The sequence below is a fragment of the Lontra canadensis genome, unplaced genomic scaffold (assembly GCF_010015895.1).
Source record: "Lontra canadensis isolate GAN:19392208 unplaced genomic scaffold, GSC_riverotter_1.0 scaffold182, whole genome shotgun sequence".
In the NCBI taxonomy this organism is placed as follows: Eukaryota; Metazoa; Chordata; class Mammalia; order Carnivora; family Mustelidae; genus Lontra; species Lontra canadensis.
The window spans coordinates 419,242-542,997 of NW_022631176.1; the positions used below are offsets into that span (position 1 = coordinate 419,242).

A 123,756-nucleotide genomic window follows, 5' to 3' on the forward strand; every position below is an offset into this window, starting at 1 on the left:
ACTTGTGACCTGTCAAATAAATAAAATCTTAAAAAAAAACCAAAACTGCTGTGGATAGGCACTTGGATGGCTTAGTTGATTAAGTGACTGCCTTCGGCTCGGGTTGTGACCCTCAAATCCTGGGATCGAGTGCCACATCGGGCTCCCTGCTTGGTGGGGTGTCTACTACTCCCTCTGACCTCTCTCCTCATTCTCTTTCTCTCTCACAAATAATTAAATAAAATCTTAAAAAAAAACCACAAAACGCTGTGGGCTTACAACTTGCTTAGGTGGAGAGAATGCGGTGGAGTATCCCTCGGTCAGGTCTGAACCTGAACCCTAGCAAGGGCTGGTAGCTTCTACTTTTGTGCCTTGGAAGCCCTGAACCCCCACATAAAAAGTCCAGGCACCTTGCTGGAGCGACCACATGTCGAAGAAGAGTCTGCAACTATGTGGAGAGGAGTTCCCCATGACCCCAGCCAACCTCCCCGCTGAAGGAAGCCACACGAGTCACCAGCAGCAAGACCCCCAGAAACTGCCCAGCTGAGCCTCAGCCCGGATGGCAGAATCGTGAACAAATGAGATACTTGTTATTTTAAACCAGTAAGTTCAGGGCAGACTTGTTAGGCAGCATCAGATGAAAGCACACCTGTCTTCTCTGGGGGCCAGAACCTGACACCAGGTCGCGGCTACTGTCTGATGTGGGCCGTATAGTTTCCAGCTTACATCCCGCTCACTCTCTGTTGTCTTGCTTTCTTACTGCAGAGAAATTTTCTCTTTGCACTGTCTGGTGCGGTAGCCACTAGCCACATGTGGCAATTTGAACTTAAATTACTACAAGTTTAATGAAAGGAAAAGTTCTGCGCCTCCATCACAGCAGCCGCATTGCAAGTACCCAGTAGCCTGCGACTGGCGGCGGCGACCGCGGTGAGGCTACCGTGGTGAACAGCACAGTATAGATTGCCCCACTGTTGCAGGAATTTCCGTCCGACAGCGCTGCCTTACACGAACGTGGAGTGCACACCCTCCTCTCCTCCCAAACCGAGTCCTGATGTCATTCGCCTGCCTTGCTCCCCGCAGCTACCCATGCAGCTCAGGAGAAGCTAACTTCATCTGTGTTTCTCCATCTGAATATTCAGAACCAATGCTCGTCTCTCCTGCCTCTTCACAGTGTCTGGTTTGGAAACCCAGACTGTAACCATTCGAGACATGACATTCCCCCCAGGGCCCAGCAGAGCACAGATGACATGAATTGGCCCAGTCAGGCTAAAAGAAAGGACTCTTGTTCTATGACTGCAAGGGAGACACTCATCCAAACGGGACATGAGTTCGGAAGCCTAGGGGCCTAATTGCTGCTGGCAGCGGTCTCACAGTCATGAGATGAACCGGTTCAGGATGTGGATAGCACAGTAGGGAATCAGGGAGAAGTTAGTAAAGATCAGAAACCTGATGCTGTTTAGGCCACTGTGTCAGCTCTTCTGTTAGTTAAAGCCAAAAGCCACTTGTCATGGTTTTATCAAAAAGCAGGAAAATAAGAGAGGGCAGCCTGATTTTTTTCCTCACACTCTAATTTGCTTTTAGAGTTTCTGCTGGCCCTTGCGATCAGTGTGTTTGGAGCCCCTGTGCTAAGCCCCAACCATGATAACGCTGAAAGAATTGATAGAAGTTGACTCTTACCACCTTAAGGTGTATACTTGGAAGACGCCCTTGTTCCTAAAAGCAATCATGGGAGTCTCCTTACAACTCAAATAAATAAGTAAATGACCTAACTCATACCACTGGCGTCTGGACGGCAGGCAACGTTGTCTTACAAAGTACCGTTTTGTGGGCAGTCTCTTCACCTCAGGGGCCCTCTGGGAAAGAGGACCTTACTGCAGGGTCGCTTGTGGCGTGGACCGGAATGCACCGTTTGCTCTGACGCAGGACCCTTCTCCGTCACCACCCTGTCCCTGCTCAGTGCGGAGCCCAGAGGAGATGCTCTCTGATGGAGTGACTCCAGAAACCAGTGGGGACTGAGGACATTCCCGGGGCTGTCGACTTCTTCATGGTATTTCTGCTTCTCATTTCACATCTGCAGGACCCATCACTGGCTGCCCCCTACAGCTGTGTCTGCTTACTCATAGTTTCTGCTTCCTCAAAACACGGGTTCACAAGTGCCCGTTGTGGACGTCCTGTGCCATCTGCACATCCCTCACCAGCCCTCTCCACACGTCATGACCACTCGGTGTCCATACTCGTGGCTGATGCTTCTGCTTTTCAGCTCCCGCAGTCCCGTCCTAGGGACCGCGGCAGGCCTAGCTCGTCTCTACACCCCAGGCCACGGCGTGAGGCCTTAGCTGCATTAGAGGCAGGCCCTCTCCTCGGTCTCTTGACTTTTCAGGTGCGGAGTTGTCGTGAGTTCTCTTTATCTCGGGAACCCCTGTTGTGGCAGAGCACGTAGGTAGAAGCAGAAAACATGCGAAGTAAAAACAGTCAGCCCGTGGGGTGGAGTCAGGCCTGACTTCCGGGAGCCCGAAACAGAGTCGCGTTAACCAGCTGTTGTGTGAATTACCTCAGCTCTCAGAACGGCTTGTGTTTTACTTTTGCGGGGGAGGTGAGTGTGGCCAGGAACACGGGTTTGGGTTTGCTGTTTTCAAACACTCATTTTCTTTGAGCCTTGTGCGTAGCACCCTCTGCTTCTTGGGTTCCTTTTCTCCTGGGCTTGAGAGGACAGTGAGACGTCTGCAACAGGCGGACCTTCACCGGCAGAAAGGGGGAGGGACGAGAGAGGCCAGGCGATCGGAACTTTGGCTTCCTTCCGTTTGAAAAAGTACAAGACACGGGACGGCACCTGCCCATTCCCTTTCGTCTCCCTCTCTTACAGTTCCGGGTAAACGTCTCCGTCTGTGTTGTAGTCATACGACAGTCAGCAGCTGCAGCGTGTTCGTTTTTAGATCGGGCCTTACAGAAGAGGTCCGTGGAGGGGAACTCAGCGAGCATTGAAGCATGTGTGTGAAACAACACAGCGTGTCCGACTCATGGAGAAAAAAAGGGATTATCCAGTGAATTCTGGTGGGGTGAGTGACTGTACGCACGGGAGAAACAGGCTTTGTGTTTCAGACCAGCGTAAGTTCCAGATGGGTCAAATATTACCACATGAAAATAAAAAATATCAAAAGCGTGTCCCGGAACTGTTGGCAAATAGAAAACCTCAGGGCAGGAAATGCTTTCCTAAGCCTAACACCAAAGCCATAAGCCATAACAGAAAACATTAATTAATTTGGCTACATAAAGACTTAAAACTTAGTGGGGCACCTGGGTGGCTCAGTGGGTTAAGCCTCTGCCTTCGGCTCAGGTCATGATCTCAGGGTCCTGGGATCGAGCCCCGCATCGGGCTCTCTGCTCAGCAGGGGGCCTGCTTCTCTCTCTCTCTCTCTGCCTGCCTCTCTGTCTCTCTGTCAGATAGATAAATAAAATCTTTAAAAAAAAAAAAAAAAGACTTAAAACTTATTTGCCTAAAAAAAAGGATAACTGTAGTTGGCAGCAAACTTAAAAAATATTTGAAACATGTACGACAAAGTTAATATCTTTGTTTTAGAAGTTCTTAGGACTCTTATGGGAATTCTTGGGTAAACACCCAGTAAGTAAAACTGGCCAAGTGGATGGGCATCCTAGAAGAGAGCGGTCCTCTGGTGCTGCTCAGCATGCCTTCTGCTAGCGACACGTGCTTTTCGGCTCCTGGGGTGGTGCAGCAGGCCCGGCTGGCCCCTGGGCTGCCTCCTGGGCTGGCTCCTGGGCTGGCTCCTGGGCTGGCTCTGGTCATGCTCATGTGACCGAAACCCATCCAACGCCAGATACCGTCTGTCGAGTACCGTGGTGGCTCAAAGATGGGTCCGTGGCACAGCTCGGTCTAATCATGGCCAACCTCTTGTCTTACTCTGGAGGACCAGGGATGAACTGTTCTTTCTGCTCGAGTTGTAGTTCTAAAGATACAAGCCTAGAGTTGCCGTGGGCCATCTTGTAAAACTTGGGAATGAAACAACTCAGAAAAAGGTAGGGATGAAGAGAGACCTTGTTTGAAAAGGACGTGTTGTGGGTCCAGGTTCTGCCCGTCACGTAAAGTAGCTCTATTTCCTGGACGTTTGAGCGGTGAGCCCGTGACTTCCCTTTCTGGTTAAGCAGGTGTGACTCTCCAGTCCTTTGCGAGTGGAAAAGTTCCAGCTAGTGCAAGCAGTCATGTACGTGCGTGCACGCACACGGGGGAAGTGCCCTTCGAGGAGACAAAGCCAAATTACGCCAGTAACTTAAAAATGCAAAAAGAGGGGACACGTCATTTGAACTGAAAAATAGTCCTTGTTGGCACTTGTCGGGCAGTGAAGTGAGCATACTTGTAAGCGGTCAATGAACTGGTAAATTCCGTACAAGGGTTCTAGCAGTTGGCTGTTCATATCAAAACCACGTTTGCCCACACTCTGAATGTGCAGTGTCACTGCTGGGAATTTAGAAATGTGTGCAGAGACTTAGTATAAAATGTTCATGGCAGGGGCGCCTGGGCGGCTCCGTGGGTTAAGCCTCTGCCTTCGGCTCAGGTCATGATCCCAGGGTGCTCGGATCGAGTCCCGCATTGGGCTCTCTGCTCAGCAGGGAGCCCGCTTCCCCCTCTCTCTCTACCTGTCTCTCTGCCTACTTGTGATCCCTCTCTCTGTGTCAAATAAATCTTAAAAAAAAAAAAAAATGTTCATGGCACTGTTATTTAAAATAGCCAAAAAATGGGAAACAGCAAGGCATTGATTATAGTCCATGGGTAAACTGGGGCACTATGTAGTTACTCAGATGACACCAGATTCTGAGGTAGAAACACGTTCAAGACACATCGTGTTCATTTCTACTGTGACAAAACAAATTGCCACAGCTTTGTGGGGCTCAGGCAAGACCAGAGTGTGTCCGCTCACAGCTGTGTGAGCCTCGGGGCCGGGCATGACCGAGTGGTTCCAGCTCCCGGTCTCAGAGCAGAAGTGAAGGTGCGGGCTGGGCTGAGGCCCCATCTGGACTTCGTCGTGGCTCCTGCGATTGTGGCCGAATGTAGCTCTGTGAGGTGGGGAGTAGAGGGGCTGCTTCCTGCTGCCTGGCGGCTGGGGCTGCTCTCAGCCCCGAAAGCCCCCCGGCGCTCCGTGCACGTGGCCGCCTTTGGCCCCAGTTCCGGCAGCAGAGGCTCCCTGACGGCGGAGGCCGGGAGACCTCAAGGAAGGCCCAGCGCCTTTCAGTGACTGGGCAAGACTCACCCTGCATGACCTCCCTATTCTAAGAGCGACTGATTTGGAAATGTAATTTAAAATTCTCTTCACCTCATCGTCTGGACAGGCATTTGATTGAGTACCTGGAAGAAGGCGCCCATCAGGAGGCTGGCGCTCTTGGGGCCATGTTAGAATGTTGCCTGCCGCGGGCAGCCCTGTCGCGACCCCTCACTCCTGAGAGCTTTGTCTGTGTCCGTCCTTTTAAATAAACGTCTGTGGCTTTACTCACCAAAGGAGAAAAAAATGCCTACCGTGATGATTAAGTCTGAAAAAAAGAGCAAATAATAACAATAACAAAAGACCCATGGAAAGCATTTTTACTTTTAGTAAAGTGAGAGACACAAAGCAATGCAAGCTGTCACCGACAAGGTGCTGTGCCCCGGTCTGTATAGCAGAGCTGAAGGACCGCAGAGGCCGCACTGTCCACGCCGCTATGGGAGACGTACACCTTCTCGAATCTCCGTTTCTCCGTCTGTGAAGTGCTGACAGCAGTAGTACCTGCCCCCCCAGGGTTGGAGGAGGGACTGGTGGAGGGTTGCCGGAGAGTGCTCAGGACACCATAGCTGCGTGATGGGCACCGCGGTTCCATTCATCCATCCAGTCTGGAAAAACTCAAGACCAAAGTATTGAGGACAGTGGGATTCTGTGTGGTGTTTAAATTCTGTTTTATCTGTGTGTGTTAATCATATGTGAGTGTTTAATAAAAATAAGTGAAAAAGTAGCACCTGGGGGGCTCAGTCGGTTGTGTCTGACTCTTGATTTGGGCTCAGGTCATGATCTCAGGGTGGTGAGATCGAGCCCTGCATCAGGCTCTGTGCTCAGTGGGGAATTGCCTTGAGATTTCCTCCTCCTCCCTCTGCCCCTTCCCCTGGTCATGTACTCGCTCGCTCTCTCGAGTTAAATCTTAAAAAAAAAAAAAAGAAGAAGAAGAAGTTTAAAAGAATAAGTATGGGTCAGCACGTACAACAGGTTGTTACTGTATCTTCCTTCTAGCCAACCTCTTATGCGCAACGATGGGACCTTTGCCTCCCGCATTATTAGAACCATGATGTGCCTTATGGCATGTTGAGAACAGAGGCCAGACACTGGGGTGCTGCACTTAGAAGCCTGGGTCCGTGGTGACGGTGCAGCCAGACATAAACTTCAGTTTCTCCTTCACATTCAGATGGAGATGGTGGAGGCATTGAAGTGAGCTGCACCAGAGCTGTCAGGCGTCCCGGCCCATTTGGCAGTGATGAGAGCTCTGGGATGTGAGTCCTTGTGCTGTAGAGTTAAGAACCCCGTATGCCCCATGTTCAGCACAGCAGTGGGAAGGAAGGCCCGCTTTTTTGCCGAAAGCTCAAAGGGAAAGTTGTTTAGTTTTGGTTGACTAGTGACCATGTTCCCTAAGCGAGGCTGGAAGAAACTAGTTACTTTAGACCAACAGCTCGCTCATGTGTGTGGTCACATCCGCGTGCTGTCGGCGAAGGACGGAAGAGAGAGCGTAGCAGTTCTGCCTCTGTCTTCTGTATTTAGAAAGTGCTCTCTCCGTCTCTCTCTCTCCTTCACCCCCACCCCCAATATTTGTAGTTCTCAGTACTATGGTGGGGAAGAATAATGGTACGGAGATTGGAATCTGCTAGAAAAAGAGGAGAGTGCACCACTTGTTAATGTCATGAAGGCAAAAAAAAATGAGGGAAAAAAGATGTCAGGTGCTGATTTTTATCATAAACCATTTCTAAAGTCAATATGCCCAGGGTGCTCTCCCCTGAAATGCTATCACTTTAATACAGGGGAGATAATAAGCTTTCATTTTCCATGGTGCCGTGAACTAGAGAAATAGTCTGAGCAAACACTGTGATGAAAAAGCAGATTTTGCTTTACATATATTTTAAGACCCTTATGTTAGAAGCATCTGGAGAAATACTGAGATGCTTAAAACCTTTTCTGTTGTAGTCGCCGCCCACCCCCCGTAATTATTTCCGTATTATCCCACAGTAACACATTTGTCTTTGTACCCTTTTCTATTACCTACTTGGGAGAGTCACAAAAGACTTCACCAAAAATGAACTAATTAGCTATGATACTATATACAGTCTTTTTTGTCTTATAAACGGGTAAACTGAAGCAATGAATGAATAAAGTAATGGGCCCTCAAAGATCTGTCAGAACCTCTTACCTTACAGAACAGGTGTATTCCAGAAAAATCCAATGAAAGTGAATTTCAGCAGCAGATCCTGACGCAACGCTGACTTCCATTAAAGCATCAGGACCGCATTATCATAGGAATAAAATTTAACAGCAGTGCCTTATTCGGGGATGTCATTCAGCAAACATCTACTGAGTGCCTTCTCTACCCACAGCCTCTTCCCAAGCACAGGGAAGTTGGAGCCCGCGTGAAGACCCAGGCAGAGGGAAGGGCTGGCTTCTGATTATTACACAGAATGGGACCATCTGGGGGTCAGAGAGCCCCGGCTGTAGAAGTGGGGAATAAGTAGTCCCCTGTGTGGGAGGTGGGGCCTTCATACACAAACTCATTTTTGAAATGGGCCGTTTAGTGCGTAGAGTGGTTGGCTCGAAGAAGAGATGTCCACGTCCAAATCCCTAGAACCGTGTTCTCAGTGACCGGCATTTGCCTCAGGGCGGCCGTGCGCCCAGCTGATAGATGTAGTGCCTGGCTGCAGGGATGGAAGATGTGGTCATGTACACCTTAAGAGAAAGGCCTTGGCTGTGTGACATGCCAGGAAGAGCTCTTCAGTGCACCCTCGTGCGGGGCCTCACTCCTGCCTGGAATGTGAACTTGATGGCTGGGGCTGCTGCAGGTATGCTGCGCCTTATGGCCGTGTTGAGAACAGAGGACAGACACCGGGATGCTGGACTTAGAAGCCTGGGTCCGTGGTGACGGTGCAGCCAGACAGAAGCGTCAGTTTCTCCTTCACATTCAGATGGAGATGGTGGAGGCGTCGAAGTGAGCCCGTCAGCGCTGTGGTGCACGGAAGAGTCCAGGCCCCAGCTGTTAGACTGAACGGGAGGCCCCCGGACTGATGGGGCTCTAACACTGGGTGCTGCTGTACTCAGGCGGAGAGAGAACTCTGCCAGTGCCTCGAGGTGACTGTTAGGAAGTTGACACGTCAGCACAACCAGTCACAAACGGCGACCCGGCTTTCAGCGGGAGCCACCTAATAACATACTTTCTTTGCTCTGGCATCTTCTGTGTGAAGGCCTCTCCTCTACCCACCCCCCAACCGTTTCCAGTTTAGTACTGCTCCATTGGAGTCAACTTCCGCTCAGACAAACTTAGGAATCTTCATGTGCCCGCGTTTATCTTTTCACACATCTGGAGTGGACAGCTCCTCCTCAGATCTGGCTTGTGCACCGTGGAAATGCTGACTTAAGTTGGAAACATCTCTGGTTTTTCAAGCCATATTAGAGACCCTGGTCCTGATACCTGAGGGGCAGACTCTGACCACCCTGGTGTGAATGGAATGCCATCTCGGTGGTTCCTGGGGGGGGGGCATCTGCAGTCACCCCTGCTGCTGGTCCCTGTAGGAGGGGACCCAAAATACCTTTGGCGCTAGTCCCCACAGGAGCAGAGCTACGGCCTGGTCCCCATGGGAGTGGACCCACCCTTTCCCTTGGAGCCTTGAGAGTCTACCTGTGATCTCTTCTGGCTCCCATGGGCGGGAACCCGGGGAACCCCGGTGCTGGTCCCGTGGGAGCTGTCTCGCGTCTCCTCCTGCCCCCAGGTCCCCGCGCGCCGGAACCCCGTTCCAGAACCAGCGAGTGCCGGGCGCGGCCTTGGGAGCGGCGGGCGGGACCAACCCAGTGCCACCGCCCGCCGCCCAGGCTCCCGCCCGTCCCCCTCTCACGCTCCTCCGTGTCCCCGCCCCCCCTCCCCTCGGTCCGTGCCCCCGCCCCCCGGCCTGGTCGGCGGCCTTGGGCGGTCCATGGCTGGGCCGCGGCGGGGACAGCGGCGGCATGCGGCTCCTGTTCCTGGCTGTGCTGCGGCGGCACACAGGCAATGCCGTCACGGCGGAGCGCGTCCGGTAGGTGCAGGCGCTGGCCTAGCATCCGCGATGTGAGCGCGGGGCATCGGCGGGGGCCACCCGGCCGCCCGGACCGCGCGCCCAAACGGACGGGCTGGCGCGCAGGGGCCTGTGCGGGCGCGGAAAGGCGGCGGCAGGGCGCGCGACCCGCGGGGGCTCAGGGAGGTGGGGGCGGTGGGAGCGCAGGACCCAGCCCCAGGCCGGTGCCCGGGCCGGCCTGGATGCGGCTGTCCTCATGGGCCCCCACTAGCTCCTGGGGTTGTTTGGGGGGTGGGGAACCCCGCTTAGGAACCGGCACTGGGGCAGGACGGTGGAAAGAAAGCGCTCCAGGGACTGCTGGGCTGCTCTGTGCGCACGTCTTTCACGCCTGTGGTCACTGGTGCTTTCTGTGTATTAGGAGCAACCTAGGCTTGGGGACTCAGCAAGGAGAACCGCGGTGAGGTCTGTGTGACGCTTACATTGCCGTGGGGGGAGAGAGCAAAAATGCAGGGATGTCTGCCGTGACATACGCGATGTATATAACCTAACAGGGTTAGGGGCTGTTTCGGGCCAGAGCGCCAGCGAGGCCTCCCTGCTTAAGTGACATTTGCGCGGAATCCTGAGTGCAAAGGAGGGTCCCTTGAAGCTGGGGGCCTGGGGAGGGTTTCCAGGCCCAGCGTGCAGCAAACACGCCAGCGGTCCCTCATCCTTCAGGTGGACCCTGCTCTCCGGGGGGCCTCCCTCCTCCGCTCCCAGCATTCCCTGTTCCATCCTCCTCTTCCTGCGGGCTCACCTTCTCAGCACTTGGGCTGCAGCAATCCGGTCAAATGCTTAGTTGTGTTCTTTTTGTCTGCTCTCTGCTACGGAAGCCCCTCAGGGCAGGACCAGAGCAGGTTAGTGCCTGAAGCTTAATGGAGAGATTTGTTTTGTTTTTAACTGACTTGCTTCATGAAATTTCTCAACTTACTTCCCCTCTCTTGGTCTGCTTCCCCATCATTAAAATGAGTGATTGGGGCAAAGCCTTTAATGTCCCTTCCCACTGTTACAGTTCTCCTCCAGATCATATGTGGCAATGACTGTTAGAGGATAAATTAGTTTTCTGAGGTTTACAATTAGGATTTCACAATGAGGATTTTCATCATACAGGTTTATCTTCGCTTTAATTTCAGTGCCCCTGCGTTCTCTCATAGGCTCACGGAGGGAGGAGGTGCCCTGTGGCCTCTGCTCTGAGGAAGCACATTTCAGCAGGGCGAGCGCCTGCAGGAGTCCGCAAAATTAAAGGAGGCCGTTTCAGGCAGTGATTAGTGCCTGTTAAGCTCTGGTCTGGGAGGATGGTTCCGGAGCGGGGACAAGCCAGAGCGCAGGTTCCGAGGCCAGACCGAGGCTGGCGAGCCTGAGAACCAGAAGGCCAGGCTGTCTGGAATCTAGCATGTCCCGGGGGCCAGTGCTGGGAAGGGTGAGGGTCAGAGAGAGACACTCGGTCCCATTAGGGAACTAGAGAAAGCAGCTCTTAAATGTTTTGCTCAGGATGTAAACTGTACATACGAACCCCAATATTCCAAAGGTCCCCCAGCGGCCCCCACCAGAGGGCCATTAGGAGGAGTAGGCAACATGGCCGTGGGGACTGTGCAGGCCCCTTGTGCTGCTTGTCCTTTGTGTTCCTGACTGCGCCCGAAGGGCTCTTTGTGCTCTGGTCGCTTCAGAGCCAGCCTTGTCCCCCTTTCACTCTGGAGGGAATGCAGAAAAGGAAGACTCCAGGGTTGCCAAAGACATCTTGGGGCCTGTGAAAACCGAGGCGCTTTGAGGAAAGAATGCCAGGTGTCCTGGAACGGGAGGGGAATGGAGGTTCCCTTGGTGACAGACGTTCTCCTGGAGCTAGAGCATCTACACACACGCTCCCTGCCCAAGACCCCTCTGACCTTCAAGTGACCCCAGGCCATGGGGCAGGGAGCCCCCCAAGTGAAGAAGATTGGGCTTCCCTTCAGTGTAGCAGAGGAGGGGGTGTGAGTTAGATAATACTGGATTTTCAAAAAGAAGAAACGGGGGCACCTGGGTGGCTCCTTTGGTGAAGCGTCTGCCATTGGCTCAGGTCATGATCTCAGGGTCCTGGGATCAAGTCCCGAATTGGGCTCCCTGCTCAGCGGGGAGTCTGCCTCTCCCTCTCCCACTCCCCTGCTCGGGCTCTCTGGCTCACTCGCCCTCTCTGTCGATACATAAATAAAATCTTTAAAATAAAATTAAAAAAAAAGATGAAGCAGGTCCATCCTTGGGTATCTGTTTATAGATGCAAACGCAGACCCGGTCCGGAAGCAGCATTGCAGAATCCTGTCGAGTATGCGGACAGGGAGGTCCAGGGGCCCTGGGAGCATGTAGGCAGGCGGCCCATCCCAGGCGAGAGGCGGGCAGAGGCCTTTGGGCGTCACAAACTGAGGAAAGCACGAGCTCTGGAGTACGGCTTCCCGGCTTCACAGGCGGGCTCGCAGCCGCTGAGGTGAAGCCAGGCCCCGTAAGCGCTCTGCAGCTCAGTGTCCTATCCAGGAGGAGGGGATACTGCTCGGATCTGCCTCGCAGGTTTGTTAGGAAAATCAAACATGCGTCCCTACGTTTTCAGTGTTTTACAGCAGGGCCGGGTGCCTAGTGTGCACTCGGTAAACATGAGTGATTCGTGCTACCACGGCGCTTCACTGGACAGGCGGGCGCGGGTTGGTCTCTTGGGTGAAGGGGCAGCAGGTGGGGTCAAGGGGGGGAGCAGGTCCTTCCAGACCCGGCTTGCGCAGCGTTAGCAGTGTCCAGTGCACTGGATGAGTGACTCTCCGTGGGGCCCGGGGCTGGAAGGATGTGTGGAGGCAGGAGGAATGATTTTGCCCCGGGGTACACTGGGCAGTGTCAGGAGACATTTTTGGTTGTCACACTGGGCATGAGGGGCCCCTGCGTCTCTTGGGCAGAGGTCAGGGGTGCCGGTAGACCCCTGACAGTGCCCAGGATAGCCCCCACGGTGGAGACTGATGCAGCCCGAAATGTCAGTACTGCTGAGACAAATCCCGTTCTGGGTGCAGCGCGTAGACGTGGCTGGAGATGTGGGCAGGAGCCCTGTCATCCAGAATCTACGGTTTGGTGCCACGAACAGAATTAAGCCACCAAAAGCGATCCAGTTTTCAAGAGGGTCTTTTGAGCTGTGTTTTGAAGGGTGGACTGCGGGGACAGAGGAGGTGAGCATTTGGGTCTAACATAGTGCAGAAGTAAGGTAGGCAGGGCTTGGCTGTTGAATGGAGAGCGCCAAGTGACGGAGCCACAACAACTTAGTAAAGAGTTTGATGCCCTTTATTCAAGGGAGAATGGCCCGTGGGTCAGGGCTGCCCTGCCTCACAGCCAGCTTGCACTTCCGAGGGGTCTGGGGCTAGAGCGAGTTTCATGGAACCTTCGAAGTGCCACGGCGGGGACAGGCCTGGCTGGCTGGGAAGCCGGGGGTCCTCTAAAGCTAGCAGGTCCCACCTGTGAGGGGCCAGTGAGCTGGCTAACCCGTGTGTTAGGGATGGAGTGTCAGGAGTGGTGTTAGGGATGCATTTCCTGGCCGACCGCGGCTCAGGTTAGGGACGTGGGCCAGGCCACCGGGCAGCCTCTGTTTATTTCGTGGGTCCTGCCAGATGAAGTGTTTTAGCTGGTGTAGACGATAGCTGGGAAGATTGGCCTGTGCGGGGATTGGGAAGCAGAGAGTGACTGAGTGTCTGGGTGGCACCTGACCTCTCTGTAGACCTGTGTGCCACATGTGAAGGTCCGTTCGCTTCGTGTCCGACTCAGTGGGCATTAGTTAGCGTTTTCGGATGCCCTCATCAGGTACCTCCTTCTGGAGTGGTTTCCGAAGCCTGTGAGTGTTAGCGTGTTCATTCTTTAGCGTGGAGCATTCAGGAGTAATTACCGGTGTGGAGGGTCTTTGGCTTGCTGGCAGGGTTAAGGGAGTCCCTGTGTGAACACAAAGTCAGGGGGCCCACCGTGTCCCCATTGTGGCGCCAACCTCCATGGCCCGGGTGGCTGGTCTGGCTCTCAGTGCAGTCCAGCAAGGGCACCAGGGCTTCCCTGTCCTGTTCTGACCCCCTGAAGCTGCAAGCATTTTCTAGAAGAACCTGACAATGAGCCTGACAAGGTCTCTCCATCAGGCAGATGGGTTCAGGTCAGTCCCTAACAAAGAAGGTCATAAGGGAAAGCTGCTTTGAAGTTAAAAAATGGGGTCAGGAATGTAGGGAACAAAGTTCTCCAGAGAACAAAGTTCATTTCATGGGTGACGGAGAAGTAAATTGCACAAGTAATGGATATGAAAAGCAAATATTTATACAGTTGTTTTCGTGAAAGAGTGGTGGACCCACAGTTTGAAAGGGTGCAGAACCCAAGTGCGAGGCTGGTCCTCGGAACCCTGGAAGTGATCAGTCATGGCTGCGCTGAGCTGGGCCCGAGGGCCAGCCAGAGGCAGTGCCTATGCCGTGAGAGGAATCTGGAGGACAGGGTGATGCCCTGGGGCACTGGACGGTGCTTCCCCATTTCCCACGGCAGTGGAAGAGCTGGGCAGTCGGACAGGGACCCAAAGATACGCAGTCTCTGGCCACCTCCAGGAAAGGGATTCTGGCCCCTGTTGTACACCAAGCTGTCGGATGCTGGCCAGAGTCCCGGGAGCCAGCCCTGGGGTTTGGTCGGCAGAGCTCCTCAGGGCACGGGGAAGGGCAGAGGGTTCGGGTTGTTCCGGTCCAGAAGAGGGCATCCTGGGGGTCAGTGCGGCCCACAGATGCTTGTGTTGGCGTCCGTGTGAATGTGGGGAGCTGCCCTTCGAGCCGTGGGTGGTGCAGGATCTTTCTCTTCCTGTGGAGCAGGTGCGGGAGACTGGCAGCTGCATTAGATAACAGAAGCCAACGGAAACTGTGCAGAAAGGCGCTGGCGGAGGGGGAGCCGGACACAGCCCGCACCCAGGGCAGGGCTGACTCCCATCTGCCGCTCCCTGCTCTCGGTAGCTTGGGATTCTGCCGTGATTGCCCAGCCTCAGGGGAAGAAGGAAAGTTTTCTAGTCTTCCAGCTTTGTTTCGCGTATGCCAAGGAAGCTGTGGACGTGCATAAAGTCAATAGGAAAAGGCTTTATCCTTGTTCCTCTTGAAGTAATAGTTCTTGAAAAGTCACTTAATGTTTTCATTAAGCAAATATTTATTATTGAACATCTCTAGTAGGCACAGTGCCCGAGGGGGCCTTCTGCCTCCCGAGCACACGGCCACTCGGCCACAGAGCTCTTAACACAACAGCTCAGGGCTCGGCAGGTGACTGTACAGAAGGTTCTAGCATTCCCACGTGGCAGACAGACACACATTGGCAGAAACGACCCAGTAGCCTTGTGATCAGTGCAGGGAGGAGAGCCAGGTGATAAAAGGAGCAGGCGTTCTGGACCATCTGGGGCGCCCCCCTGAGAAATAGCGCTCCTTTCTCCTACAGTTTGCTTTATTGAGATGGAGTTCACAAAAAATTCAGTTTCAAGGCGCACAATTCAGTGGTTGTTTGTCTTTTCGTAAAGTTGCACAATTATCACCACTCTCTAATTCCAGAACGTTTGTCTCACCGGATGCCCCGGCCGCACCAGCCGCCACTGCCCTGTCCCGCTTGTCTGCGTTCCGTCTGCGTGACTCTGTCTCTTGTGCGCTCCTGTAAATGGAATCACGTGCAGAGTCATCCTTTCCACAGACCGTGCACACACGTCACTGCCGAGTCATTCCAGGGGTGGACACCATGTTGTGTTTGTCCCATCCCCGACCCTGGGGTGAAGGACTCTTGGGGGTGCTTCCTCTGGGAAGTGGAGCCAGTAGCGCACACATTGATGCATGAGCTAGATGGTGAGTAATCCGTAGGCCGGAGCCCTGCAGTGAGCAAGGTGAGGGCGCAGAGAGCTGGGAATGGCGTTCCTGGCCATGTAAATCACCTGTGTGGAGGCCTAGATGTGGGAGAGGCGGAGGTGCCTGAGTGTGGAGAGAGAGAGCAGCAGGCCTGGCGGCTGGAGCCACAGTGAGGTTCCGGACACAGAGCGCTCCCAGGACCGCGGGCTTGGGAGAGAAGAGCTGGTTCTGTGGCCCAGTGAGCACCCAGCCCCGTGTGCATGGAGTGCGGCCAGACTCCCGCAGGTGGCTGTGCTCTGTGAGCATGCCCAGGTGCCCATCCCGCCCAGGGCAGCGTGACCATGGGTGGGGGAGCTCCGTGTCCGAGCCAGGCCCACTCTGGGCAGACACAGGGGCGGGAAACAGGTGGCACTGGCTCTGAGGGAGTCGAGGGAAGGGCATGATCAACTGCCAAGGGCGGGTAGCCATGCCCGGTGCTGGGAGGGGTCCCTGCAATCCAGGCTTGGGCCGCAGCCCTCCCACCCTATCGCACTCTCCTGTGTCACTTCCACCAGAAAGTGGGTGGCTGCAGTGTCCTGGGCTTGCCTTGCCAGATGTTCCATGCGCTTAGGGCGCAGCAGAGGCCCGCGGAGAGGAGAGGTTAGGGCATTGACGAGAAACTCACTAGAAAGACGGGAAAAGGAAAGTTTGTGGGATTGGAGGAGGTGCGGGATGGGCTGCCGGTGGCAGGCATGGAGGCCAGGGTCTGGAGGTCGGTGAGGTGAGAGGTCTTTCGTGGCTGGAGTGATTGCGAGCCTGGCGAAGAGAGAAGATTGTGGTTAGGACGTGGATGACTTTACGGAGAGCAGGCTCCAGCACCCGGGCTGTATATCAGACACCAGTAAAAGCTCTGAGCTGCTTGTCTACAGCCGTTATCAGAGATTTTCAGCTTTCAGCAAGCGGAAACCCAACCCCAGCTGCCTGGACAATAGAGGGAATTTAGCAGCTTATCCTGTAAAAGGTGTGCAGGTGAGGCAGGCTTCAGGCTTGATTTTGCAGCTGAGATGCTAAAGGCAAGAGTCTGCATCTTGCCCCTTCTTGGGTCCACTTGCCATACTTGCTAGGTTTTCCTGGCCCCATCTCCCACATCAGCCTCGAAAGAAGGAGGGTCGGAGTCTCTGCAGGTGCAAGTGCGTGCCCCCAAGTTCTAGAGTCACATGTCCGTCATGGGAGCTCGACCAGCTGGGGGCTGTCATGGCCGCGAGGCTGCAGGAGCACTCTGTGGTGGGAGCACGGTCATCTGGGGGCTGTGATGACTGCGAGGCAGCGGGATTACTCCATGGTGGGAGCGTGGCCAGCCGGGAATTATGATGACGTGAGGCAGCAGGAACACTCGTGGTGTGTGCTCAGCCGGCTGGGGGCTGTGATGACCCTGAGGCGGCAGGAGCTCTCCGTGGTGGGAGCACAGCCAGCAGGGGCGCTGTGATGGCCACGAGCGAGCCCGAGCACCCCTGACTGGGGCTGGGGCACATCCCAGTTAGATGGATAACTGGGACTTCCAACGTTTTGGGAAGAGGGACATGGGAATGTACACTCCGGAAGCCACAATATACGGCAGGTGTGAGAGCTTCACTAATTCTCATCAAGGAAAGGGGAAAGCAGAGGTCCGTGAACTTTGAAGATTTAAGGGAATAAGAAATGTTGGCACTGAAGGAGCAAGAAATACCTTTGGGAGCCTTAAAATCGGGGAGTTTTCCATAGAATTTCAAATGCTAATTCTCTCTTGGTAAAAATGGCAGAACTGGCGGTGGTGAGAGCATCTGCCCAGCACTGATGGAAGCAATGTGATCGTCCTTGTCAGTTTGCGTATTCTGGTGGTCACTTTAGATAGAGCACAAAGAAATGGATGAAATTAATTGTAATAATATATTCTCTTAAACTCAGTATTTCCGAATATCATGTCATCGCTACAGAAATTATTAATTAGCTGTGTGCATATTTTATACCTAGCACATCTCTAGTCGGGCACTTAGCTTATCTCTTCAGGCCTTTAGCACATCTCTGTATAGGCTAGCCCACAAGCTTCATGGTTTTCACTAGCCTCTCCCACTCCCTCCCTTCATTAAAACTTCATTAGTCCCATCTCAGCAGGCATTGGGGCTTGGGACACTTCCTGATCTGGACATTTTGCCTGTTTTCTTATGGGCCTTTTTATTCTTTTAAAAAATACTGGCTTCACGACAGTAATCTCTTGAGCAGCAGAATCCCATTAAAATCCCATTTTAAAAGTAGATACACTTTACAGTTTACAAAACACATTGACAACATTATTCGAAGTCAAATGTTGTCCTGCAAATGTGGTGGTGTCTCACTCAGTCCACAGAAGGTTGCACGGGGCAGCGTCCTGTCTAATTCACCGTGCCGGCTAGAGCCTGCAAGTTTGAGCAGGCTGCCACACAAGGTCTTCCGTCCTCATGAGCACCCTCATCATTCCCAGACCAGCATCATTTCTTTCACACATCACAAGTTCTTGCAGTACTGTCCAGAGAGTGCCATTTTATTCCAGCCCCGCCTCCTTTCCCCTAACCAGAAACGGCACATCCCTGCTTCTCCATCATAGGTGCTGCGTCACTGGAGTGGGCCAGGGGCTCATGCTGTGAGAGGCCCACGGTGTGGGACAGGCCTGAGGAGTCCTAGGGGCCCTGTTCCCATCTCAGGGTCACACAGGGGCCCATGGAGATGGAATGGAATGCAGTTGGTGTTGCCTGCCCTCTTAAGTTCTCCTGCATTTTTTTTTGTAATTCAGATAGCATCCTTTATGCAGATATGCATAAGTTAAACACACAAATGATCAAGGTTCTGTATTCCCTCAGTTAAAGAGGATGGTTTTAAGCCAGGTAGAAGCAGCAGCTAAGTCCTATTGAATCTGGAGTCAGGCATGTGCAAAAGGTTCCTCTCTCCCAGAACCACCAAACAATGCTTAAAAATCTCTTAATTTGTTAGAGAGGCCTTCCTTCTCAAAACAGTCTTTGGTTGGGGCGCCTGGGTGGCTCAGTCGGTTAAGCGTCTGCCTTCAGCTCAGTCCTGGGACTGAGCCCTGCAGCCGCCGCTCCCTGCTCATTGGGGTGTCTGCTTCCCCCTCCACTCCTCCCCACCACTCTTGTTCTTTCTCTCTCAAATACATAAAATCTTAAATAAAAAAGCCGTCAAGTAAACCAGAACTCCTTGGACATATTAGGTGCTCATGGAGTTTATTTGAATCAAATGATCACTTATAGAAGGAAGAGAGACAGAGCAGCTTAAAAATATTAAAAGTTTTTAAAAATTAAAAGTTAAAAAATTTCAAAAGTTTTTAAGTTCTGATTAAAACCAGAAACGAGGGTAAACTCTTAGTCATGGAGAACTATGATTAAAAAGATTATTTTGGAATATTTATAAGATCATAACATTAGTGTTGAAATGCCATTTAAAAATATATTTAATAGATCAAGAACAACCCCTTGTGTGTACTTAAACCCTCCAATCCATATGTGCTATCTTTTCATTCTGCATGAGCCCGGAATCTCTCAGGAATGGGTTCTCCAAGTAGAAATCAAACTGCTTCTTTTCCATTTATCAACATTTGTTTTTTGGTTTCTCATTCCCTAGAATTTTAAGAAAATGGAGTAACATTCACCCGTGCTCAGAAGCACACGAAGTTTCACGTTTGTCAAACACTAACTTTGAGGCCACCGGGAGCAGGCTCTGTTTGTCGGCGGCTCAACCCTTCCAGAGAAGTTGAGGTGGGGCAGGGTGAGGCTGGGCGGGGTGGGGCCGCGTTCCAGGCCGATAATGATTGATCAGCATTAACAGTGGACGGGATAAGATCAAGGTACTCCCTGTACTTCAGTAGTTTAAGCAAGATCTCGGCATCGCGTATTCGCCCGGGGACAGCGGCCGCAGTGTGCGCTTAATTAGAGAGAGCAGTGCTGGTTCGCAGACCCGTGCAGGTGTGGACCCTGACCTTCCTCCGCCGAGCTGGTGTGAGCGAGATGCTGGCTGGCTCTGCTGCTCCCTCAGCCTTCCTGAGCTTGCCAGTGGCTCCCACGTTGCAAACAACTTGGCCATTTTATGACCCCTTTGCTTAAAGATTCTAGTTCCTTCATTCTTTTATTCTTACCCTTATTTGTTTTGTACCCTGTTGGCCCTACATGCAAGCCAGCTAACTTGCCCGGTGTTTAGCTGAGGAAACAACGGTCTGTTTTATTGCCGGAGTAAAAAAAGAAGGTGGTCTATGTTGGATTTGAAGTTTGTAGTCCAGTGACTTCTGGATGATTTAGGAGATGCTCAGGGGTCCGTTCCAGGGTACTTGGTTGTCACCTACACGCTGGCTTTGTCGTAGAAGCCTAAGTGGGAGTGAAGGGTCCTGAGCGAGAGAGACTCGGCACGACGGCGATGGGGGCAGATGTGGGGCGGGAGCGGGGCGTCAGATCTCACTGGGGCCGGGGGTGGGGGGAGAGGCTGGCATTTGGAAATGGACAGTCATGGCCGCGGGCACTCTGGACGCGCACCAGTGGGCGTCCTGCAGCCGGAAGAGCAGGTCTGGAGCTCGGGTGGGTGGGGCGTGGGGCGGCCGTCCGGGGGGGCTGGGAAGGGCGCCTGCTGCGTGCTAGGCAAGGGCATTGGATTTGATCCCGGAGGTGCTTTCAGCCGTCCGTTCACCCAAGAAGCAAGGCAGATTTGGGGCCGTTCTCCCAGAGTGGACGGCTGAGCTGGCTACCCCGGGAGACCCAGGCAGGTTCATCATACTTACACGTGCACACATGCCTCCAACGATGATAAAATGTGATATCTGCCCGTGCTTAAACCCCCGCAGCACAAAAGGGCGTGGCGGTGTTTGTCCTGTGTAGACATGGTCATGGCTGTCTCTTCCTTGTGCGTCCTACAGACACTCCGTGCGTGCACAGTGTGTAAAGACACAAAGTAGTATTCACTATCTCTTTCATTAACAACATATCCTGGAAATGATTCCAGGTTATACTTGATCCTTGAACAACTCGGCATTTGAACTGCATGGGTCTGCTCACGTGCAGAGTTTGTTTCTGTAAATACAGTACAGGGCTGTAAATGTATTTTCCTTCCTTATGATTTCCCGGGTAACCTTTCCCTATCTTCAGTTTACTGTACAAATACAGTGTATGACAGGTATAAAATACAACATTTGTATTAATCAACTGCGTTAGTGGGAAGGCTCCCAGAAGTAGGCAGTTGGTGACATTTTGGAGGAGTCGAAGTGATATGTGGATTTTCGTCTGGGGACAGTGCCGCAACCCCCCTCCCCAGCTGTTCAAGAGTCAGCTGTATGTCGCTGCGAGCTGCTGCATTCCTTTCTCTGGCGGGGGCAGCGCTGGACTTGTATCACACGTGCATGTGTTGGGCTCCTTGCTGAAGGACCCGGATGTCAGGTCCAGTCTGTTCGGGGAGTGAGACACAGCTGCCCAGGCTCATGCCGTCTGTGTGTGTCTGCACTCACGTCCAAGGGCAGTTTGGGAACCGATTCCTGGACATGGAGGTGTTTGGTGACAGTGTGCACACCTCCAGGGTTCTAGCTGCTGCTCTGTCGTCCACCGGAGAGTTTGTGCCCGTTTGCCCGCTCAGAGGAGTGTACGGGAGGGTTTATTTCACAGAGCCATAGTCAGACTTCTGAGCTTTACAGATGTTCTCTGTAAAAAGACGACAAAGTTGAGACCATTTCCTGTATCTAAAAGCCCTGTTGAATTTCTTTTTCTATGGCCCACAATTTTAGGTCCATCCCTAACTATTAAGTTGTTACTTGTTTTTTTTTTTCTTCTTATTGGTTTATGAGAGCTCTTTATTAAGTAAATTAGCTTCTTTGCTTTTGTAAGAGTTGTTAGTAGTTTTTCTCAGTTTCTTACCTTTTGATTTTGCTCATTCTGTGTCATTATTCAGAATTTTTCTTTTATTAGATTTGTATTTTAGATTTATGATATGAGGAACTGAGCCAGGATGAGAAGAAAGACATGTTTCATAGATAATTTTGGAGGTAGAATGGAAAGGCCATCTTTGGAAGCTATAATAATGGGTGACTTTGTCTTTTTTTTTTTTTAATGTTATGTTAGTTACCATACAGAACATCTTTAGTTTTTGATGTAGTGTTCCATGATTCATTGTTTCCGTGTAATACCCAGTGCTCCGTGTAATCCATGGCCTCCTTAATACCCATCGCTGGGCTTTAGTAAGAACTGGATTTCAGATGCCACAAAGCAAACTTCAGGTTCCATCCATAACTAAGGGACAGGAGGGAAAAACTAGAATTTAAGGAAATTTAAAATTAAGGAAATATTAAAAAAAAAAAAAAAGAACTTTCTGTTCCAGCAAATGTGACTGAATGCCCTGTGTGTGTGTGTGTCCGTGTCCGCATGCGCGTGTGTTTTGTCTCAGGACTGAATTAGCCCTTCATCCTGCTGGCCTTGGTCCCTGTCGAGGTCCCAGGGACTGGACACTGGTGGGTGAATCATTATTGCTAGTGATAGTGAGCCTTGACCTGTATTTTAGGAGGATTTGCCCCTCCAGGACAATTTAGAAGATATTATTTTCTTAACGTTTTGATTTAAATAATCTTTCCATTTAAGAAGTTAACCCCCGTAGCCACTTGTGCCATATTTTTCCTTCGCCCTCATCTTTTTCTTTCTCTGTTTATATTTTTTGGTAAAGGGACCATCTAGAAGCTGCCGGCCACGTATGTCTTCTGAAAGATGCCTGTGACCTGGAAAGCTCATCTGAAATCGCGCGCCTCATCAAGGCCGAGAACTTGGAGGCAGCACTGGCTCTTCATCTGTACAGAGGAGGCCGACTCCTGCGAGGTAAGCCTCTTTCTCTCCAAAGGTGAAACACTGGGAACTGTGGAAACTAGAAGCACTTACAGGGTCAAATAAAACAGCTGAGGCCGCCGGCGGGGGAGGTGCTCAGTGGGTTAAGCCGCTGCCTTTGGCTAAGGTCATGATCTCAGGGTCCTAGGATCGAGTCCCACGTTGGGCTCCCTGTTCAGAAGGGAGTCTGCTTCTCCCTCTTTCTGCTCATGCTCTCTCTTCCTTAAATAATTAAAATATTAAAAAACAAAACAAAACAGGGCTGAGCTCTCAGTTCATGCTCTTTGCCCGGTTCAGACTTGGAGGGAGCACACTTGTCTTTTTTGCTTGGTCCTCCTTAGGACTCACTTTCCAGAAGGATGTAATTCTAACGAGTGGGAGTGGATGTGTGCTGAAACTACTGTGCTACATCCAGGGAGCTGTCCTGGATGTCTCCGATGTGCAGTTCCTCACTCAGTAGAATTTCCAGAAGTCAAACATGCACATCTTTGAGGAACACAGAATGGGCACGTGTGAAACACTTGATGCCGCGGATTTACTAACGAGGGAAACCCTGAGATCCTGCAGCCGGCTTAGAGAGCATAAGGAGCTGGGAGTTGAGTAGGTGACTTAGTGGAGAATATTAAATTAGGTTGCTCGGTTAGCTACAGAGCAGGCTCACGTCCAGCGGGCAATGAGGGAAGCTTTGGGGCTGTCTGCCCTCCGGGTGCAGTAGTCAAGGCTCTCAGAGAGACAAGCCCAGGAGGACATGTGCAGACACATAGAGGAGAAGGTGGGCTTAGATGTGATGACAGAGGCCCAGAGGTCTCCCGACCTGCCCTCCGCAAACCGGAGAACCAGCAACCGATGCCGCCTTCCATCTGGGTCTAAAGGTCCAAGCATCGGGGGCTGCTGGAGCCAGTCGCTGTGCATCGGAAAACCAGAGAGCGGGGACCTGGGATGTCCGAGCACAGGGGAAGAGCGATGTCTCCGCTCAACCCAAAGAGTGAATTTTTCTGCCTGGCCTTTCTGCTCCTCTGGGGCCTTGAGCAGACGACCGGGTGCCATCCACTAGCCTCAGTGAGGGCCGCCGTCTTCCTCCTTCAGTTGCCGATTCAGGTGCTCATTTCGGCCGGAACCGCCCCCACAGACACACCCCGAAACAATGCTTTACCAGCTGTCTTGGCAGTCCCTGAGCTCAGACATAGCGTTAACCATCACCAATGCACAGAAGTGATTTCCATCGATAACTTGACCCAAAGCGAGTCCAACATGGTGCTTGCACTCAGAGCCCTGAGATCTTGCCATTTATAACGATGTGGATGGAACTGGAGGGTATTATGCTCAGTGAAATAAATCAATCAGAAAGGCAAACATACGATTTCACTCATATGTGGGATTTAAGAAACAAAACTGATGAACGTAGGGAAAGGAAAGGAGAAATAAAACGAGATGAAAACAGGGAGGCAAACCACAGAGGCGCTTAACCATAGGAAGCAAACTGCCAGTTGCTGGAGAGGAGGTGGGTGGGGGACGGGGTACCTGGGTGACGGGCATGAAGGAGGACACAGGATGTGATGATGTACGCAACTGATGAATCACTGAGTTCTGCTCCCGGAATTAATGACATACTATATGTTAACTAAATTGAATTTAAACTAAAAAGCAAAACAAAACCCCTGAGTCCAGTGCTCTCGGGCCGAGCCAGCCAGGCACCCCAAACTGCAAAGTATTTGATGCAACTTCCCAGGGTGTGAGCTCCTAATTAGTAGTAAAGAGCGAAGCTGAACGTCAGTATCCTCTCTTAAACACTCGGCTCATCAGTCCACGGGGGCCTTAAAACACAACACGGCTCCCTCAGTCCCTGAGAGGACATGGGCGCAGTTATTGTTCTGACTTCAGCTACGACTGGGGGCTCTTTCTTCTCGTCCCTCCCGAGGCCGGTGTGATGGGGGCGAGCACAGAGTCACCGAGCGACGGCCACGGCATCGCGACGTTGTAGCTGAGCGAGGATCTTTCCCCAGACGCCGGTGGGCTGACACGGCAGTGGCATCACATTTTGGGAGGCATCTGTCAGTTGAGGGCTGGAAGGATCCAGGGCTGTCTTCACACGAGGGTGGAGCTTCCGCCAGCAGCGGGACCGGACTTCGGAAGTTTTCCACAGTCTCGTTGCTAAAGGTGACTTCCTGCCGCTCCACACCGTGTCTGGCTTGGCCTCCCTTCCTGCTCTCCCTCCTGCCTCCTGCCCCCAACAGGAGCTGGAGCCTCGCCGGATGCTCACTTCCTGCCTGGGTACACTGGGCAAGGTGCTGGTTTTGAAAGTAAGCTGCTGCATGCACACTTTAAAAAAAGAAAAAACAAAAAAACCCTCCCCCTAGTGCAGAGTGAACGTAACTAAATGATCAAAGACAGAAAGAATTTCTCCCACTTCTCGTTCCAACGCTCTAGTATCTTACCACCAGGGACAACTAGTGATCATTTGCTTGTGTATTCTCCTGGAAATGTATTACAGGTACTGTGCTAGTATCTGTCTTAGTAATACATTCCCCCCCGAAGCGAGTGGCTTGCAGCAATGCATTTCCATGTAGTAGATTCCGTGGGTCTGGACTTCAGAAACAGCCGTGCTGGGGATTCGGTCTCGGGCTGTCCGGCGAGGCTGCAGTCAAGACCCCGTACGATGCGCTCCGGACGTGCTCTGGCCGGGGCTGCGTCATCTGGAGGCCTTACTGGTCCCTCACCTGCCACCTGCTGTGGGTGGGAGGCTCCGCTTTCTCACCAGTGGGCCTCTGCTGAGGTTTCTGAGTGTCCTCGAGACATGGCAGCCAGCTTCTCCAAGAGAGCACATAGGAAGCTGACGGGTCTTCAGGATCCATCCTTGGTAGCCCTAGATTCCAGAGCTTGTGCTGCTTATACAGATCAGCCCTTGGGGGCGTGGGAGGACACCTCATCGAGCGGGACCATCCGGGCTGGCCACCCTGTGAGGCCAGGTACATATTTGTACATATCTCCTCCCTGAAAATCAGCATGAGTGGGAGCACGCTGTAGTCAGGGTCTCGCTTTGTACCATCCGGCGGTTCTTCTGGGAGATGTTTCTGCAGCAGCGCAAGTATAATCTACCTCATTTTGCCATGACTTGCGGAACCTTCCATGCTTGGGGGTGCCATCATGTCACCAAGCTTCCATTGGAACACTGAAGCCGTCTTCCATGCTTTTCTCCCACAATCTTGGCAGCAAACATCTCTGTACGGACATCTTTGCTTAGGAACCTAAGAGAATCTACCTGTGCCTCCGTACTTTTTCAGCCCTGCTTGAACCATCTGCACGAAATGTTTTCCATCCATGGGGACGGTTTCCTCAAAGTATTACTCCCAAGAGCTCTTTCCCTCTGAACAGATACGACTTGGAATTCTGCTGCAGATGTCCTAGGACATAGAGTCTGCAATTGATCTCAAAATACAAAAAAAGCGTAGAGGCCAAGATATAGTCCATCGTTTTAAAGCTCTTGGGAACTTTTACAAGGTTGTAATTGACCGATGAAAGTCTGTTCTGCACTCAGTAGGCTTCATACCCTGGGGCTAGTGACTCTGTTTATCATCGGGTATATAATTGTCTATAAAACCATGGATTTTTAATGTGTTACACACATACATGTGGAGCGTACTTTACTTCCACAACTGTGTGACTCTATCTTTAAGTACACTTGAACTACATATCTTAGCGATCTTTCCAAATCAGCAGACCTCCTTCTGCCTTATTTTTTTTCCTGACTGTGCAGTATTCCACCAGAAGAATGCACCGTGTTTATTAAAAGTCTGCCTTACTTTTGCTATTACAGGTAAAGCCACAGCAAGTGTGATTACATTTTTTACCTCACTCTGTGGGTATACGTGGTGGATTAAATTCCTCAAATAACCTGTGGCCAGAGGACTGTGTATTTTTCATTTGGATTCACGGGGACAGATTGCCCTCCAGAAAGGTCATTCCAGTCCAGGCTCAACCAATAGACGGAAAGACCTGTTTCCTCTTGCTCTTCTCCTTCAAAGTCCAGTTTTTCTCCATGTTACCATTTCTTGGCCTTTGCTTCAAATAAGTGGAGGAAAAGCACAAAGTCACTTAAGCTTTCTCTCCCAAGTACTAGGAGGGGGGCACCCTCCCTAGAACCCATCGTATGAGGGAAACGAGTCTTCCTGCTTTGGTCGAACAGACGCCGGGACCCAAAGCAGCACCGCTGCTCGTGAACTTAGCCCGGCTTCTGTCTGCGCGTTTATTCCCAGTTGTTTCCATGGTGGCACGTGTGTTCCTAAAGCTCATGTCTTTGCAAGCGCACTCTCCCCGAGCCGCAGACCGTGAGCAGTGCTACGGTCGCCATCGGCAGGATGACCTCGTGACCCTCACCCCTGCGTCCAGGGCCGCTTCCTCTCTGTTCTCCGCGCTGGACTGCGCTGTGCTGGCGGCTGGCCGGGCACGATTTCATACGTTTCTAAGTCTTCCCTAGATTAAAGTATATAGTTCTTAAAGTTATGTTTTTTTAATATTTACTTATTTGGGGAGAGAGAGCATGAGCAGGAGGGACAGAGGGAGAGGGAGGATCTCAAGCCGACTCTGTGCTCAGCGCAGAGCCCGACATGGGGCTCGAACTCACGACCCTGAGCTCACGACCAAAGCCGAAACTAAGAGTTGGACACGCAACTGACTGAGCCACCCAGGTACCCCTGGATTAAACCATATTTTAAAATGTAGAACATTTAATTGTGTGTTTTTTTAATTGCGGAAGCAGATCATTTGGAAACTTCTTAAAAGCACAAAGAAGGAAATACAGCCCCTTGAGTTTCACTACCCAGATGTGACTGCGTTTCCTGTACATGTTTGGTTTTATTGATTTCGTGGTTTTTTTCAAAATTAAATTTACACAGAAATATATACTCGTTCAATATAAACTTGCAACTTCTTTTAAAGAAATACTAATTCATGCTTCCCGGGCTAAGCACTACAGACACCGTGTCTGACATTCTCATCCTTCTCTCTGTGCAATGTGTGGATCGTATCACAGTTTAGCGATCTGTCTTACCTACTGATACGTTTGGAGCATTTCCCCCCTCATTGAATGGTCTTCGACAGCGTGATAGGAGCAGTCAGATCCTATTTCCCCTGTCCTCCTCAACTGTAACAGTGTTGTGGTGAGCAGGCGTCTGCAGAACCCGTTTGTTTTAAATTTGATTTTCTAAGTGGGGCACGCCCCCCCCGCCAGGGCATATCTGTGCATTTTTATATCAGATACACGTTGCCAAATAGTAACCGGCCACACTTACATGTCTGTGCGCAGTAAATATAGTTAAATAAAACCTTAATGGCATGGACAAGTGGAAGTTTGCTTTTCTTTTTAAAACCAGTATTTAGGGCGCTTGGGTGGCTCAGTGGTTAAAGCCTCTGCCTTCGGCTCAGGTCATGATCCCAGGGTCCTGGGATCGAGCCTCGCATCGGGCTCTCTGCTCAGTGGAGAGCCTGCTTCCCCCACCCTCTCTCTACCTGCCTGCCTCTCTGCCTACTTGTGATCTGTCAAATTAAAAAAAAAAAATCTTTAAAATGAATAAATAAATAAATAAATAAAACCAGTATTTACTGAGAGAATAATTAGGTAAATAAAGTTGCTAAGAAGAATATTCAAGTTCGGAGAAATAGCATATTAACAATATTAACATTTATTATAGCTATTTTGCAGGTACAATGCAAGTATTAAAAAAAAGAATCTTTTTGTTTTTTAAAGATTTTATTTATTTATTTGACAGACAGAGATCACAAGTAGGCAGAGAGAAAGGCAGAGAGAGAGGAGGAAGCAGGCTTCCTGCTGAGCAGAGAGCCCAATGCAGGGCTCAATCCCAGGACCCTGAGATCATGATCTAAGCCGAAGGCAGAGGCTTTAACCCACTGAGCCACCCAGGTGCCCCAACAATATGAGTCTTAATGCTTTGTTTAATGGATGCATTGCATATGTTCCTCCTCTTGGACATATCCGTGAAAGACGTTCTATGTGTATACCCACTCGTCTTTCAAGTACATGCGAAGAGAACTTCGTAGCTTCCCGGTCTAAAATACAGCAGACGACCACTTGTGTAGGGGGCTTCCTGGGCTCTCCTTCATCTGCCCTAAGTGACACACAAAGAAAACGGGCCCGGTGATCCAACGTTGGCAGGAAGCTGGGTGAGAAGTGCTTCAATAAAGTTCTTTTTCGGTTTCTCGTTGAGAATCGGCTTCAGGCTCCAACCTGGTGAGGAAGCAGATGGTGTCAGGTGGCTGATTAAGGAGCCAGGTTCAGGAAACTGTGATGTTTTTTCTCAGCAGGCTCCCAGGAATGACAAATTTTCAGTGGAGGCATTGATTGATGAACGAGGACCAGTCGCTTCGGCAGCTCTAAGTAAATGCACTAGGAAAGTAGATTGTAGACCACTTTTCAAGCTTTGTTCATTTCCACAAAGGCTTTTCAAAGATTTAACTTGGGAGCAGGCATTGTATCAGGAGCAAGGGGTACAAAATTAATAAGCCATGGTGCCTATTCTCAAGGATTTTCCAATCCTTTACAAATCAATCCTAAAACCTTACGATACATGGCGTGGCATTGAAGTGGGGGGATTTACTTCCGAGGGGCCCGATGAAGATGTCAGAGAGGAGGGCGTGCCTGAGTGGGGTTTTGAAGGGTCAATAGGAGTTTCCAAACATTTTATATAGCAGAGGACTTCTAGAATTTTCCACTCATAATTATGGATGCATTTCCATTAAGACTAACATGCTATTTATTTAAAGCTTTGTTTTCTCACCAATAATGAGTATTGAAGAAATAGGAATGCAAATAAAGTATCCACATTCCATCCCTCCGAGTGCTGATTTAATTCAGAGAGCTTCTGGATTTTATATTTAAACACTTGCTGGGCGTAAAGCATGGTGATATAGTATCACAGAGTCCATCCTATGCTGGTAGGTTGTATGTAGTGAGTCATTTAACCCCACGAGTAAGTCAGCTAATTAGCATGACCTCCATTTCACGGATGAGATGGCTGAGGTTCAGAGAAACCTGGTGTCCTGCTCAAAGTCCTGCATTTTCCAGGAGGAGAACCAGGATTCTGACCCAGGATGGTGAGGTGTCAGAGTCTGGTGTTTTTTTCTTCCTTGATTTGATGAATTTGAGCGGCTGCCTCTTGGCCAGCAGCTCAAGGTGCCCATCATTTTAATTACTGAATGCTCTTCGTTTCTCCGTCTGTGATACTGGCTGTACATCTTTCTGGTGTCTGCTGTCCTGTCTTTGGAGATTCCACTGAAAAAAAGGCTCTTTCTGTGATCTTCCTTACCCTAATTTTCCTTAACTGGCAGTTTTTATGGGTTGGGGGGGATGCTGTATTAGTTTCCTATTGCGCAATTTACCGCAAACCCAGTGGCATAAAACACACGGGTTTTGTCCTCTAGCTCTCAAGGTCAGAAAACCAAAATGGGTCTCCTGGCACTAAAAGCAAGATGTTGGCGGGACTGTTTTCTTTGTGGAGCTTCTGTGGCAAATCTACTTCCTTATTTTCCACCTTCTGGAGGGACCCACACTCCCTGGTTCAGAGCCCCTCCCTCCCCAGAGCCCGCCATGGCCGGTCCAGTCCCCCCATGTGGCAGGGCGGGGAGCTCCTCCTCCCCCTGCCTCCTCCGCATGTAAGGACCCTGTGGTCCCCCTGGATGGTCCAGGATAATCTCTTCCATTTTAGGGTTAGCTCACTGGCATCCTCCATTCTACGTAGCCTAATTTACCTTTCCCCTGAAACGTTCCTAGGATCTAGCAATTAGGAATGGACATCTTTGGGGGTCACTGTTCTTCTCTCCTCACACCTCCCTCTGGCCCCCAAGATTCGTGTCGGTCCCACATGCTAAAACCATTCACTCTCTCAACATCCCCCAATATCTACACCCATTACAGAAAGGGAATCATTTCTGCAGGGGTGCTCTTCTCTGTCTGCGGTTGTGGAAAAGGTCATTATCTGTCCATAGTAAGAAGCAGCCAACAACAGAACACGTTACAGAGTAAAAAGTAATGTTCCCCTCCCATCCCAGATCTGTGGTCTTGTCGGTCCTTTGTCCAGAGGTAGCAACAACCAGGTTTTCTGTATGTCTTACACTGAGTTTATACATATGTATAGACACACACACACACAACACGTGTATGTTTATATACATGTGAATGTTTATCATTCACGATAAACATGAGCTAGCACTCATGTAATAGGTTTTTTTCAGTCTTCTTATGCCCGTGTACACACACACACACACAACCCCATAGGCTTCCTTTTTTTTTTTTTTTTTTTAAAAAAAGGCTGGTCTTCAGTGCTGTATCTGAGTTGTTTCCCATCTTTTGCTCCCCCTAGCTGCCTCGGTGTGTCTGGGGGTGCCACCGTTGGACTTAGCATCTAGGGGCTGAATTCTTAGCAGTCAGATTCCAGGGGAAGAGCCATCTCACCAGAGAGAAAACAGACAGAATCTGCTCATTTGCACTGATGGGAATAGTTCTAAGGCAAATAAAAGGAAAGATGAGTACCCTTTGAGTGATCTACTGAGTCTCAGGAGGGATGGCTCGTTCCAGAAACCCAGTATGAAGGTCCCTCTTGGGTCTGGTTCAGTTGGTGGCTTGCCAGCCAGCATCTGGCCTTTGGTGTGGCTTCTGCTCAGCACATCATTTAGCTCGCTCTGTGCATGCCTGATGCCTAGCTCGTTGGAGCTCAACAGACATTCCTGTGACTAAGCCTGTCACTGGCACAGGACAGACTTGCTCCCTGGCAAATCCTCCCACATGTCACGTGCACGGTGTGTGGCCCCCACAGCAGCTGTGCCGAGCCCTGCCCGAAGTCATTGCGCCAGGATGCCCGACGTCTCCTGTAGGTCCTCGAGAGCATGACACTTGCTCTTGGGGTCCCTAGCTGGCTGCACTGGGATGCGCTCTGTCCTAAATGCCCATCTCCCGAGAGCAGTCAGCTTGGCTTTGACAGATGGTGGCCGCACTGTTTTTCATTTGTTAAAATGTAAAGTTAATTGATTCTAAAGGGTGCTGGCCCCGGTGGTCTGAGCTGATTACCCCCACGTCCTGGTGTGTATAACAGTGATGCCTCTTCCTCCCTCAGGTGGAGCCGGACAAAAGGAAACAAACACCCCACATGGTCTGCCAAGTTCAGGGAGCATGTTCTCGCGTCTGCTGTGGGATGGGGTGGTGAGGGCTGTTTCCAAAGCCTCACTGTGCTTCATTAACTGTCATAATTTTGCAGGTCATGGAATCCCATTTGGAATCATCTTTGGTGGAACTGATTTAAATGAAGATGTTAACCACAGAGAAAAAAACGAAGTGATGGGAAAGGTCCTCGAAGAAGCCAGGTAACGCAGCTGAGAACCTCCCAGGGGTTAAGCATTTGGGCAGAGTTCACTGAAACCAGCCGATTCCAAAGGGCCGCCATTGGGAGGTTCCCATCTTACCATAATAAACCCAAGCTCTCTCTCTCTCTTTTTTTTTTTTTCATTTCACTTTTTTCTTTCATGTGCACATTTTAATTTTGCCATGAAGAGTCATGGTAAGCAAGTTATTGCTCATGAATAATTGTTCAGTGATGGTTCACATTGGGCCAACCTTCTTAGAAGGTTGGAATTATTAGAATTATTAGAATTATTCCCATCAATGCAAATGACCAGATTCTTCCCTTTCTCTCTCTTTTTTCCTGCTGGGTCGAAGGGGCACACTGGTAGTCCTCAGAACAGCACACACCGACTCTGGGCCCGTGAGCGCACGCAGCAGGGAGGGGGTCACTGTGGGCGTTTGGGGCAGGACAGTCATTGTTTGTGGGGCCATGCTGCACTTCCCCGAGCCTGGCTAGACACTGCACACTGGTGACACCTGCCAGCACTGCAGCTAGAGTCTAACCTGTTTCTAGCCCCTGGGTTGCGGGGGGAGTTGCCCCCAGTCCAGAATCCAGAGCCGTGCTCCCCCAGTTCTCCTTGTCCAGGCATATTTGTACGGCAGTGTGAGCTACAAGGACAGGTGGGGGGAAAATCACCCCCATTCCTGTGTATCGCAAAGATGGTGGGAATACCTAACACAGTAGTAACAGTATAGAAATCCTCTATGTCCATATGAAAGTTCTTTTAAAAGGCTAAAGAAAATAAAGCAAAATCCAAATAGTCACGGGGACCTAAAGCCAAGAGCTCTTCTGTTCATCAGTGAAGAGGTGACTGGCAGGCTTTCTGGGGTGATTCCACAGAAGGGTCCAGAGGGTGCCACGCAGTCGGTCCCTGCCAGGCACCCCTGGTTTTCTGGGGCACAGAGCGAGTCCTACCCGAGTGTGGAGTCACCCTGAATCCAAAGTTTACCGAGACTCCAGCCTTTCAACTCTTGTAAATCTTTGAATTATTATTAAAAAAAAAAACCAAAACAGGCAATCAATTTTTTTTAATGTGGACAAACTGCTTTATTAATTCTTTAAAAACAACACTGCACTGAGGCATGATTGGCGTGGAAAAGAGAAGCTGTGTGGAATGAGTGTGAGGATGAGTCTTTATCAGTGAAACCATCATCGCGGTCTGTGCCGTAAACACCTCTATCCCCTCCGAACCTTCCTCCCACACTCTGGTGGTTACTATCCTGATGAGAGCACTTAACACGAAATCTGCCCTCTTTGCAGATTCGCAAGTGTAAGTTACAGCAGCGTGAGCTGTAGGCTCCAGGGGGTCTCCAGGACCTACTCACCTTGTACAAGGGAAACTTTGTGCCTTTGCTGAATCCCTTCCTGTTCTCCCCCTCCCCCAGCAGCCACCGTCCTACTTCCTGCTTCTAGAAGTTGGACTATTTCGGATTGTCCTGTCAGGCGGATCGCACAGGATTTGTCCTTCTGTGTCTGGCTCCCTGCGCTGGGCCTCCTGTCCTCCAGGTTCACGCACGTGCTTGCGCTGGCAGGATTGTCTCTTCCTTCAAGGCTCAGTAACATTCCGATGTATGTGCTTACTACACTGTCGTATCCGTTTGCCTGTCCGTGGACCTGTAGGTTGCTCCCATGCCCCCAGTAAAGGGCCAGCCACGCAATGTCTGTGGCTCGTCTCTAGCCCTCTCACGGTTGAGAAGCCCTGGTCAGGGAATCCAGAGCTCGTTGTGTCTTTATGTCACTGGAGCATTCCCAATCCCTTAGAAAGGACGCACTCCATGTTCCAGGATGCAACCCAAGGCAGCCCCCTCTTTTCACAAGGCAGGAGTCAGTCTCGCTCCTGAAAACTAGGGTTACTGTGAAATATCATTCCATTTCAGGACCCTCTTCCTCCTGAGAACTTCCCGGCCATAAATGTGGCCACACAACCTGGTCCAAATAGAGAGTGTGCCCCACGTGTGTGTGCGTCCGCCGGAGAGAATCACAGGCAACAAAGGTCGAGTTTGGGTTGATCTTGAAAGGCGATCTGTCATTATAGGTTTTCTCGATGTTGTCGCTCTCAGACTCTGAAAATTAATTACCTTTGGATTCATGCAGTTTCGCACGGTCTTACGGAAGAAATAATTCTGCTAGGTAGAAACAGTATTGAATGAATTCATCGTACGGTATTACCGTTAGCATCATTCATTGCATTGTTATTAAAACACATTGATTTTCATTTTGGGGGAGTATTGATGGAAGGCAGTGGGCAGGGAAGTCAGATGAATCATTAGATTTCTAGCCGGACAGTGTGCAGCATACTTTTCTGTAAAAGTATTGAACTTATCTCGCCTTATAATGAGTTTCATTTTTAATCAAATACTTTTAAATAGTTACATTTTTCTTATGAGGCTTATTTTTGAACTTTTTTAGTATTTAAAACTTTTTTTTTCTGCATGGTATAGTACTAAACTCACTTCCACGCCAGCTTTTTGGCTTCTATTGTAGTATGATAAGTATTTGGTAATTATAAATCCAAATTAGGTAAGGAGTCTGAAACGTGTGGATATTTTTTTGTGAAAGATCATCCAGGTGCATTTTAGAAAAATTTAGTATCATCCACAAATGAGCAAAAGAGAGTTTATGTGAATTAAATTGGCTCAGAAATCGTTTCACCATTAGGAAATGCATCCTGACGGGTTAGATCATGTGAAATTGTAGGTCAGGATGGCTCAGTGTCAGTCCTTTCATGTGGTTTTTGAACTATGATGTTCCCAAAGATGTTTTTGACTAAAAAAGTCACCTATGAAGGTGAGGACGTTTTGAAATGGCGATAATTCATCCCAAGTGCAAAAGTGGCAGTTTCACATTTTTTGGTAAGAAATGTGTGATTTTAAATTTCTTTATTTTTCGAGGATTGGTGGGCTCAAAACCCTCTTCAGGGTTGTCTCCTAGGTCGGTGGGTGTAAACCCGGGGCGGTGTCTGTAGGGAGGGGCCGCAAGGACAGAGTGTTACCTGCCACCGCGGAATAAATGGAAATGATGGCGCTGGCTCCAGCCCTCCCTCACCCCCGACTCCCAAAACACGTCTGCGCGCTTCCTGAGGAAGACCCTCCCAGGGCTCTCATTCCTCCCTTTGGTCTTCAGCCGAAGATCCCCCAGTGTTGGGTCCTGAGCTAACGGGACATGCTGGCAGAAAGGGTGACAGGCCGGGGATAGTGACAGCCAGCCCTGGGCGGGGGTTCCGGAGCTCCCTCTCCTGCACTGGGTCCCGCCACACCTGCTCTCCCTTCTCCCCCGCTCTGAGCCACGTCCTGCGGGAACACACGGCTGGACCCGGCCGCGCTTGCTCGTGTGTCCGTCCGTGGGTATTTCTGCCTGCCTGCCGGGTGCCACCGTGACTCCAGGGGCCGGGGGAGTCACAGTGCGCAGAGCCAGGGGCCAGGCGTTCCCGTGGGAGCGGGGGAGCGGGTTAGCTTCCCACGAGCACCTCCAGCTGCCCCGTGCGTTTATCTAGAAACAGCGTTATGGGGTGAAAGGCACGTCCTTCTGTCATTGACCCTTTTCCCCGCTCCTCCGCTTTTCTCTGAGGATGCTCTGAGCTGACTCCCGTGTCCTCCCAGCCCTCACCAGTTTCGAGCAATAGCTTACTGTCTGGCCCCCATGAGGTGTTCCTGGTTCATCCCCTGGGTACCGGGCCCCACCTCCGGAGACGGCCACTGCTTGATAAACGCGCGCATTAACATTCCTGACCCTTGCGCGTTCTCGGAGCTGTGACCGCGCGTCAGCAAGGCCTTCCCTCGCTGAAGCCAGGGCCAGGACAGCCTGTCCTTGGGTGTTCCGCATGGATTAACTAAATCCTCTGCTTCTCTCCTGCATGTGGCTCTCTGACTTTTTCCCTGCTTCTCTGACCTTGCGTGGAAGGAGCAACAATAAAACATTGAAATGCGGAGCGCCGTGTGTTTGTTCCTTGCACACACGCTTGTTTTGATGTGACTGGAAGGTGAACCTGATCGCCGCTGACCGCACGTGATGGAGATGGACGGCGCTTGAAATTCAGCCTCTCGCCTTGTCTCTCACAATTTGTTCCAAAGAGCTGTTCCCTAGTTCTGTTCATTGAATTCTGCCCTAATTGTTTTCCTTATTTTTGTTCATTTTACTAGATTTGCTGTCGCTTTCACAGAGTCAATGAAGGAAACGGCGCAGACACAGTGGGTATGTGTTGATTTTGCTGTCATGCTGGCTGAGCTGGGGAGGCGGGAAGGGGAGCTGGAGAGGTGGCGGGGCAGGGAGCTGGGGAGGTGATGGGGGGAGAGCTGGGGAGGCGGCAGGCGTGGAGGCTGCGTGGTGCTTGGATAGGAACGGACAGTGTTTCTGCCGACACTGCCTGATATGGCCACAAGAGTGTACAATGTCCCCTGTATATTGCTGGTTTTTAATTTGTGCAGATACTCTTTTTTTTTAAGATTTTATCTATTTATTTGAGAGAGAGCATGAGCGAAAAGAGATCAGCAGGAGAAGCAGACTCCTGCTGAGCAGGGAGCCCAATGTGAGACTCGATCCTGGGACTCCAGGATCATGACCTGAGCTGAAGGCAGGCGCTTAACCGACTGAGCCCCCCAGGCGCCCTTGTGCAGATACTCTTAAGACTTGACTGATTTTTTTTTTAATATTGCTGCTGGACAGCAGAAACCACCTAGGAGCTGAATCTTCTAATGTAGTTTTCTCCGCGCTCAGAGTGGGCGATGTCCAGGCTGCGCGCTAAAGGTGGCGGCCCCCCACATGCACGGAGAGCAGCGATCTTCAGTGGTGCATGTGGCTCCTACACTTGGACTGTTTCCCCGAAGAGCTTGAAGGGCGAGAGGGCTTTGTTGCTCCCCATGTGGATCGCTTACTGACTGATGACGTGGGGGCGGTGGGCTGAGCTGCTGGGAGGCTGTTCTCAGTGGCGCGTGAGGGGAAGCTGTGGCAGAGCTGGCGTCTGTAGCACAGGACCGGCCGGCCCAGGGGCCACTTTGCCCTGGCGACTCTGCTCTCTGCTGCGGAGACCTGCAGGACGCCCTGGTCGCCGGCACCGTGGTTCCCAGTGTGGGGCTGGCTCATCTTTGTGCCCCGGGGATGCCCTCACTGTTTGCCGGCGTCCTTCCTGTCGGGGCACGTTACACGCTCTGCACCTTCTGTGTAGAACTTCTGTCTGTCACATCTGGCGCGTGGGACTGCCGCGTGGGGGGGCGAGGGTGCGTGCGGAGTTCTGTGGGGCCTGTGGTCGCTCAGCGAGGCTGCCAGCACTCTGCGTGTGTGGGTCCGCTCATGCCCATGGCCGGCAGCGCCCGCCTCCTTCACATGAGACGCTCCCTAGGCAGGAACTGGAGGCTGCATTTTTCAGGGCAACTTAATAAACCGAAAATCTCCAGATGATAAATGACAGGCTGCTGGTTTTCTGTTGGGCCCACGGGGCTGTCTGGGAGGTATAGGAGTGGGGCTCCCTCTCTCTGGGCCCCACAGGGTCAGCCCATTTGCATCATAACATACAGTTTCCCTTCCTCACCTGTGGGAACGTAGGGAAACCACAGACCCTTTCTCCTAAGGACTGCAGGAGCCCCGTCTGAGCCGGTCTTTGATCATCTGCACGCCTCTTGTAGTTAAAAAAAAACTTTAAGATCTCCTTGATGAAGACATAAAAAATTGTAATTTGATCAGATATTGGCCCAGAACACATGCATTTTGCACGTTCGGTGTGACGGCCCAGGGAGAGTGCGTGCAACGTGTGCCGCCTTCTGAGCGAGGCGCGGTGCTTACCCGGAGGAAAGGCTCTCGGGGGCCAGAGCCGCAAACCCAACCCAATACGTCTTCCCCCAATTTTGTATCCGAAAGTGTGACCGGCAGACAAACCGGTGACGTGGATGTGGGCATTTGTTACCCCGCTTCTTAAAAATGAGTGGATCGAGCCAGTCCCATGAAGCAGAGCCCCTGGGGGTCTTTGTGGCCAGAGATAAGCGCATGGCATTTTGTTGAGCAAAAACAGGAACTCTGGAAACACACCCCGTGGTTGCCAGCCTCCCCCGGCGTGAGGACCTCCCTGGTGCGATCAGTGGTCCGATGGACAAGCGGGATTGTTGTGTTGGTGTACTGTGAGGACACGCTTTGTCATGTGGGAGGTCTGCTCGGCTCCGTGAACCGTGTTTTCCCAGTGACTGACAGCGCAACAGAGCCCTGCGTCGAGACGGGATCCGTCCGAAGCGCGAGCTGGACGCATGGGCTCCGGTGGGGCAGAGCGTGACATGAGTTCAGGGTCCCTCTCAGGTCTAAGTTTAGGACGTTACCACTTGTTGAGTTCTCGTGTAAATACCCAAGAGTAATACCTCCAGTGATCCGAAAAGGCTCGCCCCTTCCCAGTGAGCGATCAGCGAGATGCTGGCTTTTCTTTACGTATCTCGGCTGGCACGCGTCGGATGGAGCGGCCGGTGTGGGGATCCAACGGTCTTAGCCAGAGTGAAAGGAGGCTTTGACCTGTCAAAGTGGCTGGTCCTTGTCCTTCCCCCAAGCGTCTCCTCATTTGTCACCTTTGTCTGCTGACCTTAGGACCCTCCCAAGCCGATATAGATGGGTTTGCTTACTGTATCGGCTGTTTTTGTTCTATAACCAACCTCACCAAATACAGTGCCTTAAATCACACACTTGCTATCATTCTTGGTGTGTTGCCCGGGTCAGCTCAGCCAGGCTGCAGGGTCTGGGTGGCCTCCGGGTGCCGTGGCTGGGCCTTTGCGGGGGCCTGGGGACAGCCACGGACTCTCTCCCCTGGTCTCCGTCCCCCGTGAGACTCTGCACCAGGGAGAAAGCCTTCTTGGAACTTGTGCTTGAGTAATAGTTTGCTCCTGTCCCTGTGGCCAAGCAAGTAGAGGAGTGCGGGTACAGCTGGCCTCTTAAGGGGAGGGGCTTCCTGTCCCTGCAGGGACACGGACGGACAGACGCAGGAAGGGAGTTCCTTGGTGCTTATCTTTGCCTTCACCCTATGTGGTCAAGAGCTCCTTGAGGACAGGCACAAAGTGGGGTTCATTGTGCATCCCCAGAGGGTAACACATCCTTGTGTTCAACAGATATTTGTTGAACTGAATTTACCAGGGACAGACCCTTCTTTAGAACTTTTTAGGACAGAAATTTCCACGCATAAGTGAAAGCGGCAAGAATAGAAGCGTGCCCCATACCCAGCCCCTGCTCACGTTCTTCCGTTCTTAACCTCCGGTCATTCTCCCCCTTGCACGTGGACACACGCAGATGCACACACTTATATTCTGGAATATTTTTGTTAAAGTTTGCTCTCGTGCCATTTTACCTGTAAGTGCAGTTTGACAAGGATTTTTTTAACCTAAGTACTAGCTTCTGGATACATTTTTGTGTGGGAAGACTGTAGCATATAAGGAAGAAATAAAGTGGGACTCAAGAATAATAACATGATTTAAGATTTTTGTCAATAAATTTTGGAAGAACTCGAGTGAAGGAATTTGGGAAGGGAGAAGAGTGGACCCTGAGTCCCACACGCACTGAATCGGAGCGGAGTACGGGACTCCGGCGGCCATGTGGGGACCGCAGCTGCAGTGTGCGGCTGGCCTCGGGAGAGGGCGCCCTGGAGGGCCAGAGCCTGGGTCAGGGGTGCAAAGTGCCAGCCGACCTCATGGTTCTTCCTCCCCGAGCTTCGCTGTCATAGGCAGCGACAAGGGAATCGGCCTGAGTGCACAGAGTAGGCCCAGTCCGGGCAGGGGGCACCGCAGCAGTGATGACGCGCCCATGGAAGGGCCCGCTGACGTCTCGGAGCCAGGTTGTCACTCGGGTTCCCAGATGGGCTGGGTGATCCTGGGTCAGGGCCCTCTCTTTTCAGAAAGATACTTTTCCAAGTATCTGGCAAAGCATTAAAAAAAAAAAAAAAAAAAAATTGAGCAGGCGGCGAAAGTTCAGTCTGAGGTGATGATGTAAGAGATTATAATAAAAGCTAATGATAAGGAAAGGGTGTGTGTGGTTTAGAGTTTACAGCAGCGGGTGCTGGTTACTAGATTCCAGTGTGAGCCTGGGTTTTTAATACGGCGTGTGTCCTTTTGTTGGTGGAGGATTTTTCAGTAAAGTTCTGCTCAATACCTTTATCTGATTATCTTTTACAAATACAGTGTACGTATAAATAATGTAACGCTTCATTATTCAGCCACACTTATGTAATTATTTTAGATGGATTTTTGTAGAGAGATGATTTTTGCTTATGTGTTCTGCGCAGCGATGTTTCTTGAGTAATTAAGTTCGGCTCTTCATTATCAAATTGCCAGCTTTTGTTTTTAATTCTGTGTTCTTTATTTTAGGGCGCAGGCCTGACTCAGGGTGTCGCTTAGCTAATCCCACCTAATTACTGTCAAACCAGAATCAGATTTCAGTAATCCCAGATTAGAGAGAACTCACTGAGGTTCTACTCGTGCTTATGGTTTATTCTAGGGAAGTCGTAGACTGTATCAGGCTAAAATCAGCCACATCGTAGAGCTGTGTAGGGCAAAGGCTCCCCTGCCTTCTCCCCCTCGGAGTCAAGCCTTTCTCCCGTCTGGCCATTGATCTGAGCAGCTTACCCACGTGGAGCGTCTGTCTTTACTGCAGCTTCACTCTGTAGGCTTGACTGATTGGTTGGCTGCCACATGGCTGATGCCAGTGTCCAAGTGGACAGATGCCACTCGGCTCCAAGGCCCCACCCTAAATCTCGTGGGTGGTCTTTGTGGTATGGCGGGCTCCCACCCAAAGACCAGTGATTGGGACCGGCCCCGCCTAGACAAAGAGGCTCTGTCAGGTCTCACGGAGGTTACTTCCCAGAGGTGTCGTAAAAAGGCCAAGTTCTTTGTTGTACACTGTCTGTATCCAAAATCTTATTTCAACATGTGATCACTGTAAAAATGACTAATGAGATAGTTCGTGTATGTGTGTGTGTGTGTGTGTGTGTGTGTGTGTGTATTTCTTTTTTTGCATCGGGTCTTCAAAATCCAGTGTACCTTTTGCACTCGGGCACGTCTCTGTTCAGACCAGCCCTGGTTCAGGGGCTCTGTGGTCTCATGTGGCTGGTGGCTGGCGCATTGGTCAGCCCAGCTCTGGGTGTACAAGTGCGGGATGACCTTTCAAGATCGCTCAGACAAGTGCTCACACAGCATCGGGCGGTGGGAGACATCTTAAAAGAAGTGCCCCCAGAAGGGGCTTCTTGGGTCTGCCCTGGGTCCCCTTCAGCCCTCTGAGAAAGCCAGGGTGCTCCTCTGGGGGCTGCTTGTGGCCCCCACCTATCTCTGGCTGACTGCACCAATTAGTTTGATTGGATTTCAGTAACAATGGCTTTGTGTTGTCTCTTTGAATATGAAATGCCTTTGTTTGGAATTGTCCTTGCTTGCTTATTGTTGTTTCTATCAGCCTAAACGTGAGGTCTCACCTGCTCTGTGAAGGGCAGGGTCGCCTGGGCCCCTCACCAGCTCTGCGGGCGGCATCCGTAGTGTTCATCACGCAAGTGCAGCACCGGTCGTGTTTTGGGAAAAGCCTGCTCTGCTGGTTTGTGAAATTATAACCTTGATTTGGCATTTTTAGGAATCTTATTCTCTACCCACTGCTAACTTTGATGTATGCCTTATGGAAATGGAAAGCTAGTCTGCACAGAGTGTTGGCTTCTTGTGACGGTATGTAATAGACCTTCAGCATGCAAATCTGGGTTCGAAGTGAAGATTTCTTTCTCTGAATTCACCAGACTTTCACCACAAAATGTGACTACTTCACAAGAATAAAAAAAGTAAAGCAAATTAGGTATATATCGTAACGGAAGGCTCTTCTCTCCACAGAAGCAACGATCTTGGGGCGCCTGGGTGGCTCAGTGGGTTAAACCTCTGCCTTCGGCTCAGGTCATCATCCCGGGGTCCTGGGATCGAGCCCCGCATCGGGCTCTCTGCTCAGTGGGGAGTCTGCTTCCCCACTCTGTCTGCCTGCCTTTCTGCCTACTTGTGATCTGCCAGACAAAATCTTTAAAAAGAAAAAAAAAAAAGAAGCAACGATCTTGGGTTTACTAGGTCTTCATTGGGTTCAGACCCCCACAGGCCTGCAGAAAATTCAACTGCACTGTCGACCTGCTTTTCTAAGAAGTACTTTGCTAACAGGACTTTCTCCAAATTCGAATATTTATTTATGAGCTAGCTGGTTCTTTAAACATCTTGAGTTGGAGTAAACATTGCTTGAAGTGGTTATCAAATTCAAGAAAGCATGAGGATATCCAGAATGGCCCATCTGTCCTCTTTGCCGAGGTTAGCGCTGAGCTCAGCCTTCTGGTGTTGTTACATTTTAGAGATTTCTTTCTTTTTTTTTTTTTTTTAGTTTGGAGCTGGTGCCTCCCTGCCTTCTGGGGTGACAGTGTTGTGTGTCACCTCAGCACTCATTAAAGAAAAATAACTTTCTCGAAGTGGTTTATAGGAGGCCCTAGCTAAAGTGTGCATTTACTTTCAGTGTGTGTATGTACTCATCAAATTTTTTTTTGGAAATTAAAATGCAGAAAGCAAGACAGAGTTCACAGGCTGTCGCATGCACCATTGGCGGCACAGGTGAGCTCCCAAAGCCCACACAGGTGTGAGCGCCAGCCCCTCGCAACGAGCCGCACGCCGACTAATCGCTGAACTCTGTGCACTGACCGCGTGTCCTGCGAACGCCCATCTGCCCCCCTGCATGGCCCGCGGCTCTGTACCCGCCTAGCCCTGGGAGCCACACTGGCAGCAGTGGGAACACAGACCACAGCTTTGGTTCTGGTGCCCACCCAAATGGAAACTCACCACCCTTAGGCTCACGGGGCTTCGGCCTTCGGTGCCCTCCTTGTGTGCGGCCCTCCCCGCAGACGCCGCAGGAGAAACTCAGGGACCCATCGTACTCAAGGAAGCTAATCATTTTTAATAACTTCTATTAAGATTGGCTTTCCTCCGAGATTTCCTGATGGAACTAGAAATGTTCTTTGCATTTTTCTTCCCCAAATGAGATCCCTGGGAATTGAGAAGTTTTAATGTAACTCAGAGAGTGGGAAGCTCGTCAGTTCCAGAGCACAGACCGCGACCCGCGTTCACACGATCATGACCAGGGCGCGCAGACGTCTGGAGTGAGCAGAATTGCTTCGATTTCATCAAATCACCAAGGCATAGAACAGCTGGGGTGTCCCAGGTGGGGGGCGATGCTTTTGAATAACATCAATAATCCCCAGTTATTTACTCCGTAGGTTTAACTGTTTCTTAAAAAAAGAAATCTTCCCTCTAGTGTTCCTGTTGGCATCCCTAGTTGTGGCATTGCTGCCAGCTTTGGAGCCCAGGGCCCTGGATCCTGATCCAGTCCTGGAGACGCTCCTTGTCCCATTCATGTGTTTTTCCTTTTCTCTTTTCTTTCCTTGCTTAAAAAGCAATTTCCAGGGGAACAGTGGGAAGAGAAGGAAGAAAACCACACCCCCTGAAAAGGCCCCAACTCCTGTGCGTTTTTTTGGCATAAGTATGTTTTGAGAGCCTGCCACGTGCGAACCTGGATTGTTCGAAAGCAGTTTGTAGCTCTTTTCAAAGTACTTTTTAACAAAGCCGTCCTCAGATACTGCGTTAGAATTTCAAAATAAAAACTAGTACTTTTGTCACCCATAGGTCCTGCGATGGTATGTATATTTCAAAACAACACTGGCTGTGGTTTCTACTTACAGAGCTTCGTTTCCGAAGGTCATACAGGTGTTAAAAATGGGGGATCTGTGTGATGTTTCTACCTGTTACTCCGTTCTAAAAACGCATGTATTAGCGTTTGGGTCTGTTAGACAGTCACGTGTATCTGTAAGTATCTCTCCCACAGGACACTGGCTTTTCGTGTCTAGTAATGGGCCAAATTAGGTAACGGTTTCTCACGCACACAGTGGAGCAGCCTCTGCCCCCACCCCTGCACACGCACACACACGCACACACACGCACACACAGCCCCTCTTTTTCATTTTCTGCATCGATGAGCTGATCTTGCAAGAGAACTGATATACAAGGGTTTTGACTCTTAGATTATTTCAAGGCAAGAGGAACAACAATAAATATTGAGAAAAGAAAGCTAATTTGTATTTAGAGCATTTTGCTTTTCAAATCGATATGAGCCAGCTGGCTTTGCCAGTTTTCTTTTATTATAAAGATTAAAAATAAACCAGGTCCGGATTTTTTATACTGTAACTCTATTTTTTTGACTTACTAGGATGAGATCTTAAAATATCCGTAGCATGTTTTAAATGTCCATAGAACTTGATACTTATTTTCTCACAGTTTGAGTAGATTTGAGGAAAATAATGCTGTAAGATATATAAAGACCAGCTGATAAATCCAGAAATTTCCACAGAGAGTCCATTTATTCTGCTTATGGATGTAAGACACCAGTTCCATTAATTTGTGTTCGTTTCAGAACGTATGTTCCTGAAGGGAGCACTGTGGCTTATGCAGTTCTAACTGCAGACAGAGCTTATTTCTAATGGAAACAGAGGCAAGGCAAAACCCCTATTATGCCCTCCCTTAATTAACCAAGTCTGTGTAGAATTACATTGAATCTGTTTTTGTCAAACGCTGGTGTTCACTTTCAAGTTTAAATACCAGGCTGCTGGGTGTTTCAGGTGTGTGAGCACGCTTTCCGGGGGCCGGTCGGAGCAGCGGCGCCCCGTCCTCCTCTGCACACCAGTAAAAGTCTCTCTAGCTTTCCAGTGAGAGTGGAACTACACAAAATGGGACATTAGGGCTCTGGACTTCAATTTCTAATTTCAAGTTGTGACTATTAGCCATATTTTCCATAAAAATTAACCTTTTTTCTCGCTAGTAGGGAGGAGAGTTTAAATTTTTTAAGGCTTCCTATCTTAAGGGCATTTTAAAAGGGGGTGCGTCTGTGCTGCGTGGTGAAAGGAGGCGGCCGTTCCAGGCGTTAGGGGCCTCAGATGCGGGATGGGACACAAAGGACCCGAGAGAGGTGGAGATTCCCATCTGTGCAGGGAGTTGCAGTCCACTGCCCTGAAAATGGCCCAGGGCCTCACCTCCAGCCCCTTCCCTCTCCTCCCTCTGCCTCCTGCCCCTCCTAACTCCTTCCCCACAGGCGGGGGCTGGGCGGATAGTCTTTCCATTCAAGAATCTGTGTCCTCAAACCAGGGTTCCCACACGTCTCCCCCAGCTTCTGCACGCGATGGACAGGCTCCCCACGGGCTCTGCCATCGGCGTGTTCGCTGAGCGTCCCTAACTCTCTACTAACATGTAACCATACAGCCCTCCGCACGCATCATGCCTAACCTAAGGGGCCTCTATGTGCCGCTTACCTCGGAGATGCATTTTTATGGGCTAACCCCCATTAAAAGCGGAAGGAACTTTTGCTCTTAGAAAGTAACTAGTGTGGGAGCGGCTGCGCGGATGATCCTTCGTGACATGTTCCGAGGTGATTTATTTTAGAGCCTGCATTTTATTTCTAAAACGCAGCTGTAACGGACTACCCAATTTACTTTTGTCCTTTTTCCGTTCTTTTCAAAAGCCGCATGCCAGGGGGAAGATCTACGTCCAGAGTCAAGGTAAGAATTTTTAAATTTATGTATTTTTAAAGACGAGTTCTTCTAGAGCTGTGCTCGGACTTGTTTGTGGTGAAATCCTATGGGGCCTTAGATTTGCCTCCTAATAATTAGTAGGACGGGCGGACCTATTATCTCCTAACGTGAAGGTGAAGGACAGCTACAGCGACGTTGTAAAAGGACAACTTGTAATACAGGTCATTTACCAGTTTCAACCGGTGGAAGTACAGTGTGCTCCCTCGGGGGCGTGTTTACAAAGCAGAGCCCTCCTGCGCCAACCTCACCCCTTCCTGCCCTCACCCAGGCAGTCCCTGCCCAACAGTGGCCTCCACAGCCCTTGGGGAAGCCCGTAGCACATAACGCAGTGAGGGGACCGCTGCGTTCCCGTTGAAACAACAGGAGTCCCGGGAAGAAGCCACTGCAGCGGGGACACGGAACCCCCGCGAGGCTGGGTCAGTGCGGGTGCAGAGGCCGGAGGCCCGCCTCGGCCGCTCCGCGCCTTATCGCGGGGGACGTGCTCGGGGGTTTCGGTGAGACACGAAGCAGAACCACTTAACTCCGTATGTGTGCATAAACGGAGTCTCCAGGTGTGAGCGCGGGAGCTGTCGCGGCCGGACTCCTAGCCGAGGGCCCCGTGGGCGCCCCAGGCAGGCACGGGCTTGGCCACAGCCTCTACGACCTACACCCTGAGTCACTGTGAACACCACTTAACCTGTGTGGACCTCAGTTTCCAGCTCGATACACTGGAGACTCTGCCTAGCGGAGTGTGCAGGGGTCCCGGGGTGTGTGGGCTGCACCCACCCGGGGTCTGTGCCCAGCGCGGGCCTGCAGTGCACACTCACTAACTAGTACGAACGGGAATCATCGGTGTCATTGGGTGTGGGTGACAGTCTCGAAGGTAAGTTGTGGAGAGGGTTCCATGACTTCATTTACACATCCTGAAACTTCAGATGTTCCCCGTTGTCAGCGTAAGCTGGTAAGTGTCGCCTGAGCGCCTACGCCTTAAATGTTCCATTCAGAACTTTAAACTTAAATCTGTTCAAGGAGCTGCCCAGGATAGCAGGCCGTCCTGTGTGATGCGGGGAGGGCCCAGACTAGGAATTTGAAGCGGAGACGTAATTCGTACGTGGGGCTGTGACACAGAAGCCGGCTGCCTCTGTTAGAGACGCGGCTGGCCCGCCCAGCCATGCACGGCGAGGTCCGGGGTGGGGGGCGCCTTTCCTCGCTTGGGACCTGCGGGCTCCCTTGGAACGTCCCGTGCGGGGGGGATGAACAGGCGTGCACAAGGCACTGGGAACCTTGAGCTCTTCGTAAGAACCACGTAGGAGACCATTATTTGCACGTGGACACAAGGTAGCAGGTTGCATCTAATCAGCATGGCCGCTCTTTCTCTCCTTCGACCCAGGGGTCGTGACCGTACCAAATGCCGCCTTCAGCTGGGACACCTTCCTCCACCGTTCAGGTGAGACATTTTGACCAGGGGGCTTCCTGCCCAGTGGCGAGGTACATGGGGTACTCCTGGGGTTTGGGAGAAGGGGTTCTTCAGGTCAAAGGGAACAAGGGGCGGGGGAGTGGGAACTGGGGCCAGGGTACCCTGGCGTCTCTGTTCCCGGAGGCATCATGAGTGTCTCTTCCTTGGGAGCATGGGAAGAAGAGCGGTTTGGAGAAGGATTTTTCATCCATTCTGGGGTCAAGTCTTCTGTGAGATATGTGTAGATACGTGAATATTTTCTGTTTCCTCCGGTTTACCTATTTTCTTCTAGTTTATCCATTTTTCATTAATGGTTAGCACTGAACCCTGACCAAGAAACCTTTGCCTGCTCAAAGTCCACAGGCTATTCCCTATTTCTTTTCCTCCATAAGTGTTAATGTTTTCGCGCTTTCATTTGGATTTTAACCCATCTGAAATTAGTTTTTGCGTGTGATAGGAGGTAGGGATCAAAATCCCTTTCTTCTTGCACGTTGTGCTAGTATCGTTCACTGAAAATGTTTTTCTTCGCTGAATCGCTCTGCCGAAAAGCGGGTCGGCACGTGAGTGTCCACCGTCCGCACGTCTGCCCTCGGCCGACGTTGCGCTCTTCTCGCTGCGGGTTTGCAGAACGTTGAGATGGTGCTGTGAGTCGGTTACCCGGCTTAGCAGCTGTTGCGCCTATCAGTACGTTTCCACCCACCTGGCAATCTCTAATAAAACCCCACTGTATTGATCTGCAGAAGAATTTAGGGAGAATGGAGATCTTAAAGTCCATGAGAACATGATCTGTCTGTCCACTTTTTTGTCTCATTTACCCTCATAATGATTTGTACAAGTCTGTTTTTTTAAAGAGGGGCGCCTGGGTGGCTTAGCCGTTTAAGCGTCTGCCTTGGTCTCAGGTCATGATCTCAGCCCACATGGTGCTCCCTGCTCAGTGGGAAGCCTGCTTCTCCCCTTCCTCTTCCCCCTGATCGTGCTCTCTCTCTCTCAAGAAATTATTAAGGATTTTATTATTTTTGATGCTACTCTAAAGGTTTCTTAAATTTTGTTTCTGAATTGTTTGTTGCCATATACAAAAATAAAAATTTTTTACATTATATCCTAAAATCTTATGAATTAATTCTAATCAAAAATCCTTTGTAGTATTGAGTTCTACAGACTTATTTGACCAACCCTTTTTTAAACACATTACTATGTAGTGATGCAGGTGCTACATACATTTCAACCTTCATACATTTGCCCAGTTGTGGTTTTTTTTAAAACATACTATAAAATTTGCCCACTTATTTTTTAATTAACATATAATGTATTATTTCCCCGGGGTGCAGGTTCATCAGTCTTAAACAGCTCACAGCACTCACCGTGGCACGTGCCCTCCCCGGTGTCTCTCACCCAGCCACCACATCCCTCTCACCCCCCTCCCCTCCAGCAACCCTCAGTTGGTTTCCTGAGATTAATAATCTCTTATAGTTTGTCTCCCTCTCTGGTTTCGTCTTGTTTCATTTTTCCCTCCCTTCCCCTGTGAACCTCTCCCTTGTTTCTCAAATTCCTCGTATCAGTGAGATCATGTGATAATTCTTTCTCTGACTTATTTTGCGTAGTATTCCATTCTGTATATGAACCACATCTTCTTTTTTTAAATTTATTTATTTGACAGAGATCACAAGTAGGCAGAGAGGCAGGCAGAGGGAGAGGAAGGGAAGCAGGCTCCCTGCTGAGCAGAGAGGTGGAAGTGGGGCTCGATCCCAGGACCCCGAGACCATGACCTGAGCCAAAGGCAGAGGCGTAACCCACTGAACCACTCAGGCTCCCCTGAACCACATCTTTATCCATTCGTCTGTTGAGGGACATCTAGGTTCTTTCCATTGTGTGGCTATTGTGGACGTTGCTGCTATAAACATTCGGGTGCACGTGCCCCTTCAGATCACTACGTTTGTATCTTTAGGGTAAATACCCAGCAGTGCAGTTGCTGGGTCATACAGTAGCTCTATTTTCAACATTTTGAGGAACCTCCATGCTGTTTTCCAGAGTGGCTGCACCAGCTTGCATTCCCACCAACAGTGCAGGAGGGTTCCCCTTTCTCCGCATCCTCGCCAGCATCTGTCATTTCCTGACTTGTTAATTTTAGCCATTCTGACTGGCGTGAGGTGGTATCTCATTGTGGTTTTGATTTGTATTTCCCTGATGCCGAGTGACGTGGAGCACTTTTTCATGTGTCTGTTGGCCGTCTGGATGTCTTCTTTGCAGAAATGTCTGTTCATGTTCTCCGCCCATTTCCTGACTGGATTATTTGTTCTCTGGGTGTTGAGGCCCGGTTGTTTTCCATGGAACACCTGAAAGCAATCTCTGGGTTAGATTATTGATGCCCTTAGAGCTTTCATGCGTAATTGTCTCCTGAGAAGGCAGCATCAATGAGCATATCCCAGTATCTTTAAATACAGGAAGTTTTCTTGCCCACCCATGAGCCCCATAAATGTATGCTCTTGGGGACTCTCATGGCCCTACAGGCCGACCAGCCCAGTCCTTCAGCTGAGGATGTGGGAAGAGCTGCCACTGACTCACCAAGCGCAGTGTAAAGTGTAAGAACTCTTCTGTTCCAACCCCCACTGTTTCTTGTGAGGGTCAACGTTGCAAGGGTACTGTTGGGGGGAAAGGGGGGCTCTGACGTAGCAAGCCTGACGTAAACTTCAGAGAGGAGCTGAAAATGCAAACCACAGCCCTGTCTGCAAGCAAACTTGCAGACCCCAAGCCCGTTTCCTCTCTGGAAACATCAGAAACCAACCCCCGCCCCACCCAACCTACTGTAGATCAGCGTTAGGGTCCACTGGAAAACGAAAATTTCTAAGCATTTTATAGAAACCGTTTTCCGAGTGCATCCATCAGCCTCAGTCGGGGCCAGCAGCAGGGCTGTTCCCCACGTCACGGAGGAGCCCCCACTGCGCCAGTGCTCCGTCGCACTGGGAAGCGCAGGCCATTTCTCAGATCCAGCCGGGCCCGCTGGAAATCGCCTGTCGGGAGGTTATTTTAGCTTCTATATATCATGGGATGCTGCTGGCGTTGTGACTAACAGTCATAATTTCCAAAAGGAGAGTGATTTCTCATCAAGCCTGTAGTCTCTGGTTGATTGTTTCATTGGTCTTATTATGGAGTGATTAACGGGACAGCAGTGGGATGGGCAAGACTCCTCAGACCTGCTGGCCGGCAGCTCCACCTTCACAGGTGTAGTTAGAAGCCATGACCGTGGCCGGAACCCGTGGCAGAGGGAGGCTGGTGGTGTCACGGTTGCCGGCTCAGCTGGTCCTGGCGTCTGGTGGAGGCAGAATTAATGGGTGTCTCTGGGTTTTATGAGCAGGTGTCTGTTCTCATTTGCGGGGTCATTCATCTTTCTCATCTTTTGGACTCTGGAGATGGACGGTCTTCCCCACCCATCCTCTATCTCAGCCTGGCCTCCGGGGCCCGTGACTGATTTGTCACTTCCACTTTGAGCTTCAGACAGTGAAAACAGAAAACCCCGTGAATTCAGTGCAGAGTCCTAGCCCTCAGACACTCAGCCCCTGCATCATCCCAACTGCTCACCTGGCACTCGCGGGGCAGGTGGGGGTGGGGGGGGGTCTCAGCAGCGCCCACCGACGAGCGCTTGATCGGTCTCCAAGGGCTTCCGTCTGCTGCTCGGGTCCCTGATGTTGATTTCATGATGTGCCCTCCTTTACGCTCTGTCTGGGTCCTTCTGAGACTATCCAGTTCTCCCTCTAAGCCCTAGCTAACAAACTGCTAAATCTTTTTAAAGCACTGAACAATGTTTATGCTAACCAGATACCATGTTCCAACAAACCAGCTAGGGAGAAATGAAGAATAAAGTAGGTTACAGGCACGGAGTGGCATCTTACAGATTTTTACATGCTGTTAACAGTAGTTATTCTGATCAGAAGATACACGTACAGGAATCAGGTCAGTTACCTTGCAGTTTTTATGTCCATGTCCAACTTGAATGTTGCTACGGTTCAATGATGCGTGATTTTTGCTTTCAATGTCAAGAACCAGGGCATCTGGATGGCTCAGATGGTTAAGCCTCTGCCTCCAGCTCAGGTCATGATTCCAGGGTCTCGGGATCAAGATCCACATCAGGCTCCCCGCTTAGCAGGGACCCTGCTTCTCACTCTCCCTCTGCATGCCCCTCCCCTGCTGTGCTTTCTCTGTCTCTCTCAAATACATACATACATACACACAAACACACATACACACACACACACACAAACATACATACATACGTTCCAATAATGGCCGCATCAAAAACGGCAATTCTTTGTAAGCCACCAAACCCAAAAACTGTGAAAGCATGAATTTGACCAGATCTTCCTGATTTCCTTTTGTTTGTATCTCTATGCGTAACACGTCTATTTAATTTTCTTCTCCTCTCCTCCTTTCAATTCTATTTCTATGTGGAGACTGGACTATGCCAGGCTCGGATGGTACTGTTTTGCTTCTTGGCCAGGCCTCAGAAAACCCTTTGTTCTTCAGGTGGAAAATTGATGTTACCAGATCCCTTGATATTTTCACAGCCCCTGAATCAAATTTTCCGGCTAAAATCCACTACATCTAATGCACTCAACTGAAATCCTTGGATTTTTTTCTCCTTATAATAACACATGGACAAAAAAGCAAATGAACAGAGCGGCTAGAACAGAAGCTGGGAGAGAAAGTGGCTTTATGCAGATCAGGTTAGTACCGTGGAGGGGCTGACAGGTCAGGCAGAGCGCTGGGCAGCATGGAGGGCGCTCAGCCCGTGGGGACCAATACCTACCCAGTAATGGTTATCAAACCATCCCGAACACCTACAGACTCAACAGGAGATCGAAGAGAAGAAGAGCAGCAGTTCTAGGAACAGAAAAGCGACCACTTTCTGGAAGGTGGGATGTGCGGAGACGTGAATCCAAGGCAACATATGGGAAGAGAGACAGTGCGGGGAGGAGCAGGCTCCCAGCAAGAGAGCAAGCAGCGGAGCACAAAATCGGAACTTTAGAAGTCTGCTCTACTGAGGGACGTCGCTCCAGAGGCTAAGCGGGGGTACAGCCCTTGCAGGGACAGTGTGGTCTCAGGTCCCGCGTGGTCACAGAAAGAGCGGGGGTGCCTGAGTGTGGCAGAGCTCCCAGGTATCAGAGCAGGGAAGCAGGCTACAGGGACGTATCTGAGGAGTGGGCTATCAGCTCAGGGTTACCTTAAACCATGATCTCCGACACAGTTGGGACACTGCTTTTTGAGCTGGGACCCCACAAGTGGCAGATCTGGGGAGACATCCCCCCCAACTTCCTCCTATGGGAGGAGCGGCGTGGGAATGTGCTGCAGGAGTCTGCTGGGTTTGGAGACTCCAAACAGGGCTGTGCACCAGTCACAGACCTCTTTGGAGGCTCCAAACAGGGCTGTGCACCAGTCACAGACCATATGAGCACAGAGCACAGAGACCAGGGAGAGAGGAGAATTTGAGATCACCAAACCAGCCCTATAGGAAATATTGAAAGGGGTCCTCTAAGCAAAGATACCCTAAAAGTAACATAGAACAGAAAGGAACAGAGACAATATACAGTAACAGTCAGCTTAGAGGCTATACAATGGCAGTAAATTCATATCATTCAACACTTACCCTGAATGTAAATGGCTAAATTCCCCAATCAAAAACACAGGGGATCAGAATGAATATAAAAAATAAGACCCATCGATATGCTGTCTGCAAGAGACTCATTTTAGACCCAAAGACACCTCCAGATTTAAAGTGAGGGGTGGAAAACCATTTACCATGCTAATGGACATCAAAAGAAAGCTGGGGTGGCAATCCTTTTATCAGAAACATTTTAAGCCAAAGACTATAATAAGGGATGAAGAATGACACTATGTCATACTTAAAGGGTCTGTCCAACAAGAACATCTAGCAATTGTAAATATCTATGCCCCTAACATGGGCACAGCCAGTTTTATAAACCAACTAATAAAAAAATCAAAGAAACACACCAACAGTAATACAGTAGTACCAGGGGACGTTAACACCCCCCTCACTGAAATGGACAGATCATCTAAGCAAAAGATCAACAAGGAAATAAAGGCCTTAAATGACACACTGGACCAGATGGACATCACAAACATACTCAGAACATTCTATCTGAAAGCAACAGAATACATACACATTCTTCTCTAGTGCACATGGAACATTCTCTAGAACAGATCACATCCTGGGTCACAAATCGGGTCTCAACCAGTACCCAAAGACTGGGATCATTCCCTGCATAGTTTAAGACCACAATGCTCTGAAGCTAGAACTCAATCACAAGAGGAAAATTGGAAAGAACTCAAATACACGAAGGCAAGAAAGCATCCTACTAAAGAATGAATGGGTCAACCAGGAAATTAAAGAAGAATTTTAAAAATTCATGGAAACAAAGGAAAATAAAAACACAACTGTTCAAAATCTTTGGGACACAGCAATGGCAGTCCTGAGAGGAAAGTATATAGCGATACAAGCCTTTCTCAAGAAACAAGAAAGGTCTCAAGTACACACCCTAACCCTACATCTAAAGGAGCTGGAGAAAGAACAGCAAAGCCTAAAGCCAGCAAAAGACAATAAAGATCAGAGCAGAAATCAATGAAATAGTAACCAAAAGAACAGTAGAACAGATCAATGAAACTAGGAGCTGGTTCTTTGAAAGAATTAGTAAGACTGATAAACCCCTGGCCAGACTTATTAAAAAGAAAAGAGAAAGGACCCAAATTAATAAAATCATGAATGAAAGAGGAGAGATCACAACCAACACCAAAGAAATACAAACAATTATAAGAACATATTATGAGCAACTCTACGCCAGCAAATTTGACAATCTGGAAGAAATGGATGCATTCCTAGAGATGTTTAAACTACCACAACCTGAACCAGGAAGAAACAGAAAACCTGAACATTCCCATAACCAGTAAGGAGATTGAAGCAGTCATCAAAAATCTCCCAACAAACAAGAGCCCAGGACCACACGGCTTCCCAGGGGAATCCTACCAAACATATATATATTTTTTTATTTTTATTTTTTTATTAACAACATGAGTGCCCGGTTTAGCACTTTTTAAAAAAATTTTATTTATTTATTTGACAGAGATCACAAGTAGGCAGAAAGAGAGAGGGAGAAGCAGGCTCTATGCTAAGCAGACAGCCCAATGTGGGGCTTGATCCCAGGACCCTGAGATCATGACCTGAGCTGAAGGCAGAGGTTTTAACCCACTGAGCCACCCAGGTGCCCCCCGCACCAAACATTTAAAGAAGAATTAATTCCCATTCTCCTGAAACTGTTCCAAAAAATAAAAATGGAAGGAAAACTTCCAAACTTATTTTATGAGGCCAGCATTATTACCTTGATCCCAAAACCAAAGACCCCATCAAAAAGGAGAATAACAGACCAATATCCTTGATGAACATAGGTGCGAAAATTCTCACCAAAATACTAGCCAGTAGGATCCAACAGTCCATTAAAAGGATGATTCACCACGACCAAACTGAATTTGTTCCTGGACTCCAAAGGTGGTTCGACAACCACAAATCAATGTGATACAACACATTAATAAAAGAACAAGAACCATATGGTACTCTCCATAGATGCTGAAAAAGCATTTGACAAAGTACAGCATCCCTTCCTGATCAAAACTCTTCACAGTGTGGGGATAGAGGGCACATACCTCAATACCATCAAAGCCATCTGTAAAAAACCCACAGCAAATATCATTCTCAATGGAGAAAAACTGAGAGCTTTTCCCCTAAAGTCAGGAACATGGCAGGGCTGTCCACTATCACCACTGCTATTCAACATAGTACTAGAAGTCCCAGCCTCAGCAATCAGACAACAAAGAGAAATTAAAGGCATACAAATTGGCAAAGAAGTCAACCTCTCACTCTTTGCAGGTGATATGATACTTTATGTGGAAAACCCAAAAGATTCCACTCCAAATCTGCTAGAACTTGTACAGGAGTTCAGTAGAGTGTCAAGTTATAAAATCAATGCACAGAAATCAGCTGCATTTCTTTACACCAACAGCAAAACAGAAGAAAGAGAAAGTAAGGAGTCAGTCCCATTTACAATTGCACCCAAAACCGTAAGATACCTAGGAATAAACCTAACCAAAGAGGCAAAGAATCTGTACTCAGAAAACTATAAAGTACTCACGAAAGACATTGAGGAAGACACAAAGAAATGGGAAAACATTCCATGCTCATGGATTGGAAGAACAAATATTATGAGAATGTCTATGTTACCTAGAGCACTCTACACATTTAATGCAATCCGTATCAAAATACCATCAACTTTTTTCAAAGAAATGGAACAAATTATCCTAAAATTTCTATGGAACCAGAAGAGACCCCAAATAGCCAGAGGAATGTTGGAAAAGAAAAGCAAACTCGGCAGCATCACAATTCCAGACTTCAAGCTCTATTACAAAGCTGTCATCATCAAGACAGCATGGTACTGGCACAAAAACAGACACATAGATCAATGGAACAGAATAGAGAGCCCAGAAATGGACCCTCAATTCTATGGTCAACTAATCTTCAACAAAGCAGGAAAGAATGTCCAATGGAAAAGGGACAGTCTCTTCAACAAATGGTGTTGGGAAAATTGGACCCACATGCAGAAGAATGAAACTGGACCATTTGGTTACATCACATACAAAAATAGACTCAAATGGATAAAAGATCTAAATTTGAGACAGAAATCCATCCAAATCCTTGAGGAGACACACAGGCAGCAACATCTTTGACCTCCAAGGCAAGGGAAGCAAGGGCAAAAATGAACTACTGGGACTTCATCAAGATTAAAAGCTTTTGCACAGCAAAGGAAACAGTTAACAAAACCAAAAGACAACCGACAGAATGGGAGAAGATATTTGCAAATGACGTATCAGATAAAGGGCTAGTGTCCAAAATCTATAAAGAACTTATCAAACTCAACACCTAAAGGACAAATAATCCAATCAAGAAACGGGCAGAGGACATGAACAGACATTTCTGCAAAGAAGACATCCAGATGGCCAACAGACACATGAAAAAGTGTTCCATATCACTCGGCATCAGGGAAATACAAATCAAAACCACAATGAGATACCACCTCACACCAGTCAGAATGGCTAAAATTAACAAGTCAGGGAATGACAGATGCTGGCGAGGAAGTGGAGAAAGGGGAACCCTCCTACGCTGTTGGTGGGAAGGCAAGCTGGTGCAGCCACTCTGGGAAACAGCATGGAGGTTCCTCAGAAAGTTGAAAAGAGAGCTACCCTATGACCGAGCAATTGCACTGCTGGGTATTTACCCTAAAGATACAAACGTAGTGATCAGAAGGGGCATGTGCACCCGAATATAGCAGCAACGTCCACAATAGCCACACTATGGAAAGAACCTAGATGTCCATCAACAGATGAATGGATAAAGATGTGGTTCATACACACAATGGAATACTGTGCAGCCATTAAAGAAATGAAATCTTGCCATTTGCAACAGCATGGATGGAACTAGAGGATATTATGCTGAGCGAAGTCAGACAGAGAAAAACAATTATATGATCTCCCTGATATGAGGAAGTGGAGATGCAACTTGGGGGACTTGGGGGTAGGAAAAGAATAAATGAAACAAGATGGGATCGGGAGGGAGACAAACCATAAGAGACTCTTAATCTCACAAAACAAACAGGGTTGCTGGGGGTGGGGAGAAAGGACAGGGTGGCTGGGTGATGGACGTTGGGAGGGTATGTGCTATGGTGAGTGCTGTGAAATGTGTAACACTGACAATTCATAGACCTGTACCCCTGAAACAAATAATACATTATTTGTTAATAAATTAAAAAATAATTTTTAAGGAGACTCCACACCCAGTGTCAGGCCCAACACAGGGCTTGAACTTACAACCTGAGATCAGAACCTGAGCCAAGATCAAGAGTCAGATGCTCACCTGTTTGAGCCACCCAGGCGCCCCAGGAACCAGCACTTTAAAAAACCGAAATGGGAGAGAAAACATGAGAGTTCCTCGTGTGTAATACAGCTAACACAGGGGCCGTGTGTGGATGCAGACACATCTATCATGTAGACAAAGTTTCCGTACCACATGTCCACCTCACGGCGAGTCACAGAACGTTGTCCTTGGTGGGTCACTCTCTCCAGGCAGGCTTCCTCGGGGTCCTGGGTAGGGGTGGGCGGAGGCACACTTCTCCCGGCATCCCTGGAGCAGAACCAGACCGCGTCACAGTGAAATAAAGGGACAGACTCGTTTCCGACATCATGCCTGTTGTGTGCACACGTGTAGACGCCAGCGTAGTCTGTCTGCCAAGACGGCAGACAGGTTTTCAGACCGGGCTCGCTTCGGCTCCTGTCCCTGGGTCATCTCTGTGTTTGCTTTGCTGTTGTACTTTTTTTTTTCATTATTTTTCCTCCTTTTTGGTACATTCATGTGTCTCTTTCCACCTTTCCTTCTTGTCTTCTTATGTATTTGAGCCCATATTCCAGGTACACTATCATGACAGGGTCTGTGATGTTGTGTCCCACCCAGGGGCTCACATCTGGACACACAGCCCTTCGGCAGTTGTTCGAGATATAAAAACAATGTGCACACGTGTGCATGCGCGTGTGTGCACGCCCACGTGCCCTGGGCTAAGGCTTCCCATGTAGTTAACAGCACATCTCCTGGCTTTCTGCTTGTCCCTCTGTTAACTTTCCAATGTCACCAGTAACTGATTTTCATGCCGACACTTGGGGTTTCTGTCCTCACTGGACATTCACTGTCTGGCTTCGGCTTCACTGACGGTTCCTGCCTCGGAAGGAGGAATTTATCTGTGTCTCACACTTGACCTTCCAGTCCCTTAAAAGAATTCTTCAAGTTATCATTCATTAAAGGCAATAGCTTGTCTCCCGGCCTCAAAGTCCTCTGATCGGGGACCCGAATTCTGCACCTGGCTTCCAGCTGGGACTTTCGGTCACACAGTACGTCTTGTCCTCCTGGGGTGAGTTCCGGGGTGCGCGGCACAGTGGGGAGATCATTCACGCCCCCCGCACCTCAATGTCATTGTCAGCGGTTACTTCAGACCATGGGGACACCCAGCCTTACCGTGTGTCACAGGCAGTCAGTACACAGCGTGTGTGGTCACGTGGAGGTGGCACAGACGTGTCCCCTTGTCGCTCTGACGACGCAGCTATGCACGGCTCACAGCAGCACCGAGACACGGGAAGTGCGCGCAGCGGGGAGCGGTGAGGTACACACGGGCACCGAATCCTCTCACCGGCCCGATTTGGGGCGCAGGCACATGCATCTGGGAATGACGTTTTAGGTCGGCTTGTGTTAACTGCACGGATCATTTCTGTCGGATCACTTGCCCGTTGCTGCCCTTCAAACCACCTCAACACAAAGGGGCTTAAAGAGCCCCGGTTTCCCATGGCCGTGGGGGCTGGTGGCTGGGCCCGGGCTCGGGGGCGGCTCCTGCCGGCCGCACCTGTCTGCTGCTGGGCCCGCACTCCCTCTGCGGTGGGCCAAGGCCTGCAGCTCCTGCGGGGTCGGCCGGCCGTCTCCCCGCAGATCCTCGTCCCCAAGGAGGCAGCTGGCCTGGCTGGGAGGTGGCAGTGCTCTGGGAAGTGAGAGACAGTGACACGGCTTCCCATGGCTGCGACCCGGAAGTCACTCGCCGGCCTCCCCCCGGGCTCTGTGGGCCAACACTAATCCCCAGGCCGGCCCAGAGCCGAGGGGTCACGAGAGCCACCATGCGACCCAAAGCCTTTAGTCCACGTACCCGTGGGCATGTCCATGTTAGTGCGTGCAGCTCAGGGAACACGCAGACTCGGGGTCACGCCACCACACAAAGCCCCCTCACTTGCATGAAGGAAATGCTCATCTAACTGAAATTCCAGCCAAATGCTTTCCAGGGCCTGTGGCTCACACTTCGCAAGAATTGCTCCTTTCTCGCTGCCCAGCCCGTTTCCTGGGCTGAACTCAGCTCAGGTTTTCCCACCGGGAGGGGCAGATCATTCGTGCCGTGAACTGTGTGAAGGTTACGGGGGGCGGGGGGTGCGGACAGGTGCGGAGAGGTGGGAGCCCTGCGGCTTCGGAGCGGCGTCTCGGGTCTTTGCTCCCGTGGCGTCCAGTGCCTTCTCCCCACTAAGAACACCTGAACTCTTCCCTTGCAGGGATTAACCAAAGTGCTGATAACTTACACATCTTTCTCCTGGTGTGTGGCCTTAGACAAGTTAAGGACCCTCTTTACTTGGTGGATGTGTTCTCAGGTACGTTTCGTTGACAGAATTCTGTCTGGGGTCTGGTCTCAGCCTACTTCTCTGTAGGATTTTCAGTCTTCCCGTCTCCGTCTTCCCACATGAGCAGAACCGCTTCTAGGTGGGTACTCTGGAAACAACCAGAAAAATAAGAGCACTGGGTAGTGTCCGTTTCTACTCTCCTGTGCCCTCGGCTTCTGAGGAAATCACAAAAACAGTGAATAATTGTAAGAATAAGATAATCTTGCCTGGAAATGTCTCACACACGTCAGTTTGTAGGACACGTTTGGAGATTTGCTGCGTTGCCTGAATCACCCCTAAGTCCACGTTGGCTTGTGGAAGTGTTTCCTCCTGGTTGTTCCAATAGGGGCGAGATCTGGATAATGCACAACATTCTAGAAAAAGCATTTTACTTAGAATAATACAACGTTCGGTGTTTACATTTCAAATACATAGAATTTGACTGTTGAATGAACAGTGATAAGAAATAATGTATATTATCATATAATTAATGTTAAACTTAATTACGTTTCCATTTATGGCATAAAACCACTGAATTTTTTTTCTCTTTCTTCCCAAGAATGGCATCGTGAAGAGCCTAACGTCTACATGGTGATCGCAGGCCCTGAAGTAAGTCCGCGCACCGCAAGCACTGCTGTCCTGTCTTTATACTATGTGTTTTCTAAAATTAGTTGCCATTTCTCTTTAACCACGTTATTTTCTTCCCGTCAAAGTAATTAAAGTCTACTTTTTTATAAATGAAAACCACGTGTAAGGGTGAGGAGGTTTTGTAATTCCTCGCAGCTCATCGACTGCTACAGCGGGTAGGTTTTCACGGGAATGCGGCAGTCCGAGTTGGTGCGTGGGGCGCGTGGGGTACGTGGCCCACGCACCTGAAACTGCTTTACGCTGCACAGCAAACCACGCAGAGCCGTCCCTTTGCCGAGCACCGGGTGAGCTGGCCGACTTGCATTTAGGACCCAAGCGGTGTGGGAAGTAACTATCCGTGAGCGCGGGAGAGCAGAGGCCAGCAGAAGCCCTGGGAGACCCTGTGTCTCTTTGCACGGGCCTCCAGGAGAGTCGTTGCTCCCCTCAACAGTGCGGGTCAAGCACGTGCAGCTCTGTCCCACACGCAGGGCCGAGCACTCGGGAGTCAGAGCATCGGGGTGGAGACTCCTCCTGAGAACGAACTGTGATTTACTCCAGGCTCTCTGGGAAACGAAGCGGGCTTTGTGCTTCCAGCAGGGAGCGATGGGACCGTGCCCCCATGGGGTTGTCTATGACAGGGCAGCAGATGGCACACCCTGGGGAAAGGCATCGCTCATTTCCTTGGTCCTGTTTGCCAAACCGGGATAGTTGAGCTTGTGACCTCGCCGTGTCACCCACTGTATTCATGGGGGGTGCCCCTGAGAACGTAAACGAGTGGGTTCCCGCACACCGCAGTCTTACCTGCTCTGCACGCTCTTCTGTGGGTTCCGGCCCCCTGGGGACACACACGGCATGCAGCGGGGGACACGCACTTGTCTCCGTATTCCCAGACTTTTGGAGACAGTACGTTTACCTGGAAAGAGACCCCGTAACCTAATAAAAATAGCGAGGGCTCGACTCTGCCCTTGAAAAATGAACCACTCCACGTTCAGTGCGAGTGTTTGATGCAACACGCACTCACACACACACACGCCTGCACACGTGCTCGGCCGCAGCCTCCCGGTAGCAACAAGATGACCCCGGGGCCCTGCTGCGTGTGAAGTCCCCTCGCGGCCGAGCTGTTTATGACGAGGATGTTTTAATTCTGTTTCCATCCTTCCATCCGGAGAGCGTTGCTGAAAGGAAAAGTTAGAGTTAGATGCGGAAATCCCCACTACCGGAGAGAGAAAGCCTCAGACTTAGAAAGAATTTAGCGATGTGGTTTCTCATTTCCACTATTTCCGTTTTCATGGCGATGTTCTATTTATGGCATGTGATGCTGGCTTTCCAACTATGAAGATTTTCTTTAAAAATAAATTGAATTGGCTTCAGAAAAATATCAAATAAGGAGCCGTACAGATGGTACGCAGATACAACAAATTACAAAAATCCACGCAATGGCCCGAGTCCGGGGAAGAGCTGTTATGAAGTGTTCGTGTCCGGGTGCAAGAGACCCCACAACGTGGCCTTGCTGGACAGAAGCGCCGGCCCGCGCCCCACCACAGAAGACCCCGTCCGCCCGGGTCTCTGTACCGCGTTTCCATGTGCGGAAACCTGCCCGGGGGCTTAGGAACACTCCGGAAGCAGGGAGCTCGTGACAGCAACCCCTTCCCCGGGGGCGCCGGAGCTGGGGCAGTGACCGGGGGAGGGGCGGCAGGGAGGGGCGGCTGGCCCCGGCGTCCCCTCCCCAGACCCACCTGTGTCCCTCCGTTCAGCCTGCCAGCAGCGGGGACAGTCCCAGCGTGGCTGCCTCCTGAGGGCTTCTCAAGCGCTGGTCTTCCGGGAGACACGGTTGTCATCTTGCCATTTCAACTGAACGGTGACGCTGTGTCTCACATCCCAAAGAAATGCGGTCTTTGTACCACTTGCTATCGCACACACACGGGGCCCACAACGTGCATCGCTGTTATATCTGTGTCTTTAGCTTCTGGAAGGAGGTGGTGCTTTGGCGCCAGGAGAGGAAGTGCAGGTCTGTGGCGATGCCGGAGAGCACGTCACCAGGAGCGTTCATGATTCCAGAGCTTCCAGGGGCTCCTCCGGGCTGTTTCCCAGCCGGAGTAGTAGCCCTGCAATGCCGAAGAACAGGGCTTGCTTGGCAGGTGCAGGTCTGAGACGAGCCCCAGGACGGTCACCAGCTAGAGCGCCTGCCGGGGCCCCCAGGGACTGTCTGGAGCTGCGTGGACAGCCCGCCTTGGTCTGCTTCTGTGGAGCAAAGACCCCAAGCAGTGACGGGGGGTGGGGGCTAGGAAATGGCACACTTGAGTTGGGGGTCCAGGACCCTCCGTGAAAGGTTATGACCAGAGACTCCCGGCCCTTCAGCTCACCGATCTCCAATGATCGAAGGCGGGTCTATCTACAAGGCACTGCACTACCATGAACCGAAACCGCGGCGGGAAACGGGAGGTGCATCTCTCCGCTGCAGGTTTGCCGCCCAGCAGAAGCAGGAGTCAACACCTGCCCGTGTCATGGCCACACTCCGCCTGGAGCTTTCCTGGGGTCTGCCTGCTTCTCCCCACTGCCCAGGGAGACGGTTCTCCCCTACCTCAGTCGGCTTCGGGTAATGTGGCGTCACGCACTTCCTGGCCCGAGTACAGAAGTGAAGGCTTCGGGTCTGACACGTTCATACACGTCTGGTCCGTTTGGGCAACAGAATCCCATGGATGGGCTGGCGGACCAGCAACAGAGACCTGGTTCTCCTGTCCTGGAGGCCGGAAGTCTGAGAGGGAGGTGCCGGCGAGGCCTCTTCATGGCCGAGGGACGCTCTCCGGGGTCATTTGGGAGACTTGATCCCATCGGTTAAGACTGATCTTATTTCTAAGGCCTCCACCTTCATGACCCACTCACCTCCCAAAGACCTCACCTCCTGACGCCATCATCTTTGGGGATTCGGATTCAGGGTATGAATTAGGGGTGTGGGGGACACAACAGGCCATAGAAATACCCCTACCTCATAAGAGGTCTCTCTCAGACCTAAGGGAAAAACAAAAAGCCCCATCCAAACCGTGGTGCCATCTCAGCAGACAGGATAATTTGAGCTTCTAAAAGGCAGCATCGAATCCACAGGGTCACAAACTCCTCCAGACAAGTTGTTCTCTTCTTGATTCTTTGTGTCCCATGGAAGACAGACGTGATGCGTCCAGACACACATCTCAGATCCCCTGGGAACCTGGGCGGGCTGGTGTCTAAGGCTCACTTGTTTGCTTCCTAACCGTGACCTGGGGTACGCTGGTGAGTGTCCAGCAACTGGTGCTCGTGGGGAACAGGACACGGAGCCTTTTTCTGGAAGCCCCAGTGGCCTGTTGCCACAGTGTGGAAGCTTCCGCCACGGCCAGTTTGCAGTTAACAGGGGACGTCTCTGAAGACAGTGGAGATGCACGCGCGGCCGGGGCGGGGGGGGGTGCGCAGACCCAGGCAGCACGGGGTGCGTGCACACACACACGCACATCACCGGACGAGCGTCGCTAGGCGGGGCTGCTCTCGCTTCACACAGCTCTGCACTCTGGGCCTTGCTCTTGATGCAGCTCCACGCCCAGCAGCGCCTGAACACGACTAAGATTGAGACCCGAGCTGAGATCAAGAGTCAGACGCTTAACTCTGGTCCTTTCTGGAAGACTGTGCTGTGCCTTGCTATGTGATGCTGTTCTCTTCCATGTTATTTTTAAAAAAGCTTGTTTTTGCCCAAAAATCAGTCTCCTGATTTCCTTCCTAATCTGACATGTGAAAATCACTGACTTGGCCACGCCGGATGGGGTCGGTCCCACTAGGCGTCCATTCTCTCCGAGGCCAGCGTGCGCGGCAGCTCCCGCCGTGGGCGCCTCTCCCCAGACGTTGGCCTGGCTCGGTCGGGACCGGCAGCTACGCTCTCGCTGACCACCCGCCCAGCCCAGCCCCCACGTTCATCCTTACAGGATCTCTGGACATCTGTCCGCCTTCATGGTGGAGGATTCAATCGGACATCATGTCTGAAGACCAAACGGGGGGGGTGAATTTTACACTTGAAATTGAATCCTTGCAACATCGGTGATTAATCTGGAAATGGATTTTCAAAGCGGGTCAGAGTTCAAACCTTGGGACACACCAAAACCCATGCTTTAACGACTGTGTCGTGTAGGGGACTGCCATTATCTGTGGCATCTGACGGGAATTCACTCCTCATTCTGCGTCCTCCTTTGTTAACTGCAAAGTTCCGTGGCTGGATGAACTACGCAGAGGTCACGCGCTGGCTGCCCTGGACAAAACTGCACTGACTCGGTGAGCTAAGGCATCTGGAACGGTCTCTCATTAGGGAATCGGCGCGGTGCACACAGCAGGGGTCCCTCTGGTCCTTTCTGTGCGTGCAGCCCCATCACATGGGACACACCAGTGAGGACATCAGCACCGCTCAGTCAGCGTCCCTCGGCCGCAGGCGTCACACCAACTCCAAATGCAACTTACAGGAAGACAAGAGCCACCAAGAGAGTAGCTGGGGACTAGAGGTCAGCCGGGAAGGTGCCGTCCAGGACACCCCCTGGGGAGGAGTGAGCTCCACCCACTTCACAGTCTCTGGATCCTTCAGTTCCAGGTCCGGGACCCAGTTCGGGTTACATCCCACCCTTTTGTAAGGAGAGGACTAGGCACCTGGTTCCACTTTGACCAACTGTGTCCACGGGAGGAGGTGAGGAGGAACCAAAGGAAGGGGCTCTGGCAGAAGAGGTGGATGCTGAAAGGTCCGAGGAGAAAGTAGACATCCGCGGCACGTGCAAATGCCCTGTTGGTGCAGACGTGCGGACGGAGGAAGGGAAGACGCTTATCAGTCAGTTGATGGGAGTAAACAGCCACAACGTTGGGTCCTTGGGGTGGCCTCAGTGCTTTCCTTGGGGAAACGGAAAGAACGCCCTTCGGTGGGGAAGACTGCTCGGCTGCCCGAATCTGCTGTGTCCTCCTCGGGATGGGCTGCTGGGCGACAGCCATGCTGAGCAGAGTCTCTGCAGGAGACCGGGCCACCATTATTCATGCTGTTGTTCGTTCACAAGGACACTGTGCACGTTATTATAAACGTGTCTGTGTGCACGCGTGTGCGTTCACATCTACAAAACCGGACTTCTTTATTCAGTCCTTCAAGAAGTTCTTACTGAGAGCCGCTGTGTTGTAGACGTACGGAGCACATGGCACAGGCGTGACACCTGCGGTCACGAGGCACACAGTCCAGTCAGAGGACAGACGGGGGCTGTGTCCGCAAGGGAGGGCCCGGGGCCGTGGAGCATTCACAGGCTCCTGCCACTTCCCCTGGCCCATCCCAGAGGGCATGGCGTCGCTCTGCCCACCGAGCGTTTATCCGGTCTAGTCACCGTTTATAAAATTGTCACAAGAATGTCCTTAGGTCGCTTCAAAAATCACAGATGCTGTGTATGTTTGATTTTTTAGCTGCCAGACATGTTTATCTCCGTGGCCGTTCTTAGCAAGAACATTTTAAAATGGGGACCCCTGTCCCGTACGGGATCTCCGTAGCCATTCATTTAAACCCTGTGGCATCATCCGCGTCCTGCACAGGTAGTTCCGTGTGGCCGGGTAGTACGGCGGTTGCACGCTCGGACCCTGCAGTGAGCTGGGTGTCCCCTGACCGTGTCTCAGCTTCCCCATCTGCAAAGTAGGCATGACCAAGACAGTGCCACCTGCCTCACCGTTTCTCGCGGGGACTGAGTACTGGCGCGGTGCCTCGAACAGCGCCTGGCTCACGGGCAGCGTCCTAGATGACATACGTGGGAAAGCGCAGCACGTGCGAATGTCTCCTTGGGGCCCGGACACGCCGGGATCCCGGGTTAGCTGTAGGATGGTCTCAGTCTGGCTTTGGTTTCCTATTAAAGCTGCTTTGATCTCCGTTCAACCATTTTAGCAAAGCGTGTGGCTTCTGCTTCCAGGAGGGTCTCGAGTGGCCGCATCTGCTGGCGCTCCTTGATAAGGAGTGTGGTATGAGCACCCGGTCTGAGCAGGACAGCTTAATGACTTCCCACAGTAACGTCTTATATCAAAGATGATTTTCCTTAAGCCTGGAGTTGAAACAATATCTTCGGCTCAGAAATAAATAAGCTTAGAGGGAGGAAATGAGAATCTTCTTTGCTCCTTACAATGCTTTTGCTTTTTAAAATTTCATAAGGTGCTTTCATTACATAAAAAAAATCTACCCTTTTTTTCTTTATCTTGTATTTTGTTCCCCTTGGCTTCACTGGGAGATTTGAAAACGAACCGATGTGGAAGGTAAATCCTGGCAAGTGTCATGCAGTGTGTACTTCCAGCTCGAAAGCGGTTAGACCTTCAGCTGAATTTTAGTTAACGTGCTAGTATTTCAGCAGACTCCTAAAGTCTTCCTCGATGAAATGCTTTTTTCTAAGCAGTTAATTGTGACAGAAGCAAGCTAACAAAACTAAACATGAGGGATCTCTAAAAATGATCATATGTAAAGTATGAATTTGACAATTACTATGGAAAGCCAAAAGAAGGCTTTCATTAGGCTGTTTGCTTTTTCATGATAAGCTATTGGGATTATAATGTAATTCCATTGTTTCAGATCATTTCAACAGAAAGAATCAGGAATAAAAATGGAAGGGAAGGGCCAGACGGAAACCATGCATTTAGGGGATATTATCAAGCAGAGCGCTGTGTGCAGGACACGGGGCCTGGCCTTGGCGGGAAAGGACATGCATACGGGGGCAAGGCGGACGAGCAGCAGACTGGGCAGGCCTGCGTTTGGTAGCAGGTGGAAGGAAAGGGGGGGAAGGAGACGTCGCTTCTTGTTTGGGTGATCAGGGAAAGTCTCCCACGGAGGGGGCGTCGGCCAGGGACGGAAGGGGGCATTGCTCGTGGCGAGAGTGGCAACAGTCAGGGAGGGAACCAGAAAGCTACAGACAGGCTTATCATGGGAAAATACACAGGTAAGCAGGTAGTGATTCCGTAGTGCACGTTGGTGTTCCGTGAACTAGTTGATAAAACCCCTGAGGACACAGCAGAGAGGCAGCAGAGCGTTCCGTCTCCTGGCCCGGCACCCTTCCAGCTGTGTGACGGTGGTTAAGCTACAGGAGCTCTCTGAGCTGCACAGTCCTCTCGTGTGAGGTGGGGTTTTCACATCAGGATCGCTGGCAGGAAGTAAGTGAATGCACGCAGAGAACGTAGCGTAGGTTAGGCCCAGAGACCGTGGCAAGTAAACACGGACTCTTAACGGCCATAAACACCAAATCATCCAGAATGAGGAGTTTCTCCTTTGAGGATCTTTCGAGAAGTGGGGAGCGTGTTGCGGGCTCCAGGGGTCCATCTCTAACCCTGGCACTGCTTCCAGCTGGCCTGGCACCCCCAGAGGAGAAGGGGGGCAGGCAGGGAGGCCTCAGAGCAGGGTTCCCGCAGAGGCACTTGGCCAGGCCACTGGCTACAAAACCTGCCTGCGAGCGGGCGCCCTCTGCTGGCGGCTGAAGAAATCTTTCCAGGCCTGCACTGGGGCGTTCTGGAAGCTGTCCTCATCACAAGTCCTGCTCCGACCTGGCTTTGGGCGTCTGGTGCAGGAACTGCCCGGGACTTCCCGCAGATCCGAGCTTTTGGGCTCCGCTGTAGGTGCTGTGCAGGAGGCAAGTGAGGCCTATCGGGCTATTTGGAAGGGACCAAGCTGTGTGCTGTCCACACCAGGTGTGTGATAATGTTGCCAAAGACACGGCTGGCGGGCTGCACATGTGAAGAACGTACTCAAGAACGCTCTGGACGGGAAACAGTTCACTCTCAAAAAAGCAAGAACCAGGGCTTCTGGGGGACTCAGTCAGTGAAGCGTCTGCCTTTAGCTCAGGTCACGGTCTCAGGGTCCTGGGTTCAAGCCCCCTATCAGGCTCCCTGCTCAGCGGGGAACCTGCTTCTCCCTCGGCCCATGCCCCTCCCTCGTGCACTTGCTCTCTCTTGCCCCACTCCCAAATGAATAAATAAAATCTTAAAAACAAAAAACCCCACAAAAGATTCCCTTCTTGTTACTGGTAGTCCTGAACATTAGCTACTTCCCCCCGTGGGGTCAGCAGGTGCCCAGGTATGTGACCGCGAATGGAAACCCAGGGGCACAAGTCAGGTCTTGGAAGCATTTCTACTTTGATTTGTGTGCAAATGTTTAACAGGAAAGTAGAGACGTGTAAAGCACTTGCGCAGGTCAAAAGGCTCCGGCAAGAAACTTCGGCAACTGAAGTTTGTGACAATTACACACAAACCTGTGAAGGCTTTCTGGATCGTGCAAGCACTGGGATTTTCTTAGCGCGAGCAGGTCGTTTATGGACGGTAGCTGAACGGTGTTCGCCTATCTCTAGCTCACACGGGATCCCGCGCAGGCTCTTCTCCCTCGTAAGTGGCCCCGCGCGCAGGTGCATCTGTCTTCTGGCCGTCCGGTCACCTTGCTCTTGAAATACACGAAACTCTAGAAACATCTTCCTGGGGATAGTTTCAGCGTTCCCTGCGCTTCCTGACTGGCTGCACTAGCTTCTGGATACATCCCAGTCGGTGCCAGCGGTCTGAAGGATTTGGGGCCCCACACGCACGGCGTTCCCTTGCCAAAAGAAACGGAAATGAAGTTTCTGGAAGGCACAGCATTTTTTCAGTTGGCACGATAAAGTAGACGGACGCTGTCCTATTCCTCAAACCGACTTGTGCTGTAACTACTACCTACCGCTAGAGCACGAGTGAGAACAGAAGTGGAATCTGCGCCCGCTGCTTGCTTGTCAGGAGGACGGGACGAGCCGGCAGACACTGTTGGTAAAATGTGTTCCCGCCCTCCTCTGTCTGTGTCTTTGAGGAAGTGCTCAAGATTCGTTGACACAGAGCATCAACTTAAGAATAGGTGTTGTTTTAAAAACTATTTTAAGTGTTATTTTAAAAGTTATATTTAAAAGTTATTTAACGAGTTGTTAATCTAGAAGTGTTATTTCTAAAAGTATTTAAAAATATGTCATGGTTGCCAGCGCGCTGCACGGAAGGCCAAGGGCAAAGCCGAGGTCCGCTGGCTGAGTGTGCACCGGGGCCAGTCAGATGCGAACGTACGCTGGGCTCCACCCTGGCTGGGCTCCACCCTGGCTGGGCTCGTGGGAGTGCTGTACAGTGGGACAGTGTCCCCTCACGTCCTCTGGGTACCCCCGAGAGTAAGGCCGCCGGAGAAGAGGCCACGTGCTCCAGCCGTCCTTCAGTCTTGCTTCCGAGGGTCACAAGCGTGTGCGTCCCTGTGCGAACACCGGGCACGAGGGGGGTCTTGCTTTCCCTGCTCAGTGCTGGGCGTGCAGGCGCGAGGCCGCGTCTCCGGGAGGTGGCGGGTGTGGCGCGGGGGCCGAGGTCTGCAGCTCTCACGCGCCTGCCTTCCACAGGGTGATCGACTTCTCCTGCGGGCGCCCCTGAGCCGTCACGGCGGCGCCTTGGGCAGTCCCAGGCACTGAACCACTGGGACTCATTCGAGCCTCCCACCCTCCTGAGGCCCTGGGACACCTGCCACTCTGCAGCCAAGGAAACTGAAGCCCAGAGAGGTCCCCGATGCAGGCACAGCCGGGAGCTCGTGAGCGGCCGGGGGGGACCTGAGCGCATGAGCCCCACACGGCCCGCGCCGCCTGTCCTGGCCCTCACGGGTCTACGGATGGGTCGCTTCAAACCCCGAGCCTCGCTGCAAGGGGCAGGAATCCCTGGTGTCCCAGAGCCCCCGACACCTGCCTTCAACCTCCGTGTTCGTTCACCACGTCAGCCAGCAGGGCTGCAGGGACGAGCGCAGGCCCTGTGCCAAAGGACACGGTGCTTCCGGGTGTGCAACAGGAGGAAATCCAGGCTCGAGGATGTGAGCTTGTGACTAACTGAAGTTTTACTTGCCTTTTTCTTTTCCTTTTTTACGAGATATAACTCGTGTGCCGTCAAGATCACGTTAAGGTCTGGAACCCAGTGGTTTTTAGTATGTTCACACGGTTTTGCAAACACCAGTCTAACTCGGGTACACTTGCAACCCCCCAGGAGAAACCCCAGACTTGTCAGAGCCACTCCCCAGCGTCTGCACCCCCAGTCCCTGGCAACCACTTTTCTGTCTCTCTTCTCTTGGGATTTGCTCATTCTGGGTGTTGTGTGGGCTCGGACTCACCTCGCGTGTGGTCTTCAGGGACCGGCCGCATGCACGGAACGCCGTGTTCTCTGGGGTCATCGTGCTGGGGACGTGTCAGCGTTTCATTCCTTCTCGTGATGGATTATATTCCCTAGTGTGGAAGGGAAGGTGTCTGTCCACGCATCAGCTGATGGACGTGGCCTTCGCTTTGAAGTTGTGCTTCTGGGAAGGTTCCCTGTCAAAAATAAAACTTTAATCTGTCAGATCTTTTGTCTTGGATATGCTAAGGATCCAACTCATTCTGCCTCAAAGGTTTTATGACAAAATCTGCCACTGCAATGAATGACGCAGACCCTTCCTTCCGCTGGACCGCCCTGTGGCTGGGCCTGCCTTCTGCTTCCAGACCTTGACCTTGCAGGGGGCGGGGCATTGTCCCCAGGCTCAGCAGACAGGAGGGCATGCGCTTTTCTCCACGCCCCTCCCCATACATACTATCATGTAGTATTGTAGCCGGGCGTTAGTGCCCCGATGCGCTGGGCTTCTTCCTCCCTGAGTTGAGTCTGGCTCTGCGGCAATGATAGGCCGTGCTTGTGAGACTTGGGCTCATGAAACGCTTTTCCTACAATCTCTGTCTCTTTTCAGGTCGACCCAGTGTTCACGAGAGAAGTGCAGGCCAGAGTAAAGAGGTAAGCGGAGGAGGCGAGCAGCACCCTGCAGGAGAGGAAGCCCAGCGGCCAGTCCCTCCCCCCATTCCTGTGCCGCCCAGATGCTGTTCCCGGCAGCTCCGGGTCACCTCCCCAGGGGTCCAGGCGCTCCTGCTTCCCCCACCTGACAGGAAGGATGCCTCACTGGGAGCCTGAGCAGCCCCCACGGGGGTGGAGATACCCGCACTCACTCGCGCAGGGAAATGCTTTGAAGTTCTAATTTCCACTGATCACTCTGGCAAAAACTAAAAGACCTAAAATATCAAGCACTTGGTGGAAACGAGGGTGCGTTTGCCAACCCGTTCCAGACAGTCCAGACACCGGCTTGAACACACTGCGGCTAATGCCTCACATAAGAAACCACCAGATGTGGTTGGCCCAGGACCACATCCTTAGGGTGACAGGTGGCCCCAGGGCCCCTCCAGTGCTCTCCCAGTGTTTAGTGGGGGTACAGGGAAGGGTAGGGACCAAAAGGGTCATCTCCCATTTGGGTCAGCCCCCTTTTAGATGGTTTCCCCACGGCCCCCCAGGACGGCCCCTCCATGCCACCGGCCATGGTCAGCACAGGGGACTGGGAAGTCCTGATCTCTCTCCGCAGATAAGCAGGCATCTTTAATCACTGGCCTGCAGATAAAACCACACACAGTTAATGTGAGTGTAGAGAGGGTGTTGCATGGACGCGCATCAGAGTTGCTGGATAAAAAAACCAAGAAAAAACCTCTGGGCGGTGGGCACCAGGACACTTGTTGTAGTCTCCATTGTGGCATTTCTGTTTCTGTTTCTTGTTTGTCTGCTACTGTACAAACATTTGAAACATTTGAAACAAGATTGTGTTACTAGAGTGTCCAGAACCTACGTTAGACCTGCGGTACCTAGGGGCATGAGTCACATTGGGGCAGGGAAGGACGGAGACCCCCCTCCCTACTGTGCCGTCCTAAGGCTGACTTCTCCGTGTGGAGAGTGGCTGTCCTCCCCCGGCCCCCTCCCCGCCGGACTCACAGAGGCAGAAAGCTGTCCCCTGCTGCTGTTTCAGGACGGCCGGGGTGCGGCTGCTCGGAGAGATGCCCCAGGAGGACCTGCATGCGGCCCTGAAGAACTGCTTCGCGGTGGTGAACAGCTCTGTGTCCGAGGGCATGTCCGCTGCCATCCTGGAGGTGAGGCCCCAGCGCGAGCCCCCAACATGGGGCCGGGAAGTGGCAGCCCCTCCGGGTCTCATTTGCGGAGGTGTCCTTGTCCATCAAGGTCTGCGCCACTCAGAGCCGTGGAAAACAGCCTTTCTTGGGAACCTCAAAAGTAGTTTTTGTTTATTTAACAGTCAGAGATCACAAGCAGGCAGAGAGGCAGGCAGAGAGAGAGGGGGAAGCAGGCTCCCCGCTGAGCAGAGAGCCTGATGCGGGGCTCGATCCCAGGACCCTGAGATCACGACCTGAGCCGAAGGCAGAGGCTTAACCCACTGAGCCACCCAGGCGCCCCTCAAAAGTAGTTAAAAAAAAATATTTCGTTTCTCTTTGCCATTTGTCCTTGCCACCTACAAAATAAAACAAGGTCACCTCTCTGACCTGCTAAGTATCCTTGATAGAGGGCACAGCAGCAGTCGGAAGAGGTGGGGCTAGGAAATGGGGTGAAGGTGTGTTTGGGCAAGAAGCCCCCTTCGTGATTTTCTTCTCCTCCTTCTCAGTGTGCTCTGTAATCCTGAAATTCAGGGGACAACAAGGGTGGGACTTGTGCATGTGGTGGGGGTGGGGGGACCATCATGGAGCAGGGGTGACGGGTGCACGGGGAGGGGCTGGGCAGGGGCGTGAAGGGAGAGCTGATCCCCTCATCTAGCATTCGGCACCGGAAAGGACTTTTTCCTTTGTCTTGTTTTGTTGCCACATCCTCGCGGGCTGGCTTCCCTCTCGAGAGCGAGCCCAGCACAGGGCGGCCTCCGTTTCCCCGTCCAGACCCGCGCTCCCTCCGGAGCTTCCGCAGCAGGTTCCGGCTCGCGCCGCAGCACGGGGCAGGCGCGCACAGCGCTGGCGCGGGGACCTGCCGGAGGGCGGGCGGCGCCGGCACTGGGCCTCCGGGGCTTCGGAGCGGGCTCCACGCGTCCTGTCTCAGCAGCTGAGCCCTGCCTGCCGGGAGCGACGCCGTCCTTCCGGCTCCTTGTCCCGTCCGTCCCCCTCCGGGGCCAGCTGCCTCCGCTGAACTTGCCGCCAGCAGGTACGGCTTCGGTCCGCGCAGCACCGCACTTCCCGAGGCGCCCAACAGGAGGCCTCCCTGCACCGAAGGACCGCGTCCCTCCCCGCCTAGTGTCTCCTCCCGGCGTCCTTTAAAAAAGCACAACGCAAAACCCAAAGCAGCCTCGGGGCCAGGGCGGAAGCGCCACATCCGGCCTCGCTGCCCAGCGCGCCGCGGACCGGAAGCCGCTGGTCTTCAGGCGGAGGCGGACGCGATCCCAGCCGGCCGGAGGCCCCCGGCCCGTCAGCCGCCCTCCGTCCCCGGAGCCGCGCCCTTCGCTCTTGCTGCAGCCTCAGGAAGGCACGTTCTCCCGCCGCGGCCTGAGCTGCTCCCTCGACTGGGAGTACGGGCTTTCTGGCTCAAGGTCCGAGGCAGTAGCGAAGCAGAACTCAGGGAGGGCTTCATCACTGGCACGTGGCGCCGCCACTGCCGGGCACTTGCTGGCAGATCTCATTTCCTTCAAAGGAAGGCAGCTGCTGGCAAATCCGTCTTAAATGTTGACGCTGTGCTCCTTTTGAAAACTCCAAAATAACCCTTGGGTTGAGGGTTCTGAATGAAGCTGATTTTAGGGGAGTGGTCCTGGTGCGTGTCATTAGGGCCCATTCAGATGACCGGAGCGGTTAATCACAGAACGAATGCGCGTCGCTTTGGAAGGAAGGGATGTTTCGACCTCCCAGAATTAGTGTTGTTTTCCCATGGAAGCATATAAAAATCTCATTTGCTAAAATACGTCTCTCATGGAGAGACTCAAGAATTCAAGCTCAAGCGGGAAGCGTGAGCCTTGGGGCAAACATTCCTACAGCGAACGTGTGGTGTCAAGTCTGGGCTTGTTACGGACTTGACTACCCCAGAGTGAAACGAAATAGGCCAGAAAAGTTTGCTCTTACCACAGGCCTCCTACTTGGGTTTCCTCCCCGCCCCAGAACACGCGCGCAGGCGCAGGCTGCCTCCTGGTCCATTTCCGCTGCCCCGGGAAGGAGACCATATTCTAAAGCCCAAGAGAAGCAAGGCAGTTCTTGGGCTCTTGGCTTCTGGACCGAGACCCGAGTGACGGCAGGCTCACTGGGGGGCTCTCCGAGGACAGCTGTGACTCCGCCCTTTCGGCCGTGGCTAGTTTCAAAGTGTGTCGGCTGTGTGGCCGTGCTGTGCCCTTCCCACTTAAGAAACGGAGGCGTCACATGAAAATGGTGTCACTGGCGTTTAGTTCGGGGTGGGGGGGAGGGGCCTGCAGGCAGCTGAAGTGTTTTTCAAGGCACAAGATGGTCTCTTGCATCCAAGCGTTGCTCCCCAGATGCCCTGGGCGTCCGCGCTGAGAAACGTTCTACCTTGAGCGACATAAGATCCGAGTGCAGTGCGGTGTGCTGTGGGGACTCTCAGACCCGCCTTGTCCGCATCTGACAGGCAGCTGCCACTGTACTGGACACGCGCTGGTCAAGGCTGGGAAGACACAAGCTAACCTCTCCACCAGAAAACCCGGAATCCGGGAAATCGGAATTCCTTCCCTAAGTACAGGCGACGGGGCCCGCACTTCCGGCGTTGGCGGAGGGAGCCCTAGCAGCTGCGTTTGGAGACGGATGTGTGTGTGGAGGGGAGGCAGCGCCTCTGGAATCTTCTGGAAGCTCTGCAGAAAATGGGGCACGAGCTACAACGGTTCTTCTTGAGGTGGAATTGGACGTTTCCATCCACTGAGGACAGGTGGAGAAGCTCCACCGGAAGAAATCAGGGTGTGCGGACTGAACCTGGCGCAGACACCTGTCACTCTTGGAACCCCGGAACCAGGTGCGGACTGCTGTCCCCCCGTGCCTCGTCTCTGTTCACCAGCAGAAAGCGTGTGCGGGGTGCACACGCCCAACTCCCCACACCGTGGAACACCAGACACCGCTGCCAGCCGGGTCTTGTCGGGACAAGCTTCACGCCCTCGTCCTGCCCTGGCACCTCGCCTTTATTCCAGGCAGCTTGTTTTTAAGGAGGTGACGTCACACCTTGAGACAGTGACGTAAGACTCAATCATCAGATGCCCGAGTGCCGTGTCTTGCAGCATGAGAATAGCCTTCCCACCCACTTCCTTCTGAAGGCGTGTCCTTTCCTGGCCACAGTTTGGTTCTCAGGAGAGGACTTCACAGTTCCTTGTCTGTGACTACATGACATCAAGTCTCTTTTCGGGAGCGTCTGCCCACCCCCACTCCTTGGGGATGCAGAGCCTAGAAACGGTCATCGCACTAACACGCCTGTGAGTTCTTTCCTTCCACCGAGGTGCACCGGGTGTGCTGGGTCTGGGCTGAGTCCTGGAGACACAGCAGTGAGCAGGACCCAGAGAAGTCCTGGTTCCTGGGGAATTTCTGCCCATTTGGGCTGAAAGAGGGAACTGGAAACCAGAAGTGAGAAAATCCATAAATGAATGAAATAAGCTCTGGGCAAGAAACAAAGGGGGGGGACCTGCGACAGGGTGGGAGACGAGGCTCTGGTCAGCCGCTGGGGAGGCAGTGCTGGTCAGTGGGGAGTGTAGGCACAGAGCTGTGTCCCTGCAAGAGCCAAGGGTCTGGGTCCCACCCTCAGGACCTCTCCTGGACATGGGGTCTGCGTTAAGATGGGTCATTAGGTTGGACCCCGAGCCACTGTGCCAGGTATGCCGGTAAGAAGAGGGGATTTGGACAGACAGGTGCGCAGAGACAACGGGAGAAGATGGCATCTCCTAACCGAGGGAGCCCTGGGCCAGATCCCTCCCCGCGCCCTCAGAAGCAATGGCCCTGAACCTTCTCTCGGACTCCCGGCCTCCAGAACCATGACCTTCCTCAGTTTAAGCCACCACAGCTGCAGTGCAGTTTCCTGAGCACACTCCTGCAGCCAGAGCGTGGCCCTTGAACCTGGCCCTGAACGAGGAGAAAAGCCACCCCCACCAGGATCTGTGGGAAGAGAACCTGCTAGAGGGAACGGCGGGAGCACTACGGAGCCGTCAGAACCAAACACATCCCCGCCCCAAGCCTGGCGCTCTGCCTGGCGGTAAGCCACCCCCTTCTAGGAGCAACGTGGCTTCCGCAGAAAACACTACCAACCCCGCTGCGGTGGCCATCCTGTGGGAGACACTCGCCACATGGACAATGTGCGTCAGCAACCCCACCTGTCCCCGACAAGGAATATCTCTAACAAGAGCTATCCCTGGACAGTCAAGACAAGGCACTAAAGAAGGAAAAAGCCACAGAATTGATCACCAGACAGAAAACAAAGACATTTTGGAGATAAAGAAAAACTCCTTACTTTATGTTCTATGACATCACCGCACTTACATGTCACACCGTAATGCTTCAGCACCGTAGCAATGAGCAGTTGGCAATGAAGTATCCACTCACTGGGCAACGAGATTTACCGAAAAACAATGTCTGTGGGCCTGCCTTTATAGATCCTTATTTCGGGCTTTTGTCCCTGACCGTAGAACACACTCTGAAGAAATTCAGAGCTCTTCCGCACTTTCTCAAATCCTTCAAGAATACAGCAGTTTTACGGAGCTGTAACTCACAAAATGAGCATCCATCCGCTCACTCACTCACTCGAAGCACCAGGTTCATGCAAAGTGTGCGATTCAGGAGTGTCTAGCCTGTCCCCAACCTGGGAGCCATCAGCATTAACAATTTCAGGAAATTTTCATCAACCCAGAAAGAACTCCTGGACACATCCTCAGGCACTCGCTGTTTCTCCCCAACGCCCACCCCCCGCCAGGCCAAGTCCACCCTGAGACAACCGCCAGTCTGTGTCGCTCCAGGTCTGTGTCCTCCAGACATTTCCTCTACAGGGAAGCTGAGGACATGGGGGCTTAGGGACCTGCTTCTGTCACCAACTTAATGTTTTCGTGCTGCGGGACGCGTCTGGACCTCGTTCCTTTGTATCTGTGAGACATGCCGTGGTGCAGACGCACTGCACTTAGGATCTCTCGCCGGTTCATGCACAGCTGGGCTGGGTCCACTTCCTGCCCGTAATGAGGAACGCTGCTGGGAACAGCTGTGGGCACGTGTTTGGCCACATGGTTCCATTTCTCTTGGGTCCGCCTCCAGGAGCAGACTTGCTGGGTCCGTGGGAGCTCTGTGTTTAACTGTTGGAGGAGGAGCCACACCGGCTCATCGCCCGCCAGTAGGGCGCGGGGAGGCTTGAGTTTCCCCGCAACCCCCAGCTGCTACTGTCTTCCGGGTGCCAGCCGTCCTGGGGTGTGCGACGTCATAGCGCATTGCGAAATTCACTTACAGTTCTCTAAAGATGGTGTTGAGCATCTTTTCAGGTGTTTCTTGCCCTATTTATATCGTCCTTGAAGAAATACCTTCTCAGATTGCCCATTTTTTAAATTGGGTTGTCTTTCTCATTATCAAGTTGTAAGAGCTCTTTCTATATTGTAGGTATAAGTCCCTGACCAGATAGATGCTTTACAAACCAATGCTTTAAAACCCAGTCTGTGGGTTCCATCTTTTCATTTTCTTAATGGTTTTCATTGAAGTTCCAAAGTCTAAGATGTTTTATTAAGGTCAGTGTATCTATTTTCATTGTTGTTGCTGTTGCTTGTGTTTTTGGTGTCATATCTAAGAAAGCTTGCCTGACCAAGCTCTCAAATATTTACTCCTGTATTTTCTTCAGGGGTTTTATGGATTTAGCTCTTACATTGGACTGACGGTTCATTTTGAGTTAATTTGTATGGTCCAAGAAAAGTGTTCAAATTTATTTTTATGCTTGTGTATGCTGCATTTTTATTTATTTTTTAAATTATGTTAAAATTGTATTCCAAATTTTAATATAATTTAAATTTATTTTCTTTCTAGCTTCCTAGTTTCTAAGTGCACCTGTTTTTTATGTGGGATTTTGAGGTTTGAAATGCAACCTAGAGCTCCAGGCAGTGGAGTTCAACTCCGTGAATCTTACTGATTCAGGCAGAGAAACCATCAGCAACCTCGATCTTACTTTCTGTGGTGACTATGCCCAGAAATGAGTCTAAGTTCTTCAGTACCGTCGGTTAATCCTCCCCACAACCCTTAATGAAGATTTTATTCTCATCCTTATTTCACATCAGAGAAAATGGGCAAACATGCGAGAGATTGTGACACTGGCTCAAGACCGGACAGCTAGTCCAGCAGATCCTTGCCCACCATGGGGATGAGAGGCCCTGGATCCCACGCAGTAGCTCCCGACTGATCCCTTGTAGATCCCTTGTAGCTCCCGACTCCCCCAAAACGTAACTACTGATAGCCTCCTGCTGCCCAGAAGCCTTACCAATAACATAAACAGTCAGGAAACACATATTTTGTATGTTGTATGTATATATACTGTATTCTTACCATAAAGAAGCCAGAGAAAGAAAAATGTTATTAAGAAAATCTTAACAAAGAAAAATACATTTACAGTCTTATAGCATATTTATTTAAAAGAAAAAATCTCTGTGAAAGTTAAACTCAAAATGGATGAAAGACCTCAACGTGAGGCAGGAATCCATCAGAATCCTAGAGGAGAACACAGGCAGTAACTTCTTCGACATTGGCCACAGCAATTTCTTTCCAGATACGTCTCCCAAGGCAAGAGAAACAAAAGCGAAAATGAACTTTTGGGACTTCATCAAGATCAAAAGCTTCTGCACACCAAAGGAAACAACAAAACAAAGAGGCAACCCACGGAACGGGAGAACATATTCACAAATGACACTACAGACAAAGGGCTGATCTCCAAGATCTACAAAGATCTCCACAAACTCAACACCCAAAAAGCAGATAATCATGTCAAAAAATGGTCAGAAGACATGAACAGACACTTCTCCAGAGAAGACATACAAAGGGGTATCAGACACATGAAAAAATGTTCATCATCCTTAGCCATCAGGGAGATTCAAATCAAAACCACACTGAGATACCACCTTATACCAGTTAGAATGGCCAAAATCAACAAGACAGTAAATAACGTGTGTTGGAGAGGATGTGGAGAAAGGGGAGCCGTCTTACACTGTTGGTGGGAATGCAAGTTGGTGCAGCCACTCTGGAAAACAGTGCGACAGTTCCTCAAAAAATTAAAAATAGAGCTTCCCTATGACCCTGCAATTGCACTACTGGGTATTTAGCCCAAAGATACAGATGTAGTGAAAAGAAGGGGCAACTGCACCCCAATGTTTATAGCAGCAATGGCCACAGTCGCCACACTGTGGAAAGAACCGAGATGCCCTTCAACTGACGAATGGATAAGGAAGATGTGGTCCATATACACTATGGATTATGCCTCCATCAGAAAGGATGAAACCCCAACTTTTTTATCAACATGGACGGGACTGGAGGAGATTATGCTGAGTGAAATAAGTCAAGCAGAGAGAGTCAATTATCACATGGTATCACTTACTTGTGGAGCATAAGGAATAACACAGAGGACATGGGGAGATGGAGAGGAGAAGTGAGGTGGCGGAAATCAGACGAACCAGGAGAGACTATGGACTCTGAGAAACTGAGGGTTTTACCAGGGTGGGAGGGTATGGGTGAGCCTGGTGGTAGGTATTACGGAGCGCACGTGTTATATGGAGCACTGGGTGTCGTACATAAACAGTGAATGTTGGACACTACATCAAAAACTACTAATGTACTGTATGGTGACTAACGTAACACAATTTAAAAAAATCCACGTGTAAGTGGACTCAGAATTCAAATCCCTGTTCTTCGAGTGTCAGCTGTGCGTAAAAGAACGAGCATTCAGACCCAGGCAGAAGAGCTTCAGAGCATGTACTTTGAGAAAATTATTATCATTTTGATTTTTAAATGTTTAAAACCCAGAGAACTGACAGTACAGGGAGTAGCCACATAACCCCTCACCTACACTCACCTCTGTGCCCCATCGCCCCCACCGCCCCCCCACACACACACACATTCATAGGATACGTCCAGTTTAAGTCCTGCCACCTGGAGGCTTCCCCTTCCTCTGTTCCACATTTATGTCCCCTTTTCCCACAGCCACACCCCAGTTTCCAAATATGTGGTCAGAAAACATACTTTGCATGATTTAGATCTTCCTGAGTGTTGCTCGTATTTCTTTGCGATCAGCATATGACACGTCCTGGGGAGGAATGTGTCTTCTGCAGCCATTGGGGTGTCCGGTAAATGTCAGGTTAAGTGGGTTAGTGCGGTTCCAAGCTTCCGGCTGACAGTTGTCTGTCCTGTCGTTCTATCAGTTATTGGGGGGGGGCGGGGTTCAAGATATCTAATTATTATGATTAAATTGCCTATTTCTCCTCTCAATTCTGTCAGTTTTTGGTTCAGGTGTACCGGGCTCTGTCCTCAGGCATGTGCACACATTATAACTTTTTAGGTGTTCCTGATGTGTGGATCCTTTTCTCGTTAAGATGCCCCTCTTTGTCTCCAGGAACAGGTCTTGTCCCCCAGGCCATTTGGTCATGTTAATGCCACCAGGGAAGCTCTGTGGTTTCTGTTCACAGGTACATTTATTTTCTCATCCTTTTACTTTCCAACTTTGGTGTCTTTGAATCCAACGTGTTTCTCTTGTAGGCGGTGAACACGGCTAAGTCTTGCTGTTGTCGCCCAGCCGGACGACTTCGGTCTTCTGAGTGTGTTCTAGTGCATGCGACTGGATGTGGGAACTGCCGTGGTCCGTTTCCGCAATTTCTTCGTGCGCTGCTGCGTTGTTTGCTACTGTCTTCTTCAGGGTTTTCACGGAGGTTGAGACGTGAGGTCGGCCTGTGGCTTCTCTTCCCGGGCCGTCTGTCCTGTGCTTTGATGTGGCTGGGGGACTCCTCTCGTACACTTATTTGGGACGTTTCTTTCTTCTTCGGTGACCTGGAACCACTCCTGCAGCCCGGGGACGAAGCGGTTCGAGGACTTCGCAGAATTCCCCTGGGACACCGTCTGAGACGGTCCTTTCGTTGCACATAGTTTCCGCGATAAGTTTTCTGTTTATTCCTGGAAATTGCGCTGTTTCAGCTCTTCTGCTGCTGCCGCGGTCGACTGGGGAGAAGCGTTCTTCCCGGCACTGCCCGCTCCAGCCGGGTGTGCGGTTCACGCGGGACGATTGCTGGAGGCGCCCGTCTATGATCCCGGAATTCCGCGGTGTCCCAGTGGTCCGCGCCCCCTGCCGCTGCCTGCTCTGGCTTTCTCCTTGCTTGTGATGAGAGCCGCTGGCGGCTTCGTTATTTCACTGATTTTTTTTCTTCCAGAGAAGAGCCATTGGGTTTATCAGCTGCGTTGCTCTTGCTGTCCACGTCAGTGACTGCGTTTGTGTGACACTGTCCTCCCCCTTTGGCCAGATTTGCTGTTTCCTTCTCATGGCCTTTTGCTTCAAGCGAGGTTCCCCCACTGGGCAATACCAACTCACTGTCCCCATCTGCCAGCTGCTCCCGTCAGCCCAGCCTCCTGTGTCCTGCCGTTTGCAGGCTGAGAACAAACTTCTGTCCAGTGAGTGACAACGAAGGGACAGTTCTCAGTGGGGCACAGCCTTCCAAGTAGGATGGGCACTCGGCGAGCACTGGTCCAGTGGATACACCAGTGAGTGTACGTGACAGGAGGGGTGATGACAAGATTCTTTTTTGCCCGAGACGGGGATTTAAACTCTGTTCTCTCTCGGGGGCGGCTCGTCCTGTGCTGCTTTTGTCATCGGTTCCGTAAATCTGCATTTGTCCATCTCTCCATCTCCATCGTACACGGCCCCTCTCGATTCTGTGTCTGCCACAGATGTTTCACAAATACTAATACTTACCTCAAATCGGGATAAATGTACCCTTTGAGTATGAAAATGCTGCAGGGGCCACCTGGAGCAGGAGCCGCGTGACGTATCAGTCACCCTCTTTCTGAGCTCTGACCTGACGGTTGACGCTGGGTGACAGGATGGTCTCAAAGGTCTCGCCCATGTGAGGAGGAGGCAGTGACTTGACAAACGTCTAGAAATGAAATCACAGTGTGTTGCGCTAGTTTAATGAGCCGGCGACCTGCACTATGACAAGTGCAGAGACAAGCGTGTGACTCAGCATCACTCACTGTGATTATGATACGACCTCGTAACTGATGTCGCGGATGTGCTAGTCGGCTTACGCCACAAACCACACAGTGGTACCTGCAGAATGACAGCGGACTCTTTCACGTGCTGTAGAGAGGACAGTTTAGTCCCTTATTCAACTGGGAACCAGGGAGAAATCCAGAGCCTCGTCTGCAGGCTTGCTACCTCAGCGGTTCCTGGGCTGCACTGCAGAGTGGCGGGAGGAACTTTCAGGAAGGCCTGATTGTGGGGCAGAGCAGGGTGGGCTGCAATGGGCTGAGGGTCAGGGTTCCTCTTCACTCCAGGTGACAGCGCTGCAGTCTGAGGGTGACATGCACTGTGTGGGCCCAGAGCAAAGACAGTGAGAGCAAGATCTTCACTGAGACAAAGGCCTCTTGATCCCCGGCCCTGTGCTGTCTCCCAGGCCACCAGACGGGCCTGCGGCGTGTCAGAACCCCGGGCCCACCCAGGAGTCGAAAGCCCTTGGGACTGTGGTGCTGGGATGAGGCCATTCCCGTTACCGCTCTCCTGTGCCGCGCGGTGCCTCCTTCCCGAGTGTTGTGACCATCGAAGACCCTAGACGGGACACTGCAAAAGGACGGCGGAAACCTGGCTTGGAGACCAGCTGCACTTGGGTAACTTTACGTTTCTGAAGATCAAACATCACCCCTTTGTGACCAAATGTTTATGACATGAAAAGAGATGCCACAGACACAGAGCGTCTAAAACATACTTTTGTGGAGTAAAAGCCACATTATCGGTTTGCTCTTGACACCAAACCCATCCTGCCATGGATGCCAAGTTGCAAAGGGATGTCCCTCTCACGTGCTGGAGGGCTCCTGAGGGAGCGGGGGTGAGTGGGCCCAGGTCTAAGCAGCCCCAGGAGGCTCAATGTCGGAGGCTCCCCAGAACCATAGGAGGAGAACCGGAGACGCTGTCCGGCCGGGGAGATGAGGCAGACTCTGCCCACTGAGCTCTCAGGCACCTTCCAAGGCCTCGATGCTAGTCGGTGCGGAGCGGCGGACGCTGCGTGCCGATCCCAGACCTTGGGGGTGGAGAGCCTGCTCAGTGCACAGTCGGGATGACAAATCGTGTTCCTTCTTACTCTGGTCTGCGTGCCAGAGAGATGTGCCAGGCCTCCGGCACCGTTCCCACAGCCTGTGCTGGGGGCACATGACTCACTGGGAGAGTAATGAGGATAATTAAGGTTGTGCTCTCCAGACTGTCACTGCACAAGTGTCAAGCAAACACGGGGCCCGGGGGGGGCTTCTTCGTGACACCGTGGTAATTATGCCAAAGTCTTGCGGAATAGAGCCTCCCAGAACCTGCAACAGTAAGTTATCACAGCGCGGGACGTGCTGTGCCAGCGGAACATTTCGATCGGGTAACGTGCCGGAGGCCTGGCGGGCGCAGACGCTATCCCCCCACGCGGGCTCGTCCGCCGGGGACAGTCTTAATCACGGCTGCCCACCCGTTTTCTCTCTCCCGCCCTCAGGCCATGGACCTGCAAGTGCCGGTGCTGGCCCGCAACATCCCTGGGAACGCGGCGGTGGTGAAGCACGAGGTCACAGGCCTGCTGTTTTCGGACCCTCAGGTAAGGAAGCGTTTGTCCGGGACGGGTTTCGTCGGCATTTCCCGCGGACAGTCTGGGGTTCCCATCTTTCCGCCAGTGCCCGGTGCCCCCTCCCCATGGCGGGAGCCCTGCATGCAGCGTGTGTCCTCTGTGGCCCCGGGGGCAACCGTGATTCAGAAAATCCCAGAACGGAGACCTGAACACAGGACCTGCTCCTGTTCCTGATCCTGCCTCTGACGAGCGGCGCGGCCGTGAGCCCATCAGGCCCCTGATGCTTGGATTTCTGGGCTCCGGGCGGGTGCTCTTCAGGCAGAATCGTGGATTTCTAGAACACCTACCGGTTTTCAGCAAGATGGCCGTGTGTCTGATCGTTGTAATGCCTCAAAACAGCGCACACAATGAGCCGGCACTTTATTTGAAGATAACACATGGGACAGTGCAGCCGGGAGTGGACACGGCCGGGGCATGGCGGGGGGGGGGACCCCAGGAAGTGTGTGAAGGGGTCTGGAGTGCGCCCATGGGTGTCTGCCCACAGTTGGGCCCAGGACGTGTGGCCTGGCCTGGGTCTCCAAGCTGTTTTCTCTGGGACAAGCAGAGCTCGTGATCCCTGCTGCCCCCTGGGGGGTGCTGGGCACAGGCGGAGGGAAACACGGGGCTGAGCGTGTTCCCGGCGCGGCCAGAGCTCCGGCCGGCTGTCCCCACCGGAGAGGCACGGCCTCAGTCACACCCGGTGTCCGCGGCAGGAGGTAATGCCTTAGGCCTGAGTTTTGTCCTTTGAGTCTTTTAAACTTAGGTTCTGCCTGCCGGCGTCTTCATGAGAGCCCACGTTCTATTCAGGAGCGTGGGGATTTACACTTAAAAATTAGTCACCTCAAATACTAAAAATTCAGTTTTCAGATCTCCTCTGGCAGATGCTTAATCCGAGACAGTTTTCCCTCTCCCTTGCCACAACCATGCCCCCCCTCTTCCCTGCGGCCTGGGGCGCTGCCCCCCAACCCCGGCCCGGGGGAGGCCCATGCAGCAGCCAAGGAGCCCGGGGCTCCCGCCCGACGGTCCAGCCAAAGGCATCCCGGCTGCTAACGCCTTCCCTTTCGGCGGCAGCGCCTGCGGCCCGAGCGGTGTCCGGACAGGGAGAGCTGAGGGCAGTGACCTGTCGCTTCTCCAGACCACGGCTCGCTTCTGCCCCACTCCGGAGCTCTGGCCGTCAACACCAGCCAAGCTTGTGGGTCAGGTAGTTGTGCCTCCCCCCGGCAAGGTCATTTTACTGTCCTCTCCCCCGTCGGGTCGTTTCGGAGCTCTAACTTTGGCAGGGAGTCCGAGCACGAGGACAGCACGGTGCTTCCGGCAGGGACTCCCTCTGACACTTGCCACCGAGCATCCCCTCCCCCCCAACAGGGTCATGTCCCCCGGCTCACAGACACGGCGCCACAGCACACAAAGTCAAGGACTTGTTTTGATTCTACAATGTTAACATTGGTGTGACAAAGGATTTTAAAAAAAGAAAGGACACTTCAGGTCTCACGTCGGGGGAGGCCGCGGGCTGTGTTAACACACTTTGAAAAACCCGCTAGACGGGGCCGTCACACACGGCTTTGTCTTCTTTACGGCGGCCACCAGACTCGACCAAGCGCAGGGAGGGAGCCTGCTTCCGAAACAAGACGCATTTCAAATAAGCCGGCAACCGTGGGGGGAGTCCGCGCAGCCCCGGGCTCAGCGGCACGCACCGCCGGCCGGCTGCGGAGTGTGAAAGGGTTATTTCCAATCCGCATCCAAATACGGATCAGAAGCGGCATTTAACCTGGTAAGGGGGGACTTGCGTGCGGACGGCGGCTGCTCAAGGGGACGCGCGCGTGTCGGCTGGGGACGCAGCCGCCGTCCGAGCTGCATCTGGACTCGCTCGGCAGGCATGCTCTGTCCCTGATGGACGTGCCAGAGACGACCAGGCGGCGGGGGGGTGTCACCGATCGCTCACACATATCAGACCCCCCCACCCGCCCTTCGAAACAGCAAGCAAACCGCACACGGGCTTTGCTCGAGCGACATCAGTGGGGTCAAAGGGCAGCCCTCGTGCTCATTAATTTTGTGAGTGTCTGTGTGGAACTAAACCAGCAGCCACGAGGGAAACCTGACCTCTCCTCCAGGAGCACAGCCTGTGATCTGCGGCGGTCCCCGCCTGAGCCCTCGCTCCCCATCTCCCCTCCCCGTGCCTGTGGCACTCTGCGGCCCCGTCTCCACACCCAGTGACACCCTCTGCACCATGGCCGCGGTCAGGGGACAGGCTGGCGCCCATGTGCGGCGTCCTGAGCACCCACGCCTTCTGGCCGTCAGGGTCAGGTGCACAGCCCAGCAGCTGTGTGTGCGGGCGCCGTCTCCTCAGGGACCCCAGTGGCTTCCGCATCTGGCTGCGGAACGTGAAAATGAGGGTCAATCCCATCAATGCCTCGGGGAGCCCCGACAGCAGGAGCGAGGTTTTGAGGGAAGAAGTGTGTGGGAAGTAAATGTGGCTGTGGGGGGTGGGGGATGGGGGCGGGGGGAGAACAGAGAAGAAGCAGGTTTGAACCAGGCTCCCACAAGGCCAGGTGGCTCGTGCTCTCACGTCGGGCCTGCAGGGCAGACCACACGCCCCGGCTGAGCAAGGGGCCCAGACAGTGCCCACCGCCAGCCACCCTGGGCCCACAGGCCCGAGTCACGCCCTTGCCGTGTCTGAAGACAGGCTGCAATTCCCAAATTGTAACTGGATTTTACCCATTTGTGAGTGTTGACAATTCCGTCGGCTGTTAGCTTAAACGCCCGTGGGCTTAGCCAACCATCCAGGGGAGACCTGCTGGGCAGCTAGCCGTTAGACATCTGCTAGATGAGGGCTGATCCCTCTGTGAGCAAGTGAGGGATAGGACGGTCACCCGCAGCGGCGACATTCCCAGTGAGGTCATGTCCCAGGAGGCACATTCCTAGCTCCGGAGCAGGCCTTGCCCTCCAGACACAAGAGAAGGTTAGGGGTCCTCAGGTGTCTCGGGAGTGGAGGGACTCACCAGGCAGAAAGAAGAGTCTGGGCTTCGAGTGCCAGGACAAGAGTGGTGGGTTCTGTCCGTCTCTGCGCGACGAGGCAGGGAGTCAGGTCCCGCCACATAGCAGGTGAGTTAGAGAACTTTCCCTGAGGCGCTGCCACGTGGTGGGCACTGAGTGAGGTCCTGGAGGCAGAAGCTGGGGGCAAGGGTGCAGGCCGCGGGGGGTTATGGTCCAGGCAGGGTGGTCCTGAGATAGGGCCGCACAGCCTCTTCCCGCCCTCAGCACCGTGGGCCGCACCCCGGGTCGGACGCGGTAGGGATCGACTCCCGGGGCTCTCTTGGTTCTGCCCTGCGAGGGTGAGGCTGGCCTCGAAGGACGGGGTGCCCTGCAGGGAAGGGTCCTGGCGGCGGCAGAGCCCCGTGCCCAGAAGCTGGGGTGCTGGCAAGCCGCAGGGGAGCTGGAGGGGTGTGGCGCGCGGGGAATGGCGGAAACAGACAAGAACCGCGGGGCTGGCTCGCAGCAGTGCGGCGGGCACAGAGCGGACACGGCCCCATGGTCTCCGTCTCCGGGCAGTGGGCTCTGATTCTTTTACTGTCCACACGGTTTTTACAGAAAAATCGACAACATAAAAATTAAAAAGAAGCATTCATCATTAGCCACTTGGAGACAGCCTCCTATTTTTGCAGGACACACGCACGCGGGACGCGTCCCCGTCCCCATCTGGACTCGCCCCTCCGTGGCCACTTGGCCTCACGGGCTGTGGTGAGCGGCCCGTGTCCGCGGCTGCCGCGCTCAGCCGCGGCTGTGGGTGGTGAACCCGTCCCCGCTCCTGTTCCCACGGATGCAGACACCGTGTGCCCTTCTCCGGGGACACCGCACGCCGGCTGCCGAAGGTGCTTCTTGGAGCAGGGACGACACGCGGACCCCGACAGCTGGGCTGCTCACATTCAGGGGCTCCTGCTCGTCAGGGCCGTTCCCGGGGCCGGCGTCCAAGAGAACCGTGGCCGTGAGCTGTGGCCACGTGAAGGCAGGGCTGGCGGCTGAGGTCTGAGAGAGGGAGGCCGCGCTGGCTACGAACAGGGCAGTGTGTGGACATTCGTGTGGACCAGGACGGCGGCCACCAGCCCAGAGTGAACATCCGCTGCTCCCCTGAGGGTCTCTGGGCCGAGGTGGCCGAGCCCAGCCTCAGCGGGACAAAGAATCAGGAGCCTTTGCAGGGGCTGGAGGCGGCCTTCACCCCCTGGTCGGCCTCCCACAGCCCACTCCCCTGGAGGACCTCTGCCCAGGAGCCTCACGTCCATCCCGGGCACCCGAGGCACAGCCAGGATGACTTCATGGCAGATTCACCGCCACAGGTCTTGAGGGCCCTGCTCTCTCTCTCTGACCCGGCTGTGGTCACTGTTGCCCCCTGGAACCTTCTCCAGGCCAGCGCTCCCCTCATGGCGTTCCCTCTCCTTCTGGTCTTCGCTTGCCAAGACCGGAGGAGGGGGACACAGGTCCAGGGCCAAACGGTCTGAGTGCAGTCCCGTCTTGGATGCTGACCGCTTACCGTGTGCCCCTGGGCACGGTCCCCGAACCCCTCTCGGCTCCTGTTCCCCCTGAGGAGTCCTGGGGACAGCCCAGAGTCCCAGGCCCTTTCTGCCTTTCCAAAATCCAAAAAGTACCCGAAAAGCAATTTGATTTTTTGGGGATTTGATGCCAAAACTCAGTTGGCAGCAAAGTCCTCTCTGAGCTGATGCGAAGTTACTTGTGCCTTTGTTTGTCCTGCCTCACGTGACTGCTGGTATGTTCTGACTTGCAAACTGTGGTGTGCTGCATTGCGTACGGGGCGCCGCCAGAGCCACCGTGGGGCATACGGTAACAAGAGCGGGCCTGAGCCCCATCATTGCGGCCCCCAGTCCTGGGTTCCGAACGGGAAGCACGCGACGGATGCTGGCTGCCGCTGTGGATTTGAGGCCCCTCCCAACCCCACTGGTGGCTCCGGGCCCGACGCCAGCTGTCCTCAACAGAGTAGAGCACGGGAGCAGGCTCGCGCTCACCAAAGAGGCTCTGTCCTTGACTCAGGAGTACAAGAGGATTAACGTTCCCATCACATGGGTCAGAGCCGTGGTCTGCCCTGTCCCCAGCAGCCCCGGGCAGGGGTTGGGACGCGCGCCCAGGCGTCCAGGGTGCTGCTCCTGGGCCTTCCCGGGTTCAGAGGCCTGGTCTACCGTGTGACTGGTTGGGCGCAAGCCGGGTGCTGTTTGCAAAACGGCCTGAGCTTTAGGGCGGTTGAACTCAGCATCCTCGCCCGAAGCTCCGTTTCTGTGCAGTCGATTTTAGCGCCTCTGGGAAGGAGCGCATGGGGCTCCCAGAAGGGGGCCGGGATGGGCGCTTCTCTGAACCATGTCCGGGGTGCGGTCCGCAGGGCTCTGCGCTTCCCACGAGAGCCCCCTGCCCCGTGGCGTCGGGGAGACGGCGTGATGACAAGGATCCCTACAAGAGTCTGAACATCAGATCTGTCCAACGGACCCCGCTTCTCATTCCCTGGACCCTGGCGGTGGCTCCGCGAGAGAAGGCCGGTGATTTAGGATGATTTAGGGGAAAGGTTTCAGCAGCAGTGACTTAGGGGAAAGGTAACTAAGCGTGTGTTAGGGCCTGGGCCTAGGGGCAAGGCAGGCCCCATCTGCCAGGGGAGCTGGGGACTCAGGGACTCAGCAGTAGTGACCTACTCATAATGTTTTTAATGTTTTTTAATGTCAGAGATGTGTAGCCCGAGCCAGGCCTGCACATCTGTGCATGGGGTTCCCACACTTGGCTCCATGGACATCCCCTCGGATGCCTTACAACTCCCTCTCCTGAGTGATTTCCAAGTTCAGGTGCCGTAGGAGCCCTTGACAAGCACCCCTCCCCTCCAGAAAGTATTTGGCACTCGGCTGACCACTTTTTTGGCAAGTTCTACAGCCAGAAGTTCAGAATCCCAGGTGAACGGACATGCACGCTTCTTTCCTGGGGGCTCTGCTGGAGATCCTCCTGCCTCGTGGGCCGGGCGGGTCCTGGCGGGTGTCCCTGTCCCCACGCTCTCACCCTCAGCGGGCAGCCCAGGCCTCAGAACAGGAGTGGGAGCGGAGAAGCCACGGAGCTGTGCTTGGAGGTCAGACCCGTCACCTCCGACGTGGTCTGTGTGTCGAGCACAGGTTCACGAGCCGGGGAAGCAGACCGCAGCCGGCATATGGGGACAGAGGACATGCGGTCTGTCTCGGCAAGCACACAGCTGTCTGTCCCCTCGCATGTCTCCAAGTGCATGTGCTGCGTCGGCAGGCACACAGGAGCCGGCTCAGCCCGGACGAGAGCAGTCCTCGACTCACGGGGCAGGTTTCCCTCTGCTTGTCCCGATGCTCTGCTTCGCTCTTGTCCTCCGGCCACTCACACGGGGCTCCCTGCCCGCCAGCCGGGCTGCATCATCTCCCCGGCCCCAGGGGCTCTCGCTCTATGTGAGTCCGTGTTTCTGTCGGGTCTTCCGCGTGGAGAGGAAGCCGTACACTTGCTCATGTCCTACCCACAGAAGCTCCGTGGTTCAGGCTCGGCTATAAAACAGCCACACGTTCCGTCTGGACATTCTAACAGCCAGTCTGCACGTCAGATAAATCCAAGACCGGACGGTGTCGTCCAGCAACAGACCAGGTGTAAGCCTGGCGAGGGACTTCTGTAAGAACGCGGTTGTTCGACTGGGAGATGGGAATAAGTATGTTACGTTTTTATCATAAAAGAACTAAAGAGTGGAAACATAACGCATAAGAATATGAACTCCACTCTATCGTAAATATTGCTACTTACATCGTTAGCTATGAAGAGCGTTCGACGTGGTAATTCTGAGAGCATGTGGGCGTTCCTTTCACACCGCAGAGCACTGGATGTTAATCCCAGGCCCGGCTGTCTTGCTGGAGTTTGCCTGGGCTTCCAGGAGCCTTGGGGACAGGGGAGGCAAAGTCTGTGCCAGGCCAGGCCCAGGCCCTCTGCACCGACGCGGTCTGTCCTGCCGACACACCATGGAGCAGGTGCTGCTGCTGTCCCTTAGTTACAGACGAGGAGACAGAGGCACAGGAGGTTAAGAAATGTCCCCAAGGTCACCCGCCTGAAGGTAGAGAGTGAGGTCACATGCAGACCTCCGGGCTCACGAACTCTGCTCTTGACTTCGTGCAACATATACTCAGTACTCCAGAACAATCAAAATAACCCTAATTCTGATTACGGAGGGCTGTGACCCCAGAAGCTGGGCCTCAGGACCGTCCCGGCGCTGGTGGCGGCATCTGTGGCATCTGTCGATCGTGCCTGTCAGCAGACGCGCGGCCTGAAGCTACGCGACGGAAGGGAACGCCAGAAAATTGGGGACTGTCGAGTCCCGTCTCCCTCTTTCTCCTGGGGGAGCCTGAGGAACGGCCGGGCTGACCCGTCAGGGGCCCCGACCCTGAGGAGATGGTCCCTGTGGGGCTCAGCTAACTCGCCGGCCCAGAGCCACAGCTCCCTTGCGTCTTGCAGAAGGATCCGAGCCAGCCCAGACTCTGAAGCCGGGCACTCTTGGCCGAGGCAGAGCATCTGAAGACACGCTCCGTGCCCGGGAACGGGGAGCCCCAGCACGGTGGGGAGCAAGCAGCACAGGGGCAGCAGCGTGAGATGTGGGGCTCGGAGCCTGGAGTCGGACCCGGGGGACGCTGAGGGGAGAACGCGGATTTAAGGGTCCCTGTGAAAGAAAGAAAGAGCATCTTTGGGGAACGCAGGGGAGAGAGACGGGGAGGTAGAGCTGACGGTTCCGAGCTCCCCCCGCGGACAGCCATCCTGACACGCGTGTGTGCATGCATGCGCGTGGGGGGTTCGTGTGGTTTCTCGCTCAGCCCGTGTCTGCGTGCGCTCTCCTGCCCCCTCGGGGCCTCTTTCCCGGAGCCGGGCGGCGCCGAGGGAGAGGCTGGGAGCTAACACGGGCACAGGCGTTTAGACCCCCCTGCAAATCCCCCTCTGCCCATTATTGACACCCGTCTTTCCTCCCCCTCCTTTGCAGGAGTTTGCTCAGCTGGCGAAGAGACTGGTTCGTGATCCCGCGCTAGAAAAAAAAATTGTGGCCAACGGAAGGGAGTATGTGAGGAGGTATCACTCGTGGCAGGCGGAAAGAGACACCTACCAGCACCTCGTCCGGACCCTGGAGGGGGGCGTCGGGGAGTAAGGGCGCCCGCCCGCGGCTGCACCTGCCCAGCCCTGGGTGCATACCAGAGACGGAGTCCCGGGCCAGCGGCTCCGGTCCGGTCCACGTCAAGCCAGTTCCATGGAACCATCAAGAAACAATGCCAGTTATAAGACAGAACCTCATCCAAAACCTGCCTGGGCTTCCAGGGACCATCACGGCCGTGTCTAGCACATCGGGTCCCTGGCAGTAGAGGGCCCGGCAGGGGGAGGCAGGGAGAGAGGGCGTCAGCCACTATGGGACTCAGGGCCAAGCACCGCCACACAGACCCCCGCCCCCGCCTTCTGACGCCCTGTAGCCACTGTGCAAAGCCGGCAGCCCAATCCGAGTGTGCACAGAATAAAGCGTGTCGCCCTCCGCCCCGGACGCAGCCGCCGTGCGTTCCTGCTGGGAGCCACGTCCGCGAGAAACCACCCGCCACCCCCGTCCTGTCCCAGCCCCGGACCCAGGTGCTGACGCTCGAGCCTCTCCCGAAGGGGGGTTTGTGCGCAGTCCTCATGTCCACACCGGTGCGGACGTGAAGCCGTGCGTGTCCGCAAGCGCCGTGGCCGCTCCGGTCCCGGATTCACTGAGCCTCGTGTTCACACACTGTGTATCGGTTTCAGTTCGCCGGATGAACGCAGGTTTGAGTGATCCAGGAGGAAATCTCCAGAGAGAACCGAGACACCAGAACCCCTGAATATGGGGCGGGGGGGGTAGTGCACACATAGGGGCGCTGTGTTATGCGGCAAAGAGGCGCGGCTTCCCCTTGGCCCAGCTGCACGCGGGTCCGCGCCCCGCCCCGCCGTCCCGAGGGGGCGGAATGCCCAGGCCTGCCGGGTGGGCGGCTTCGCCCGGATGCTCAGCTCCGCGGAGCAGAGCGCGGGGGCTGGGGTGGCAGCCGGTGCTCTGGGGCTGAACCCGCCAGCCTGCCACTGACCCACAGCTCTCGCCGGTGTCCGGAGGGTTGCCGTCTTCCTCTCGCTTTCCAGTGAACAGAGTGTGCTCTTCCTCCCACCCTGGCTCCTTTTCCCTTGCGTCTCTCCACGCCCATCCTACTTCCCCGCCCTGACCCGCTGTCCTCTTGGACTGTCAGGGGGCCACGTGGGGATGACACACGAGAGGCCTCCCTACCCAAAGTCCTGGTGCCCAGAGCGCGTTCCTGCCCGGTCAGTCAGATCTCAGGGCTGGAGGCACTCCGGCCTGGAGCCTTCCAGCGACCCGCCATGCTGCTAAGACCGACACCAGGACAGCTACTGCCGTAAAGGGTCCATCTGAAGAGGGACCAGAATTCCGCAGGAAACAGACACTGGAGAAGAGGCTGCACGATCGCTTTGTATGGAAAAGTGAATCCAGAATGGGGAAGATGGGTTAAATTCACCTGATGTCTAACATGACTGATTTATGCCAGCAGAACTGAAACTCTTAAGTGCAGAGCCAAGAAATAGTTCCCACCAACACGTAAACGACAAGCGAGACCACGCCCAGGACTTGGCCAGGCTCCCCAGAGCTTCTCCTCCTGGTCTGCAGTGTCTGTCCCATGGTCCTGGGATACTATCTTGCCCTCGCCAGCTACCTGGTTCCAAGCCACCAGGGACCCTCACTGTGGTTCAGGTCACTCCCTGGCACCTGTCCATCACTTTCAGGAGACCCCTCATTCCCACAAGACGTGCAACTTTATTCTCAGCTGATTTCCAAAGGGGTGGCATTTAAACACTCTGACCATGAAACACTAAGAGGAATCGACTCCACGCAGGTGCAGGGAGCAAGAGGATGTCACTTAGGATTACACCTGGTTGCACCTGACCAGAAACACAAGGTAACAGTGGCATAAGCAGGAGAGAAAGGCATTTTTTTGTCTCCAAGTTCAGGGGTCAACAGCACTTGTGGTGTCCGTGGTGTTCCCGGGGGCAGGGACTCAGACCCTCCATCGTCCTGTTCTTCCACCCTCAGTACACAGCCGTCTCTACCTCATGCCACAGAGTAGCTGCCCAAGCCCTGCCATCACACCTGATTTCCAAGCTGTAGGAGAGTGGAAGGAAGGCAGGAACAGAGACTTATCTACATCCTTTCTTTCAGGACAATTCCTACCTACACTCACACAGTGTGTCTCACACCCAGCTGCAAGGGACGCTTGGAAACACAGGCTTTAATCCAAGCAGCCATGTACCCAGTTAAAAACTAGGAGTCTGTTTTTGTGCCAGTACCATGCTGTCTTGTTGATCACAGCTTTGTAATAAAGCTTGCCATCAGGGAAATTCAAATCAAAACCACACTGAGATACCACCTTACACCACTTAGAACAGCAAAGGTTAACAAGACAGGAAACAACGTGTGTTGGACAGGATGTGGAGAAAGGGGAACCGTCTTACACTGTTGGTGGGAATGCAAGTTGGTGCAGCCACTCTGGAAAACAGTGTGGAGACTCCTTAAGAAATTACAAATAGAGATCCCTATGACCCTGCAATTGCACTACTGGGTATTTAGCCCAAAGATACAGATGTAGGGAAAAGAAGGGCCATCTGTACCCCAATGTTCATAGCAGCAATGGCCACAGTCGCCAAACTGTGGAAAGAACCGAGATGCCCTTCAACGGACGAATGGATAAAGAAGATGTGGTCCATATACACTATGGGGTATTATGCCTCCATCAGAAAGGATGAACACCCAACTTTTGTAGCAACATGGACGGGAAGAGATTAAGCTGCGTGAAGTAAGTCAAGCAGAGAGAGTCAGTTATCATACAGTTTCACTTACTTGTGGAGCATAAGGAATAACATGGAGGACATGGGGAGATGGAGAGGAAAAGGGAGTTGGGGGAAATCAGACGAAGCATGAGAGACTGTGGACTCTGAGAAACAAACAGGATTTTGGAGGGGAGGGTAGTGGGGGGAATGGGTGATCCTGGTGGTGGGTATCAAGGAGGGCACAGACTGCACGGAGCACTGGGTGTGGCTCATAAACAATGAATCCTAGAACACTGAAAAATTAAAATTAAAAAACGAAAAGCAAAAAAACCCAGGAGTCTATTATCAAAAGAGACAAGCAGCTTGCACATCAAGAGACAGTCTGCAGGTGCCGCGGCCACGGAGACACGCTGGTTGTAGGCTCTGCAGCCCTGGGCATCCCACTCAGTACTAAGCACTGGGTATCTTTCAATGCCAAGAGAAGTGTTTTCCACAAGGTTTTTCCTTTTAAGGCCACCCAGGCTCGGCTCACCTTCCCTCCCCAAGATCTCATCTCTAGACAAGCTCGTGGCCGGCGCCGGGCATCCATCAGTACCTCTCTCTCTGCAGCATCTGAATTTAAGACTCGGAGTCAAGGAACACACGAGTTTTCACCTGAATCTCCTAAAATGTCCATTCCTGCTGGGGGACAGCCGGCCGACCCTCGGAGACCCCACAAAGCGAGGAAGTGTACTGACGACGTATGCGTGACCTCGGCCACTCTGAATGGTCTCATGGTCACCCCGGACGCCTAAACAGGTCATCGTTCACTCTGGAAGGTCTCAGGAAATTGAACTCTTTTGGGGAGGGATCCGTGAGTCTGAGTCTGGCGAGGAACAAAGGGAGGATTTACATTCAACGGAAGAGAACAGCCAAGTTCCTTCTTGCCTCATGTTTGGGCTCCACGAATGGTGTTTAGAACAAAAATCCCGTGCGGTCCAAGTTACTGGAGGACACTCCACGCGGCCTGCTTGAGTGTGACACACCGAGTGATACACACAGGCAGGTGTGAGCACGACCGTGTGCGGCTCGGGAAGGCCAGCCCCCGCGGGTCTGATGAGCAGATGGTCCCGATTTCAGAAGGAGAGCGGAATCCCTAGCAGGACGTGGGGAAACCCTCCCTGTGCCCCGGGGCGGGAGGTAGGGGGTGGTTTCCTTCGGTTTCCATGTCGCCTGTGGAGCCATGTCCCCTTTCGGCCTCAGGGAGCTCCGGGATAGCCAAGCGAGGTCCGCGCTCAGGCCTGCGGCCCAGGGACCCGGCTGGGAACAAACCGGGAGGCTTCACGACTTCCCGGGGCCAAGCCACACACACCTCCAGGTCGGGATGAGCGAGGAAACAAAGGACAGGGCTCCGAAACCCCAAGTCTCTCAGAACAGAAACCACGGCCTGGGGGGGGCGGGGGCGGGTTCGAGCAGTTTCCAAGAGCATCTCAACGACTCTGAGGAACTTCCGGCACAAACGAGCACAAGGAAGGTGAGGGCGGCCTTCAGTTCAAAGGCATGACTTCATCCTTCTCTCTGGCCGCATCTGTTTTAAAGAGAGTGTGCTACAATCCACTTCTTTCAGACTCCTAAGTAGGCCTTGAAAGTCCAGGCTGAGAGAAGCATCTTTCCAAAACTGTATACAATTCAGCTAAATCACAAAAGCTTTCTCTGCAGGAAGGAAAAAGGAGCGTGGGGCAGCCTTTCCCAGCGGAGGCCCTGGAAGCACCACGCCCGGCCCAAAGCCTCCCTGATCAGAAGGGGCGCGCTCCACCGAAGTGGGCTTTTTTTTTTTTTCCATATTTTGTTTATTTGACAGAGACGCCACAGCAAGAGAGGACACACAAGCAGGGGGAGTAGAGAGGGAGAAGCAGGCTTCCTGCTGAGCAGGGAGCCCGACGCGGGGCTCGATCCCTCGACGCTGGGATCAGGACCTGAGCTGAAGGCAGACGCTTAATGACTGAGCCACCCAGGCACCCTGAAAACAGGTTTATTCTTTAGCATCTCATACCCAAAATATGCGAAGTATTTGCCCAAACCAGAAGGGTTAGCAACCAGACCTCCGCAAGAAACTGGAGAGCCCAGTCACTCTGTACGAGGACCCTGACTTGGTTCTTGGTGTCCGGCCCTCCATTCTAGAAATACCCAGAAAAACCGCTTTCAAAGTCTGAAGATCCGCGTATTTCCACCCGTTAAGGCTTCCTTCCCTCTGTCCTCTTCTGGCCCCTCTTCCCAGGCGCGTTCACAGAGGCTCAGCAGATACACCGACAACTGACCGGAAAGGCACCTGCATTTGTGACTTCTGCAGGGGTGTCACTAACAGCGAATTTAGATGAACCCCCAGGTCCCAAGGCACGGTGCTCAGTCCCGGTCACAGCGACCTTCCCCCAAGCCCCAAGCTCCTGGAGAACAACAGAGGTTATGAAAAGTGCCCGACTTTCAAGTTCTGGAAAGGACTCACTGCAGAGGACACCCTTCCGGATACAACTGGGGTGCACTCACGGTCGGCGCCCCGTCCCTCTGCCAGCCGCACCCGCACAAGCCCACGTGTCCAAACCCACAGCTCCCCGCGGCGCCGATGCTCCCAGTGTTCCCCCTGTGTCAGAATCCCCGAGAATCCTTCCCGATAAAATCCCCGGCACTAAGCAGGGTCGGTTTCCCACCAGCGGCGCCTGCTCTGCAGCATCCCCGTGCTCACAGCAGCCCCACAGCGTCATCCTGTCCCCCCGTCTCTCCCTATCCCTGATGCTACCTCCGTGTCCATACCTAGGGGTGGGACAAGTGTTCAACCCAGGGCAGAGGGAGCGGAAGGGCCGGAGCACGCCACCCGAAATACGGCCCTGCGGGGCCTGGATTCTTCTGAGCCGGGGACCGCTGGGAATGAACGGTGCGGAAAGAAGGCTTCTCAGAGCTTCCCTTATCTGAGTAAGAGCAGACACTCCTGAGAAATGAGGTCGGCCATAAATCCCCCCACCCGGGGGAGGTTTCCGGCTGTGCAGGAGCCGGAGAGTGAGAGCCGAGTTGGCCGGCACAGATGAACTTTACTGAACAGCCCTTATCTGCCGTGAGTTCCCACGTGCATTTACCGTCCCACGCTCCACCGCCCTAGATGCTCAAGACCCTCTGTTCAAACAGGTTTTGTAGAAGTCTGCAGGTCTGACCACCACTTTGGGGTGCTCGTTTCACGTCTGTGAGCGCCCCCCACGCATAAGAAATAAACCCTTTCTTCCTCTTCGTGGGACTTGATTTGCAGGCCCTCAGTCAAAGAACCTACGAGGGGTTCCCGCCCTCGGAGCCATCAATTTTAACATAGCACATTTATTTGGACTCACATAGTTAAGAACCGTTATTTCTTAATAAGTAGAATGGAGATGGAATTTTGCTCCATAGGACTTAAATACATAAGACTTGTTTCTAGAATATCTTCAATAGTTTGGAAACAACTATTCTTTGAATAACCTCATAAACTCAGATTCTGCCCTTATGCAAATTTTTTTCCTATTTCTTTGGTGGCAGAGTAACATACCAACGTATTGACTGATAAGTACGCGAGTCCTGCACGCACACACACATGCCTGATCCTTTACGCAAATGAGACCCTTCTGACCTTACAGCATTTGGGGACAGAGATGGGCACATCCACCACCCAATTTGGTAAGAAAGAGTCAAATCCTTGGCTTTCATTTTCTGAGGAGGCTTTTGAATTTCCTGGGAGAGAAAACAAGTCTTGAAAACGGAAGCTTTGGAATCACAAAGCAGGAGTGTTTGGAACAGAAAGGCTTGAAGGTCCAAAAGGCAAGGTCTAGGCAAGTTTCAGCAGCAAAATCCTGAAGGACCGGAGGCATACCTGAATAATCAGATTAGAAAGAGGGGCTCCTGGGTGGCTCAGTGGGTTAGAGCCTCTGCCTTTGGCTCAGGTCATGATCCCAGGGTCCTGGGATCGAGCCCCGCATCGGGCTCTCTGCTTGGCAGGGAGCCTGCTTCTCTCTCTGCCTCTGCCTGCTGGTGCGCTCGTGCTCTCCCGCTGACAAATAAATAAAATCTTTAAAAAAATAAAAGTAAAAATGAAAATAAAACAGGGGCATTAACAGAACCTCTGAGGTAGGGTAAAACCAACTGATCAGCTAGATATCTTCCCAACAGTTTCGGAAGGAGGGGGCACGCCCTGCCTCCAGGGCTTACAAGGGAGCATCTGGGGAGGCAGCAGGAAGGAGGCCCGTGTGGGCAGGAGCCTGTACGGCGTCCCCCCTCCCAGGAAGGAATGGGCTAACCAGGGACGACAGGACTGGGGTGGCCAGTGTGAGTCATTTCCACAGGCCCCGGGACATAGTGAAGGTCTCTGGTTGTCTGGCACTCACTAGGCCGATAGTGCCCTGAGCGTGGGAGCCCAAAAGGGTTGGGGTGCGCCTCTGGACTGGCTGGAGAGGAGTGTGGCCAGGGAGGCAGGAGGGCGAGGCAGGGTGACTCAGGCATATCCCTGGCTTGTCCAGGGCAAGGCATGTCCACACTGGGGCGGACGGCCCACGGTAAAGCATCAAATGTGCCAAAGCTGGAACGTGGTTAACACAGCAGCAGGGACCGGGGAGAAGGAAGGAGCTGCACCCTGGAGTGGTTGAGTTTCCACCTGCTATGCAAGGTTCTGAGAACGATCCCAGATGCTGCGGCGAGCGCACCGCGAGCCGGGCGTGATTCGGGGTGTTTCCTGTTGATTTCGCCTCACCACGGTCCCGAGACTCAGGAGATCTTATGATCCCCATCGTGTGCGCGAGGCAGAGGAAGGCTCGCGGAGCGCAGGAACTCGGCAAGGGAGGAGGACGGCCCCTCACCCGACCGTGACCAGAGGAAGAGATGTAATACACGTCATGTACACACACGTAACGTGCGGGCTCTTCCTCTGGCCAGTCGTTTGGTCCAGGAATGAACATCTGATCCACGACAGGCCATCAGAACCTCTGCGAATTCTGAGCTCAGAAGAGGGAAGGATGCGACAGACAGAGAAGAGCAAAATGAGAAATGCAGACGGACAGGGACAAGACAGAAAGAGGGACAAAGACAGGGACAGATACCATGACAGGGACAGAGACAGATGGACAGAGAGACAGAAAGAGGGACAGGGACAGAGCGTTAAAGGTGTTCAATCCCCAGATTCTGGTTCCAGCCTTTGGTTCCCAGTGATACTCTTATCTTTGAAACAAATCCTCTCTCCTGCTTTCGTTATTTTGGGTTGAACTGCAATGAAAAGAAGCTTGTCGTTACCCAACAGACGGTCAAGACCATAGGTGCTCGAGGCCGTGGAAGACTGTACTGTCGTTGGAACAGGGCACTGACAGGTGGAGTTTAAAAGCTCCAAGCCCGAGTCCAGTCGGGCTTAGTGCTGGCTGCGTCACCCTTCACCGAATCCTGGGGTCTGGTCCTGACCAGTGACTGAGCACCCTGTCAGGGGTCCTTCTAAACCTTTGTTAGAGCTCCTTGGTAGGGACCCACTCGCTGGCCAACTTCCAGCAAGTGGACTCACCGAGGGTGTCAGGGAATGCTAAATGCACGCCCCAATCTGCTCTCTCCTTGCTTACCACCAACCCCGATCTTGTTCAAGAGGTGACACGCCCATTCCAAACACAAACCACGAGCCACACTGTAAGCACAATTGTCCAGGTGTGACGTTACAAGAGACAGAAGGCTTCTATCTTTTATGTCTCCCCTTTATGTTCAGAACTCAGGCACAACAGCGGGCACTCCAGCAGCCATCTTGCAAGCGTGAGGATGGTTGGAAGGTGGCAGCAGGGATGCCCCTGAAGGGTACCTGGAGGGTCTATTTCCATGGCTGCAGTAACGCTTCTGTTTCTTTAAAAACTCCTGGCATATTTTTAAACCTTTTGTCATAGAGGATGTTGAACACACATAAAGGCAGACATAACGATATAGTGATTTGCCCACGCAAACACCCATCCCCCGCAACGTACTTTACCCATCAGGGTCCCAAAGGAAATGGATGGTCATTCCAACTTCGAGAAGAGCTTCACAAAAGGGCTATTTATGCAGTTGTGGGCAGAGCCTGAGAACGCCACCTTGAGGGGTACATATCTGGGGAGGCACCTCTTTTACCTGAAGGAGCACGGAAGGGGGTGACGACCAGAAGCCAGAGAGGACCCTCTGGCCGGAGCTGCTGCCTTTAGTGGAGGGATCCAGCCTGGCCCCGGGAGTCCCCACAGGGAGCAGCACCTCTGTTCTCCTGCAGGTCCTGCCCCTGGGAGGAGCCCCGCTGGAGGCACAGGCAAGCAGGCCTGCTGCTGGTCCTTACAGGCTAGTGCCCGGGGGTGCGGTGAGATGCAGAAGAGTGGACAGCGCGTGGGAGAAAGCCGACTCTCTGAATTCCGACGGCGGCCGTAACAAATGACCATGGATATAAAGTATTTACATACAGAATATATATTTAATGGATTTAATATGATTTCTAAATTATAACAATGTATCATAATTTGAGTATACATATTTATGAAATAATATGTATAAGTTCACAAATAATAAAAATTAAAGTGTCTATAATTTAAAATTAATAAAATTAGTAATTTAATTTCATCTGCTTAAAAATATCTGTTAGTAAAACTATTAAAAATTCAGTTATGCCGATCATTATTTTTAGCTATAACCAAATATATAAACATCAAAATTTATTAATTTTATTATAGTTAAGATAATAAAAAGCAAAATTGTAACTACATATATATCACATATACATACGATTATACATTTTTGCATATACATAATATACATATGTAAACACACATAACATATAATCTACACACACACACACACACACACAGTCTTGGACCCAGCAATTTTGCTTTCTGGAATTTACCCTTAGAACATCATCAGGGATGATAAAAAGACGTATGTGGAGGGTAAAGCCATCATAGCATTAACTGTAATACCTACGATTCCAAACAATGCAAATATCCAGAAATAACCAATTAGTTAATAAAGTTATTAGAGGGTTATAGCCTGAGAGTGTGGGCAGCCTTCAGAAATTACATGATAAATGACGGAACCCGACAGGGAGGCAGAGGCCCCGTGGTACGGGGAGAGGAGCGCGGTTTTAGGAGCACTTACACGTATCCGCGCATAACCCAGAACTGTAACAGTGCCCACACACGTACCGGGGTGATGACATCGTGGGTGACATTTATTGTCTGCGGCTTTCCAGTTTCCCAAAGTGAGCACGTATTATCTTGTTGTAGGTTAAAAACTGGGTTTTCTGTGGGTGGTGGTGGTGGTTGTAAATGAAGGAACTGGGACAGGGGAATTCGTCACCAAGCTGCAACTCCCCCATCTCTCGGTGACTAGTTCTCCAGTCCCACTAGGTCCAAAACCTAACGGCCGTGCCTCCGTGTTATTTCCAGAACAAACCAGCTGAGGGCACAACAGGAAACAAAGGCGTCCTTCCCTCGTTTCCGGGTGTCCCAGGGGAGCGATCTCATCACTCTTGAAATCTTCTAAAGTCTTGAAATCTTCTAAGTCTTGAAATCATCTAAAGCTAAAGCCACGGTCGTGGGAGCATTTTCTGGGCTGTGGGCTAAGGCTGTATTTTGATCTTCTCGGAAGCAGTTAAGGAAATGGTCACAAAGCAGCAGGCGGTAGGAAAGCAGGGCGCGCGCCAACGCGGTCCCGTCGACAGGTGAGCCGTTGGTCTCCAAGCCCGAGCCGCTCTGACTTCCACCCGCGGGGGCTTCTGGTGGGGGGGGGGGTCCGCAGTCCCGGCCCGTGAGATGCGGCGCTCCAAGGCGCACGCGCTTCTCGTCAGCGCCGATGACACCAGCCGCGCTGGGACCTGTGACCGCCGGAGTCTCAGCCCCACCCAGCGGGGAGAGGACAGCCCCAGAGGACTGGAGCGGACAGCGGGAGGCCGGCTCTCGTTCGCGGGGGCCGGGGAGGGAGCGCCGGGTGCCCGCCCGAGAGCCCTGAAGAACCGAAGCCGGGCTCCCGGCGCTCCGTTCCCTTCCGCGGGCCGCTAGCGTCGGTTCCGGGAACGTGGAAACCCCCAGGGAGGGAGGCCCCGTCTTCCTGCTGGAGGGCAGGGGCGAGGACTGCCCTGGAAAAGGAAGGCGGCCTCCGCCACGTGAGCCGCTGGCGACTCCAGTCACCTCAAACACACCATCGGTCCCCGAGACAACCGCGCACAAGCCTCCGCCGCGGGCTTTCCCGCCCTCCCGCCCGGAGCGGGCCGAGACAACGCCACGGGTGGGGGCAGCCTCTGGCTCCTCTTTCGCCCGTAACACTCCCATGAAGGCCTGTCCCAGCGGTGGAGGCTTCCGTGGGGAAAGCAACTACTTAATGCCTCAGCGGGACCCGAGAATCCTCCATTAAGTCGTCCCGCGTCATCTCATCATCCTGGGAAGGGGTCCCCTTCGCCCTGTTCTCCTGGGTCGGAGGGAAGCCAGACACCCGAAAGCCCACGCTCGCCCCACCTCGGCGCCCCGCGTCGTGGTTGGAGAAGGATCCTTCGAGCTCGCTCTCAAGACCCGTGACTGATGACCTTGCTCCTGGCTGTGTGTGAGCAGGACGTTCCATGGTTTGTCCTCACGACACGGGCACCGGGTGACGACCGGCAGGCCCGTGCTTCCAGCTGCCGCGCTCGAGCGCATCCCTCCCGGGACTCCCGCACCCGTGCGCCCACGGGTGGTGCCCGCCGGTCACTGCGGAGCCCTCGGCAGGAGGCAGACCCTGCCGCAGACCCGGACTAGGGCCGGGAGCCCGCGAAGCCGCGCTCCTGGCCCTCACGCGCGGTTATACTCCAGTGGGCAGAGCAGCCGCACAGCAGCACACTAATCAATGTATAAAAAGACGCTTTCGGGAGGCGATGAGTGTGGCAAAGAGAGGAAACGGCCTGAGAGCGGCTGAGGTCCGGACGAGCAGGGCGAGATGTGGGGGCACCGGCTTGGGGAGGGGCGCGCACACTGAGCTGGGAAGGACGGAGGTGTTCCTCTTTGAAGGCCTGGCTCCGTGCCCTGCCCAGCCACAAGTGCTGAGCATGAGGCCAGGAGTCGGTCCTCACCTTCTCCCAGATATGTAGCCACCAACAGAAGCGCAATAAAGTAAACAGCCCGGAGGAAAAGAAAGAAATGTTCCAAACCGAACACACACGCACCCTAGCCACCTTGACCGTATCTGCGCAGCTTCCATCCCGCCCTCCCGCACGGCGCTGCAGACCGCGCTGCCGGCGAACCTTCGGGAGAAAGGGAGCAGAGGGAAGAGAGGGGTCTGCGGCGTGTGTTTTCTGGGGCTGAGCACATATTCCTCTACAGAGAAACAAGGGCGGCATCGGTCCAACGCAAGGGGCATTGTTCGGGCTGCTCTAGATCTACAAGGCTCGAGGGAGATGGGACCCCGGGGATGCACATCCCTTCGGAGGACACACCTTCACCAGCTTTCTGGATAAAGATCACTTAGAGTTCAAGCTTCGTTGAATCAAACGCTAGCAGACATTCATTCAGTGAGTCTGAACTATTTTCAGAGACTACTTATGCCACAGGAAGGTCCGAGTTATTACCAGGGCCCTGAGGAAATCAGACGAGAACCTCTAACTCCAATCTGACATAAGCGATCAGCAGAACGTACGCGTGCACACAGGCTCACGCATGTTCATGCGGCTCCAGGGCTCGCACAGAGCCGCACGGCCCCCACAGGCTCACAGCAACTCCTGTCGGTTCTCCTCTCCCTGGACTGAATTTGAAATGGCAATATGTAACAGGAACACCGGCTACGGTTATTTTATTTTTTACAAGATTTTATTCTTTTTGGAGGAGAGAGAGGCAAGAAGGGGGAGAAGTAGGACACCCTGTTTCAACCGGTCCCCTAAAGTGAACAAATTATCTACCAGGACAGCCTGCACACCCGTGAAGCCAGCCTGCGACACAGGATGACACACTGCTGGAGCTCTGCGGGGGCAGACGACGCCGGCGGAGAGGTGAAAGGTCGTGGGAGCGCCCGGACTGACAGCTGAGGATAACAGAAGGCGGAGGGAGCCAGCAGAACCGACCACTGGGAAGCAATACCGCAATACAAGTGTGCCCTGTGACGGGCGAGCAGCAGTAACGTGGAGTCTGGTTGAAAGCGCCAAAAAGAGCAAAAGATCTTCAAGGGCAACGGGTGGAATCAGGGGGTCACGGGCAGGGGCCTAAGTCCATAGACCCAGGACAGCTACCACCGGCGACCACCCGTGCCAGAGTGCGGCGGGGGCTCCAGTCCATGGTCCCGAGTCCGCGGCTTTCCGCTGCTTGCACCACCGCTGGGCTGGGCGCACCCCCGCCGGCGCCGGGGAGAGCCTGGTGTGGCACCAGCCGGCCATCTCTAGGACCGGCCGCGGGTCGGGACGCTCCCAGCCCGAGTCTGCGAGAACCCGGCAATCTCTGGTCAGGATCGCTCGGTGGCAGCCTTCTGTGACCCGCGCGACAGCGGGGTCTGAGCTGCATAGGCCTGGACCCCAGCCAGCAGTCCCGGCACAGGCAGCCACTGGAGGCGGGCTCCCTGGACCAGTACCGCTCACGGGTTTAGCGGCGCGGGGCTGCAGGGACAACGGGCGCCTCAGCCAACCCGAGGCAGTGGATGGGGGTGTGCACGGCCCATGGGCGGTCACACGGCATCGTGGAGTTTGCAGAGGGGGAGTCTGTGTGCTCTGGACCACCCAGGGGGAGCAAACTGAGGCTTCTTTCTGAGGCGGAGGTCCAGGCACTGTTTTCTTTCCACAAAACCTCCGCCAAAGAACAAAAACCTCCAGAAAACAAAAGCCTCAAAAACAGTTTCCACAGAGGCCAGCCCCTTGATGGGGGCCAGGAGGACTCAACCCAAGCAAGACTGACTGGAAAACAATGAGGCAGGCCCTTCCCCCAGAACGCCAGGCGGAAGAACGAGAGGACAGCCACCACAGGGTCCCCACAAAACTGTAAAACCCCAACATCAGAGGAAAACATATTAAGCTCCCAGTATTGCCCTAAAACCTGTATATTTCAGATACAACCTTTTTTTCCCCTTTAATTCATTCTCATGATTCTTGTTCTTTTAATTTTTTTAAGCTATTTTTCATTACAACTAGAGGTTTACTACAACATATTCCATAACCTTTTAACTTGAACTTTTTGCTACATATACATGTTTTTCTTTTTTCTTTTTTTCTAATATACATATAGATACAAGCTTCAAGGTAAACCTTTTTCCCTATTCAAGACTACCCCTATATATAAACCAGTTTTATTCTCCCTTTATCTCTGGAAAGTTGAGTCCTTTAACGAAGATACCAAAATACACCCAGGAAGAACCGAAATAACCGTCCTTGCCCACATCGAGGATATATGACCACCCTCCCAACTACTTCGTCTGTCAGCATTTCTGTGTATGTGTTTTTGTTCTGGTATTATCTAAATCTTATCCTTGGGGTTCATTTTGGCTGGGCTCTTGTCATTTACTTTTGTCGGTATTTTTGTTTGTCGGTTTTTGTTTATATACCTTATAAATCTTACTTTTGGGGCTCATTTTGGCTGGGTTTTCTCTTTTTTTTCTTTCTCTTTCTCTTTTTGATGGTGACTTCCAATCACTCCAAAATGTTCCAGGGTGCACACTGCCTGGACCGTGGTTGATATATTCAGTTACACATCCCCCTCAACCACCTCTCACCTCTCACCAACATGACTAGGAGGAGGAACACCCAGCAGAGGAAAACTTCAGAGACTGTGCCATCTCCATACATAAACAGGATGTTGGAAAGGGAATTCAAGGTAACAATTATCCAGGCAATGTCTAGGTTGGAGAAAATCATTAGTGACAACACAGAATCTCTAAGGGCAGAAGTGAGAGCCAACCTAGCAGAAGTTAAAAATGCTATAAAGGAGGGGCGCCTGGGTGGCTCAGTGGGTTAAAGCCTCTGCCTTCGGCTCAGGTCATGATCCCAGGGTCCTGGGATGGAGCCCCACATCGGGCTCTCTGCTCAGTGGGGAGCCTGCTTCCTCCTCTCTCTCTGCCTGCCTCTGTATCTCTGTATCTCTACCTGTAATCTCTGTCAAATAAATAAATAAAAATAAGTCTTAAAAAAATGCTATCAATGAGATCCAATCTAGTCTAGGTACTCTAACAGCTAGGGTAACTGAGGCAGACAATAGAATTAGTGATCGGTAGGACAAAGTGATAGAGAAAAAGAGAAAAAGGATCAGGTGGAGGCCTGGAACAAACAGCTTAGAAGCCATGAAAACAGAATTAGGGAAATCAATGATGCCATGAAACATTCCAAAGTCAGAATTATTGGAATCCCTGAGGGGGTGGAGAAAGAGAAGACTAAAAGATACAGCTGAACAAATTCTGGATGAAAATTTCCCCGGTCTGAGGAATGGAACAAGCGTTTGGGTCCTGGAGGCAGAAAGAACACTCACCAAGTTCAACAAATCTAGAAAGACCTCAAGACACTTGATAGTGAGACTCGTGAATCATAATTTTAGACAAGGGCTTCTGAGGGCACCTGGAGGTTAGAGATTCCTTATGTACAGAGGAAGAGCCATCAGAATAACAGCAGACCTGTCCACAGAAGCCTGGCAAGCCAGAAAGGGCTGGAAAGACACATTCCGGGCACTAAATGAGAAAAACATGCAGCCACGAATACTTTATCCAGCAAGGTTGACTTCAAAAATGGATGAGATAAAGAGCTTCCAAGACCACCAAGGTTTAAGAGTATGTGACTGCCAAGCCAGCACTACAAGAAATATTAAGGGGGGGTTCTATAAAAGAAGAAAGAACCCAAGAGTGACACAGTACAGAAATTTACAGAGACAATCTACAGAAACAAGGACTTAACAGGCAACATGTCAATAAAAACGTTATCTTTCAATAATCACTCTCAACGTGAACAGCCTAAATGCTCCCATAAAATGGCACAGGGTTGCAGATTGGATAAAATGACAGAACCCGACCATATGCTGTCTACCAGAGACACATCTGGAACCTAAAGATATATCCAGACTGAAAGTGAAGGGATGGAGACACATCTTTCATGCCAACGGGCCTCAAAAGAAAACTGGGGTAGTGGTTCTCATAGACCACAAATTTAAACTAAAGACTGTAGTCAGAGATACAGAAGACCACTATATCATTCTTAAAGGGTCCATCCACCAAGAAGATGAAACAATTCTAAATATTTATGTCCCCAATATGGGAACAGCCAACTACATAAGACAACTGTTAGTCAAGATAAAGAGTCATATTGATATGAATACATTAATAGGAGGGGATCTTAACACGCCATTATCAGGAACAGACAGATCATCCAAGCAGAAAATCAATAAAGAAACAAGGGCTTTGAATGACACACTGGATGAGATGGACCTCACAGATATACACAGAACATTCCACCCTCAAACAATAGAATACTCATTCTTCTCGAGCGCACATGGAACCTTCTCCAGAATAGACCACAAACTGGGTCACAAATCAGGGCTCAACCGATACCAAAAGATTGAGATTATTCTTAGACCACAATGCTCTGAAACTGGAACTTGACCACAAGAAAAAGTTTGGAAGGAATTCAAACACTTGAAAGCTAAAGACCACCTGCTTAAGAATGTTTGGATCAATCAGGGAATCAAATAAGAACTTAAACAATTAATGGGAACCAATGAGAATGAAGACACTTTGGTCCAAAACCTATGGGATATGGCAAAGGCGGTCCTAAGAGGGAAATCCATAGCCACCCAAGTCTCCCTCAAAAAAACTGAAAAATCCTTGGGGCACCTGGTGGCTCAGTGGGTTAAAGCCTCTGCCTTCAGCTCAGGTCATGATCCCAGGGTCCTGGGATCGAGCCCCACATCGGGCTCTCTGTTCAATGGGGAGCCTGCTTCCCCCTCTCTCTCTGCCTGCCTCTCTATTTGTGATCTCTGTCAAATGGATAAAATCCTTAAAAAATAAAACTGAAAAATCCAGAATATACCAGCTCTCTTTAGACCTTAAAGAACTGGAAAATCAACAACAAATTAAGCCAACTCCACACACAAGAAGAAAATAATCAAGAATACAGTAGAGATCAACGAGATAGGAACTAGAAATACAGTAGAATGCATCAACGAAACTAGAAGCTGGTTTTTTTAAAAGAATCAATAAGCTCGATAAACCACTGGCCAAACTAATCCAAAAGAGGAGAGAGAGGACCCAAGTTAATAAAATTATGAAGAAAAGGGAGAGACCATGACTAACATCAAGGAAATAGAAACAATTATCAGAAATTATTACCAACCGTTACATCCCAATAAGTTAAGCAACCTGGAAGAAATGGATGCTTTCCTGGAAACCTATAAACTTCTAAGACTGAATGAGGAAGAAATTGACAGCCTGAATAGACCGATATCTAGTAACGAGACAGAAGCAGTGATCAAAAAACTCCCAAAACACAAGAGCCTAGCACCTGACAGATTTCCTGGGGAATTCTGCCAAACATTCAAAGAAAAAGAAATACCTATTCTCCTGAAACGGTTTCAAAAAATAGAAACAGAAGGAAAACTCCCAGACTCTTTCTATGAAGCCAGCATTACCCTGATCCCCAAACCAGGCAAAGACCCCACCAAAAAGGAGAATTTCAGACCAAGATCCCGATGAACATGGATGCCAAGATTCTCAACAAGATGCTGGCTAATAGGATCCAACAGTACGTTAAAATGATTATCCACCACGACAAGGTAGGATTCACCCTGGGATGCAGGGGTGGTTCAATGTTCACAAATCAATGTGATAGAACAAATCAAACAGAGAAGAGAGAAAAACCACATGGTCCTCTCAATTGATGCAGAAAAAACATCTGACAAGCAACAGCACCCATTTCCGGATTAAAACGCTTCACAGTATAGGGATAGAGGGAACATTCCTCAACTTCATAAAATCTACCTATGAAAAACCCACAGCAAATATCATTCTTAATGGAGAAAAGCTGACAGCCTTCCCTTTGAGATCAGGAACACGACAAGGATGCCCGCTCTCACCACTGTTGTTCAACACAGTACTAGAAGTCCTAGCACCAGCAATCAGACAATAAAAAGAAATAAAATGTATCCAAATTCACAAAGAAGAAGTCAAACATGATACTTTATATGGAAAACCCAAAAGGCTCCACCCCCAAACTACTAGAACTCATACAGCAATTCAGTAATGTGGCAAGATACAAAATCAATGTACAGAAAACCATTGCTTTCTTATACACTAACAATGAAAATACAGAAAGGGAAATTAGAGAATCAATTCCATTTACTATAGCACCAAGAACCACAAGATACCTGGGAATAAACCTAACCAAAGAGGTAAAGGATCTGTACTCAAGGAACTACAGAACACTCAGGAAAGAAACTGAAGACACGAAAAGATGGAAGACCATTCCATGCTCATGGATCAGAAAAATAAAAATTGTTAAAATGTCTCTACTGCCTAGAACAATCTATATTTTCAATGCCATCCCCATCAAAATTCCACCAGCATTTTTTAAAGAGCCTGAGCAAACAATCCTAGAATTTGTATGGAATCAGAAGAGACCCCAAATTGCTAAAGAAATGTTGAAAAAGAAAAACAAAACTGGGGGCATCACGTTACCTGATTTCAAGCTTTACTATAAAGCTGTGATCACCAAGACTGCATGGTACTGGCATAAAAACAGACACACAGACCAGTAGAACAGAGTAGAGAGCCCAGATATGGGCCCTCAACTCTGTGGTCAAATAATCTTCGACAAAGCAGGAGAAAATATCCAGTGGAAAAAAGTCTCTTCAATAAATGGTGCTGGGAAAATGTGTAGAAGAATGAAACTCGACCATTCTCTTACACCATACACAAAGATAAACTCAAAATGGATAAAAGACCTCAACATGAGGCAGGAATCCATCAGAATCCTAGAGGAGAACATAGGCCATAACCTCTTCAACATCAGCCACAGTAAGCTCTCTCAAGACATGTCTCCAAAGGCAAAGGAAAAAAAAGCTAAAATAAACTTTTGGGACTTCATCAAGATCAACAGCTTCCACACAGCAAAAGAAATAGTCAACAAAACAAAGACGCAACCCTCAGAATGGGAAAAGATATTTGCAGATGACACTACAAAGGGCTGATCTCGAAGATCTATAAAGAACTCCTCAAACACAACACCCAAAAAACAGATGATCATGTCCAAAAATGGGCAGGAGACATGATCAGACACTTCTCCAAAGAAGACATACAAATGACTATCACACACACGAAAAAATGTTCATCATCATTAGCCATCACGGAGATTCAAATCAAAACCACACTGAGATACCACCTTACACCAGTTAGAATGGCCAAAATCAACAAGACAGGAAACAACATGTGTTGGAGAGGATGTGGAGAAAGGGGAACCGTCTTACACTGTTGGTGGGAATGCAAGTTGGTGCAGCCACTCTGGAAAACAGTGTGGAGACTCCTTAAGAAATTACAAATAGAGCTTCCCTATGACCCTGCAATTGCACTACTGGGTATTTAGCCCAAAGATACAGATGTAGGGAAAAGAAGGGCCATCTGTACCCCAATGTTCATAGCAGCAATGGCCACAGTCGCCAAACTGTGGAAAGAACCGAGATGCCCTTCAACAGACGAATGGATAAAGAAGATGTGGTCCATATACACTATGGAGTATGATGCCTCCATCAGAAAGGATGAACACCCAACTTTTGTAGCAACATGGACGGGACTGGAAGAGATTATGCTGAGTGGAGTAAGTCCAGCAGAGAGAGTCAGTTATCATATGGTTTCACTCACTTGTGGAGCGTAAGGAATAACACGGAGGACACTGGGAGATGGAGAGAAGGGAGTTGGGGGAAATCGGATGAACCATGAGAGACTGTGGACTCTGAGAAACAAACTGAGGGTTTGGGAAGGGAGAGGGTCAGGGGGATGGGTGAGCCTGATGGTGGGTCTTAGGGAGGGCACGGATTGCATGGAGCACTGGGTGTGGTGCATAAACAAGGAATCTTGGAACACTGAAAAAATAAAAAAAAAAAAAGATTTTATTTAGAGAGTGCACACCTGCACCTGGGAGAGCACAGGTGGGGGGGGCAGAGGGAGGGGGAGAACCTCAAGCAGATTCCCTGATGAGCAGGGAGCCAGACTTGGGCTTGATTCCGGGACCCTGACATCGTGTTCTGAGCTGCAACCAAGAGTCAGAGACTTAACCCACTGAGCGACCCAGGCACCCCTACTACCTATTTTAAAAATAGGTTTGAAGGCCCGGGGTTGAATGGGCGAGCACAGGCAGTACCGTCGGCGGTATGGGGACAGTGCTGGCGGGGACAGGTGGGCTGCACTGCGGTGAGTGGACCCAGCAGAGTGCACAGACCTGTGGAACCGCTATGTTGTACACCCGAAACGAACATGACTTTGTGTCCACTATACTTCCGTTAAAAACCAAAACAAAACGGTTTGAAGTTCCCTAAGGATCAGGCATATTTTCCTTTATAATAGTTCACCTTTTTTTTTTTTTTTAAATGCTGGAACCTAGAGGCACATTTCCCGCACTCGTTCACGGAGTCCTTCCATCCGCACTGTGCGGCATGAGCCATGCCTACCGCCCACCGTGTGGGTCGGGAAACGGAGGCACAGAGAGTGGGTAACTCACCCGAGCTCTGGGGCTCAGACGTGCAGTCTGCTTCCAGGGACCCTCGCCTCAGCCATGTGCTGGGCTCCTCCTTGGTGGGATTGGGGAGGCTGATTTTCAAACTAATTCGGAAGTATCTGCCCTCATTCCCACCAGCACGGAGCCCTACGGCCGCTGGAACACATGACCACACACTCAGTGGCTTAGAGCATCTACCCTCGATGGTTCTGGACTCAGAAGTCCTAATGCCAAGGCGTTGGCAGGGCTGCCCTCATTCTGGAGGCTTCTGAGAACGATTTCCTTTCGTGCCCAGTGTGAGGGCTTGCCCATGCTCCTTGCCTTACAGACCGTTTCTCCATCTTCGAAGCCAGCAGCTCAGCATCTTCTGACCTCAGCTCTCCTCTCCCCGTGAACCCCCACGTCCCTCCTCTCAGCGTCGGTGAGCACAGGGGACCCGGGCGATCCAGGACAATCTCCTGGCCTCCGGATCCTTAACTTAGCCCCATCTGCCAAGTCTCGCTGGGCCACAGAAGGCAACACACCCACCCACGGGCTCCAGGGGTCGCGATGTGGACCTTCCAGGGCATTCAGTCTCTGGAGCGCCATCTAAGTCAAGGGGTGGGGGAGACACCCGGACCCAATCGAATTAACCCACATTCCTGGCTCCCGCAACCCCATTCATGCCAGGTGCCCCCGTGTGTCACTCAGAGTCCAGCAGGAAACCCATGTGATCGGCAGCCGTCCCACTCAGCGCCCGGTCCTGACTTGCACTGAACAGGTTCTCGGTAAGACCTGGTGGAATCGGCAAGCTGGGACAGCTTGCACATACACTGTGCACCTTTGTTCCAGGCACGGTTTTGTCCCACAAACAGGAGTCTGTGTATTCTGGAGGAAGGCAGGAAAGCCCTCTCAGCCGGCAGTGGGAACGGATTAACAAGCTTCCATTTCCGCTAGCCCTACTCACTTTCCGCATTACTTTCAAGGTGTGCGGTCTGTAGAACTCACCGCCAGTGGTGCGGGGCTTCTCATCTCCGCTTCCTTATAGGACTGTCTCCCCGGGAATAGGAGCAAAGATTAACATGGGGCCCGAACAGTTGGAATTTATCGGTGTCAATGAACCATTTCCCTTCACCGCCCTTCTGAAAGCCTAATTGCTCTTTCCCATGCTTTGGCTTTCATTAAATGATCAGCAACAGTTTCAGAGGGAGTCTGGATGGACAGCTGCTAAGACTGGACACGCGGCCTCCGGGCCTTGCCCACACACTCACCGAGTCTCGCCTGCGGCCGCTGGCTGGGAAGCGCGGTCTGGCCTTTGACTTTCTTTGGCAAACAGAATGCAGCAGAACCAGTGTCTGTGGCCTGCACGCTGCTGGTCACTTTCGGGGCCCGCCCGCCACGTGAGCGAGCGCAGGCAGCCGGCAGCGGGGAGCCCCGCCGAGCAGAGGAGCCGCTCCGGCTGAGCCGCGCCACGCCCTCCGGCCCGCAGCGGACCGGGCAGCCGAGCGGAGACGTCCGGGTGAGCCCAGCCACAGTCTGCATGCGGTTCAGGAGTAATAATTACAAACACTAAATCCGCCATTAAAACGCATCAGTGGGGCGCCTGCGGGACTCAGTCAGTCAAGCGGCTGCGTTCCGCTCAGGCGGTACCTCCGGGGTCCTGGGATCGGGTCTTGCATCGGGCTCCCTGCTCCGGGGAGCCTGCTTCTCCCTCTGCCTTGCTGCTCCCCCCACTCATACTCGTCATGCTCACACTCTCAAATTCAAAAAAAACCGCTTAACTTAGAGTTGGAAACAATGTCATGTACTGCAATTAGTTAGTGACAACAAAAGTACCCCATTTCACTGTTACGTCACGGCCATTTGGTCACATCTGTTATGCGGTAACAGGCAAACAAAACCGGGGTAACTGTGCGGGAGCCCCCCGGGCTAGATCTCGAGGAGTCACCGAGACGCTGCAAGGCTACTGTCAACGTTCTCGCACACTGTGTGTTTTATCTAGTTCTCCCTCGGAGATCGTGACATGGCCTGAGTTGATACGTAACTGAGACATTTCATTCTGACAACTTTCCAGAAAGCAAGATTGGCGCGGCGGAGCGTGCCTTCCCCCAGGGCAGCGGTGCACAGGGCGGGGGGGGGGGGGCTGCTCCTGCGCCGTGCCTGCCTCCACCTGTCCCCTGAGTTCTGCATCTGGCTGAGGCCGCAGGGCTCCAGGTGCGGATGACCACGCGGGGCACCCGTGCTCTGACCTCAGGCCCACGTGGCCCACCTAAGGTTGTGCGCGCCACGGCCAGGCTGCTGCACACAGAGACCCGATCGTGCCGGCCGCCAGCCCTAACAGCAGGTACACCGCTCGGACTGCTGTAAGCCTCGGCGTCCTCATCTATAAAATGGGGCTATGCAGGTAACCTACCCGAGAGGCTCGCTGTGAGGCTCAAATAACTGAGGGCACGCACGGCGATCTGTACGGCGCCTGGAAGCACCATGAGTGTCCGTTATCCGCTATGATTCTTACGCTGCCAGCTGTGCGCTGTCGGCGCGTGAGTTTTCAGCCCCCGTTCTACTTCCCATCTACTCTTTTGTTGCCCACTCTGTTCCTGTGTTGTGAGGCTGGACCAGGAATATGAAAGGACAGCAGCAGGCAGATTCACTGGGGACACTGAAGGATGCCTAACAGAGAGGTCTCCAATTCTCTGTTGACGTTTCCCACTGACTCCGTGGCAGGAGACGTCCCTACGGCCACACCGCCTTTCAGAGAAACCATGAATGTCGTCACTTTAGAAGACAATTTGTGGAAAATACTAAAATGAAAAGATGTCATGCCCTAGGACTCAGAGACCCCTTTTTTGAATGGCGGCTCGACGACACTTTTGTGCGTGCTCAGACCGTCAGGACAGCACAGCTGCAGAAATGGTAGCTTTTACAAATTCAGTACTCAGAAAATTAACCAACAACAAAGCTCTCTCTCTCCTGTAGTTCCAGGAACTCTAACACATGGATAGATCATCAGGACCCAAGAAATTCCCTCCTGCCATCCCGTTCTGCTCCTGCCCTCGCTCCCGCCCCCGGCAAGTGTGACCGCTTCTCCGTGAGCACAGGTGTTTTTTCCTGAGGACAGTGCAGAAGTGGAAGGCGGTGATATGTTTGAGACTCTTTTGAGACTCGCCTAAGTTATTTTTAATGATGCAAAATGGAAACTACCCTAAAAGGATGCTCACAGGGGAACAGTGAAGTCAGCAGGAGCAAACATCATATGAACCACCACGCAGCAGTTAAAAAAAAATAAGGCGGGCATGTATGTATGAGCACGGCTAAAATTCCACAGCACATTGTCCTATCAGAGACTGCCAGCAGGGGGCGCCTGGGTGGCTCAGGGGGTTAAGCCTCTGCCTTCAGCTCAGGTCATGATCCCAGGGTCCTGGGATCGAGCCCCGCATCGGGCTCTCTGCTCAGCAGGGAGCCTGCCTCCCCCTCTCTCTCTGCCTGCCTCTCTGCCTACTCGTGACCTCTCTCTGTCAAATAAATAAAATCTTTAAAAACAAAAACAAAAACAAAAAACTGGCAGCAGATGCGTTCGCTGGATCATCACTCGCGGGAATTCCCTCGCCCGTTCCTAGGTTCTACATCCAGGCATAAAGGACCGACAGGGAAGACCCCACTAATGAAGAGGGTGGTCTGACAGGGCCGAAGCCCCCTGCTGACGGCCGATCCCCGTGTGCTCCCCGCCCTCATCTCCACCCCCAGCCCTGGTGTCCTGTGAGTGCTCCCCGCTCTGTGACACCTGCTGGGAGAGGGGTCTCCAGCACGGCCCCCCGGTCTGGCATCCACACCGTCTCCTTCCCTAGCTGCAAGACCGCGCTCCACGGTAACTACCCCAGACTCTGCGGGCTGTCTGGCCACGTGCTAGACCCACCCAGAGGAAACCAGCCCCACAGCCCGAAACCACCCACAGCACAGCCCGGCGGTGCTCTACTTCACGGCGGCGTCAGGCAGGTCACCATGGTTGGGGAAGACCCCACCCGTGCCCGCTGACAGCCTTCGGGGGCCCAAAGACGAGTGCTCCCCGTTCGCTGCGAAGGGCGGGCCTAGCAAGGAGAGTCTCACGAGCTCCTCGCACGTCGCCCACCGTCCTGCTCCTGCGGCCGACTCGTGTTCTGACCGAGCGCCAACCCTCTCCTTGGACCCTGGATCCCATGTGTCGCCTACTTAAGGACATTCTCATTCCAAAAGTTGTCCTCCGGCCCCCTTAGAGTGTTCTCTTCCTTCTCTCACTGATCAGCAACACAATCGGCTAATTTTTATGGCAGTCGCTGCAGCGTCTTTCCTCTTTCCGCATTTGCTTCTCTCGCTTCCTCTAAGGGCGCCTCTCCGCCTTTCCTAGTTTTAGTCTTGTCATGTGGTGGGCAAGGTTTTTTGTTTTTCAGCTTGGAATGAGCAGAGTCCAACTTCCCCTTGAACGCTCCCTGCGTTCAAGCAGAACCACTCTCGTCTGGACCACCAAGAGGGTAAGCCGGGCTTCTGCAGAGAATCAGAACCAGGAGAACAAATGCATCACCCCTTGTGCACACTCACGCACGCGCACACACACACACGCCACCTGAGCTTGCGATCTCTCTGCCCACCTACACGCAAATCCCGGCTGGGAAAAGACTGGATATTTGTCACCGATCGCTTCCTCACTAGCAGCCTGAGCAGCAGCGGGCACAGGGCAACGCTCGAGCCATATTTGTTAACATGCATACCAGTGGCTCTTTTTCCTCCTCTGCACCCTTCGAATTCCTTTTCCTGAGACAGCTGGACTTAAGAGAGACACCGCTCACTCTGTAACCGGGAACCGGGAGCAGACAACCGTGTGTTAGTACATGCAAGGGCCACTGGCCCAAGAAAGAACCAGACACACATTAGCAGATGAGATTTTCTCTGCCTCGATCAAGGTTAAAGTTGCCACAGGTTGGGGAAGAAGCTGGAGCAGGAGCATTCCGCAGAGGAGAGCGAGGTGGAGGTATCCAGCATCTTCCACGGACAATCTGGAAGCCCCGAGAAGCCTGGGTCAGCAGCCAGATTCGCTTCTCCCTCCCATCTGGGGGGGATGTCTGAGCAGAGACGGCCAGGGAGACGTCTGGTTCTGACGTACAAGAGCAACCTCCAGGATGGGCTGGAAGATCACAGGAGAACGTCGGAGCCCAGGACACCCGGGAGAGCTGCAGAACGTGAAGAGAGCTTCCCTCTCTTGGCTACAGCAGGATTAGGGAAAACTGACCGGACGTTCCTCTCCGGGCACGGGCACTTGCACACATCACCTGGTAGGACTACAGGAGCTGAACACGGCCCAGCTGGACTATATGCTCCTGGTGGTGGAGACCAAGTCCACACGGTCTTTGCCGAGTCAACAAAGAGGCACATCGCGGGCAAGCTGGTTCGGGCGGGAGGACAGTACCTCAAGCAGGGCATCTCGGGCAGCACGAGAAGCGAAGACATCCCAGCGAAGACACCAGGCACGGGAATACGGTCAACGCCTGACGCGCCGGTGCCGAGCACAGTCCGGTCCAGCTCTTGTTCGTGTTCGGGGCAGGTGTATGCGGACGTCCTTCCGCGTGCTGACGCTGGGACCCAGGTTCTTTCCACCTCGTGGTCTGTCCCCCTTCGGGGCCTCCCCATTCAGCTGGTGGACGGGGAAGGAGAGCTAGAAGGTTTCCCCTCACCGGCACACTTCAGCCTCTGTGCACCTTGACCCGAACGAATTCTGGGCATTTGCTCTGCCGGACTGCGAGGGACGTTTACCTTAGCCGTGTTCCCAAGAGAAAAAGAAACCGGGTCTCGGCGAGCCCCCACAGCGTAGGCCACAGTCGCCCCCCAAACAGGTGCGTCTCCTCGCCGTGCCCTCGCCAGTGGGGAGGACTGGGCTCACCTACGCTCGCTGGCGCCGGAAGCAGGGCTGTGAGGTCGAGGAGGACAGTGGCGCAGGAGGAACGATGACACATCGGCGGCCCGGAGGGCTCCCGATGACCCGGCGGATGCCGGCCGCAGAGCCTGGAGCGCGTCACCCGCGAGTGCAGTCCGCGGAAACGGTGGTGAGCATTTTTAGCAGGGCCACAGGTTCCCTCAAGCACCGTCATTACCGCAGTCGGAGACGTCAGGAGAGCTGCGGGCTGAAGGAGAAGTGAGTCGGCCGCGAACGCGTCAGGTGGCGCGCTCGGTGCTGTTTCTGTGGCTTTGGAACAGAACGTCCCTGCGGCCGCCTTCACTTACAGACGGGCTCGATTGTCCTTCGGGGAGCCGTAGAGACATAATTTCTCTTCAGTAGAGACGCTAAGTTATTCTGACCCACACAGCTCACACTCAGGAGGGAAGAAAACAAATCAGCATCAGCACTCGGTGGAAAATCTTCCCTCATTACGTCCGGCTCCGATGAGGCCCCGTGGGTCTTGCCGGTCTGAAGGCAACACACAGGCCGACTTCCCCAGAGAGAACAGAAACCCGAGGTTATGCAAGAGGCTCCCAAACGGGGGCCGTCTGAAGGGAAACGGATCCTCGCAGGAGGCGGGCGGTGGGTCGGAGTCGCCGGGCTCGGAGGGAGGAGGTAGAGCGGGGGGAGGAGGTAGAGCGGACGCATAGGGCAGGGGAGGGCCTGCTGGGCAGACAGCCAGGCCCACACGCGCGCCTGCACGGGGACACAGGCACTGTGACCCACCTCTGGGGCTGCACCCCATGAGGACATGTTGTCACATTTACGCAGCCAGACACGAAAAATTATTGCAGCGAAATGAGCTCCGTGAACCCGTCCCGTGGCTCCTCGTTCTTAGACCGGGAAATGCTTCTGCTGCAAACCTACGTAAACCACTTGTGGATCGTAGAGATTTGTGTCATTTTATCTTGGAATGGTGGGTGAGAGCCTTGTAGACTGGAGAGGGCGCACAGAAGCCCTCGGCATAGCCGCGGGCACGTACAAGAACTCAGCGGACATCAACGTGACATCTTAGGAGCTGGAAAGGATTTAGAACATCCCTCTGGCAGAGCCGATGAGAGAAAGGACTGAGGAGTGACGTGACCAGCCAGGAGAACCCTGCAGAGCCCGACCTGGGAGGCGCTCAAGCCACCTGCTCCGGTCACAGGAGGAAGGCGGGCGTGCATGTGTCTGAGCGTCGGAAAACCTTGCCTGGACCCCCATCCCCAGCATCTCTTCGTGCAACGACCTTGGACAAGCCACCTGACCTTGCTGTGCCTCCTGGTCCTCATCTGCACCACGGAGACACTAAGTGCTCTTTCCCCTGGGCCAGCTGTGACGATACTAGAGGCCGTGCCCAGGATGGCACGCCACCACTCGTCAGCAAAGGGCGGATGGGACAGACAAACCACGTTTGGGGAAAAGCTTGTATGTCCAAGGGACAGTCAGGGAAAGAAGTCACTCTAGGGGACATTATCACGGTCCCACTCAGAGAATGTAGATGCCTCCTGTGACAGGCTCAGAGAGGTAAGGTCACTGGCCCGATGTCACACAGGACAACCTTCACAAGGCCTGCCTGGGGACTTCTGTCCTCTCTGCTGGTGCTGTCTGTCCCCTGCCATATTCGAACACGGGCGCAAACACTCCCACATTTTCTCGGGATCAGAGTCAGCGTGAACTCGGGGGAATGGAAACCTGACGTAGTGTGCACAGGAGATCGGCACCACACTTACAAATCTGCGGCTGGTGTCCCGAGTCCCTCTGAGAGCCAGCGCCCCGTGGGTGAGCGGCGAGGCAGGAATACCAGTCTCGTCCTCAGATGCGGACTGATCTCGAGCGCTCCGCGAGCCTGCGGTCTCTGGCCCTGGGGCAGAATTTAGAAATGGCTGTCCCCAAGTGTCCTGTGCTTTAAGATGCCACCAGGCCCTGAAGGCTGGTAAGCTACTGAGGACAAGGTTGTGCGCTGCCCGCCAGGGATGCCGTCCCAGTGGGGACATCCGTGGAGTGAGGCGGAGCCCGGAGACGGCACATACTGTAGAAACCACGGCCCTGCTGCCTTGACCTGGAGGCAGCAGATCGGGTCATTCAGACAAGTATTTCCGGCTGCCCAGTCTCTGGGCCTCATTGTGCCTCCACCAGGAAAAAAAAATATCACTCCAAAGCAGTTTCTATTGTCTACATTAAAGAACTCTCACGGAAAGAAAAGGAATCAAAGATCTTTTTTTAAAGTTTTCATTTTGTCTCATTCGTTCATTTTTTAAATTGTGGTAAAAGACGCAAAACATAGTGCCCTCCCCGTCTCAACCAATGGACTAGAGTCACTTTTCTCCGGGGATACACCGCATTCTCCTACGACATGAAGCATCTTAGCTGAAAGCAGTTTCTTTTCCTTTTTTTAGGGGTAGGAGGTGCAGAGGGAGAGGGAGACGACACTCCAGCAGACCCCCCGCTGAGCACGGAGCCGGATACGGGCTCCACCTCACAAGCCCGAGACCGTGACCTGAGCTGAAATCAGGAGTCGGATGCTTAACAGCCTGAGCCCCCGAGGCACCCCAGAAAGCAATTTCTAATGCAGGGATTTCTGGCAGGAAGCCACCGACGCGGAGGGCAGGAGGATCTGAATGGGAGGCTCTTTTAGGTTTCGGAAGCCCCTGACACGTGTGCCCCTCGGTCGGGTCAGCGACCTGTGCATTCGGAAGCACCCGTGGCCAGAAACACACCCCGCCCGCGTCCCCCAGCCCCACGGCTTTGCCGGGGGCCCAATGGCCCCTGAGAGAGGAGCTGCTCCTCACAGCCGCTGGCTGCTATTAACAACCGGGACACCCCGCCAAAGGTCACTGTTGTTGTTGAAAGATGTGACCTTTTTTCAGTTGGCTAATGACGAGCTGGGGATTTGGCGTGTGCAGGTCTGTGGTGCTCAGATCAGGCAAAGACACATGGCCCAGAGAGGAATTTCGGACCAGTGGGGAATCGGGAGAAACCTGCTCTTGCCCCCCAGCTGGTCGCCACGAGTCACGGCTCACGGCACTGCGGTGTCCCGTTGGTCCTTCCCTCGGATGGGGCCCGGACGCACAGCTGGCCGTTCTGCTTTCCTCGAGCAGGGATTTTTAAGTTATTGTTGTCACGCGTAAGCGCACCAGCGAGCCACAGACACAGTGCGGATGTGCCCCACCTGCTGGGGGAGCGCCCCTCTCTCGCAGCCGGCCTCCTCGTCACCCTCCCCACGGCCCACACCCCACCCAGTCCTCACAGCCACCCTGTAAAAAATGCAGACAAGACTCTGGCCCAACCACGAGCTTCTCCTCACACTCAGAAGGGTCCCCAGGGCAGCCAGGCAGCCCCACCCAGGGCCCTAGTCTCCCGCCCTCCTCCTGCCCCGGGACATGCTCCACCTTGGCCCGAGGGGTCCCCTTTCCTGTGACAACCAGCCTGTCTCTGCTCAGAAGGCCAGCCCACATGTCACATCCTCTGGGGGACCTTGTTGAACACTTTCCCCAAAGCACCATCCACCCGGGGACGCTCAGATCCCATCGAGCGGCGGCATCCAAAACGGCCTTGTGCATTACTGCCTCCCTCATGCGCTGGGTGGGTGCTCCTTCCTCACCCTTGGCCACGAGAGCTGCCTAAGGGCGCTCATGCTGCGGGTGCTGGGCCCAGTGCCGAGAACCCTGCCCCGCCTGCAGCAGGTGACGGAGCCACAACTGAAGAGCAGAGGAGAGAGCACCTGGCGGGGCTGCTGGTGAACCACAGGACACATGGTGTGGGACACCCCGGCGGGGGCTGGTGCAAAGCTGGGGCTGCGCCGACACCATCTACCCTTACTATGACTGACAGGAGCCACGGGACGGGAGCGGCTGCAAGCTGGTGGCCCCTGGCTCACATCTGAGCCCCAGGCTGACTTGGAACTGTTTTCAGAATGGTTTCAAAAATGGAGCCAGTATTAAAAACACTGGAGGGTTTACGTTAAATCCTGGTTTCCAGATACTTTCCCACTCCCTATGACCCCTGCAGAACTCTGGCAACACCAGACTCCTATCTCATACGGCGACCCCTGGGTAGCGCGGGGCAGCCCCTGCTCCTTGTCGCCGGGGGCCCCAGAGCATCTGAGTTTGTAGGATGAACGGGGTGTGGTGATCACAGCGGGAGCCTTGACTCCTAAAGGTCCACTTTCGGCAGCAAGGGGAGGTTGAGGCGGGAGAACCACAGATCTAACCCCCTTTCCACTTGAAGCAGGCCCCTGGGGGCCATGGATCCGGCTAACATGTCTGTGGGTGATGCTGGCCACGTGCTTGCCCCCCAGGCAGCGGACTGCCACCAGCTGTCCACACCCATCCTGCCAGGGACAGCGACTCCACTCTGCCTGTAGGTCCCCGCCTTCTGGCTCTGCGATGCTAGGAACCAGGCAGCGTCCCACACTGCCACCAAGCTCCCCACCACAAGCCATGAGACGGGCAGAGACAAGCGTGCGTCTGACTGCTGGACACGCAACCAGGTAGAGCTGGCAGGGGACCAGGACGCTGTTGCTCCCAATCTGCTCAGGCCAGGCTCCCTCCCCCAACGAGTGACTAACAGAAGAGCCCCCAGGCCTCCTGACGGCCCACTGTGCCCATGCACAGGGGACAAGCGGCATCCGTGGGTGCAGGACGCTGGGGCACTCCCGAGCACGTGTGAGGTATAGCCCCGCAGTCACTCAGCCCAGCGCCCCTTCAGATGCAGGGGCGGCCGCAGGCAAGTGCAGTGAGAGAGAGGCCTCGGCCGGCCTTCCCGGCTGTCATGTGGGAAACTGATGTTGCTGTGCAACGCGGAAGGGCGCGTGTGACAGGCTTGCCCCCCGGCCCCCTGCTGCGGAGGCCACCTGTTCTGGGAGAAGGGTGGGGGAGGGTGGCTCCCAACATGCCCCCTCCTGCGCCCAGTGTTTTATCGGGGCGCACTGCTGTAATGAGCCAGCACAGCCTGGGGTTTCTTTTCCAGAATCAGGCCGGTAAAGAGGCGTCTGGTAGGGAGCACTGTCTGCAGCCGCGACTGAGTGGCGGGCAGGGGGCAGGGGTTCCCTGGTGTCCCCCCCAGACGCAGAGTGAAGAAAAGCACTTGGCACAGTCAACGAGTCTACAGGACTCCCAGGGCCCCGTGATGTGCTGCTCTGCTTCTCCCCTTCTCTCTCTCACACGCACGCACACGCACACGCACACATCCTCTCCCTACCGCATGGCGCTAGGGAAAGACACGGTCAGAGAAAAGCTGTTTGGGTTCCCGGAGCCGACTTCCAGCTGGTCAGGGAGAACCTCTGGCACGTCGCTCTTCGCGGAGCGTCCCGCTCCTCAGCCCGCAGGGTGCCCTCCCGCTGTGGTGAGGCGGATGGGTCCCCCCAGGGTCGTGTCCACTCAGAACCTCAGACGCGACCTTATTTGCAAAGACGGTCTTCACAGACGCGTTAGTTAAGGATTTCGAGATGAAGCCACGTTGAATTTAGAGCCCTAAGTGCAAAAGCCAGGTTCTCTACGAGAAGAGGAGCCGCAGAGAGACGCAGGGAAGGAGGCCACGGGACGGCAGAGGCGGGGGAACGCCTGAGGCCCCGGGAGACGGGAGAGGTAGGACGGGCTCTGCCCTGGAGCAGACGCGGGGCTGCCCGCAGCCCGATTTCAGACCTGCTGCTCCCACGACGGCCAGAGCACACTGCCGCTGTCTGAAGCCACTCGTCGGCGGCACGTGTCCCGGCAGCCCCGGAAGCTGACGCGCTCTGCGGGGGATGCTGAGAGCCCCCAGCGGCCATCACTGGTCCTCACGGGACGGGAAGCCTCTACACCTGGCTCGGCTGGGCATGCAGGGAGCTGGGGCCGGGGAGGCGTCACCCCACCAGGAGCCGGGCCCTTCCTCCGGGAAACGAACAGCGGGCAGGAGCCCTGCCTGCAGCCCCCCGTCCCCCTTCCGGTCCCAGAACGGCAGCGTCAGCTTGTCAAGCCTCACGTCTGCCCATGGGCCCCGGAGGGCGGACACTGAAAGGGGGTAACGCAGCCTGTTGGAACCCCCAGAAGCACGCGGGAGTGCGGGTGCGTCCCGCGCACCTGAGCGGCTCACAGCACCCGCTCAGTCAGTCCCGGCGCAGAGGGAGCCCTGAGGACGCAGCCCCCTGCCGCTCCCGCACAGGCCCTAGCTCGGCTGACAACAGTGACCCCCAGGTTCGCCCTCACCACCCGCCCTTTGGCTGTCTGGTCTACACCGGGCACAGCACACGTGGCTGAGGACAAGAAGTCATCACGGTCTCAGTCTGGGATGGCGGCTTCGAGAGCTACGTGTTCACCACTGCGTCTCTGTGGGCCTCGGCGGCGCCCGGTCGCTCGGAGGGGGGGCACCCTGCACGGCGTCCGGTCACCCGGGGGGGCGGGGCACCCT

The 123,756-nt window shown here is 52.8% G+C and overlaps 1 protein-coding gene across 1 annotated transcript; it reads left to right on the plus strand.

Annotated features, from left to right (window-relative positions):
* Positions 1-8,892: 8,892 nt before the first annotated feature.
* Positions 8,893-91,123, plus strand: GLT1D1 (glycosyltransferase 1 domain containing 1). The gene is given in 14 exon segments (XM_032846873.1): positions 8,893-9,018; positions 9,020-9,106; positions 9,108-9,277; positions 21,811-21,959; positions 31,229-31,334; positions 35,512-35,563; positions 44,891-44,927; positions 46,330-46,386; positions 58,582-58,677; positions 59,246-59,295; positions 70,058-70,101; positions 71,153-71,273; positions 82,823-82,921; positions 90,942-91,123. Coding segments are annotated over 14 exon segments (1,341 nt in total). The 5' UTR covers positions 8,893-8,907; the 3' UTR covers positions 91,104-91,123.
* The last annotated feature ends 32,633 nt before the right edge of the window (positions 91,124-123,756 follow it).